The 102,942-nt window shown below is 35.4% G+C and overlaps 7 protein-coding genes across 14 annotated transcripts; 5 read left to right on the plus strand and 2 right to left on the minus strand.

Annotated features, from left to right (window-relative positions):
• The first annotated feature begins 1,348 nt into the window (after window positions 1-1,348).
• si:ch211-243a20.4 (uncharacterized) lies at window positions 1,349-6,234 on the plus strand. The gene is made up of 6 exons (XM_051111580.1): window positions 1,349-1,552; window positions 1,731-2,021; window positions 2,396-2,517; window positions 4,741-4,848; window positions 5,000-5,092; window positions 6,077-6,234. The coding sequence occupies exons 1-6, from the start codon at window positions 1,489-1,491 to the stop codon at window positions 6,128-6,130; spliced, it is 732 nt and encodes a 243-aa protein (XP_050967537.1). The 5' UTR covers window positions 1,349-1,488; the 3' UTR covers window positions 6,131-6,234.
• A 56-nt stretch (window positions 6,235-6,290) lies between these two features.
• Window positions 6,291-13,319, plus strand: f8a (coagulation factor VIII associated). 2 transcript variants are annotated; one of them, XM_051111561.1, is made up of 12 exons: window positions 6,297-6,471; window positions 6,849-6,895; window positions 6,983-7,055; window positions 7,136-7,295; window positions 8,762-8,830; window positions 8,955-9,075; window positions 9,168-9,260; window positions 9,599-9,663; window positions 11,142-11,223; window positions 11,312-11,358; window positions 12,841-12,896; window positions 12,994-13,316. In XM_051111561.1, the coding sequence occupies exons 1-12, from the start codon at window positions 6,413-6,415 to the stop codon at window positions 13,073-13,075; spliced, it is 954 nt and encodes a 317-aa protein (XP_050967518.1). In that variant the 5' UTR covers window positions 6,297-6,412; the 3' UTR covers window positions 13,076-13,316. The 2 variants fall into 2 exon arrangements, with proteins under 2 accessions (XP_050967527.1, XP_050967518.1); XM_051111570.1 differs by lacking the exon at window positions 8,762-8,830 and having other exon boundaries at window positions 6,291-6,471; window positions 12,994-13,319.
• Window positions 13,320-13,345: 26 nt separating this feature from the next.
• emp1 (epithelial membrane protein 1) lies at window positions 13,346-17,959 on the minus strand. Of its 2 annotated transcripts, none has more exons than XM_051111600.1 (5): window positions 17,810-17,959; window positions 16,315-16,433; window positions 15,183-15,291; window positions 14,772-14,912; window positions 13,346-14,663 (listed from the first exon to the last, which is right to left on the minus strand). In XM_051111600.1, exons 2-5 carry the CDS (start codon window positions 16,390-16,392, stop codon window positions 14,503-14,505), a joined length of 489 nt encoding a protein of 162 aa, XP_050967557.1. In that variant the 5' UTR covers window positions 16,393-16,433; window positions 17,810-17,959; the 3' UTR covers window positions 13,346-14,502. The 2 variants fall into 2 exon arrangements, with proteins under 2 accessions (XP_050967557.1, XP_050967549.1); XM_051111592.1 differs by lacking the exon at window positions 17,810-17,959 and adding an exon at window positions 17,407-17,787.
• A 2,267-nt stretch (window positions 17,960-20,226) lies between these two features.
• On the plus strand, window positions 20,227-22,616 carry si:ch73-90k17.1 (uncharacterized). Its single transcript, XM_051111548.1, has 3 exons — window positions 20,227-20,375; window positions 20,457-20,575; window positions 20,665-22,616. The coding sequence occupies exons 1-3, from the start codon at window positions 20,324-20,326 to the stop codon at window positions 22,465-22,467; spliced, it is 1,974 nt and encodes a 657-aa protein (XP_050967505.1). The 5' UTR covers window positions 20,227-20,323; the 3' UTR covers window positions 22,468-22,616.
• A 749-nt stretch (window positions 22,617-23,365) lies between these two features.
• LOC127163417 (uncharacterized) lies at window positions 23,366-33,641 on the plus strand. Its single transcript, XM_051106654.1, has 18 exons — window positions 23,366-23,889; window positions 23,974-24,138; window positions 24,216-24,334; window positions 24,542-24,710; window positions 24,880-24,992; window positions 26,139-26,970; window positions 27,397-27,521; window positions 28,630-28,897; window positions 29,020-29,156; window positions 29,239-29,329; window positions 29,451-29,573; window positions 30,653-30,825; window positions 30,898-30,995; window positions 31,076-31,203; window positions 31,364-31,544; window positions 33,016-33,157; window positions 33,256-33,325; window positions 33,510-33,641. The coding sequence occupies exons 1-18, from the start codon at window positions 23,460-23,462 to the stop codon at window positions 33,530-33,532; spliced, it is 3,387 nt and encodes a 1,128-aa protein (XP_050962611.1). The 5' UTR covers window positions 23,366-23,459; the 3' UTR covers window positions 33,533-33,641.
• On the minus strand, window positions 33,625-88,564 carry evi5l (ecotropic viral integration site 5 like). Of its 5 annotated transcripts, XM_051106686.1 has the most exons (24): window positions 88,306-88,561; window positions 74,101-74,469; window positions 67,756-67,945; window positions 67,408-67,632; window positions 66,448-66,522; window positions 66,215-66,340; window positions 65,546-65,689; window positions 64,968-65,057; window positions 64,780-64,877; window positions 64,625-64,685; window positions 63,077-63,130; window positions 62,554-62,586; window positions 61,856-61,996; window positions 56,480-56,596; window positions 56,194-56,334; window positions 55,869-56,030; window positions 54,502-54,648; window positions 53,775-53,870; window positions 52,795-52,890; window positions 47,052-47,259; window positions 35,515-35,687; window positions 35,077-35,190; window positions 34,629-34,794; window positions 33,625-34,203 (listed from the first exon to the last, which is right to left on the minus strand). In XM_051106686.1, exons 2-24 carry the CDS (start codon window positions 74,340-74,342, stop codon window positions 34,106-34,108), a joined length of 2,997 nt encoding a protein of 998 aa, XP_050962643.1. In that variant the 5' UTR covers window positions 74,343-74,469; window positions 88,306-88,561; the 3' UTR covers window positions 33,625-34,105. The 5 variants fall into 5 exon arrangements, 4 of the variants coding, with proteins under 4 accessions (XP_050962643.1, XP_050962622.1, XP_050962634.1 ...); XM_051106677.1 differs by lacking the exons at window positions 33,625-34,203; window positions 34,629-34,794; window positions 35,077-35,190; window positions 35,515-35,687; window positions 66,448-66,522 and having other exon boundaries at window positions 46,406-47,259; window positions 88,306-88,564; XM_051106669.1 differs by lacking the exons at window positions 33,625-34,203; window positions 34,629-34,794; window positions 35,077-35,190; window positions 35,515-35,687; window positions 62,554-62,586 and having other exon boundaries at window positions 46,406-47,259; window positions 88,306-88,563.
• Window positions 88,565-90,318: 1,754 nt separating this feature from the next.
• Window positions 90,319-96,606, plus strand: ddx39aa (DEAD (Asp-Glu-Ala-Asp) box polypeptide 39Aa). 2 transcript variants are annotated; one of them, XM_051120990.1, is made up of 10 exons: window positions 90,319-90,361; window positions 91,060-91,272; window positions 92,439-92,566; window positions 94,192-94,468; window positions 94,558-94,676; window positions 94,818-94,949; window positions 95,037-95,146; window positions 95,233-95,377; window positions 95,520-95,667; window positions 96,325-96,606. In XM_051120990.1, exons 2-10 carry the CDS (start codon window positions 91,065-91,067, stop codon window positions 96,339-96,341), a joined length of 1,284 nt encoding a protein of 427 aa, XP_050976947.1. In that variant the 5' UTR covers window positions 90,319-90,361; window positions 91,060-91,064; the 3' UTR covers window positions 96,342-96,606. The 2 variants fall into 2 exon arrangements, with proteins under 2 accessions (XP_050976947.1, XP_050976953.1); XM_051120996.1 differs by lacking the exon at window positions 90,319-90,361 and adding an exon at window positions 90,675-90,832.
• The last annotated feature ends 6,336 nt before the right edge of the window (window positions 96,607-102,942 follow it).

Below are 102,942 nucleotides of genomic sequence, written 5' to 3' on the forward strand. Positions count from 1 at the left end.
TGAATATATATTTAAAAATGTAATTTATTCCTGTGATTTCAAAGCTGAATTTTTAGCATCTTTACTCCAGTCACGTGGTCCTTCAGAAATCATTCTAATTATCCAATTTGCTGCTAAACAAACAAAAATTATTTATTATTAGTATTATTATGTTGAAAACAGCTGAGTAGATTTTTTTCAGGTTTCTTTGATGAATAGAAAATTCTGAAGAACAGCATTTATCTGAAATATAAATCTTTTTTAACATTATAAATGTCTTTATCATCACTTTTGATCAATTTAAAGCTGTTTTTGCTGTATTTTGGATCAAATAAATGCAGGCTTGGTGCACAAAAGAGAATTCTTTTAAAAAACATTAAAAATCTTACAGTTTATTTTTTGACTGGTATAGTGTATTTTAAAATGATTTTTTTTTTTTATATATATTAATCTATTAGTCTGCATTAACATTACTTAATGCATATATATATATTGACTTTACATTTTCTTTTTCCATACTCAATATGTCAGTCATTGTAATTTTGAAAGTGAATCCTGGATATATAATGTTGTCATATGTTTGTTGCATGTACAGGGTATGTGACCTGGTGCTCTTAAAGCAGCACAAAAAACAGTACTTTAATTCAAATTCAGAATAGACATTATATAGCCTAGAAATAATGTTCCTTTATAATAATTGAAAAGCTGTCATTCATTTCAGTACATCACAATCTCAAGTTCAGTTATAATTTAATCTCTCTACGCAGGATAATAAATTATATATTTATATTTCTTACATTATGTTTACACTCTTTGTTACAATGAGAGGATTGCAGTGTTCAATCAGATATGTTTACGAAATCAGCAGAAATGTCCGTGATTGGTTGCATTACTCAACACTAGAAAATACATTGTAAATAGAAACTTTGATGCTTTGGACATACCGGAAAGGTTGCCAAATCTGTTTCGCCAATACCCTGTTATTACTTTTTCAACTGAGGGTGCTTTTACAGCATGAAAAAATGGACGTGTAGTGTGAGAGCAGTGTCATTTGCATGAGTTGGCAGCCCTATATTCATGTACATACATCTGATAAGAGCCCATAACCATAACCAGACCTTAGCTTAATTTTTTTTACAAACATTTTGCAAAGAACCTACGTTTCAGTGTTAAAACCTTGTTTGAAAAACGGTTAAAATTTAGCTCTAGAATTGATCACGCTATCAATACCAAGCAAAAAAACAACAGTTCTGTAAAAGGAGATAATTTAGGAAGTGATCTTGTGGAGTGAGAGAGGAAGTGGTTTCTGAGGATTGCATGAGAAGTTTGTACCTCATGTGAGAGTCCTGTAAACATCCACTGTGGTGTAATATGACTTAACTTCCCGTGCTGTCTGGACAGAAAGCAGCTTTTTACCACTTTGTTTCTGAACTTTGATGAAACAACAGAGAGAAAGAAAAGGTGGCTCATTTTGTTTCAAAAGAAAGGAAATGTAAATTTTTTTCAAGGATGTATTCAACCAAACTTGTGTTGTGTTGGATTGTAATTTTTTGCTGTTGGCAGGAAACTCAAGGTATTGTTGATCTTTAATTAATTGTCATTACAGTGTTTGTTTTATTTCATTTTTATTATTGTATTGGTGCATTTCTCACCCACACCATCTTAAGCTGAATTAGAATCCATAAGTTATGAAAATATCAGGAGAGCACAGATGGTTCAATAACACAATGTTCTCTCCTCCGTTCCTCCAGCCAAACTTGCAGTCTCTATGCTGAATAGAGCCAGAGTAGCACTAGCAGGAGACACTCTTGACTTCAACCTGTCAGTCGTCATCCCAGCAAACGCCACCACTAGCAACATTGAATGCTACCACACTCAACCCACCAACAAGATGAGAGTTTGGCATAAGGAACTTAAAAGTGAATTTAGTGAAACTAAAAAAAAGGTGGCAGCACATATCAAAATGTCCAATAGCTCAAGTTCTGGCCATTACTACTTTAGTTATGCAAATCAAGAAGTGCATTGGGTGGTTCATGTGAGAGGTGAGTCTGCTGATCTTTTCATTTACTCCATGATTTAAGATGTGACTATAATCTCTTAGTCACATCTTAAACGTTTATGCGTATTAATAGAGATTTTTACCTCAGAACTTTTCACTTGAAGTTTGTGGCTTGTGAGTCAATACATAGTCTGGACAGAAACATAAAGAGGTTCATTATGGATGCATTAAAAAAAAAAAAAGACAGCATGTGAGTTTGGCCATGTGACACTATGATTTATTAGACTGAAACTGCCACTTTCAGCAAAAGAAAAGCGATTATGCAAAAAAAATTGAGCTGAAAACTAAGTTTCTCTTTTCCGTTCTCTCTATTTCCTCCTTGTTTCTTCACTCTTACCCCAATTCTGGGTTTTCCAGATAAAGGTTATCAGGAGCCACCTATGGAGTTAAAAAGTGCCATCATCACCATGATGGCATTCTCAGGAATTCTTCTCATCTTCAGTGTTGCTGGGTCACTTTACATATTAAAGAGCTACAAGGTAACACTTGGCCACACATTGTGTCATTAAAACATACTGTAATAATTCTATTCTATTTTATTTAAGTTTCTTTAATTTTGTATGCTTTCCTTTGTACTTTGATGCATAAATCAGATGATCATGCTGATAAAAGTTCAAGGAATGGATTTCTGTACATCTGAAAGGACTCAGTCTAACAATGACAGGTTATGCAATGATCAGACACAACTTTAAAGGGCACCTATTATGCAAAATTCACTTTTGTACATGGTATTTGGACATAAATATGTGTTGGCAGTGTGTGAACACAACCACCCTACAATGTTAAAAATCCACCCACCCTTATTTTTATGCTGCCTTCACGCTATGTCGCAATTACCCTAATTCGGAGATGACAACACGTGACATTTTACTCATAGCTTTCCATGTTGTCGGACTCGGAGGTAGCACCTAAGTAGAGCCAAAATGAGCCTGGCGGCGGTCACGTGGTACATCTGTCACTGGTCCAAGTCGTAACTCTCAGAACATTCCGAGTCTACAAGTTGTAATTACGAGTTCAGGAGCACGTGAGGGCTTTGGCGTTGATAGTGTTGCCATAGAAACTCATAATTCAGAATGTCACGTGTTTTCATCTCAGAATTATGAGATGGCGTGAATGCAGCATCAAATCTCCATTAAACCAAACCAGGCTCATTAGGCATGTGGTTTTGATTCTCAAAGCAGTGTGGGATCACATTGTTTAGGCCTCACACACGGCCGCCGACTGACCCAACCAGTCTCATTAGGCATGCGGTTTTGATTCTCAAAGCAGTGTGACATCCCATTGTTTAGGCCCCGCCCACGGCCCGTCTGTTCCGTCTGCCCCACACACGGCCGCTGACTGACCCAACCAGTCTCATTAGGCATGCGGTTTTGATTCTCAAAGTGTGGATGAGAAACTATAATGTGGACGTATAGTGTTTTAAAACGAAAACCCTGTTTTCAAATGTATCCAGATTAATGTAGATGTAGCCTGAGCTGAAACTTCACAGACACATTCTGGGGACACCAAAGACCAATATTACATATTGTTAAAATAGGTGCCCTTTAAAACTAAACTGACAGGTGAATAACTTTGATTATCAGTGTTGGGAAAAGTTACTTTTAAAAGTAATACATTACAATATTATGTTACTCCATAAAAAGGTAACTGATGCTTACATAATGTATTATGGAAAATAATGCATTTTGTTACTTTTGCGTTGCTTTTTGTCACCTGAGCTAACTTGCTATTTAGATTTGTTAATAACAAAACCCCCAAAAGTTCTATTTTTTGGCAACTCTAAAGACACTCTCCCACCAAAAGTGAAATTAATAAGCTTCAGGCTGAAGGAAGTAATTCTGCTTCTGCATCTCGCTTTCAATTTCTCTCAACAACACAGGGACAGGAGAGGCGTGAATGAATAAAAGGGACAACAATGTAACTTGCATTACTTATTTGACAGAGTAACTCAGAATTGTAAATTTAAAAGTAATCTGTTACTTTACTAGTTACTCAAAAAGTAATCTGATTATGTAACTTGTGTTACTTGTAATGCGTTACCCCAAAACTATAATGTCACAATGGCATCTGTCAAGCGTCCACCATATTAGGCAGCAAGTGAACAGTCTTGAATTGAATGTCTTGAAAGCAGGAAAATGAGAAGAATAATGAGCGATGGCTAGACGACTAGGTCAGAGCATCCCCAAAACGACAAATCCTGTAGGGTGTTCTTGGTATAGTTAGTACATACCAAAAGTGGTGTATAGAAGGACAACCTGTAAACTGGATGTCCAAATCTCACGTGGAGAGCGAAGGCTAGCCATCTGGTCCGATCACACAGAAGAGCTACTGTAGCTCAAACTTCTGAAAACTTAGAATGGTGTCAGAACTCAGTGTATCACACCTTGCAACTTCCAGGACATAAAGGATATTTTTTATGTCTTGGTGCCAGATACTACAGGACAGGTTCAAAGGTCTTGTGGAGTCCATGTCCATTTCAAATAACAGCACAAAGGGCACATACACATATTAAGCATACTAAGAAAAGATGATCTTTGTGTTATTATGCAAGTTTATGTAATCCCAATTGGCTCCAGATGGAGTGTCCAGAATTGCTTTGATTGCAAGATGGTGCTGTCATGACCAAAAAAGGGCATAAGTGTACTGTCCAGAAAATCACATGATACTGCTCGTTTCAACCCTAGGTTTGCCTCATTTTTTAGGAGCAGGCTTCTTGTAGAGACGACAAAAATGAAGTTGCGAAGCAGAGACCAGGGGAAAGTGATGAAGTGATATTAGATGAGGACGCTGCATCTGCATCATTCTACACAGTGAGACAACAGTCTTTTTCTCTTTTGGATATTAGTCATTTGCTCTTTCTGTGTCTCAGTATTTGACATTACCCTGGCATCCTGTTTTAATAAAGATTTGAAATGATGTCTCAAATAAATTTATGTGTCACTTTATACTCCCTTTCAACAGGCACTACAATACAGATCAAGCTCAATTTATGATACACTGCAATTAGACACGATGCACGAAGAAAACACAAAGAAGAAAAAATCAGATAAAAAGGTTTGTTTGATAAGTGGTGTAATATTACATGAAATGTATAGCCTATAATGTAGACCTACATTTAAAAATATGTTTGTAAAATTTTAAAGTATCGAATATATAAGCACAAAGTGCATAATAACTCTAGCATGTTTTGCTGAACATATAATCATGCAGCGAAAACACCTCATTACATACACTTTGCATTTTTATTATAAAACAAATTTTAAATATGTAATACATATTAAAGCAGCAGTAACAATAAAGCATTCAATAAAAGAAAACTGATTTGGTTATCCAACTGTAAACCATGTTGAGAAATACGTGACCCTGCACCACAAAACCAGTCATAATTGTCAATTTTTCGAAATTGAGATTTATATATCATATGACAACTGAATACATAAGCTTTCCATTAATGTATGGTTAGTTAGGATAGGACAATATTTGAATATCTGAAATCTGAGTGTTTCAAAAAAATCTAAATATTGAGAAAATCGCCTTTAAAGGTGTCCAAATTAAGTTCTTAGCAATGCATATTACTAATCAAAACAATCAAAACAATCAAAAATTAAGTTTTGATATATTTATGGTATGAAATTTACAAAATATCCCCATGGAACATGATCTTCATTTAATTTCCTAATGATTTTTGGCATAAAAGAAAAATCAATAATTTTGACCCATACAATGTATTTTTGGCTATTGCTACAAATGTACCCATGCTACTTAAGACTGGTTTTGTAGTCCAGGGTCACATATGAGCAGTCTTAAATGTGTGTTTGTAACAAAAGCATAACCGTATAGCTGATCCACTATGATCATCTTGTTGCAGAGAAAAATTAGCATGTGTAAAGTTTAAATATAAAATGTTCAAATATGAAGCCTTAATTGGTTATTAATATATTACTTATAATTCATAGGTCATGATTGCTTTATTTCTGATTGTTAATGAAGTCATGTTTTTAAAATACCAACCATTTCTACTGATGTGCTCTCTTTCAGCACTGCAAAGAACAAGAAGATGAAGTATTTGATTCTGTCTATGAAAACCTGTGAATGAATGAACTTGCTGGAATGTGATTATTGTCAAATAAAGCTTTTTGTATAATTTAATAGTTTATGGGCCAGTATAACATAAAATAAATGAAATATTAAAACAACTAAATATGTGTCGTTTTCCTCTCGAACTCATCAAACCTCTCGCCTTGATGCAGCCGGCGAAAGCCCCGCCCTTATTCTGTGTAAACCAATCAAAAGACACCTTCATATGCGTTCAACCAATGGACCACTCGAATCCGAACTTCCTGTCTGTTTGCTCCTCCTCCTGAAGTGTCAACAATGGCAGCCGAGGGAGATTTTCTGACGCGCTACCGGGCGGTGTCAAATAAACTGAAAAAGTAAGAGCTAAAATGACATCTTTATATTACTAATGCAAGGATCATTTCAATGTTAACCTTGGTAGACAATTAATGTTGTCTACAATGCTGAGCATAACCAAAAAATGTCGTGACAGCACTACATAACCCTCACTAGCATGTTGCTAATTACATCTCACAAGCTACTAAATGAAGTTCACGTCAATACGATGTATTATTGTAAAAGTACAGAAGATTTATGTATGGACAGCTGAGGGTGACATCGTGTAGATGTTTAATTTCATGCCAGCGGCTTTGCATAACGAACTATTCCAGAGTATGTTCAGTGGGGATGTTCAACCTGTCACATTAATCTCATATAGTGGCCTTTTAATTTTTTTCTTCCCCCTTAATCACAGACGCTTTCTGCGAAAACCTAATGTCGCTGAAGCAAGTGAACAGTTTGGTGAGTAACGTTAACGTTACTGTGACAGAAAAGCTATGCTAGGCGGTAATGCTAGTCTGTTTATCATTATGTGACATATTTCCTCAGGTCAGCTGGCCAAAGAGCTCAAACAGCAGGACTGTCCTCAGTATGCTGCCTTCTGTAATCTCGCAATGGCCCGGTAACACAGCATTTCACACAGCTATCATTTCTTCATCCTTTTGTCTGATCTAAAACAACAATGTTTTTTTCTCTTCGTAGCTGTGAACAGACCCTCTTCAATGCTCCAGGAGAAGCCCTGGCATTGACAGATGCAGCTCGACTCTTTTTGGCCTCGGAACAGGAAACCAGAGCGCTGAGGGCTCCTGGCTTTGATGAGAATATGCAGGCAGCCATGAACTGCTATAGTTTTGCTATTAAGGTATTTACCGGAAACACATTTATTATGAGTTACTTAAGCTCAGGCAGATAAGCTGTGGTTGTCTTTTATTTTGCAGGATGCTGGCCTCACTTCATGATTTAAATAGAATGAAAAGACTATTTTCAATATAAAACTAGATGACTCTCCTGCTCAGTGTAGTGTTACAGTTTTATTTTATTTATTTATTTTTTTTTATATTTTTTATTTTAACATAATTGCGATATTTTTGTCATATTTTATCATTTTTTTTAAATACAGGAAAAAAAATACCAGTCAAAAGTTTTTGAATGTTTTTTGAGAAGTCTCTTCTGCTCACCAAGCCTGTATTTATTTGATCCGACGTACGGCAAAAACAGTACAATTCTGAAATATTTTTACTATTTAAAATAACTGTTTTCTATTTGAATATATTTAAAAATGTAATTTATTCCTGTGATTTCAAAGCTGAATTTTTAACATCATTACTCCAGTCACATGATCCTTCAGAAGTCATTCTAATATTCTGACTTGCTGCTCAAAAAACATTTACTATTATTATTATGCTGAAAACAGCGGAGTAGAATTTTTCAAGTTTCTTTGATGAATAAAAGGTTCAGAAAAACAGTACTTATCTGAATTTTTTGTATAATTATAAATGTCTTTATCATCACTTTTGAGCAATTTAAAGCATCATTCCTAACAGAAGTATTAATTTCTATAATTTCTTTCCCAAAAAAAAATTATTCTGACTCCAAGCTTTTGAATGGTATAGTGTATAATCTTGAAAAAGCTTTTTATTGCAGATAAATGCTGATCTTTGGATCTTTCTATTCATCAAAGAATTCTGAAAAAATGTACTTTACTGTTTTAAATATTGATGATGATGCTGATGATGATAATAATAATACATGTTTCTTGAACAGCAAATCAGCATATTAGAATGATTTCTGAAGGATCATGTGACACTGAAGACTGGGGTAATGATGATGAAAATTCATGTTTGATCACAGAAATAAATTACATTTTAAAATTCAGATTCAAATAGAAAGCTGTTATTTTAAAAAGTAAAAATATTTCACAATATTACTGCTTTTGCTGTATTTTGAATCGAATAAATGCAGGCTTGGTGAGCAGAAGAGACTTCTTGAAAGAGACATGTTACTATTCAAAAACACTTTGACTGGTAGTGTATATAGTTTTCATAAATCTGTTGATGACTATGATCAGCTACAACTACAAGCAGAGCAAAATATTATCTAAATAGTTATAGTTCACCCCAAAATGAAACTGTTTCAGCTAATTGTCGCTTACATCTAGCTGCAGTTCCAGGTTTCATGTTGAAATGCTCCTAAAATTGATTTCATTTAAGTCATTTGAAGAATACCTCTCTTTACTGGATTAATGAAGTAAAAAGCCTAAAATCTTGCAATCACATGCAGTTTTTGTGTGTGTTTTATACTGCATATATGTACTTATATATTGTTTAGGTCTATATTGAGATGAATCAGCCTGTTATGGCGGCCAGTCTCTCACTGGAGCTTGGCAATGCTCTGAAGGTGAGACATTAATCATTGTAATACATGGAGCGGCTTTCTGTTTATAAATGAATTAAAATTGCATATTCATCTTGTTCCACGGTGCTTAATCTTGTTGTGGTCCTGTTTATATATTTGTGTGTAGGAGATGAACAGACCCGGGGAGGCGATAGTTCATTTCCAGAGAGCTGCAGAACTGCAGATTCAGACTCCAATTGAGGCCCTGCTGTCACTGTGGGAAATGGCTTCCTGCAAAATACTGACCCGTGAGTGTTTTCCTGTCTGAATGCAGTGATTCATGTTGGTATAGATGAACTTCTGTGGTTGTCAGAGCAGTGATGTGATGTTTGATTGGTAGGTGATTATGATGGCGCTCTTGCCGTTCTCTCTGAGATGCAGCACATGTGTCAGGAACGAGGACTACAGCTACCCGGGACAAACACCCCTGTCGGTATGAATATAATGAACTTTCACAACATAATACAATCGATCTTAGTTTTGAAATCTACGCGTGTGAGGTTTGGTGGCCTAAAATCAGGGATTTTCACCAGATTTTGCTGTTTGTTTGGATTTACTGATCATACCCTGCAATCACACATTTATAAGCAGCAGTCATGTTATGTCTTGTGACTGATTTCCATGCTTGTCAAGGATGTGTTTTTCAGTTGCAGAGTCAGCAGTCTTTTAGTTTATGTAGACATCAGCTAATAATAATGATACCAAGGAAATTACGCATATGCTGTAAGATTCTTTAGATTCATGCTTCAATTCTCTTTGTTTTAATTCCAGGTGCATTTATGGATATCATAGCAAAGTGTGAAATCTCCAGGGTATTACTTCTTATGCTGCTTGAGGTAAATTATACATTTCAAATCTGTGAGGTTTACAAATACAGTTTGTGCATAATTATTAGGCAAGTTGATATTCCGATCATATTTTTTTTACAAGCACATTTTACCAATTCCAAACTACATCAGTCTTAATAACTACTGATAATTTTGCATTTAATCATTTATAAGTGATTATATAATTGCCCATGAGGACTGGAAGTGAAAAAAATATTCAGGTGTGCATAATTAAGCAGGTTTCCTTTTACAGATAAAATGAGTTAAAAAAACATATTTAACTCAGACTCAAAATCAAAAATTATTAAATGCCCATGAGAAGGATGCAATACTAGAATTTAAAAGTTAAAGGAGAAGTCCACTTCCAGAATAACAATTTACAAATAATGCACTCATCCCCTTGTCATCCAAGATGTTCATGTCTTTCTGTCTTCAGTTGTAAAGAAATTATGGTTTTTGAGGAAAGCATTTCATGATTTTTCTCCATATAATGGACTTCATTAGTACCCTGATTTTGAACTTCCAAAATGTAGTTTAAATGCAGCTTCATAGGGCTCTAAATGATCCCAGCCGAGGAAGAAGGGTCTTATCTAGTGAAACCATATTTTCTTCACGACAGAAAGACATGAACATCTTGGATGATAAGGGGGTGAGTAAATTATTTGTAAATTGTTGTTCTGGAAGTGGACTTCTCCTTTAAGGCATGACCATTGGACAGCAAAATGCTCACTGGGTCAGCACAGTCAGGGAAAAAAACACAGATGGAGAAGAAAAGACACGTTAACTGCAAGAGAATTAAAGTGAGAAATTAGGCATGAAACCATTAGGAACCAAATGCCACCATTTTCCAAAACTGGAGTCTCTGGAAGTGCAACGTGCCAGGTTCTCAGAGACTTTGCTGGGTAAAAAATCCTAAAAAAGGACCCTTGCTTAATAAGAATAACTTGCTGAAGTGTTGTGAAATACATCAGGACAGGTAAGTTGAGAGTGACTCTTGAAGGACCAGCATCACATCCTATCTTCTAGAATCTGGCAGTGAGTTTTGGGATTTTACTTTTAGTTCATCTCTGCAAGACAAACTTTTCACTCCCAAAACTTACTGCCACATTCTGGAAGATAAATTGTTCTAAATAAATCTAACCATGCTGGCCTAATGAGCATTTCGCTGTCCAATGGTCATGCCTTAACTTTGCAAATTATAGTTTTGCATTAGTATTGTATCCTTCTCATGGGCATTTAATAATTTTCGACTTTCAGTCTGAGTTTCTTTTTTTTGGCTCATTTTATATGTAACAGAAAACCTGCTTAATAATTATACACACCTGAATATAAGAGTGAGTTTTTCACTGTCATGGACAATTATATATCACTTATAAATGATTAAATGCAAAATGAATAGTACTTTCTAAGATTGATGTGGTTTGGAATTGGTAAAATGTGTTTACTATCCCCAAAAATGACACTATATGTTTGTGTCTGTGTTTTAGCCTCCCCCTCAAAAGCTATTACCCGAGCATGCTCAAACACTAGAGCGATACGCCTGGGAATCCTTCGACTCACATAGTCAGGGTAAGACTTTCTAGCTAATGGAGAACCAGGCACAGTGTTTTCTTTGGTTGCTGATCTTTATAATCTGTTGTTACCCTCTGTGCTTTAGTAAACTTCCTTCCAGAAAATGTGTTCCTCCTTCTACAGTCGGTTGTGGTGAGTACTAACCTAATCTATTTGTAAAATTAGGTTGTTAAAATATACAGTCTATACAGAGTCCACATTTAAAATCTGCATTCAGAATCCAATTTAAACCTGGAAATAAACTGGAAACGTGTTTTCCAACTCTAAATATTTAAAACAAAGAAGCATTATGACATAAACCTAAGAAATATTTTTTTACTAAGAAAATATATTACAGATGAAAAGTTTTGTGTCAGAAAGATTTATTTATTTATTTATTATTATTTAAAGAAATTAAAAATTACACAAATACATTAAGCAAGGATGCATTAAACTGATCCAAAGTCAAAGTAAAGACATTTATAACATTACAAAAGATTTCTAAATACATTTCTAATAAATTTCTGATAAATGCTGTTCTTTTGAATTTTCTATTCATCATGGTTTCCACAAAAATACTAAGCGGCACAGAGATTTTTAATGTTTCTTTAGTAGCAAATCAGCATATTGGAATGATTTCTGAATGATCATGTGACACTGAAAACTGGAGTGTCACAGGAATAAATAAAATTATAAAATATATTCAAATAGAAAACAGTTGTTTTAAATTGTAGTAATATTTTATAATTATAATTTTTACTGTATTTTTGATCAAATAAATGCAGCCTTGGCAAGCATAAGAGACATTAAAATAAAAGAATGAATGTAATTTAATATATTTGTAATTTTTATATTTATAAAATACAGTTGACGTCAAACGTTTACATACTCCTTGCATGTTAATTATTGTACCAAAATAGGAGGGATCATACAAAATGCATGTTATTTTTCTTTTAGTACTGACCTGAATAAGATATTTCACATAAAAGACGTTTACCACAAGAGAATATAATAGCTGAATTTATAAAAATGACCCTGTTCAAAAGTTTTCATACACTTAATTCTTAATACTGTGTTGTTACCTGAATTATCCACAGCGTTTTTTTTTTGGTTTGGTTTTGTTTTGTAGTTGTTCATGAGTCCCTTGTTTGTTCTGGACAGTTAAACCGCCTGCTTTTCTGCAGAAAAATCCTCCAGGTCCCACAAATTCTTTGGTTTTTCAGCATTTTTGTGTATTTAAACCCTTTCCAATAATGACTGTATGATTTTGAGATCTATCTTTTTCACACACACAAGGACGAAGGACAGAAGGTTGGGCTATATGTAAATGTCTTTGATGTAAAATATCTTACTCAGGTCAGTACTAATTAAAAAATAATATGCATTTTCTATGATCCCACTTATTTTGGTAAAATAATTAACACTTTGTAGATTCTTCAAGGGGTATGTAAACTTTTGACCTCAACTGTACTTTGCAGTGAAAATCATATGAAATAATTATTAAAAAAAAGCAAAATAGATGCATTTCCAATAGTGGTCTCTGACTTTTAGACTGTACTATTGTCTAAAATGCGATAAACCGATTACTAGTAGGACTCTTATTTTGTATTAAATGCTCTGACCGGCCTGTTACAGATGGCCTGTCAGGAAAAGGACACAGAATCTCTTAAGGCTCTCCAGACAGAACTATGGTGAGCTTTCTGCATTTCCTGACCCTACGCATTTATCTACATTAGACTGAAGCCTTTGCAATTAGATAACCATCACCTTTCTCTTCTCTCACAACAGGCCTCTGCTTTCGGCAGAACAGAATCATCTCCTCCACTTAGTTGTTCAGGAACGAATTACACCCTCCGGTCAGGGCATATGATTCAGTGCAATACACCCCCACAAAACAGATCTTATTGGAACATTCCTATGCTAGTGCCTGGTGCATTTTGCATGAGGACTGTAGAAGGTCACTGAACCTTACAGAGCTGTACATGCAAAAGGTTTCATTGCTTTTGTGATATAAATGTACATTTTATTCACCATTTTCATATAATGGCAAGATATTGTGTGATAAAGTTAAATGATTGTGTTAAAGCTTATTTAAAGTTGTTAAATATTGATGTTGTAAATAATAAAAGAGCAAAACCGATTCTTATGGCAAGGTTTTTATTTGTGTGATTAGTAAAATTAATGTCCTCCCTGGTTTACACTGTTTGGCTTTGCATTGAAAAAATAAAGTCCTTTCCATTTACTATCATACTGCAACATAAAAATACATCTAGAGCTGGTTAAAACTTTAACCGAACAAAGTAAGCAGAAACTGGATAGCTCAGACATCCATAAGGAGCTTCTTCCTTGAGAGGATGCTGAATAATTGCTCCCATAGAATTATGACTAGATATTGACATTTAAAAAACAAAAGCATTCTAAAAATTATTTTGAACATTCTGTGCTCTACAATTAGAATCTTACAAGGTGATCATCTGACCACATGAGCAATCATTTATCATCATCATGCTAATCAAAAATGGCTGGCATAGCAACAGGGCCCAGGATGTCATTATCAAGGAAGCTGTTCGCCACACAGAAATTGTTAAGTAAATATGGTGGCAGAGGGTCTGTACAATGAAATTACAAAAAGATTGTGTATTCAGAAGTCTACATGATCAAGTGGATGATCACAAATTGAACAGCACCATAATGCATCGCAGTAACAAAGATTTGACCCTTATCTTGACCTAGAGACTATCCTGTGCTATTACCATCTACAACACAAAAAAAAAAAAATCCATTGAAATAAAATAAACCCATGTTTAAGACATAATTCTTAAAGTGCAAGTGATGTTTTAAACTACACTTTGATAACTTATATTTTTCTGTATGTACTTTATATGTACAACTTATCTTTTTCTTTATACATATTATAAATACATTTTTTACATTTCATTCTTGTATATACTGCATCTTCAGCATCTTAACCCCTGCAATAAAGCATGTAGACCCTCTTACTGCCCTCAGTGCTTTGAAAAACAAGGAAAGATGACCTATCAAACCAATCTATTGTGTTACTCCAAACAAAAATGTTAACTCCTCTAGTCAATTTTTCTTAAATGCTGAATCAACATACTCTGAGTTTAAACTTTTCTCAAAAGTTTCAATGCACTGCTAATGCTGCGATTTGTTGCACAAGTTCTACAATTCCAGCCAACACCTGTAATATTTGAGACAACTCACTATTTTCAAGTTCTGCATTTTGAAGTAAAATAATTAAGGCTGTACATTAGCACTGAGAGCGAGGGCTAAAGTTTAATCCGCTCGTTTGCGCAGGATGATGTACATAATTCCAGTGAAGAGGGTCAGCAGCCACCCAAACCAGGCCATGATGTAGGACCAGCCGTACCAGCCATTCTTCTCATTCCAGTGAAAGTTATCAGTGTAGATTGATAGAGCCACCATGATGCAGAAACCTACAAGTCCAAGAGAAATGTATAAATGTATGACAAAAATGAATGTCTGTATGTACGTTTTCAATAATGCCCTCATTTAACCTTGGATTTACAGAAACAGGAGCTTACAGGAGATGAGCTGCACAACTCCAGAGATGGTGAACCGCTTTCCTTTGCCCAGAGTAAAGAGTTGGAATATAAACACGCACAGAGAGAACACAGCAAACAGGCAGGACAGCACTGCAAACGCCTGGACCGCTTGCAGGTAGTCTAGAAGGACGAATTAAAAGGGAATCGTGAATGTCCCAGTCTGTACACTCTTAAAAATAAAGGTTCTTTAATGGGATGAAGAACCTTTACCATCCATGTAACATTTTCATTACACAAAGGGGTTTTTTTATAGTAGAAAAAGGTTCTTTGGAGAACCCAAAATGGTTTTATGGCATCACTGTAAAAACCCACTTTTGGAATCAATTTTGAACAACGTACAAGCAAAAATATACATGCAAAAATGCATACTGTTCCAAGTATTTGTATTACCTTTCCGGTAAGAGGTTGGTATGTCCATGTACACCCAGACATTATCATTGTTCTCCATCACCCATCTGCCCCACAAGTCTGTATAAAGGTTCTCTGTGAACCACCACGCCTGGGAAAATCAAAAACCTATCATTAACTACAAACAAAACAAAATGATTGTACAAACACCTTCAGATCACAACACACATACTTTTCACATTTGTTGAAAGGTCACGTATCTTCATGTATGATCAAGACATATGGATTTTATTACATACAGCTGATGTCAAAAGTTTACACACACCTTGCAGAATCTGCAAAATTATTTTACCAAAATAAGAGGGATCATACAAAATGCATGTTATTTTTTTTATTTAGTACTGATCTGGACAAAATATTTCACATAAAAGATGAATAGTTGAATTTATAAAAATGACCCTGTTCAAAAGTTTACAAAAACTTAATTTTTAATATGGTTTTGTTACCCGAATGGGTTGTTCATGAGTCCCTTGTTGGTCCTGAACAGTTAAACTGCCCACTGTTCTTCAGAAAAGTCCTTCAGGTCCCACAAATTATGTTTTTTTTTTAGCATGTTTGTGGACAACTGAGGGACTCATATGCAACTATTACAGAAGGTTCAAATGCTCACTGATGCTCCAGAAGGAAACATGATGCATTAAGAGCTGGGGGTGAAAACTTTTTAAATTTGAAGATCAGGATAAATTTGACTTATTCTGTCTTCCGGGAAACATGTAAGTATCTTCTGTAGCTTCTGAAGGGCAGTATTAAATGAATTAGATTTAGGCAAAATAAGAAAAATGTACATCTTCATTATGTTCCAAAGTTTAGACCCCTGGCTCTTAACGCATCGTTTTTCCTTCTGGAGCATTAGTGAGCATTTGAACCTTCTGTAATAGTTGCATATGAGTCCCTCAGTTGTCCTCAGTGTGAAAAGATGGATCTCAAAATCATAGTCATTGTAGGTAAACGCCTTTTATTTGAAATATCTTATTCAGGTCAGTACTAAATAAAAAAATAACATGCATTTTGTATGATCCTTCTTATTTTGGTAAAATATTTAACATTTTGCAGATTCTGCAAGGTGTATGTAAACTTTTGACTTCAACTGTATATACATAAATGAGGAACTTACATCATCTATAGTTGCCCAAAAAAGGAAGAAAATCGTAGTCAGATGAAGCAAACAGATTCCTGCCAAGGCCTTGAACATATTCAGAGGATAAGGGGGAAACAGGGTGGAACAATATCCTGCTGTAAAAGAAATATTATAAGACATAACATCATGTGTTTAAGAAATACTCCACATCAAAAGGTCCTGTGCAATTCAGCAGTGACTTACTGAGAATAGCCATGCTTTTGAAATACAAAAGTTGCCTTGCATTCATAGATATCCCAGGAAAAGTCATATTCAAAATGAATCTATGCTTTTTATTCACACAGTGCTTTTAAATGTGTGTTTGATCTTAAATCAAGCACAGTATATTTTCCCAATATGCTGATAACAAAGCAGTCATGGCCTATGACATCACCACATTAAAGCTGCAGAAATGCTGTGCAATAAACAGCAAATAATTTATCGCTTCTATAGGGTCACTTCACTTTTGAGATACTAGCTTTGTTTCTACCAAGATTACATGCACAAATCTCCCACGACTGCTAAACTACAATGTCATGTGGGAGGAGGAGATTACTCTGATGCTTTCTTTAAGACAAGATACAGTAGGTGAACTGCAATGTCATTTAAAATGCTGATTCATGCTATTCATACCAACAACAATAACGTTTTAAGAGAAATTACTGTGTTAAATCCCATTCAATATTATATATATCAACAGTTCAGAGCAGATCTTCTGAAATGCATTCCTATTTTATATTCATTTTATGCCTGTTCAAAATACCGCTTGATGGGATAAACAATCTTATTTATTGTTAAATTCTAATAAATCTACATTAGACAAATATACAATGGAAGCTAAAGCACAAGCTCCCGCGAATTACAGATGTCCGACACAGAATGAATTCGTGTCACGTCATGCGTTCGGGTGCATTTTCATCCAAACAGTTTTCACTCAATTCTAAACGTTCGATTGCAGTTTAAAATATATTTCCCGTTCTTTTATATCGATTCTAATTCCAAGACGCTTAATTGTATTAATAAATAATAACTTTACAACCTCACTGGCATGAGAATTCTACAGCGATGGCACAGATAATAAAAGGTTACCTTGGGTATTTTAAGCTCTCAATTTATTTTCTTGATTTTCGTAGCCTATCTGATGCCCCAGCATCCGCGGATATTCGCACTTCCCCGCACCTCGTCCGTCGTCTCGCCCCCCTCCCGCACTCTTTGCTGCATAGAGGACCCCACCCATCCCAAGGACTTACTTTCAAGTCCTTACGTATCCCACATCCAGCGAAATCCTAGAACTGTATTGTCGCTCACTGGAAATTCATGCACGGGATGTAGTAAGAGACACACAAACGTTGATTTCTCTCAATGTCAAAACAGCCACCAAAAACATTTTATTTTTAAATGCCGGGTTGTTTAGATGCCTAAACGCACTGTAAATTACTTTAGCCGAGTGCTCAATTATGTGCAAGAGTTTGCGATGTCGTCATCCTTTTACCTAAAGCTGTGATGTGCTATACAGCGATCTATCCGCATGCCGCAGCATCTTAACTCAGCTCTTCTAGAGATACACGGTGACCGCAGACTCCACACTCGCCCGGTGTCGCACTCATAACTGCAGGCATAAAAGTGGTTGCAAGGGCCAAACGCAGCACATGGCTACCCAACAATAGGGTGATCTCAGAGCCAGTCAAAACCCATCTCTCCAATCACGATAAAGTAGCGCAGAGGCAGAAAATGATGCGCAGGTACTTTGCAGAGGTTGATGATGAGTCATCTAAAGCAGGTTTGGAGCGACACCTACTGTGGATTTAATGGAACAGTAGGACTCTAGGTGAGATCATTGACCGGTTGCATAAACTGCTTAAAGTTATTCATCTATTTGTTTCTTTAAGACCGGTTATAACAATGACTTCTGTGCGCAGTGGTTGTGTTTTTATTTATTTATTTTTTTTTTTTAGCCTACAGTTTAAACTGCTGAAAAGCCACTGGTTTTACCGACGTTTAAAGCTTAAGCATTTTCTAAATGAAATAAGACTCAACAAATTCTCTTAGCATGATTTTGTACAACTTCAAATCCTTTATATGTAATATGCGTGTGGTTCGGTGTTTAAAAACGACACCTAATGTCATTGGGCAATTAACCTCAGCTGTGGTTTATTTCATATAATGAGGAAGTCCCGATGCTTGGTTTCGCTTGCTTCAATTAGTAAAACCCTTCGTTGTGACTTGAGATTTGTTATATTGTATTTTTATACCTAGCTCGATGGGCATTGGCTCGCACGAACATAAACCAAGACGAGCTAAACACCAAAAATAATGAAAAGTTGTTAAATCACTAACGAGCGGCAAAGAAGCCTATCCAGTATGAACAAGTACGGCCTTCTCCCAGTTTGTATTTTATTGTTGGCTTTTCAGATTGTTTTCGGTAACGCCATTTGGAAATACCCTCTGTCAAAGTCTAAAGTTCACAACGAGATTTCCAGTGGCGATTTCTTCAAGTCTGTTTGGCGAAACGCAAAACATCGAAGAAGTGTGAAATATGCAGGAGGTGGACAACTGAAGACTGCGGATTTGGCACAGAGAGCACAAAATAAACCGCAGTCTGAATGCGGCGACAGAGTATTAACAGTTACTATAAAACACGCCGACGTCATCAATATCCGAATTTATGGACGTAAGTGTAAACGACAACCTAATTCGAATCAACCAAGTCAAGTGCTTATTTAAACTGTGGTTCTTCGTTTCTGATAGCACATGGAGACCTGCTTCACTTGGGCCAGTTAGCAGCTTTTTGTGGTGTTTCCATCAAAACTACAAACACAGATGTTCGCCTGCTGTTCAACTATGGTTCCTGTTATGTGAAACAAGAGGCAAGCTTCCATTTTGTTTTTCATTTCAGTCTTTGTGTGTGTTGCTGTTTTAGTAAGACATGTTAGCTTTGTCCCTTATGGTTCTTTTGTTTTTGCTAGTTATTTTGACTTTCAAGACTCTTTAAGCTTTTATATTGCTCTTGCGGCCTGCCCAGTGCTGATGTATCCCGAGCAAGCCTAATATCAACAGTGGCGGATGTTGCATTGCTATTGATTTTCATGGTTTTCTGAACCTACATTGGTATCCAAACACGGCAAATCCAACGTGTTGGTGTTTAGCTGTTATTTCAGAAATGGTGGTCAAAAGATTCTTGATGGTCACGGTAACCCCGTCAAAGTCAAGCTCCTGACACAAGCGGTTCTTGCATCTACACTGTAAAAAAAAAAATAAAAAAACACAATTTGTTGAGTCAGCTTAAAATAATTTGTTACTCTGCTGCCTTAAAATATTAAGTTCAGTCAACTAACATAAGTTTAGTCAACTTGAAATGTTAAGTTGTACTAAGTAACAACTTAGATATTTGTGTTAGCTAAACTTAACAGATGGGTAAGTAACCCAGCTGCCTTAAAATTTTAAGTTGATTTAACTCAAATATCTAAGTTGTCACTTAGTATAATTTAACATTTCAAGTTGAATAAACTTTTTTTTGAGTTGACTGAACTTAAAATTTTAAGGCAGCCAGGTTACAAATTATTTTAAGTTGACTCAACAAATTGTTTTTTACAGCATAGACCAGAAATATTTTGGTGCTACTTATGAACCACTTTTCTGGGTTCAGAACTGGTGCTTTGGGTGTCGAAAGACAAAGAACCGATTTGAAGCTAGGCTCTGGCTACAAACCAGCACTCAAACTGCCTTTGTGGAAAAGGGGCATCAGTGGTGTTTGGCTAGTCCTGTAATTGCAACATGTGGACCCCAAAGATGACTCCTAAAACAATGTGCTTATTATTATTATTATTATTATTATTATTATTATTATTATTATTATTATTATTATTATTATTATTATTTTGTTGTTGTTCTATTAAAATTCTAGCCAACCGAATATGTATTGTCTCTGAGCTGGTATGGGACAGATCTTGACCTGTCCTGTCCTGTAAGCGTGACCCCTCCCTCCTTCGTCTGTAAGAACAATGCCATGGAATTGACTGTTGTTGGTGATGGGACAGCAGATGAACTATCAGTTGCATGTAAGTATTGAGTGATGGTCGGGGAAGAAAGTGTTTTTGTGGGACCTTGCTGATATTTGTTAATGTCACTTGTTTTCACAGTAAATGGGGAATGGGCACCTCTGCTTTATGTGGCCACTCAATGCTGGCACCGAGAGGTGTCCAGCCAAGGAGATCTCACCTTCTTAGTTCCATATACCAGCTGCGGTGTCAACTTCAGGGTAAGTATTATTTTTTTTTTTTTTTTTTTTTTTTTTTTTAATTTGTAAATTTGAAGTTATTTCTGACATGTATTTTAAATGTGACTCAGGATGGTCGTTTCATTCTGGATTTGAGATCAAAAGACAAGATGATTCCACTGTCTTGTCCATATGACTCAATATCAGGGCTTTCTTTGACAAACCAACCACTGCCACAAAGAGAACCCAGTGTATACCACAAATCACCAACTGGATTTCCTACAAAAGCAATAGCCGGTCAGATTGTGAAGGAGGAGCATGGATTTCTTGTTGAGCAACTGGCAAGAAATGCAGCTAGAACACCCGCTGTACATCCCAGAAGTCATTTGCTGCCTAAATTACCATCTTTGCCTGGTTCTTTTAATCTAGCTGTAAACTTCCCATTTTCACTTCCCATACCATCCCGGCCAGCTCACAGAGACCAGACAAGTAAACCTGTGGATTTGACTCCTGCACCGACCCCTGCACCGACCCCTGATCCTACTGTCTCTAGCTCTGAGTTTACCGACAGTGTTCAAAGTCAACTGCCCCATTATGTCTCCGAGCAGATCCACCAGGAACTTGCTGCTCCAGTCACTAAGGCTCCTAAATCTGAACATCACTACATGCAGTATCCTTACACGTTCCAAAAACCTGTTTCAGCTTTCTCTCAAACTGAGCCTTCTCTTGCTCAGGAATACCAACCTCCAAGAATGCCTGTTCCTAGCGCTGCACTGTATCAGCCTTATGGGATGACTCAGAATTTTCCTAAACCTAATCCACTTCATGTAAATCCTGCTTTTGCCAGTTTAGCGCCATATATTCCACCTGGTTATTATTTGTGCCCTTATTACAATCAGCATCCACCGGTTCTTCCACAGATGTTTCAGCCTCCCGTTCCAACTCAGCCTTTACTGTATCAAAAACCCAGTTATCAAAAGCCTGAGATTACTCCCCTTGCCCCTACTGACCCTGCTGTGCCTCCCATGAAAGAGTACTCAGAACAGCAACTGGCTAGTGCTGTAGCTTCCAGCCCTCATGATTCTGGTAGTCAACGTTTCCAGCCTACTCAGTACCAGCCGTACCTTTACCAAAGTAGTCATGGTCGTCCAAGTTCCACCACACCCTTATCTCCAACTTCTCAGCTTATTCCCATATACCTGCAATCTCAAACAAGGCAATATCCTCCTTATCCTGCTTTTCAAGATGCAAGACCAGCCCAGCCACAATATTACCAAATGCTTAATCAACCTAGTGGATCAGTCCAACAGCCTTGGACAACCAGTCGCCTTCCTGTAAAAAGTTTGCCTCAAGAGTCAAGACCGTTGACGCTAGCTTCAAGCCAGACACCTGAGCATCTCCAGTATCAGACTGGTGGAGACCAAGCTCTAGATCTGTATCAGAGGTCTGGCACAGGAATCTCAAGTCCTTCACAATACCAGCTCAGTGAGTTTCCCAAATTCCCATATCCAGCACTGAGACCAGAGGTACTTTCAGGTTATGTTTCCACAGAAAATAGTGGTTCTAAGGGATTTTTCCAGCCACGGTCCAAAGCTCCAGTTCCCATTCCAGAGGCCCCAGCTTTTACAGGCACCCGTCCTATTATATCCTCGCCACCCCCCGAGCACCAACCTTTGCAGGGAAAATCTGAGGCACAAGTTGCACAGCTTCCTTATAGTCAGGGTCCTTTAGTCGGATACATACAAAATCCCCATGTCAACCGTCAAAGGCCAAGTGAACCACGCAGTCAGAAGCCTCAGAATGACACTCTGCCACACTACCAATTTTTCAGACAAGCAAATCTACCGAAGGATGTTTATGTGCCACCACACTTCAGGTCTACCTCCCAGGAAGAAGTGCAATCAGCAAAAAAGGCATCACATTCTGGGTCATAATTCTACAGACATCCAACTGCTGATGCTCACAATTAAAATGTTCATGTTTGGGGTTGGTGTTGGTGTTCAATGTTGATGTTTGTTATGAAAAGATGGTCTTAATAAATGGTCTTTTGAGAGGTTTTGTTTAAAAAAAAAAAAAAAAAGTTTGATAAAATGAATTCATATAGTGGTGTAAAAGTGGCTTGATAAACCATGTATTCTATTGATAATATAATAAATATTTTGTAAGCTGTGCTTGTTGACCATTCAATGATTTGATGCATTAAGCTCACAATACATAGATTTACTAAGATTTTCAATACCTTAAAAGTAATAAACTACACTGAATTCAACCACTGTTTTGGTATTTAAATCTCATAAAGCTACACCCCAGCACCAGATGTCAATATAACATCAGGTTCATTTTGGTTGAAAATGAAAATCTGGTTGACATCAGTATTAGACGTTGACTTAACGTTGGTTTTTGGTTACACAACCTAAAAGCAACAAAATATTAATGTCAGATGACGTTGGTATTGGACATAAAATTAACCTTGACAATAAACGTTGAATAGACATTGAATTTTGGTCACCCAATGTGGCAACTGAAATTTAACCAAATATCAATGTAATGCCGTTGTGTGTCTGCGGGGACGTTGGTTTGTCACACAAAAAGTTTCAGGTTTATAGGATAAATTAATTGCTTATTTTTTTGCAAAATCCGTAATAAACAATTGTGAGAGAAAAAAATCAGTATTTTTTTCAGTCTCCTGAAAGACCATTTACACCTACACCCTTGACTTAAGACCAATACAAAATTCAGATACGTTCATTTGTATTTTTGAATCGAATTGCTTATCAAGGTACTTATAAAAGCTTAACTGATCCCAACAAAAATGAGCGTCACGTCATTGACGCATATACAGGTGGTCTAAATTAATTTGTTAATTAGACTCGCTGTTTGCCCGATTTGAAATGGGTGCGCATGTGAGGTAAACAGCAAACTGGCGATGTCTTGCGAACTAAAAGCATTCATTTCCGTCTTCATATTATCAGCGATAGCACTTCATCTCAATTGTCGTTCTTTTAGCTCTACACCTGAGCGGGAAGCCCTTGGTAATTCCAGTAAAAGTAGTTTCAGAGTGTCAAACGAATTTGCCAACGAAACTGGATCTTCACGAAAACACCAAAGCAGTGCGTTGGAATTCGAAGCAACAAATTCGAATTCCAAGCGAATTAGACGCGCGAGCTCAAATCGTTACGTCTCCGAGGATTCTTCCAAAAGAAATAGGAATGAAACCCTTCCTCTGCATTCGGATAAAAACCTGTATGGATTTCGATCCAACGACAGTGCATCTATACACTCTAACAATGAAAACCCTCCTTTCAGAAGTTTCCAAAAAAGAGCTTTGGAAATCGAAGATGGATTTCGAGCCCCAGGTGTGTTGACTTCCTGAATGTGGAAATATTAATATTGTAGTGTGGTTCTAAAATGGTTAATACGTTTTTGTTTTAAATGGATAGCATTTGGGGGACAAGGAATCGCTGGGAAAATTTATGGTTCTCAAAGTGGATCTAGCTCGCAGTCCACACATATGTGGTTTGCATTACCCATGGTACACTGTTCAGAAGAGCTAATGACCTTAACAGCTGCTGGAAGAGAATACACACACATCTTTGTGGAAAGAGGTGAGAAAGTGACTCTGTTATTCATGCTTAGTCTAAATGTTGGGACATTTAAATTAACTTGTGTGTTTTATTTACAGTGAATGCAGCCCCACTGCCTTTATTCCAAGTGCCTGCATACTGTGGGTATTCTGTCAGGGTCACATGGAAAGATCTGGTCCTAATGGCCCCATATGATGGGTGCTACATCACACAAGAGGTGTTAAATATTTCATCCTGTACCATAGTTTATTAGCTTGTATTTCCTAAGCAAGAAAGTTACAAATTCCAATTCTAGATGACATTACATGTCACAATCTTTGTGTCTGTTTTGACAAGTTTCTTATTTAACAATCTGCTTGCTTTTTAATCAGTAATAATACATTAATGGTTAAGATTCCACATTATCAGTCTTTCCCCTTTACAGAATGGCAGTTATGTTCTTTCATTGCTTTGGTGGGGCAGTCCCATAAAAATATCCTGCCCTGTGACACCTGTGATCTCACAACCAACTCCTTCTGTCTTGTGCTCTCAATTCGGCATGGTCATTGCAATTGAAGGTGCTCAGGAAGCTGCAGAGAAATACAGGGTTAAAGGTAAGAGTGAGTTACAAGCTAATTTGAACCTCCTTTTAAAACACAAATGATGAGCACAATGTTCTCTCAGCAATGCAAATTGCCTTAAAATTCGATTTTTTTTTTTTTTTTTTGTATGTAATATATTTATGGAAATTAATCCTAAACACAATTTATTTGTCATCTACAGTGAATGCGAAAATACTGCCTCTCCTATCTGAGACATGTGCGTATCGCATACATTCTCCTCCTGAGGTTGTTCTTCTTCATACTGCTTTCAGCTCAGGATGTGTGACTGTGACGGTAAGAAATGGGCATTTAAAACGAAGATCATTTGTGTGTCTTACACTGATCACATTTGTGAATCTTATACATAGTTTACATACACTCCCAGTCAAAGTTTTTGAACAGGAAGATTTTTAATGGTTTTTTTTTAAAAGAAGTTTCTTCTGCTTACCAAACCAGCATTTTATTTGATCTATAATACCACAAAAAGTTACATTTTGAAATATTTATTTATTTATGGAATTAAAAAATGGAATTCATTTCTGTGATCAAAGCTACATTTTCAGCATCATTACTTCAGTCTTTAGTGTCACATGATTCTCCAGAAATCATTCTAATATGCTGATTTGCTGTTTGAGAGACTTTTTTTTATTATTAGTATTATCAATATTTAAAACAGTTGAGTGTATTTTTTCGAAAGATGCGAAGATCAGCGGTTATCTGAAATAAAAACCTTTTCTAACATTATACACTATACCATTATACATAAATTATATAAATTAATGCCTTTATTTAGCAAGGATGCTTTAAATTGATTAAAAGTGATGATAAAGACATTCATAATGTTACAAGATTTCTATTTCAGATAAATGCTGTCTTTCTGAACTTTCTATTTATCAAAGAAACCTGAAAAAATTCTGCTCAGCTGTTATCATCATCATCATCATCATCATCATAAATGATTTTAAGCAGCAAATCAGAATATTAGAATGATTTCTGAAGGATCATGTGACTGGAGTAATGACACTTTTAAAATTACATTTTAAAATGTATTCAAATAGAAATCTATAATTTTAAATGGTAAAAATATATATATATATATTTTCCCTGTTTTTGCTGTACTTGGGATCAAAAAAAAAATGCAGGCTTGGTGAACAGGAGAGACTTCTTTTTAAAAAAAAACAAACAAACAAAAAAAAACATTAAAATCTTATTGTTCAAAAACTTTTGACTGGTAGTGTATGATCAAACGGTACATATCCTTCCCAGTTCTATCAAAATTAATGGTTTTCACTTCAATATTAATTGGTTTTCATTTCTAAACAAATACTAAAGAAACACATGTCCCTAATGTCACACAAGATCCATTTTGAAATTCACTGCTTGCTTTGAGACAATATGAACCATGTTTCAGTTAAGCAAGTTTCACTTGTATTCCTGTAGGATGAAGAGAACATCCTCGTTGTCATCTTGGATGGAAAGCAGTTCACGCTCTCTTGTCCGTTTCCTCACCACCTGTCGCGATTTCTTCCCTACCTTCATTCTCATCCATTCCATCAGCCACTGCAGCCCAATCAGGAGCAAGTGCCTTTTATCCCACATGTTCCTGCTTTCCCAGCACTCCCTGAAACCACTCAGCAGCCTGCAATAGCTAAACCTGCTGTGATCCCTCACCTTCTTTATGAACAACCTGGAGTACTGCAGTTTCAACCTGACAAACACCTGCATACATCTCATCATGGTGCAGATCCCATCCAACAGACACCCAGTATTTATCAGCACCAGAAACCACCTGCTCACATTTATCCCATGTATCATCATCCAGCACCTTCTGCTGACACTCCTAAACCATCTGTTCAACAACATCTGTCTCTATCTGTGGAGCAAATACCACAAACACATGAAGAGACAGTACCTCAATACCCAATGATGCCGCCTCCACAATTTTCACCGTACCCTATATCCTGTCCTCCTTATCCTGAGAGATTCTGTTCTCAGTACCCCATCCCATACCATCATCCACCATATCATCAGCCAGCCATGACCACTGCTTCACAACCAACCATGCAGCCAGTGCCATGGACATCATTTTCTCAACCTACATACAAACCTATGACCCCAGCGGTTATGCAAGTGACCCTGTTTCCTCAGCTCCCTATCTTTCGTCCGACTCCCCCTGCACAACCGCCCAAGATGTCTCCATCCATTAATTGCACAAGGGATAAAATAATGGCAACTTTGCCCTCAGCAAGAGCAGATTCTTTTAAAGTCAAAGGTGAGCTATATCAGTGGTTCCCAGTCTTGTTTTTGGAGATTTTTGATTGCAGTAAACTGTAATAGTATTGCATTTTGATCAAATGCAGCTTTGAGCCTAAAGGTGCGTGTGTGTGTGTATATATATATATATATATATATATATATATATATATATATATATATATATATATATATATATATATGTATATATATATGTATGTATATATATATATGTATGTATATATATATATGTATGTATATATATATGTATGTGTGTATATATATATATATATATATATATATATATATATATATATATATATATATATATACACACATATACACATATACACATATATATACATATGTATGTGTGTATGATAATATAATAGAATATAATATTAAAACTGTTTTGTTTGCTCTTCTTTGGTGGTAATGTTTGAAGATACAAAGACAAATACCTGGATCTCCATTGCATCTGTCCCAGCAGCCTGTAATTACACACTTCACTCCAGAGGTGGCAGCGTTGTGCTTTCATCACCACTGCCTTCCTGCCACACACAAAAATTGGTGAGCCCTCAGTGTGCAGATTTAGCACCTTGCTATCTGTTTTTGAATGTCAGTTATCGAATTTAAAATAGAAGAATAAACCTTAATCCAAAATTGGAATTTAGTGTGTAGCTTTTACAAATCTCATATAAAAGTAATTATAATTGTGGGGAAGAAATTGTAAAAGTTTATGTAAATTGAGTAAATTGACTTTTGTTTTTTGAGTACAATTATGAAAACTGGTTTGTCAATATATTGTTTGTATTGCGTACGAGCTGAGAGTGCATAATGGTGTAATTTTAGTCTTTTAAACTTTAAACTGTTCAGAACTTTTCAAAACAAAAATAATGATGCAAAATAAAATAAATGCAGAGAAAATATGAAATTAAATATGGTTGTTAGTTTAATATAGTTTTAAATCCATATAATTTAATATAATTTTATATATATATATATATATATATATATATATATATATATATATATATATATATATGTATGTGTATGTATGTATATATGTATGTATGTATGTGTGTGTGTGTGTTTCTTTTAAATTACTACTTTGTTTAGCATTGGGTTAAGAATGGCTAGTAACTTGTTAGTAAAGTGTTTCAGGTATCATGTATGACTGGTAATGCTTTACAATAAGGTTCATTAGTTAACATTACTTAACTACTTACAGCATTAATAAGCTTAAAGCCTTTATTAATATACATGTACGTGTGTGCATTTATATATACCTAATGAATGTACACAGTCCAAGCACATATGTGACTTTGTACCACAAAACCAGTCATAGGTCGCATGGGTTTGTTTGTAGCAATAGCCAAAAATATGTTGTATGGGTCAAAATTATCGATTTTTCTTTTATGCCAAAAAATCATTAGGATATTAGGTAAAGATCCTGTTCTCAATATTTATTTATTTATTTATTTTTTGCACTCTCAGATTCCAAATTTTCAAATAGTTGTATCCTGGTCAAATATTGTCCTGTCCTAACAAACCATACCTCAAGGGAAAGTTTCTTTATTTAGCTAATGTTTACAAATTATACCTCATTGTAAAGTGTTTCCATGACTCTTTCTCACTTATTTCTGCCTTTGTATCTTCTCTCTTTTTGCCTCTTCAGTCCTCCACAGTGATCTCTTTATCTGTCAGATTCTGGGATCTCTCTCAACTGCGATACAGAACCCTACAACTTCAGTGTCACTACATTGGAGATACAGGCACACAATCTACAGTTCCTCCTGTTACAATAAAACCCCTGCACCAAATCACATCTCGCCTTACAACCAAACCAGCTGCTCGACCACTCCCTAAATTTCAGGTGTTGTGTACTAGCCAACATATGAGTGTAAAACTGCCACCTGGACTAACATCTGACCTCTTTGTACAGGGTGGGTTTCAGGTCTGTTCAGACTACTCTATATGTTGCCAGTTCCCATTAATTTGCAATTTTAGGTTGTATGAGGGAATGTGACATTCGAAATTCATTTAAAAATGGACTTTTCTTTTATAGCACCTTCCAATGGTATAAAAACAGAAGCTGTTCCTATTTTGGAGGCCCCGAGTCATTGTGGGTACTCTGTAAAGAGAGGTAAAGATGGTACCATAAACATCCTCCTATCTTACTCTTCCTGTCACATGAATCAGAAGGTTTGTGATGTCATTTGTTGTTATGCACATTGTACTGCTATTATAGATATAGATTTCATAGATATTTGTTTCTATTAATCAGGATGGGCTGTATAGAATTATATTAAAATATCAGACACCGAATGGGCGAACTGTTGAGTCCTTGCTGTCATGTCAGGCTTCGTTCAGTCAAGGTACAGTATGAATCTTTCTAATGAGTGGACTCAAACATTGTGACTTTCTAAACTTTAAAAATTTTTTTTTTTTTTAAAGCTGTGAGCTTTTTTTTTTTTTTTTTTTTTTTTTTTTTTGTAGAGTGTAACTTTCCACCTGAACAGCAGTTGGTCTGTGGATCTGGGACATTATCGTCATCGGAGTGCCATGACAGAGGCTGCTGTTATTCTGCAGACACTCGATCATGTTATTACCCCATGGACGGTGAGCTAGACAAATGATTACATTCAGACGGAATCATAAATATCAATTCAAATGTAATGTATAGTATTTAAAGGGATAGTTCACCCAAAAATGAAAATTCTGTCATTAATTACTCACCCTCATGTTGTTTCAAACCCATAAAATCTTCATTCATCTTCGGAATGGTCCATGTGACATAAGTGGTTCAATTGTGATTTTATGATCTTAAAGTAAAAATTGTTATGTGCAGAGAAAACAAAAATAACTTTATTCAACAATTATTTTCTTTGGAACAACATGAGAAAGAGTAATTAATAACCGAATTTTCAATTTTGGGTAAACTATCCCTTTAAAAAAAAAATCTCAAAGTAATTACCTAAATATGCATGCAATTATAAGAAAAATTTGGCAACCCTTAAAACCTTATTCATAATGTACTTTAATGCATTATAGCCTTTCATAAATAAATTGTAATTAAAGTAAAAATGCATTTGCAGATTCCTTGTTACATCTGAAATTGGTTCTGTCATGTGGTTTAACATACTTTATACAGTTGTACAGGTACCGTATTAAAATTAATTATAGATATCTTTACAATTGTTCATGAGGTCATAAAATGCATTATATAGTACAATAAATGGCATAGTGTAATACACCTTAAATCCAAATGTAATCAGATTACTTGTATATAAGGTAAATTACAGTTATAAAAAGTGGCTTTATAAGTCAATATATTGTTGCTTGTAGTAACATTAGGACTCAAAAGGCATGGGGAAAATTTTTTTTTTTTTTTTTTTTAAACTTTGAGATCGTTCTGAGGTTAAATGCATATTAAAAATCATAACAAGAAATAGTAAATATTAATACAAAAAGTATTCAGATGTAACCCCCTTGTAATTAACAATTTTATGATTAACTGTAATTGAATTACACACTTTTTTTCTTAGTAACATTGACATTGTTAAACTGACAGCTTTATTTACTTAATTTTACAACATTGTTTTTGTCTCTAAAAAACAAACAAACTTTAAATTATTATTTATTTTCTCAGAATCAAACAAGAACATTAAGAAATGTTATTTTGTGTGTATTCCAATCAGAATGCACAATGGATCGGCATTTTGTGTTCTCGGTTCACTCATCCGCCGCGGATCCACCCCTGTCCCCCGCCAGCCTCGTCACTGCTGGGGTCACCTCTTGCACACCCCAAAAAGTTACAGCAGACTTGGCCCTCTTCAAAATCCCTCTGGATGAGTGTGGGGTGCACAGATATGTGAGTAATTTATTGCAATAGGTATGTTTCTGAGAGCATGTTTGCATGCAGGTCTAACTGAACTGTCTCTAGGAGGTGGGTAAAACAGTCATCTACATGGTGGAGATCCTGAACAGAGTGCAGCCCCTCAGTCTTAATTATGGCACAATCACTAGAGAGTCGCCTGTAAGGTACACATGAAAGTATAAATCACACTGATACACAAAGAGCCAAGCAGCATGCTGAAACACTATGTTCCCTGTTGTCCTAGGCTACTGGTTGAGTGTCGGTATTTACCCGGATCTGTGGTAAGTGTGGGTTATTTGGTGAAAAGCCCCACCCTCGGACCTTCTATCAAAGCTCAGGGGGTGTTTGGAGTTCAGCTCAGGATTTCAAAAGGTTTGTTAAAATATTTGCTTCATATAAAACCTAGCTAAGTCTTCTCTTACAAGTTGTTGAAAATATAAACCATTTTCCCAAGAGAATTGTAACCATTTGCAACCTAAAAAAAAAGGATTTATACGATTTTGTGCATTAACTACAGCCTTTTTTCATTCAGATGAGCGCTACAATGATTTCTACCCACAATACCACCAGCCCCTGCGTATGCTGCTGGGAAAACCCCTTTACCTGGAAGTGCGTCTGCTAAACCCTCCAGACCCTACTGCTATGCTGTTGGTGCATTACTGTGTTGCATACCCACGCTCTGCAAAGTCTGCATGGATCCTTATTTACGATGGGTATGAGGCTCTTTTTTTTTTTTTTTTTTTTTTTTTTTTTTTCTTTCATATTAAACGAGCATGAACATTCACATTTTTAGTGTAGTTTAACTGGGAACAAACTGAAAATGTAAATACTGCTTTAGCCAATAAAAATTGTATACTGTCATTTCTAATTCAATTGATACTGTATTTTAGTGCCACGTTAAAAAAAAAATAAAAATCTAAGATTATGAGAAGTTGAAATACTTCAGTTGTAGCAATTATGAGATTAATGTTGTAAGATTTTGAGAGTATATTCTATATTCTGCGGATGCAGATGGCCTGGATTGGGAGCACCGGGAGATATTCCAAAGTCTCAGCTTTCAAATTCTGTCCGTTTTAAAGCAAAACAGTATGTTACAATGTGTTTTTCACGCTCCTTAATGTCGCATGACAGATTCGCTTAAGTTTAAGCGGCATTTAAGTCAATTAACTTTACGAATACAAAAATTAAACATTCGTTTCATTAAATTAGGCTGTACTGAGCAACAAATAATGAATGGAAGATGTTAAATATATCCAATCATTTACTATATTATACCGTAAATAAAACAGCTTGTGAATAGTCAGTAAAGGTTATTTGGCCTACCTCAGAAAAGACAACGGTATAACTTGAGCTGGAGTCCACTTCAGCCTTTAGAACGTTTTATTGTTGTTTTTAATTAAATACATGTGGAATGAAATAAAAGGTTGGACGCCACAGACATTTTTTGCGGAGTAGGTGGTGGAATTTCCACAAAGAAAACAGTATAATTTAATAAACTAATTCACATGAACACAGCGATCTGTCAGGCCACATTAAAGACCTTGAAAAACACACTGTAAGACAAATTCGCTATAAAACTGATTTTGAAAGCTGAGACTTTGTTTTATATTAAAAGTACCAAAAGCACAAAGCTTATTGCTGTTGGGGGGCTGGTGCACTACAAATAACAACTGTGTCCACGAGTATAACACATGGTATGATTTCTGCTAATAATAGTGTTAAAAAGGGTTAAATACAAAAGCTGTAGCGCCCCCCAAAGGAATGTTGATTGGGTGTGTGAGCTGATGTTAAGATAAAAAGTAGTTCCTGTTCAGTCTGTTAATAAATATCATATTCTTGATATTAAGCTGTTTTCACAAGTCTTCCTTACCCCAGTAAGAACATTATTCAAATAAATTCCAGTGGCCAGGCACTCTCCTAGTGCTCTCAATCCAGGCCATTTACATGTGCAATATAGGCTATACTCTCAAAATATTATAACTTGAATTTCTATGATTTAAACTTTCAAAACATTGACTTTATTCTCAAATTATTACGACTTTAATATTTTTTTTTTTTTTTTTTTTTTACCCCAAACATTTGAATGGTATAATGCTTTCATCAAAAATATTAAGCAGCACAACTGTTTTCAAACATGTTGTCTAAAACATTCAACAAATCTTAACTTTAAACTTTTGTCTTTAGGTGCCCAAATTTTCTTGACCATACCCCAACCCACAAGCCTCCTGCAACACCAGCAGAAGCCTTGACCAATCACGTTAGACGATTCACAATCACTACATTCCAGTTCCTGCCTGAAGATGCCAATCTGCAGACAGATGAGGAGGTGTAAAAACAGCTCAAAGTGTTTATAAATATAGATGCCATCTAGGCACAGAAAATTAAATGTGACAATGTCTTTTTTTTTTTTTTTTGGTTTATCAGATTTATTTTATGTGTTCAACGGAGGTTTGTCTGCCCTCAGATGGTCCATGTGTTGAGGGCTGCTTTGCAGGTGAGTGTCAGCCATTGCACTTCATTCCCTCAGTATACAGTTACAACCATAATGGTTTAAAAAAGAAAATAAAACATGTCTGACTTTGAGTAGGTTTACTACAGTCTTTAAAGTTCATGTTTTACAGTCATTGTGCATTTTTACTGGTTGCATTTCATTTACCTAAAGCACTTTGTCTTTCCAGACCCCTCTAATGTAAAGTCCTGAGAGAAGGCTGATGAGCTGGACAAAGCCCAACTAATATATCACCACTTTTTGTTTGAAAGATGTACATCGTCTCAACAGCAATCACAAAACAATAAAACTTTGAAAGTCATTTATGGCAAGTTTTGTTTAAAATGCCATTCAATTAGATGGACTTAAGAAAACTTGGTTATATATTCTTAGTTGCTGACTGTGGATTTATGCACAAGTTCAACTTGTGCAAAATGGCTATAAACAAACATGTTTTGCAGTGACTCAGATGAACCTGCAGCCATCAGCTGCGCTGCTGCTTGACTCATTTCTGCATTACCAGTTCCGTCTGTATGAGTCAGCGTTGCATTGTGCACTGTATTGTCTTTCTTAGCTTTTAATGGTTTATTACTGATGTACAGCTATAATGACACTTTAATTATCTTACATAACGCTGTTCCTAAGCACTGCTGCATGAAAAATTGACTTGGTTTAAACATATAGAAGAAAATATAATTTATAATACTTTGTGTTTAAAGCTCATTTATGTACATTCACAAAGGTCTTGGTACTTGGGTCCTCCTGGAGGAAAGTGTGTGCGTGTTTTCAGCTGAAAGGTCTGTAGTGTTTTCTGCTGTGTGTGATCAGGTTGGAGCTCTGGCTGAAGGCTTTACCACACACTTTACACACGTGAGGCTTCTCTCCTGAACAACAAAAAAAACAAAATAAACTTTGTCAAATGAGGAGCAAACTAAATTTACCACTCTTCCAGTAAGAGTGGTAAATTTTATGGGTCTGGCTTCTGGTCTTATTGCCTCAAGCTATTTTTAGCTATACAAAATAGCTTGTTTTGCTGCTTCATATTGCAAATTGGCGTCTTACCATAATATTTTAATGTATTAACTTTATGAACGCACTGGTTTGTAGTGCAAACAGTTTAACTGCACGTTGTTGTTATTCTCATTTCCCTGACGGCTTATGAACCGGAAGTCTCACCTATAGGCTTACTTTAGTGTTAAAGACAAAGGTGGATAGGGACATATTACTGCAGATTGCGGAGGTTTGGACAAGGTTTTCCCCATTTCATCTATGTTTCAAACCTATTCAAAGTTTCAAATCTCAGTCTCACCGGTGTGTATGAAGGTGTGTTTCTTCATGTCGGATTTCTGGTGGAATCTCTTCCCACAGTACTGGCAGGGATATGGCCGTGTGTCCGAGTGGATCAGGAGGTGCGTGGACAGAGTGGATGAGCGTTTGAATATTTTCCCACATTCTTTACACTCAAAAGTTCGTTCCTAAAATTCGAAATGCATTTATATATTACTTATTTCACTTAAACAGTGTCATTTTTGTATGCTTGATTTTTATCTTTAACCTAATTCATAGAAATAATCGATTACAATAAACTATAAAAGCATGCTAAAGTACATACTAACTATGAGAAACAAGTTTGAACTGGCAGTGATAACAGCGTACCGTACATTTAAAAAAGAGAACGCTGCAGTTACACTATTAAGCATCAGAGGGAGACATACAACAACCTTTTGATCGTGAATATTGCAAACTAATAATCGTACCTTAACCCTGCATGGCATCACGGGATCCTTGCTGTCACGAAATACCAGAGATCGTCCATGATGACCATGCGATCTGTACACGTGAGACTCCATGCGAGCCAGAGAAGAGAAAACCTAATGGAAAAATTAAAAACTGTTATAGAACGACTCAGGAAGTGACTAGTTTTCCCTGTCAGGCCAAAATCAAGTAAACTACAATTAAAGTGTTACTCAAGGAAAACGTTTTGTCTTGTATTTCTTGGTATGCAGGATTTACGGACTGGATGAGCTGGCCACGTGAGTGGATATGTATTTTAACTAGAAATTTAAAAAATGCTGCACTTTCAAAAATGGCCTGAAGACAATTTTCTTCAGTGTTTCATTTGTTTTATTGTGTTACGTAAGAAAATAACTGTCTTTTGAGGATTTTTCTCTTTTTTTGGACGCAAAAAGGCATACCTTGCCACATAAGCTGCAATGTTTTGGGCCTAAATCCCTTCGAGGACTCATCAGAGAACAGTCCAGTGAACTGTCTCTGCTGTTAAGCCCTTGTATGTCTGCTATGTCTCTGGAGTTGACAGGTAACCAGTGCACTGGAGACGGAGGAGGGCCGTACCGGAAACCTGCTGGATCTGCAGAAACCCAGTGAAGAATGAGTGTTAAACGCATGGGAAGATCTAAAAAAGTTATATTTTTTTGCCCATGGCTATACAAAAGATAAAAAAATGCATTAAAAATTCCGTTTATAAACATACCTGTTTTCCAGTCATTATCGAGACCGTTGTGTGTGCTGTTTTGCTGCATGATTGGAGAATATGGTTGTATCTCTTGGCCTGATTCCTCTGGGAGTGTAGCCACTTTTAGGGGGACAGACCAGCCCACCAGGCCTAGATAGGGCACGTCAGCGATGGGAACAGAGGAACGAAAGCCTCCCTTCTTGCTCTTTTTCACCAGAAACGAACGAGGCATAATGAACAGAAAGAGCTAGAACCAGCGACAGAGAAGATTGTCCTGCAGGACTAAATATGGAGAGAGGAAAATACATGACAACCATATATATAAGAACACGATGCATATTAAATCTCAGCATAATGTATAGATTTGAATGAGAATTGCTTATAATGAGGGGGGGAAAAAGCTTTTTTTTGTGACCAGTAGGGGAAGCACAGATTCTCTTAAGAGTCTAAAAGATTTTTTTCTCTACATCTCTCTGCATGGCTTTGCTCTGTTTAAGCATCAGTGACTCCAAATTTTGCAAGCCACAGCCTTCGTGAAGGCAAAAATGCATTTCTAGAGTAAAAGAATTAAGCATATTGTTGATAATTCATGAAAAGCAAACTCAAGATAGTAAACGGAAATGTGTTCTCATCTTGCAAGTCAGAGATTCTTAGATGCTAATCAGAGCAGCTTCATGACAGCGTATTCCTGTAAACATTAAATCTGTATTATTTACAATTACTTTATGAAATTAATTAGGTATTACTTTGAGATTCAGTCGAGATTAGCAATATTCAAATATGAAATAAATCTCTATAGCACCTTCTATAGTATATCTACTCTTGCTTTAGGATGTCATGTTATCAATAGGTCTGTGTTTAATTAAAAAAAAGGATTTATTTAGCATTAAATATTGTGGCTATTTTCAAAATAAATTACTTGCTGTTGCTTACTTAAAAAATGAAATTAACTCTATAATGGCTGTATCTTATGTACCAAAAATTATATATTTAACAGCGCAATAAGCAAAAATGTGTGTGACATTCAATGTATTGCTTTTAAATATAAGTTCATTAAATACTCAACATATTATTCAAGCAAAGTTTAAACAGTGATGATAATTTATTTGATTATCCTTCAACATTTAGTCATGAAACTAATGAAATACTAATACATGAAATTTAAAATATAAACTCACTTTCGCAACTCACTCATTTGTGTGTACTTTGGCAAAAGCAGACTACAGAACTTAAAACAAAGATTGAATTTAATAAAAAATTAATTACAAAGCTAATTTAGTCATTACTTCAAATGTACGAGCTGAGACTACACTAGTGTTTTCAAATTGATTTTTTTTCTATTTTTGTTGTACCACAGACAGAAAATCTTACAGTGACTTGCTAAAAAAAAAAAAAAAAAAAAAAAAAAAAAAAAAATTTAATTAAATTGACAATTTCTGTGTTTTTGGTATTACAAATGAGAGACATTACTAACAAACAAAAATTTCTTTACAACTTGTGTGATTACTTCAAATGATCATTTTTACATTTGTCCAGACGCTTTGTGATCTTGTTAACAGCGAGCAAGTGAATGTGGAAAGAGGATGTTCAGGATGAAGACTTTGATAATGTTTAAAAATGTTTCATAAATATCTTACAGTGTGTAGAGACACAGAAAGTATCATAAAAGTATTTTTAATACTTTCCTTCAGGACACAGTAGCATTGTTTCAAAGATTCATATTTTATTTTAAGCTTTACCATAAGCTACATTTTAATCTAAATAAAGTATTGAGTTATATGCTATGAGGACAGGTGTTTTAGTGAAATAAAGTGAAAAAGACATTGTAAATCCTAAACCTGTTTTCAAAACTAATGAATTAGTGCCATTAGTGCTATTCGAACTTCTCTTCAGCTTGTTAAACGAATTGTTAGGACTTACCAGTAAATGCGTCCACAAACAGCCAATATTTTCACGAGGTGTTGCTATAATAACATTCACATTAAATGCAGTAGAAGTCTCACTTTTATCTGACTGTATTTACTGCAAACAGATTATGCCGAGATATGGTGTCGTGTCTCTGTCACCAGCAGTAATAAATCACTGAGGACAGGTGCGCGTTCCTTAAAGCGCAGCAAAACTGAAACCTCGGTAACGCGCGCTCACAGCACCGGCCGACCACAGACGCGTCAATTTCCGCCGTGTGCTCTGCCTCGAGCTGTTACAAACCAGACTTACACTAACCGTAACTGCTGCTGCTGCTGGAGTGCGAATGAAAACTAAAGAGTAAAATAAATCAGGGTGGTCACATCGAAAAGCAACCCTTTTCTATTGGATATACATCGTAAGCACTAATTTTGTCCAACAGTGGATGTGACTAATAAAAAACACTGTGGTAATGTTCTCATTGCAAAAATGGCTGCAGTAGTCATTTAGTGCAAATGTAAACCATAGGTAGGCTTAATAGTGTGATATGGTTTTGATGGTGTGATTGTGACACATCATTCTAACTCACATTGGCTTTTGACCCTGAAGGTACAAACAGTCAAAGAGCCCATGCAGACAGACGAGGAAGAGCGGAAGAGAGGGAAAAGTGATGAGACTAAAGAAAGACTGACGAACTGTGGAGAGTGTGGTTGTGTGAGGTGCAACAAGACTTAGCTCTTTGGCCCATGCCTTAAAACCATATAAATAACTGACATTAAGTCCTCACATTTAGGCCAACCGACATGACATTTGCGCTGTAGGAATGACAAATAGGACGATACTCTCAGTTGGGTTTGTCTGAATGCTGCAGTTTTGCAGAAATTACTTTACGTTTTTTAAACCAACTTTTTCCATGTTTTCCTCAGCAAGAAATTTGAAATATGTTTCATGTACTTACAGGGACAGTAACCCAAAAATGAAATATCTTTCATCTGTTGAACATGAAAGAAGATATTTTGAAGAATGTGGGTAAGCAAGCAGTTGCTGGTCCCTACTGACTTCCATAGTATGAAAAAATACAGAAGTCAGTGGGTACCAGCAAGTGCCTGGTTACCCACTTTCTTCAGAATATCTTCTTTCGTGTTCCAGAGAAGAAAGAAATGCATACAGGTTTGGAAGAACTTGAGGGTAAATAATGACAGGGGTTTCATTTTTGGGTTAACTATCACTTTAAATTAGTTTTATTCAATATAAAATGATAAGAAGCATAACAAGGTCACGACCAGCTGAATTTTTAACCAAAAACATGCACATCATAAAATAAACATCATGTCATCATTTACTTACCCTCTGTACCACTTTAGTAGTTCTGCACAACACAGAAAAAGATATTTTGAATGTCTCAGTGTTTTTTTTTTTTTTTTTTTTTGTCCATACAATGAAAATCAATGGGCAAATCAATGTGCTTTGGACTCTAACACACAAAACATATTTTGTTACACTCTGGTTGGTCTTAAATTGTTAATTTATCCAAAAATAAAAATTCTGTCATTAATTACTCACCCTCACATTGTTACAAACATGTAAAATCTTCTTCATCTTCGGGAACACAAATGAATGTATTTTTGATGAAATCCGAGAGCTTTCTGACCCTGCATAGACAGCAACGCAACTACCAAGTTCAAGGCCTAGAAAGGTAGTAAGGACATTGTTAAAATAGTCCATATGACATCTGGTGGTTCAACTGTAATGTTATAAAGATACAAGAATACTGTTTGTGCGCAAAGAATTTTTTTAAAACAAGTATTTAAAAAAAAATAAAAATAAAATAACATTTTTGAAAATCAAAATGCTAATTTTTTATTCAACAATTTTTTCTCTTCCGTGCCAGTCTTCGACACGCTTTCATGACAGTGCTCTCATGAACGCACACTGAAGACTGACATGGAAAAGAGGAAATTATTGAATAAAAATTTAGCATTTTGATTTTCAAAAATGTTATTTTAACTAATTATTTTTTTAAATACTTGTTTACTGTAGTGTAACGATATTGTCAATATCGTGGTATCGCGATAGCAAAACTCTCGATATTATCGTGGTCATATGACGATATGAATCGATAGGGCTTCCGGGCAAATAAGTGTACTTATTATTTTGGGCTTGTTTTGGGCTTATTATTTTTATTATTATGCTCTGGCACACTATCTGTCAAATGAACTAAATCCGAAAGCACAATATGGCTTAATCCCTTCATCAAGTCTGTTTTCGCTGCGCGTTGGGCCAGTTTGTCTTCGGTGAAACTGCGATGCTTTTACAATTGCGTTGATTCGGTTGTTACACATTGATTAATTTCTTTATTTCAGGATTATCAGTATAAATTAATACACTGACAAATAAAGTAAATTCTAACTCAAACTGGAGATTTTACTGGGGCACAGCAGATTTTTACTGGGGCATGTGCTGTTATTATTATTATATTCTAATTTATTTGGCTTCCTAAAACACCAGTGTGAATGTAATTTAGACTGAGATAGTACACCACAAATAAAAAGAGCGTTAAGTCCTCTTTCAGGTACAAATCGTTTTTTTTTTCTGACTTAAGTTTTCTTAGTTAAGAACATAGGTTGGCACTCTTAATTTTGAACTAGATAGAATAATTTAACTTTGAAATACCTACAAAATATTTTAACTTCCAAAACTTTCATTTTTTTCAAGTCATCAATTTTGTCAGTCTTTTTTTATATATCTCAATAATATAATATTGTGGACTTCATATTGTGATATTATCGTATTGTGAGATTTTGATATCATTACATCCCTATTTTTATAATATTTGGGCCCGGTTTCACAGACAGGGCTTAGACTAAGCCAGGATTAGCCCATAGTTCAATTAGGACATGTAAGTTATTTTTTATAAACATGCTTAGAAAAAAAAAAAAAAAAACATTACTGGTGAGCATCTTTGGACAAAAACCTTTGGGACAAAGGCACTGATATATTTGTAGATCAGTCAGTGCAAGTTTCTTTCAGTTGAAACAGCTCAGACTTACAGTTTAGTCTAAGATTAGACTTAAGCCTTGCCTGTGAAACCGGGGGGTTGTAGTATTTTATATAGACATAAATGCTGCACAATTTTAAGGCAAATATTATCTAGTACCATGAAAAATACAAAATATTAATAAATATTGCATTTAAAAGTTGAATAAAGTACATTTGACCACTGAGGGTGAGTAAATGATTTTTGAATTTGAATTTATTTGAATTTTCATCCCTTTTATGCAAAATAATACCTACACGCGACACCAAAATTTGAACTTTGCGAATGTATAGCATAAATGTTTATTTTTTTTAAATACATTTTATTTATCATCAAATACAGAACACTGGATCATCATTTGATAACATTGCCATTTATATAATCTTTAGTACTGTCATTCTTAATAACACATCAGTAAAACTGTAGGAGAGAGAGGATGTGGGCTGATGATGGGTGTCATGGGGAGACTACTGGACATTTACGTACTGGTGAAAGGAGGTAAGGCAGCTGTTGGAGCACTATAGAGGAGGTGATGTCCCATCAGCCTCTGCGTTATGACCTCACGCCCTCACCGACCATTTATTTCCTATGGCTACACCTGAAAGCATAATGTGATGTGTATGAAATATGGACCTTTGCTTTTAGGGTTGGGGTTGCTGTTTTAATACACACAGTGTTTGAAATAGCAACATCTGAATGAAAACACTAAATACAGTACATACATCAAGCACATTTTTTTTTGTATGCTTGTAACAATTGAATGACATTACATGCGCTATATACAAATATTATTTTCCTTAATTTATGCATCCATCTCCACATTAACAAAAAAGGACAGTTTTGTCTGCAATGATTTAGTATACTACAATATAAAAAAAAACCCAATGGAGGCATTAAATAATATGATAAGTAGTGATTTTCTTCAAGCCCATGCATAAAAGTGTACATTTATGCATTCTGTTGTAGTTAGGTTGTCTACTGTAACTAAAACATATCTTACATAGAAGCATTAACGGTTTCATTATGATTATCGCTGACATGCCAACCTTTAAACAACAATATCAGAGTGAGAGATAAAAACTGACATTAAAAAGACTACAAAAAAAGAAAGGATGATAACAGATAACAGCATATAAAATTATTCAGCTTCAACTGAAACAGCGATAACATGTTCTGAGGTATGTGACAGACTTAATGCAGGGAAAACTGACTCATAATACCACAAAGTACTGATATTATTATCACCAAAACATTTTTCATTCATCTTTTTTTCTTCTCCCACGGATTAGAACATAATTCAGCCATTCTGAATGTGAAATTAGAGCTCAATGTGAGACAGAAATGTGTTTGACCATATTAGCCATCTAATTCCTGGTCGGGTAACGGTAAATGAAGTCTAATAAGACTGACTTTTTCTTTTAAACAAAATCGACTCACTGAACAACACACCTCTCATCCGAAGTTCATTTCAAAACAGCCATTTCTGATTTCCTATTAGCAAATATTCTTCAGAAGCTAAAACTCACACCACAAAACCGTTGCGTTTTGTAATCAAGTTGTGAAGAAAGTTCCCTTCGACTATTTGAAATCCAACAGCCCCAAACCGGAACAAATGTTGGTAAAACAACTACTTGATAAAGCTCGACCAACTTCAGAGACCCTCTGAGGTTTGCCTTTAAAGATCAGAAAGACACAAGAGGTGCAAAGTGACTTCCTTTACTTGCTGCTTTTCTTGTAAAGAACACGGTTCATAAACCGTACACCCTTCTGAAACCGGTTTGTGGATGGTTTTAAATGTTACAGAGGTCACTGGGGAACAGGAAGGATGTGCTAAATCAGAGTAAAGCGCTAGCAGAGATAATGCTAGTGCAATATGAAACAATATTAAAATCTCAAGCTCATGTTTGATCAAGGGAAAAATAGCAAGTGGTTTCACACGAAACATTGATAAACTATTTTGCGTTGGACAAAAAACAAACTTTAGTCAATACAACACTGTGGTAGGTTAAAACAGCAACCCTAGGTAACCTTGAAAACTCACAACCACTCAAAAGGAGCTTTATAAACACACATAAATGGTTTTGATGTAATATACTGTAAATACTTCTTCCGAAATGTCTTGTAATGCATCATACTGTCATAAGATATGACTGAGAGCAGCTTCTCACTGGTTTTTGTCGATAAACGTTAAAGGGTGCAAATGTCGGCAATGTATCGCTCTCAGAAAGTCATGTAAACATGTAACATGTTTGATAAATGCAACGCCCGACGAGCTTTAGCAAAATGAGGCAGTGGTGGGGAAAGGCAATGACACTGATGCAGCATGTGTGGTCAGACAAACACAGCATCGTAGACAGTACTGAGTAAGATGGAAGTCTTCAAGACAGGTTACGAAATAGTGGGTAAAAAATTAAAGTGACCAAACTCGATTAAAAGGAAGAAAACTGTTACAAGTATGAAATATTTGTATAACATACGTATATATACAAAACCTCACATTATTTTGTGAACTGACTGTAATTTAGTGTAGCAGTTACGTTTGTTTGTAAACCGTCCGTAGTTCAGTCAAATGCAAGCGAGCTTTTCGCCTAACAAACGAAGACGACTTAGAGCTACAGTCTTCCGGAAGTTGCTTTAGAACCAGCACAAACCTATAAAAATCTAAATCTGACTTAATAGTTGTGAAATGCAAATCAATATCGCATAGTTGCTTGAGGTCTAGGCAACTCATTGCTGGTAAGCGTCGTGTCAATAATAACTTCACAGTATATCTTGGACTTATAGTTCTACCTTACATGGGAGAGGGGTTAATAATAATAATAATAATAAAATAACTAACTAGATATGTCATAGCAGCAGTTGTTTTTCTTTTCTTTACCCTTTTTTTAAAACTAATCTCTTTTCTGGAGACCCTGTTGTTTCAGCTTCATGCTGTTGTTCAGGATTGGCACAGAAGAATAGTATAAATTAAATAGTTTGGCCTCTGCATGAAGTACATGTACATTAAAAAACATAAAAGAAAGAAACATATAAATAACATAAAAAAAACATTTGGCAATGTTGACAGTTTTCTTTTGCAATGGATATTTTCCATTCCAAATTTTGATCACTTTTGTTTTGTATAAAACACACACAAATACATGGATGAGCTACGGTAATATTCATCTATGTATGTAACTATTAACATCCCTATTATGTTATATAATAAGACTTCGTTTGTGTTTTCTCTGCTTCAGCTTTCAGCTCTCATTAAAGTGATTGTAGTGTCTGTTGCGTTTGAGATAAACATAAAAGGTGCAAATCCTCTCCACAGGAACACGACCAAAACAAAACAACAACAACAAAAAAAAAACGAAGAACGTCCAGGCTGAGAGAGGCAAACAGCAGAGATGGTCTCTACGTTTGACGCCAACTGAGCGTGAAAGACAATCCCATGATGTGATAGGGTGCTGCAAACTTTCAGTACACCTGAAGGTGTTTCCTACTTGGTTTTTCTCTCTTCTGTCACCTCATTTCAAGCCAGATGGCTGTTGTATTGGTGAAGTTGGTATGCTCACAGGGATTCAGTGAGTGTCTGGATAAATCAGAGGTAGTTTCAAGGCCACACTGTTTTCTTTGAAAAGAGAAAATGGCAAAAATGGCCGAACTTTCTGGCACTCTGAGAAGAGGACAGTTTGCCTTCTGTATGCATGTATGTTTTGTTACACAGAACTCCGAATTCAGTCCTGGGAAGAAATACAATACATTTAAGAACTGTGCAACAGACACACTGACAAAAAGACAGTAAAAGAGAGAAAAGACAAAGAGAAAGTATAAGAGAGAGAAACGCAGAGGCTGTGTCCGAAACCGAAGGCAGCTGCCATGGATTTGTCTAAAGGGACCACCTTCCAAAACACCAAACACCACATCTTATCTAGAACAAGTTCAAGTAAAATTTAGATATAATCAAATATTTAGTGACGACAATAGATGCTTTTCTTCCATTGGGATGAACGGTTTTAACAACAATAAAGAATGGCCCAGAATTCTCAGCAAGATTAGCTAATTGCAGGCTTGTTGCGATAACACCGGTTACATCACTTCCCACCGCGGCACCGCCCCCACCGTCGTTTTGATTTTTTTTAAAATAAAAATCATTTAGTTCAGTTAGAGAACAGACAGTACAATTATAAACTGAACACGGCTGCTTAATACAGTGTGCCGAACAAAAGATCAGCGACATAGTCGAGTTGACGAGTGAGGTGAGAAAGGCAAGACATTGGCGAAAGAATTCGTTTTGAAACGAAATACAAAAGCGGCTGTTTTAAAAATATTTTGGATTTTAAGAGGCCTGTCAACCTGCCATTTATCTAAAAAGGTGATATTGGAAGTTCACTGTAAGAATATTAGTTTCTTATTTATTTGTTTCCACTGTGTTTGCTGATTTACTGTTTTTTTATCATTAAAATTTGTAGATGTTATTTGTTATTTTATATTAGGCCTATACCATGGGGTATTCGTTTTGTTAAAGGAGAAGTTCACTTCCAGAAAAAAATTTACAGATAATTTACTGAAGAAATAACTTTCTTTCTTCGGTCGTAAAGAAATTACATTTTTTGAGGAAAACATTTCAGGTTTTCTCTCCATATAGTGGACTTCTATGGTGCCTGCGAGTTTCAATTTCTAAAATGTAGTTTAAATGCAGCTTCAAACGGCTCTAAACGATCTCAGCCGAGGAAGAAGGGTCTTATCTAGCGAAACGATCGACCATCTTCTAAACTGGTTAGATAATCTTTTTACCTTCGCATCCCTACCTAACTGTGCTGAACCGTGCTGACTGAAAGCGTGAAGTGACGTTGCCACATCAGCATCCCAGTGGAAAACGAAACCATATTTGTGCCCGGATCGGTACATAAAATAATTTTTGCCCCATGATTTACTCACCCTCAAGCCATTCTGGATGTGTATGACTTTCTTTTTTCAGACAAATACAATCAGAGTTATATTAAAAAACGTTCTGGCTTTTCCATGCTTTATAATGGCAGTGAATGGGTGTTGATATTTTGAAGTTCAATAAAGTGCGTCCATCCATCATTAAAAAAAGTGCTCCACACGGCTCCGGGGGTTAATAAAAGCCTTCTCAAGTGAATTAAAGCATTTGTGTAAGAAAAATATCCATATTTAAAACTTTATAAACCGTAATCTCTAGTTTCCGCTTTTTCGAAAGAGTGTGGCGTTCCAGCAGATGACGTAGGATGTTGGCGCAATGTAAGAATATGCTAGTCTTGCAAGTACCAAGTTTTGTTTATAGCAAAGGAAAAACAGTTTCCTCTCAGCTTATATAGGAATCCTCTGACATTCTTTTTTTTTTAAAAATACAAATCCTTGTTTTGTACTTTGAATTTGTGACCGGTGTTTGCTGTGTCCTCTGCACTTCCGCATTCATCACTGTCTACGTCCTACATCATCGTGAACATGTGTATGACTTTCCATTAAATTCAAATCCATTAAATATGGATATTTTTCTTACACAAATGCATTGGTTTGCTTCAGAAGGCCTTTACCAACCCCTGGAGCTCTGTGGAGCACTTTTTATGATAGATGGATGCACTTTACTGAACTTTACAATCTCAACACCCATTCACTGCCATTATAAAGCTTTGAAGAGCCAGGACATTTTGTAATACAACTCTGACTGTATTTAACTGAAAGAAGAAAGTCATTTACACCTAGAATGGCTTGAGGGTGAGTAAATCATGGGGTTATTTTTATTTTTGAGTGAACTATCCCTTCAAGCAGCAAGAGCGGTTTGGCCCGATGGTGGGAAAGTAGCTAACATAATTTCTGTGTAGAAATGTAAACTTACGTTTTTAAAAACATCTAATCTCTTTATCAGATGTCATTTTATGTTTGACCACCAAACGGAGCACACAGGAGATATAAGTAATGATTGTTCATTTAAGACAAACAAATGAAAGGCAAACACTGCATTTGGATGTGCCTTGTTGCCCTCGGACCTTACTGCCAGCAAAAGTGCGTTTTTCAAGTTTCGGACACAGCTTGAATGAGGGCGAAGTATACTATGAGAGTGTCACACTATGCATCGGTTTCCTGCCCTACCTCTGACAGCTTCTGGGTGGATGTACATAATCTCTCTCTCACGCTATATGTGTGTGCATTTTGTGCAGTCTATTCCTAAAGGTTTCCGTCCATCTCGTCTCACCATTTCAAGCAATCTCAGTTCTCGAGTGCTTCGGCGCACACCATACTCGGGTAAAGCTGCTGCTGGGTAGGCAGAGGGTCTTGGCAGGGAGTCTGAATGGGGTTCCTTTCCTCGCCGTCGCTGTCCGTGCTGCCTTGACTGTCCAGACGAGGTGACGAGTGGTGCGGATACAGGGAGCTCACAGGCAGGTGGCTCTGAAGAGGGTCCTCGTCCGAACTGAGGTAATCACCTTCTGCAGACGCTGGGCTTTCCAAACACAGGTCCTGATAAACGCCACCACCAGTATTTTGGAACTTGGAAGGCTGTCCACGCAGCTGCCTGATCTAAAATATTTAAGAGAAGAGAGTTGACTATCCCTATACTTTGGCAAACATTCTTAAAAACACAGCTCTGAAGAAAAGAATTTTACCAATGCTGGATTAGTGCCTGTCTAGTAGATGGACAAGCATATTAGGGCCCTATGAAATGTTTTACTTTCTTCCAAATTCAGTTTGAATTTTTTCCAAATTTGTTTTTTCCATTTTAATTTTTCTGGATTTCATATTTCTTTGTTTTAATTTTTTTTAGACTCTGTTTTAATTAGTGTTGCCAAGTCTGTGGTTTTCGTGCTAAATTGGGCTACTTTTATGCTGGTGCTGTGGGATGTTTTTTAAAAAGCAGGTTGGTGCAAAAAAACCCATCCTCGGAGGGGAACATCCTGGAAGCAGGTTTTAACCCCCCAGAATGCGACTGGGCTAGTTTTGGCTATTAATGGGCTACTTTTGAGTAGCACTTGGGCTGGTTTTGTTACACATACTTGGCAACCCTAGTTTTAATGGTTAAGTAAAAAATATTAATCAAAAACATGTCTAATTAATTGAAATCATGAAACCTACACAGTTTAACATGAATTTATTAATGGTTTAACAAAAAGTACATTTTTAAGGCCCTATGAAATCTATGAATTCTACTTTCTCCCAAATTCAGTTTTAATTTTTTCCAAATTCTGTTTGAAATTTTCTGGATTCCATTTTTTCCCTGTTCTAATTTTTTAGACTCTGTTTTAATTAGTGTTGCCAAGTCTGTGGTTTTCGTGCTAAAGTGGGCTACTTTTATGCTGGTGCTGTGGGATGTTTTTTAGATTAAATAAAAAATATTAATCAAAAAGCATGTCTAATTAATTGAAATCAAGAAACTTACACAATTTAACAGCAATTTATTAATGGTTTAACAAAAAGTAATTTTTTAAGGCCCTATGAAATCTGTTCTACTTTCTCTCAAATTCAGTTTTAATTTTTTCCAGATTCCATTTGAATTTTTCTGGATTCCATTTTTTCCCTGTTTTAATTTTTTAGACTCTGTTTTAATTAGTGTTGGCAAGTCTGTGGTTTTTCGTGCTAAAGTGGGCTACTTTTATGCTGGTGCTGTGGGATGTTTTTTTAGATTAAATAAAAAATATAATCAAAAAGCATGTCTAATTAATTGAAATCATGAAACACAATTTAACAGCAATTTATTAATGGTTTAACAAAAAGTACATTTTTAAGGCCCTATGAAATCTGTTCAACTTTCTCCCAAATTCAGTTTTAATTTTTTCTAAATTCCGTTTGTATTTTTCTGGATTCCATTTTTTCCCAGTTTTAATTTTTTTAGACTCCGTTTAAATCAGGGTTGCCAAGTCTGTGGTTTTCGTGCTAAAGTGTTGCCAAGTCTAAATTGGGCTACTTTTATGCTGGTGCTGTGGGATGTTTTTTAGATTAAATAAAAAATATTAATCAAAAAGCATGTCTAATTAATTGAAATCATGAAACTTTATTAATGGTTTAACAAAAAGTACATATTTAAGGCCCTAGGAAAGCTGTTTTACTTTTCTAACCCTCAAATTTAGTTTTATTTTACCAAATTCTGTGTTTTCCATTTATTCTCTGGATTCTATTTTAATGTTTTTATTTAATTTTACATTTTAATTTATTCTTATTGTATTTACTGATTTTTCAGAAATTATTTTTTGGGTAAATAAATTCTGGTAAATAATTTTTCTGGTAAATTTTCTTTAAAAGTTTCAATCAAATTTCAATCCTACATACAATACAGACACTGATGCACAAATGTGGATTTGTTCTAGCTGTCTAAAATATATGAAAATAATAAACTAGTCTTATAAACATCATTATTTAGCTAAAACAGTAAAACTGGCTTGCTCCGTTGTCCAAAATGGCAGGTCTTGAGCATCACTCCTACATCAAGAGATAATAGATGCTGACAATAATAATTAAATACTAATGACATTTAAAAGGAAGCAAGCTTTCATATTATGTAGTGACAGTGAGATTAGGTACAAGTTCCTCCAATTTATAAAGAAAATAAAATAGAAAACCACAGTTCCAGAGTCATTTCCAGAACTAGGATTCCAAAAATTGATTACAAATATTCTTGGCATCAAATTTCTTTAGTTTATTGTAGATTCTAAAATGTAAACACTAACATTAAAGGCACACTACATTTACCTGAATAAATCATAATTTTTTCACTTGAATTGTCAAAGTAATTCTACTAAACTGCCTGCAACAGGTTGGTTGGTTTGTTATGTTTCCATAGCAACATACCAACATATGTTTCCATAGCAATGATAAGTGGTTATCATTAAAATGCGTTAATGTAAAATTTAAGCACTGAATATTACAGAAGTTTGAGCAAAGTATAAACATGCACTGTGGCTGAAATCAATTTGTCAATCTTATTTCTGTGTTAAATACACTGTGGTTTCGATTAATTGATTAAGAAGTGTTTTTACTGAGACTATGATGTTAGACAGATTATTTGGTAGCAAATAAGAATATAGTGGAAAAAGGGTTTAAAAAAAAAAATCAATGTTACAAAAATAATTCACAGATCATCTGATAAAAGTTTGCACTGAAAGTAAGAAATGATAAAAGTATGTATGTAGTAAGAATGCAAGAATTTTATCGGTTTAATTTATTTATCTATTTTATTTACCTACAACTAACTACAAGGCTGTTTTTGATATTTAATTTTTGTGGCATCATTTGTATGTTTAATCTGCATGTGCACTGTGTGTGAATCATGTAGACAGTGGATTTTCTTGCGTGACAGAAATGGACCACAATTTTTTGCTCTCATTTCAGATCTTCCCTTCTGAGTCAGTGAGCACAAGTGAGTATGTTTGCGTGTGTGTGTGTCTTAACATTCGTGAGAGCCTAAAACAGGTATTATGCTAAAATCTCAGATCTGAAACGTCATGGGTTTCCCAATAAGTGCTTTAGCAATTTGTAAGTGTGGGAGTGGGAGGGGCTGTGGTTAACCAATGGAAAAGCTTCCTGAGACAATCATCTACACAAGCCCCACCTCTCACTTCCTCTGTCTGGTTGATCTCGTTTCAGCCAAAACCACAGAGCAAAAAGTCAGTGCACAGCACTTCCGAATTAGGACATCACCGAGATTTTTAAAAGTACTGTTGATGAAACATTTACAAATCGTAATGAAAAACACATTAAATGCTGAAATACTGAAAAGAAGAATGTCCATTTACACAAGTACAAAGATATATTATATATTATATAAATGAAATATATATATATATATATATATATACACACATATATATATATAATAGAAAAAATATTTGATTAAATGTAAATATATAAATATATATAGAAAGAGAAAAAAATATATGTATATATGTAAATAGAAATAAAAATATATAGATACACACACACACACACACACACACATATATATATATATATATATATATTTTTTGAAGAGTTTATTTGCAAAAACAGATTTTTTTTAATGGTTTAAGCTTCTTTTACAGCTGTATATTTTTCATTATTTTTACTTTTCATTTCATTTTTACTGGAATGCACAATGAAAAACATGATTTTTAAAAACTGTTGAAAATGTTTTGCAAATAAACTATTCATATATATATATATATATATATATATATATATATATATATATATATATATATATATTTTTTTTTTTTTAAATGTATTTATGTATTTATTTTCTTTTACTTTTTTATGTGAAGTTACTATTTGAACATTTATTTATTTATTTATTTTAGAATTTGATTAAATGTTAATATATAAATATATATAGAAAGAGAAAAAATATATGTATATATGTAAACAGAAATATAAATTATATATATATATATATATATATTTATGTATATTTATATATATGTGAATAGATATGAAATAATATATATATATATATATATATATATATATAATAGAAAAAAATATTTGATTAAATGTAAATATATAAATATATATAGAAAGAGAAAAAAATATATGTATATATGTAAATAGAAATAAAAATATATAGGTACACAGACACACACGCACACACACACACATACATATATATATATATATATATATATATATATATATTTTGAAGAGTTTATTTGCAAAAACAGATAGCTTTTTTTACAGCTGTTTCATTATTTTTACTTTTCACTTCATTTTTACTGGAATGCACAATGAAAAAACATGATTTTTAAAAACTGTTGAAAACGTTTTGCAAATAAACTATTCATATATATATATATATACATATATATATATATATATATATATATTTTAAATGTATTTATGTATTTATTTTCTTTTACTTTTTTATGTGAAATTATTATTTTAAATATTTATTAAACCAAAAATAGATATAAATATGACATTTATTTATTTATTTATTTTTTTTAATAATTTGATAATTTGATTAATTAACTTGCATATCATGTGAAATTTCCATCAGTTGATATAATATATCACAACTCCTCATAATTCTTTGGTAAATGAAAAATTAGCTAGTTAGTACAAATACATATAAGACAACATTGAGACATTCACTCATATAAAATATTTACTAATAAAATATTAAATATTTATGAAAAATATCAATTATTTTATACTGTTATAAAATAAAAACAAAAAATCCTCTAAAAGTTACCATAATTCTATGTTATACGAAATTAGGAGCCTCTTCAAGTTGTTGTTTTGTTTTGATCAGAAATTATCCAAAATCTTTGGCACTACTGAACATATGGCGACCTGATTTTGTGGGGGAATATGAGCACATGTAAAACGCTGATGTAAAATCTGTCCTTTGAAAGCGCCCACAATGCATCTCCACTCAACTGATTACAGTAACCATGAAACTGGAGCATAATCACTTCGCATTTGTATGTAAACACTGACACAAGCAAAGAAATCGAGCGAGAGGAAACGTGAGTGGTGATGACAAAATCAAAACGAAAAGAGGCATGAAAACGAGAGACGAGACACAGAGTGATACATGAACAGAGAGGTGAAAGGGAGGGAAATAAATACAAGAGAAAGAGAATGTCAACACACTCTCACACCCCCTGTCACGAAAGGTTTCTCTATAAATGAGCAAGATCATCACATGAAGTGCGTGAGATCGAGCTGTGACTGGGTGCGTGGGTAAGCACCGCAGTATCAAACCATCAAAGCCGTCTGTGTGTGTGTGAGGGCATATGGGGGGAATGGGGAAAAAGATTTTCGAGTGGTTTTTATTGTGGTTAGGGAGGGTCCCAAATGCCAAGAAAAGCACTACAATACCACTTTAAAATGCACAGATAACCGCTCAGAGCGTACCAACAGAAATGGTGGCAAAGTTCGAACACACAGACTTAGAAAACATATAAAAGAGCCATACTAACAGCAATAAATGGCAATTTAAGCAGAAGAGAAACAAGGTTTGTGTAGTAACTGTAATGGACTTTCTTCTGATGGCAGATTATGATGCAAATGCAAAGATTGTGACAGATAGCAGCTGAACTTGCACACTAGTGCATGTACATGTATGTTTCTTTGTGATAGCCTCACCTCGCTCTTGAGTTCGGCGATCTGCTGTCTCAGTTCAGTTATATACTGTCTGGAGTCTGAGTGATTCAGCTGGCCTTGGATCAAACCCTCCTCTTTCTGCAGGCAATACATACACACGCTTACACTTAATTACACTGATATAATGCAGGGCTCTACGCTTACTTTTCTTTTCTTCACAGTCAAAATTTTGAATATAGAAATATGAAATGATTTAAATAACTCAAAAGATACTTTAAAAATGAAATTAAAACTGCCAGTAGGTGGTGGCAATCAATGATTTAATTACTGAATCATTCATTCATTTGATTCGTTTGAACGGCTGATTCATTCAGGAATAAAGCAAGTGACTGTCTTTATGAATGGGAAATTGAATCATTGACTCACTAGATTAATTTGAAAACGCATGTTCATTCATAAACTAAACAACGCTGTGTTTGAATGGAGATGCGCAGCGGCTCAGTTGTGACTTGTTTTAAACTATTTTTGATGATGAAACAGAGCAAAATCAGACAAGAGTGTTTTAGTCAGACAATGTAAGTCACTTATTATTAACTTCTTGTTTATTTAACTGTTGTATTAAATCATTATCTCATTTACCATCTCCTTTAAAAATCATTAAAAGCTGTCACTCGTCTTAGTTCATCGCAATCTCACAAAGTTCCATTATAATCAACGAAGCTCTCTACACTGCACAATGAATCTCTTATTTACACGCTCTCTACACTTTGTTTATGAAAGGATTCGTCAGATATGTCTGTGATACGTATGTGTTTGAAGCTCCCCTCAGCGCAAACACAAATATGCTGATCGGGTCAGTTGCACTGGTGGTCCTAAATATTTTTTAATAGTCGCACGCAGTAGTTTTTAGTCGCAAATGCGACTGAAATGGTCACGCTGTAGAGCCCTGTAATGGCTGTTCTGAAGTTTTATGAACTTGTTAAATAGACATGAATAATGTCGCAATGGCCTGTATATCCCACCTGTATTTCTAGCTCGGCAATCTTTTGCCGGAGTTCAGCCATTGCGGCCATGCTGTCAGCTTCTCTTAGACGGACCGCCATCACCTCCTCTTTGCTCTAAAAGAAAAACAGCAAAATTATTTTTTTTTTAATTTTTAATATTATATTTAGTTTTTTCAAAGCTATTTCTGAAAAAGTTCTACGTTCCAATTCATGCATTCATTTATAAATGTAAGTTTCGTTGTAGTCTTACTATGTCTATTTACTAGGGATTCACTGATATTAAAATTCTGGCAATAATTATTTGTCTACGTCTGAGGTGTGACAAAAGATAAACTGCATATATATAAGTAAATAAAAAATAAAGCATTAAAAACTAAGATCAATCATTTTAAATGCTACAAATTAATTTAGGCATCACAGCTATAAAAAGTAAAGATGTTCATTTTTGGACATGATTTTCTTATTACATATTTCGTGATTTTTTTAGACATTAAAAAAAAAAATCATTCTAAAGTAGAAAAAATGAAATGATATTTTCTTGTAAAACACACTGTAACTGTACAATACTTCTTTTATTTTTATAAGTAAATAAAATTAGCATGTACAATTAAATATTCAAAATCATCCAATAACGCAAAAAAAAACTGATATGGCAGTAATATATGACGCATCCCATTTACTGTTTATCTCATTGATTATTCAGTTATCTGTTCTTCCTGTTTTGTATGACTGTGAATGCCCGCACCTTGCAGTCAGACTCGGCCATCTTTCTCTTCATTTCGTTGAGCTGGCTTTGTAGTGTTTTGTTGTGAGAAAGAGCGTTCTGCAGTCTCTCCTGCAGGCTGGCACTTTCTTGCTCATGTCTGACAACTAGTTTACAGTTGATCTGGTTCTATGGAAAAGTGTGAGGAGGTTAAGTGTGTCAGTTTGGTCCCTTCATCCTTTGAAGAAAACAACAAGGGCAAACATACTAACGCATCATGATTTTTGAAGTTTTATGTACAAATAAGTATGAATGAAAAATAAGTATTACAAATTCCATATATGGGCCAGGGTTATTACAGTTTACTATTACCATAAAAAAAGAAATTTCATTACTCAAAATAAGACAAAACTGAAAATAACAAATAAAAAAAAAAAAAAATGAAATGTATTTTCATTCAGCTAGTTGATAAGGAAACATTTCCCAATTTTGTTTAGTTTCAGTATTAAAATAACTAAAAATAAATTAAAATGAATAAATCAAAATAATAAATACTATATTAAATCTATTTATTTATGTATATAACAGGTATTTCTGGTCCTTGATTCTGATTGCCCAAATCCGCTATAATGTTATAATAATTATATTAACATATATATTAATATATATAACATATATTAATATGTTTTTGTGTCACGGAATGTAGTTGTAAAAGTTTTTTTTAGGCGAGAGAGTACTTATTTAGACTTTAAATATGCGGTTTGGTAATAAAGATAACGTCTATTTGAAAATTTGCTTTGATGTTTTTAGAGATGTGAGCTCCAGGGTGTCAGTGGACATTCAGCACTCATGAACCTGCTGAGAGCAGCTTTACCTCGATCAGCTCTTCTGGAATCTGATGTTTCTATAGTGGTTAAACATGAGATATAAATCGTTTTGGGTAAATCTGATGGGCAGTCTTTGGTCTCATTAATCAATTATTTGTTCCAGAGCAAATAGTTTTGGCTATAGAGGGCAAAATCTCCTTATGTTATATTTTATGTCAATTTAATGCTTTATATCAGAACACTGCCTTTGTACTTTTGACTAAACTGCCTTGCAACTTTTATGATGGCTGTTGTTGTTTATTAAATATTATTATTCAATAAATATGGCTGTATCTCAACTTGTGTGATATTGCTCATATATATATATATAACACATATTTGACCCTCGATCACAAAACCTATAATGGTCCATTTTTTGAAACTGAGATTTAATATATATGCAATTTCCATTGATATATGGTTTGTTAGGATAGGACAACTATTTGAAAATCTGGAATCTGAGGCTATTGTTTGGCTATTGTTACAAATATACCCGTGCTCCTTATGACAAAATAACACTGATACAGGCATTGTAGTTCTAACCTGGCTCTCCAGCTGCAGGTTTTTAAGTTTGACCTCTTTGAGCTCAGCTTGACCCTGAGCCTCTCGCAGTCTCAGACTCATCAGCTTGTCCTGTAGCTCATTCAGTGCATTCTTTTTAGGAGACTCTTTCCAGTGACCTCCTCCTCCACGAGACGTATGATGCTGTGATAGAAAATAAGATATGTAAAGAATTCGATTTGTGGGTCCAACAAAGTATCTTGCCGCAGCAAGGAATTTTATCGATCCTTTTGTCCCCTATAGAAATTCACATTTTTATGAATGCCAAAACACTTGAGTTAGGTAGACTTGTGGAGAGATTCTGCACCTGCCAGCAGTGGTTGAGATCAGTAACGGCCTCTTGCATCTCTCTAAAGGAGCGTAGAGTCTCCTGCTCTCTCAGTTTCACCAGCTTCAGCTCCTCCTGCAGCTGAGCTACATTGATTTCATCAGGCAAAGAGCTGTTCCTCTACGACACACAGACAACATTCTATGTTCTACACTTCAGTATCATATATTAAAAGCTTTAGAAAATAGTTGTCTACAATTAAAAACAAACAATTTCACCTGTGTATGTGCACAAGGCATATCTAGATCATTTTTACTGAACACACCTTTTCCAGATCGAGCACTTTGTCCTGCATTTCCTTCAAAGCACCGAGTAGTTCAGCCTCCTGTAGACGAGACTGTTCTAACTGAGTCTGCAGCCCACTCACAAACTCCTCTGTATACTGCAGACAGAGAAACAAAATGGATTGAAACACTGATGACTGCAGAGTAGGTTATAATGGCTGCCATTACATCACATTCTCTTATAAACAGAGTGTAACAGATATAAGGATTCTGCACACACACACACACACTGGTGACATTCCATAGTTACAATGGTTTTTATACTGTAAAAAACAAATTTCTATCCCCTTACCCTATCCCTACCCCCTATTTTCTGCTATTTTAGATTTTAAAGCTTCATTTTGTATGATTTAGAAGCTTTCTTGCTCATGGGGACCTCAAAAATTGCTGGTATTTCTATCCTTGTGGGGGCCCATAATGTAGGGAATACCAGGTAGACACACTCACACTGGTTTCCATGTTTTATGGGGACATTTCATAGGCGTGATGGTTTTTCTATTGTACAAACAGTATTTTCTATCCCTTTACCCCAAGCCTACCCCTCACACGAAACTTTCTGCTATTTTAGATCTTCAAAAAGCTTCATTTTGTATCATTTATAAGCTTGTTTCCTCATGGGGACCAAAAAAATGTCTCCAAAAGGTCACAAATTACTAATGTTACAATACTTGTGGGAGTCCCCATTTTGTCCCTATAATGTAGAGAACATCTGATGCACACACACACACACACACACACACAAAAATAAAGCTAAACTGTAGGCATTTCTTCACAGGATACAGCAGTTTCTTGAAGTAGAAATAATTTAATCCACAGTTTATCAACAGATTTTTAACAATAAACCTTTCATAACAGTCCTAACATGAGCTCCAACAACCTAAAAAGAGATCATCCTTGGTAGAAATCCTGAAAACCAAACTATCAATCAGAAGTAACTGTTTCCAAAGAAAACAAGAATCATGCCAAAAGAGCTCACCAGTGTCCTTCTGTTCCTGTGTAGCATGTTAAATGCTTTAAATTGTAAATTACATAATCCAGACACCCTTTTTATGCTCTTAAACTACTTATTTATTTGAATATTGTCCTCAAAAGTTTAATACTTGTATTTTAATATCCTTATTAATATACCTTATTCCTGTGATGCAAAGCTACATTTTCCACCGGCCATTACTCCAGTCTTAAGTGTCACATGATCCTTCAAAAATCATTCTACTATGCTGATTTATTATCAATGTTGGCAACACTTGAGCTGCCAAATATTTTTGGAACCTGTAATATTTTTTTCAGGATTCTTTGATGAATAAAAAGTTAAAAGAACAGCATTTATTCACAATAGTACTTTACTATTACTTTTTATCAATTTAACACATCCTTGCTGAATAAAAGTATTAATTTCTTTCAAATTTCTTTTCAATTCCTTTCTGACCCCAAACCTTTGAACGGTAATTTATATATTTTTATATTTTGCCATACATTTAAAATGCATTTTATACTTAAAATCAAAGACTAGAAGTCAACAATTTCATATTGTACAGGCAAATACATCTTATACAACATGGGAAGTTTAACGGGAAATGAATATACAGTATTGTAGGCTTTTTGTAATGTTTATCTCGCAGATGATATTAAAAAAAAAAAGATTATTTAAAATAAAAAAATGAAAAAAAGAAAAATTCTGAACCCAAGAATTCTATTTCAGTCCATTCTATATTTTGTGCCATTTTTGCTTGTTAACTATTAAGAATTTAAAGTTAGACTAATTAAACTATATTACTTGGTGGAAGATTGTTACAGTAAAAGTTTATTGGTTTATTGAACATTGGTGTTACTAATATCACTGTTGCCACCATTCTATTAAAGTAACAAGGCAGATGTCAGTGCCCAAAAACAGCCCTTGCCATGATAAAATGACTGCAACTTAGTAGGGCTTTAGACCCTTACATCATAAAATAACAATTTCAGCTTCTTTTGTATTTCCAAATAATTTTCAGATTATGTACGAAAAATGAGCAGTCATACTGTAAGTGTCTACTCATAGCAACAGATGTGCTTCTGGAAATTTATTTAGTTAATTTTAGCATTATCTATCACTGAAGTAGCAGTGTTGATGTGACTGTGCTTGTGCTGTGTACTGTGTGCATATACTGTGGCCTACCAGAGGGGGCTGTGGCCTGCCCTGGAGACTTGTGTGAAGACTAGTTCCCACGGACTTTTACTTCTGTTTTTCTTACCTCCCTCCATGCTTTCCAGTCACTTCATCATACCCGTATTACTCAGATGTTTCAATCACAAAGACATTTGCTCATTCTACCTCTGTGTACTTGAAAAGTGTTAGCACAAGGACTGGACTTTTAGCTAAAAACCAAATGCTTCCTTTCCAGTTAGCAGAGCAAGTGGAAATTTCACAAGAGAACACAAGGACTGCCAGAAATCCAGACTCTGCTTATGACATTTCAACGAAAGCTTAATTGAAATTGAAACGGTACAGGTCAATATGTATATATATGCGTGTGTGCATGTGTTTTAAAAGAGGATGTGAAATGCAGGCCACAAATAACATTTCATATCAACCACAGTGAGCCCCTTTGCTCTAGGTAATGAAACCAGATTCATCAGATTTAGGTCGAATGAGTAGCATAAATACTCACCCTTACTACTACTAAATCCCTGTCAGATCTACCAGTGTTTATTTTATTTTATTTTACAAGAAATGATAATAATAAAGAAATGTACAACTCAATTCAAAAACGTTTTTAAAAGAAGCGATGAATGAGTATTTCGATTTGCGTGTCTGAAACGCAGCTCAGTAGCAAAGGTCTCTTTTGCTTCTTCTTGCGGTTGAATGGTTTAAAATCACTTGAATGTTGAAATCGGCAAGACTTAGAAATGCTTGCATCAGTTTACGTTGGTTAAACTTGAACCAGTTTTAAGCCGTTTAACCCCATAGCTACAAGTAACACAAAAGGTTGACACATGGTACACTAGTTTTGTTGACATCAGCACCGCTATGGGACGATGGACAATTCTGAGTTTAACACAGGAAAATACACATGACCAGAGAGTGCTGCTCTGAGTGTGAAACATGTCACAGGGTCACAGTTCACACTCAACATGACACACACCACACCCCGACGACATCTCACACATGCCATTCACACTAAAACGAAAAAACTAAAAATTCTGAAATTCCCTGGTCTGCTAGATATTGATGCTTTAGCATCCACTCTTTTAACTTGTGAGGATGAAGAAAGAATTTAAATTATAATGATGGGTTCAAACAGTCAACTTGTTACTAACAGTCATTTTCATAAATCTTACCAGAAATTAATTTCTGACCTGCCAGTGACCCAGTTCAGGGTAATTCTGCCATGCGTAAGCTCATCTTTTGACTAAGAACAGCCTGCAGCCATGCATACAGCAAACATGATGGTGGTTTAAAAAAAATAAAAACATGTTTATGACATGTGACTTTGCTCAGTTTTCTGGTAAACTGCATGATCTTACAATGAGAATCTTTCATCATAATTAACTGCTTTGTTACTTACAATTTAACAGTAATAGTAGGTACCTTCAAAAGAATGCAGTCAAACTGATTTTCAGCTAGTAATAAACTTTTTTGTTGTTTTTGGTCAAGGGATGTGATTGTTCTGTCTGTTTCACACTGCACACATAAGCAGTGATAAAGCATAACTGGAAGAACCGGCCTGCTTTGCAGAGCTTTCACACTGATAGTGTTTCAGAGCTTACTGGGTTCCTACATTGATTATTTCATTGAATAACAGCCATAAATTATAAAACAGTTAATGTAAACAGCTTAAATCATCTATATTCAATCAGACTTGCTGAACAGAATGTGCTTTTTGTGTCTTTGTGGCACATGTGCCACATGCAGTGGCAGACATCTTTTTCAAACGATGGGTGAACGGTTTACTCCAGCCATTTAATGTAGTTTCATAAAAGCCTTTATTTAAAAAGACTGTTAATACAAAGGTTTTCTTGGCATTTTAGCAATATTTTCTGCTGAGGTCAGCCAGAGGCTGAGTTAGACTAACATTGTCCGTCATTTTGGCGGACAGGGTTGTAAAAATTCCGTCATAATCTATTATTGCCTGTCATTTCTAATTTTCATATTTTAATTATTAGAACACATTTGTTTTTATTTTTGTTCACATTTTCATTTTTAATAACAAACCTACAGGACGATATACACTGCCCTCCAAAAATTTGGAAAGTTTAGAAATGTGGGGTTTTGGACAATATTGTGATAATTTTGCACTGATAAGGGACAACACAAACTACGAATGCATTTTATTACATTAACAGTTTATACATAGAAAAAAAAATTATTTTCGATTCCTCAAAATATCCACAATTAGCAGCTATTACAGCTTCAGCATAATCTGGGGCTAAATTCATTGTATTCTAAACTTAATTGGCAATCAGTTGTTGAAGCTATTAAGGTGTGCTGACCCAAACATCTTTTAAAAACCTGGGTCAAGTTTAAACCAGTAACCAGGCATCACAGCTGGCAAAGAGGCATGTCTGACTTTAACATGTATATATTGCCATTATTATGTAATCAAAATGAAAATTATTATTGCTGGACTTCAATGATAATGTCAAGTTACTTTAATGTATTTGCACCAAAACATGATAAGGATTTATGCTGATATCGTCCAAAACCACACTTTGCCAGGGGTGTTTCCAAACTTTCGGAGGGCAGTGTAGGTTAAGGGTTTATTAATGAGATGAACAGATGAGACTGTGTAACTTTTCATGTTCAACACCTCAGCCTGCAGTGACAGTGATTTTAATATATTCTCATTTTTATAAACCAGTATCAATTCATAAATCCTAGTCGATCTTTTGGTCTATGCTGTTTTCCCTTGACGAATTAATAGTAAATACTGTGCCTCCCATCCAATAAACTGCAATAGGCTAAGCTTTGTGTTACTTTTGATATGAAACAAAGTTTTAGATTTCAAATTCTATCCATTTCATTAGGAAACTCCAGCACTAAATACCGTTCTGGCGCTCTTTAATGTGTCGTGATAGATCGTAGCTTCTGGTTACTCGCCTGTGCGTAATCAAACGCATAGCAAAACATTCGTGACAGTTTTATTTTTGTTCTGGATCCTGTGCTCTGCTGCTACACTGGCGTGCACTCGCCACTAACTGGACAGGGGTGGGAACAGTTAGAAGTTACAATAGATCACCCTCAGCGTAATCTGTCAAAGTGACGGCCGGCCTGCAGATTTTTCCATCACTGATAAGAAAAATTGGTTAACGCGACCTCTGAGGTCAGCCGAGTGCAGCAGAAATAGTCTCCCAGCTTGTAGCTACGCATCTGCTGTTACCTTGTGTTGCTGAAGTTCACGTATGGTGTCTTGCGCCTTCTCCAGACTCTCACTGGCTGTGTAACACTGTTGCCGAACCACAGCCAGTTCGCGCTTGATAACATAGTTCTCCTCGGCCTCCTGGGCTCGAGTCACCTGACCCTGAAAGAAAAGAAAAGGTGTAAGTTTCTTCTCGGGAGATTTGACTGTTAACTTGCAGTTAAGGGGAGATAAGAATGGCATTCCAATCAAAGTAATGAGAGGGGCTACATGCAATGATACATCTGCATCATAAAACCAAAGAAGAAATCTGATTGATTCAAGAACCAAAGGAATCCCACTGAATTTTGATGAATTATATGATAATGTCACCAGACCTAATACAGAACCTTGATGCACACCTATGCTTCCGCATCCCACATGCAAGGCTAAACTGTCGGCAGAGAGTGTCAGGGTTAACTTTCATCTGGAGTACCTCTTAGACTTTGTTACAGCCATACAGACAAATGAGCTGTCAAGGCAGTGATGAGAAACACAGAAAAACAAATAACCACTTTTCATGCAACAGGCCCATTCTCAGAATTGTGTGGAGGAGGCAGTGCAGGGGAAGGAAATAGTGGATTATAGGAAGAAGGTCGAAGAGAAGAAGCATATGATTGAGTAATGAGAGGAGGAAAGACAGAAGGGATTCGTTAGCAGCTGGCTTGACAGTACTGTACCTGAATCAACCTGTCTGCCAAAGCAGCACTCTCCTACAACACCAGAAGAAAAGAGGAAGAAAAGGAGAAAAAAGGGTACAGAGAAAAGAAAGAAAAGAAAAATATGTACAAGAAAGAACAGGGTGAAAGGGAAGGAAATAATGGATAAGCAAAAAAGGTGTTGAAAAACAAACACAGACATGAAGAGAAGAAAAAGGGAACATTTTTTAAAGTGGGGTAGGAAAAACATCAAGTGGTAAAGGATTGTAGTATAAAACATATAAAATTGAAAGTAACAGAATGAGTGTGTGTTTGGTAAAAAAGTTGCGGGGGAAGTAATTTCAACAGAAGAGGGCAGAGATAAAAAAAGGAGATGAGACTTTAAATATTTTACCATTACGAAAGAGGCAATACAGCTGAGCCTCTGTACAGATCTACATGCTCTAAAATTTGACATGACTCACATAATAAAGATACTTAGACTGTTTACTCAAACACAAAATAATCAGGGGTCAAGCATATTGCTTAGAAGAAACCATCTCACTTTTTCCAGTGTCTCAATCCTCTGCTTCAGTAGTCTATTTTCTGTACGTAGTCTCTGTTAAAATGAAAGGGAGAAAATAATTTCAATATATTTTTATTTAAAAAGCAAATGATATTTAAAAAATAAGAAAAAAGCCATGTTTTTTATTGTATTATTTTATTTTATTTTATTTTATTAAAATTACCAAAAATGTTGAATACTTTAATATATTTATAAGTAAATGATGAAGAAAGACCTTCTTTATGGAATATTTATTAATAAATCAAACCTGAATGGGGCATTTAAAGAGAAGTTCACTTCCAGAATAAAAATTTACAGATAATTTACTCACCCCCCCTTGTCATCCAAGATGTTCACGTCTTTCTTTCTTCAGTCGATAATAAATTATGTTTCTTGAGGAAAACATTTCAGAATTCCTCTCCATATAACAGACTTCCATGGTGCCCCCAAGTTTGAACTTCCAAAATGCAGTTTAAATGCAGCTTCAAATGGCTCTAAACGAAGGGTCTTATCTAGTGAAACATCTTCTAAACAAATTGACGATTTATATACTTTTTAACCTCAAATGCTCATGTTGTCTCGTCTCTGTGATGCGCATGCATAGTCTGTGTAATCCGGGTCAATACAGTTAGGGTATGTCCTACATTGCTGTTTTACCTTTTTGTAAAGGCGTTTGATCTTCTTTGGATGTTAACTTTGTAAACACTGGGTCGGTACTTCTGCAGCGATGTAGGACAATTTTAAAGTTGGGGAAGAAAACGAGATGTGAGTTTTTCGACATACCCTAACTGTCTTGATCTGGAAAAACAGAGTTCACGCAGACATAGGACAAGACGAGCGTTTGAGGTTCTAAAGTATATAAACTGTCAATTTGTTTAGAAAATTACCGATTGTTTTGCTAGATAAGACCCTTCTTCCTCGGCTGAGATCATTTAAGTCATTTGAAGCTGCATTTAAAATGCATTTTGGAAGTTCAAACTTGGAGGCACCATTGAAGTCCATTATATGGAGATAATTCCTGATTTTTTTCCCTCTAGAAACATGTCTTATCAACTGAAGATAGAAAGACACAAACATCTTGGATGACAAGGGGGTGAGTAAATTATCTGTAAATTTTTGTTCTGGAAGTGAACTTCTCCTTTAACAACAGCAAAGGTACACACATTTTTTGTATAGTATCCTTAGTAAAGCTCAAGTGAAACATCACTGGATAAAAGAGACATTTTGCCTCGGAATTTTAAGGTTCTATCTACATTCTGAGCAGTTTTGAGATACTGAGTTTCAAAGTTTTTGTGTTCCATAGACTTCTGTAGATAGAACCCTTTCTGTTTTCTAAAAAAAGGCCCAAAATGGCCACATATGTTAATAAGTTGTCACAGAATAAGAATATGTGAATAATTCAATTTTGACAAAAATGTCAGATAGAACCTTGTAAGCAGCAATGTGTGCACGTACAAATGAAATTCACATTAATTGCCAAAATAGCTGAACTAAGTATAGGTTTTAAACAGTGCATGCGCCATTGTATCTAAACACGCATATACAAACCTTAATTTCTATCTGTTCCTCCATCTCTTTGTTCTTGATAGTGGTATATTCCTTTTCTAACCTGTGGATAAAAAGACAGCAACTGAATCTAGAGAAGAACTAAATGTCTTTTATTTATTGTTAATTTTTACTCATAGATCACTCAGTTGACTCACTTTTTCATTCTTTTGGGATTGTATTTGACTTGATAAGCCCGTAGGATCAGTTTATCCGGGCAGCTATCAAACTGATGCGGAATCACCTTCTGAAAGTGCTGCGTTGAGATTGTTAAACAAACATCAGTTTAAATGTTGCTGTTGTTTGTGTTGTTGCATGTATAAAATATTGATGGTTTTCCCCTAACCTGTGACATTCCCTCCATGTCTAGCTGTATGAGGTCTGTCTGGTTGTACTGCAATATCGCTATTCCGACTCGGAATATGATCTCCAAACCCTGAGAAAATAACGCATAGTATTCATACAATCACAGACTAACATCTACACCAAATGCTCACACCCTAGTATATTCATCTCTCTAATAAGTTCTTATAACACCCTAGATGCATTCACACCTTTGAAAAAAACTGAAAACCTGCATGCAACACATACAGTACACGCAAATTCTGTACTTGATAATGCTTACAGTATATATCGTAGCAGGGACTTTCCAATCTTGCCATAATATTGACTTTAACCTTTTTACTTTAGCCTCACATAAACCTTAACATTTTACATTTTCATTATAGCACACTATATTTTCTTTGTACACTATGGTACACTATGTTTTCTTTGCACATTCAGAACACAGTGCAACTGTACCTCAACCACTTTTCTTTTGAGTTTTTCAGATTTTGCTAACTTCCGGGAACATTTTGTCCATAAAGCACACAGCAAGTACAAGTCACTAACACATATAAAATATGCAGAATCTCGTGTCCATACCTCATACATAAAGATGTCAAAGATACGTGTAGCTATTGGAAGGGGCAGGAAGGTGAGGAAGAGTGTGAGAAACCAGGACGAGGCGTACATAGATGTATGAAAACTCTGAGAACGGAAATGAACGTTCAGCTCTGGCAACTGCTCCTGATAACACAGATGAAAACATGATATCAGCAAAAAAAAAAAAAAAAAAAAAAAAAAAAAGTACAGTGTATGACAGTACATGAAAATACTTTTGAGAAGAAACTCAAATGGATTGCCTCTTGACTGTGTCTATGCACTATAAATCTGTTGCCTCCTTGTGGACAAACTTGGCACTACTCCAGGCATCTTGGCATGCAGTATGAAATATATAATAAGAGAAAATCCACCTGTGTCTAATCAATGCAAAAATCACAATAAATAAGACTTTAATTGCACCAATCTTGGCCCATATACCAGTTATAATGTTACAAAAAAATATTCTAATTAATGCTGTTCTTAAAAATTTATCACAGTTTACACAAATGTATTTAGCAACACAGCTGTTTTCAACTTATTTTTAATACAGTAAATAAATGCAGTCTTCTCTTATACAATGGCATTCCATTATTGGACAAGCAGTCTGTAATGCCTTTTTCTGTGAATGCACATTTATTAGCTTGGATTCTATCAACTATTCTTCCTTACCTGTAGCAAGTGCTCAAACTGGTAGATGCACAGACCCAGTTCAGCCATGCTGGGTTTAAACAACTCTCTAAGCCTGTACTCCTGCATCAGTCTGACAAACACACAGAAAGCCTCCTCCTCCGGCATCTGCAAACACATAATGAATGATGAATTTGGTTTATGCAAAGTTTGGCTCACAGACATTTCTTTACATTACTTTAGTTCATAATGATAAGCAAAACGCAGAAGCAAACCTGCATAAGTAGCAATCCTACGATGAAGGCACTGCCCTGACAATAACCAACCTCACGATCAACCAGAGAATATGCCTGTGAGATCAAGAAACATCCATGCAAGTTAAAGTTATAGTTATTGTTTTTTTTTTTTTGCTTATCCAAGATTGAAAAAATGGCTACTGAAAATTCAGCTTTGCCATCAAAAAAATTAATTACATTTTAAAAAATATTCAAATAGAAAATAGTTGTTTTAAATTGTAAAAATGTTACAATATTACTGTTTTTCTTGTATTTTTTCCTGTGTTTTGTATTATTCTCTGGTCACCTCTGACTTTCACTGTATTGAAAACATTGGCCTCATTCTGCTAAATATATTCTTTTTATCTACAGAAGGAATAAAGGATTTTCTTTTTTGTGTGAACTCTCTCATCACTTGCTCTTTATTTCATTTGCTCTATGGTGTCGCCACTTAAAGGAGAAGTCCACTTCCAAAACAAAGATTCACATATAATGTACTCATCCCCTTGTCATCCAAGATGTTCATGTCTTTCTTTATTCAGTCGTAAAGAAATTAGGTTTTTTCGAGGAAGACATTTCTGCATTTTTCTCCATATAATGGACTGATATGGTCCCCCCGATTTTGAACTTCCAAAGTGCAGTTTAAATGCAGCTTCAAACGATCCCAAATGTGGTTGTAAACGATCCCAGACGAGGAAGAAGGGTCTTATCTAGCGCAACGATCGGTTGTTTTATTAAAAAAATACAATTTAAATACATTTTAATCTCAAACGCTCGTCCAGCAGGCCATTAAATGGAGAAAAATGCTGAAATGTTTTCCTCAAAAAAACGAAAAAGCCATGAACATCCTGGATGATAAGGGGGTGAGCACATTATATGCGAATCTTTGTTTTGGAAGTGGACTTCTCCTTTAATCTGATCTGCTCTCCATCTTTCACCACCCATTTCTGTCTTTCTCACCTTCATGACATTAAACAGAACTTCCTGTCCCAGGCTGTCCTGGCCTTTGAAGAAGTCATGTTCTGGATATGTGCGGGCAATATCTCTGCGTATGAGTTTTTCACAGGGTGAGGACATCTTTAAGAGTTCAGAATACTGATTCTTTACTGGCATGTCAGTGGCATTACATAATAACTGCCAAACGATCGCTCGGAAATGATGAGGAATGCCTTTCCTTATTAGCTCCTGCAGATAGAGAGATGGTACAGCAGAAAACAAGAGAGTTTCAGATCCTTTTGTCGAGCGTCTATGATGTGGGTTAACACATCGTCATTCAAATTCTGAATGAAAAAAGGACCAATCAATCACCTTCAGAAGTTTGTCTTTCTTTCGTCTCCACTCGTCCCACTCATTGACAATCCGCCCCCACAGGATCCAAGTGTCTTCTTCTAAATGGGACAGGTTGGAAGATGCAGATGAGCTCGATACCAGAGAGGAGCCACTATTCCTCCGAGATCCACTCATTGAGCGCATGGATTTGGAATCTGCTTCAAGCAACCTGAATGCAACACAAAACACTGAGATCACAATAGTGCAGCTAAGTGGTTAAAGATCTGGGCTGCTACCCAGAAGGAAGTAGGTTCAAATTTTGTAAGGGAGGTTAAACCTATTCAATTGTTCAAAGGTTCAGAGCCTGTGAGACTGTTTTCAAAGGAATTAATAGCTTTATTCAGCAAGGACATATTACATTGATCAGTGACACTAAAGAAAGTAGAAGTGACAGTAAAGAAATTTACATTTCAATCAAATGCTGTTCTTTCAAACATTCTATTCATTAAACAATCCTAAAAAAAAAAAATCACAGATTTGCCATCACTGTAATGAAGTACATAACAAATGATTCAGTAGAAAGGTAGCTATTTTAAATCACAGTAATATCATAATTTATATAATTTACTATAATTCATGATATTACTGTTTGTAGGGTAGAGTGGGGGAAAATGGCCTTCTTGAGGTAAAACTCCTCCCACACTGTTTTTCCCAAAATAACCACCACTAGATAAAGTCAAGATTATTTTTTGCTGTAAATATGGCCTGCATTGACAAGAGTGATGTAGAAGTATTCACCATTAAACTGGTGCTGTATGAGGAAAAAAAAAAGTGTTTTAATGCTTGTTTTGTAGAACATCACACTTATATATGATATGAGTATAGTAAGGCCTGTAGATAAGGAGTACGTTTTCAGACGGGGGGCATTTCACCCCACCTGTGTGGTTGCTAAAAATCTAATAACATGACATTTCTGGACATTTTTCATACTTTGGTTTGTGACTAAAATTATGATAACCATTCTGAACACACTGAACTTTTGTTTCACTAAAAAACAAAACAAAAAAAACCCCACTGTCCTTAAGGATGGTGTTTTCTTCCACTCTACACTTCTGTATATTTGATCAAATGAATGTACTTAAAGGGATAGTTCATCCAAAAATGAAAACTACTCAACTACTCAAAGATTTACTCACCCTCAAGCCATCTTAGGCGTACTTGACTTTCTTCTTTCAGATGATTACAGTCAAGAGTTATAATAAAATAAATGTTCTGACTCTTCCAAGCTTTTTAATGGCAGTGAACAGTGGTTGATATTTTGACGCAAAATAGAGTTCGTAAATCTGTCATAAGAAGTACTCCACACACCTCTCTGGGTGTATAATAAAGGCTTTCTGAAGTGAATTGATGCGTTTGTGTAAGAAAAATATCCGTATGTAAAACTTTATAAATCTTAATCTGTAACTTCTGCTAACTGTCGAACACACATTCGCTACAGAGTGGCATTCCAAGCTAGTCTCGTGAGAACCAAGTTTTGTTTACAGCAAAGGAAAACCAGTCTCTTCTCATTTTATATTGAAATCCTCTGGCATTTTTCTTGACAAACCCTTGTTTTGTTCTTCTAATTTGTGACCACCCTGTTGAAAAAAAAAAAACTGCTAAAACCAGCCTAAGATGGTTGGTCATAGCTGGCCAGCAGGGTGGTTTTAGAAGGGGTTTTGGCCACTTCCTTAGCTGGTCAGGCTGGGACACCAGCTGGAACAACCAGGTAAAACCAGCCTAGCCAGGCTGGTAGACCAGCTAAAACCAGCTACTTCCAGCCTAAACCAGCTAAGACCAGCCAACCAGCTTAGGCTGGTTTTAGTTGTTTTTTTCAGGAGGGCGGTGTTTTGTTTAACTTAATTTTCTTTACACAAATGCATTACATCGATTTGCTTTAAGAGGCCTTTATTAACCCCCCGGGGCTATTTGGAGCACTTTTTACAATGGATGGATGCACTTTATTGAAATTCTATTAGACTATTGAACCTCAACAGCCATTCACTGCCATTATACAGCTTGGAAGAGCCAAGACATTTTTAAATAAATTTTTAAATAATATGGGCTTGTTAATTGATGACATAACACGTCCGACGAACGCACCAATGAACGCTGTTTCCGTGTCCTCACTTGATAATACTATTTCAGCAGCCGTTAATGAGCACTGTTTATTCATATTAAACATTTAAGCTAAACGTTTTCAAATTTATGGTGTAACTAATTTTTATATTTATTTATTTATATTTTTATTTTCATTGTTTGGCTATCTGGGTTTTTGGTATGGAGTTAAAGAGTAGGATTATAATTTTTTGGTAGTATTATATCACATTGTAAGTGTATAATTAGCACCGCTTGTTGTTTTCTTATGTCATCGGGACCTGGAAGTCACGGAAGAGGTGATGCATGGCGTCAGACTTAACAAGCGAATAGTTCCGGTCCTTGATTCTGATTGGTTGAGCCATGTTCAAAATTGTTGTAAATTATTATACAAACATACACATTTGTTTACATTTGTCTGTCGCTCGCAACCACTTTGTTGCAACCACAACAGTTTCTGAGTAACTACACTGTTTTTATATAGAATAATGTTTTTATTAATACCATTACATTTTATTTGCTCTGTTTTGTAAAACCTGTAAATGTAATAAACATTTTATAAAAGCAATAAGCCCCATGAAGCCGTGGTTTACAGTGAATTTATAACAGTTAATAGGGGTTCGCTTTACATCGTTCCTAACAATGCTCCTTAGCCGTTATAAATTCACTGTAAACCATGGCTTTTTGGGGTAATTTTCATTTTTGGGTGAACTATCCCTTTAATAAGTCCTAATAAGATTTAAAAATTAAAATCTTCAAAAATCATACAGACCCAAACTTCTGAATGGTAGTATACATCTTTTGCTAAACTATCACCACTGTGTCCTTGAATTTGTTGTGAAACTTGTTTAAATTACAAATTTGCTACTGCTGCATTTATATTGGTGGTGATTAGGAACAAGAACATGGAATTTTAGGGTACAGGATGGGATAACAACAACAAATAACTTAACAAATCAACATATATATATATTTTTTTCATTTCTAAAGAAAACTGCCACACTGTTGCTTTGCTTGAACTGAGGAGCTACAGTGATCTGTCACGGCCCATTAAAAAGCGTCAAAAAGTTTATTGTTTTTACACTGTTTGAATTTTGTAATAAATTTTTGTTATAAAATGAACATAATATGACTTTGTTTCATCTCAAATGTAACAAAGAACAGAGCTTATTGTGATTTATTGGATAAGATGTGCGCTAAACATTACGTTCAGTGAAGTTTTGTTCACACATCAACTGAAAACAGCCCAGACTAAAAGAACAATTCTTGGGATTTAAGAATCAATATTGGTTATCAAAAGTCACTTTAAAACCTGTTGTTCAACACAGCGAATTCATGTAAAGGACTTGCGCCCTCACCCAAAATTTCCAGTCGTAGTGATTGCTATTGAAATGACTGGATTTCGTTTGCTAATTTCTTCAAGCAATGGTAAATGTGACCTTTAGCGCATGGATTTTTTTTCTGTTTTATTGTCTAGAAGGCAATCGTAAATGAATATGCAAGTCTGATCACTCCTAAAGTATGTCAAATGTCAATAGCACACACTCTGAGGGACACAAAGTTTGTTCGAATTCCTACTCTAAGTATGAGTAATACTAAGTAATGGTTGCCTTGGCACAGACCACTAAACACAATACAAATGCCTATTCATACCCGCCTGTTGACTCCATCACCGCTTGAATTTAAAATACTGTACTCCATCCAGACTATATAGGCTGAATAATAGTGTAATATAATAATAATAATAATGTTTTGTGAAGTCTTAAGGAAACCTTGTGATCTGTCTAACAGAAGCACAGAGAATGTTTAAACTCATTTTTACGAGTGCAGCTGCAGTCCTCTTAAATGGTCCATTAAAGTTCTACATTCAGCATCGTAACTGTTGCTGTTGTTGTTGCCAGGTAACCACCACAACTGATTAATAGCGAAAGCTTGGTACATATCAGCTGTTACAGGAAGACAAGCTTAAATGCTATGAGTTTGACACTCACAGGTCAAACGATAAACCACACATTTATCATTCTGTCTCAAGCGTGCATAGTGTTCCCTTTGTTGAGGTGTTGCTACCTTTAGAGTGATGTCAAGTATCAAAGCGCAACACACTATGTGCGTGTCAGCACATCACACGCACATAGCGTGTTGCGCTTTGATTCTCACTTGACATTTGCTCTGCGCAATTGTCCATTTGCTCACACCTGATGTTGTTTCAAATACTGACATGTTTCCAGACAGGTTTGGAACGACTTTTTTTCCATTATATGCAAAATGTGATTTTTAAAAAGTATCCTGGCCACTCTTTTTTTCATATATTCAAAGTAAATGAGAACTAGTCTATCAAGAGTCTATACGCATTATATTCTTTTGAAGTCATTAGATAGCTTTGTGAGAAAAAAAAAAATAGGTTGCCCTTCCTTTTCAGTGAGCTGTTAACCGCAGAGACCAGACTATTGAGTTAATAAGTTTAACCTTAGAACCAGATAAATCAGATTTGTTAACAAATCATGAACTAACAATTTTGTAAACTAAAACAACACAATTTTTGACATAAGGAATGTAACATATGTAATGTAATAAGAAATCAAAATCTCATGATACAATATGAAGTCCACGATACTTATCGCAATATAATAAAAAATATATTGGAAATAATAATAATAATAATAATAATAATAATAAAAAGACAAATAAAGAATTGGAAAATAATTACAATTTTGTACATTTTAAAGTTATATTATTCTATTTAGTGCACTTTGAGAGTTCAAAATTAAAAGTTCCACCCCATGTTCCTAACTAAGAAAAATTAAGTCACTGAACTGACTTGTACCTAAACTTTAAAGAGGTTTTTTTTAGTTGTGATATACTGTCTCAGTCTAAATTACATTCACACTGGTGTTTTAGAAATCAAACAAATTAGAATATAATAATAACAAATTTATATTATTGTTATTCCTATGACAGTAATAGCTATATATTGTAAAAATATTACACTGTAAAATAAATAAAAATAAATATTTGATAGGTATTCATTTTTCTTCTTTACACTACAGTAGGGAAATTACAATACTTCCCTAATGTCTACACTTGAAACAGATGTTTTGAATTTGAACTGCAGTAACGTTACCCATTTAAACCACTAGCTGCCAGCAATTCATACTGCACTTTTAAGCTTTTATTTTGACAGAAATGGCAGTAGAGCTTTTATTTTGAAAGAAAACTCCAGCTTCAGTGAGAACAGGCTTACAAAAATGCAACTTACTAAAAATCTAGTGAAATGCTGTAATCATCTGCTGCGAAAATAAAGCATAACTTGTGGCAGTTGTGTTCCCAAATGTGCACTAAACTCACAGCACATGCAATAAACGAGTTCACTGCATTCACCGTGAATAGAGCCATTCTGAGGCACGGAAAACATCAGATCACTAGCTGATCACCTGAACGAACAGACTTGATGAAGGGACTAAGCCATATTGTGCTTTCGGTTTTAGTTCATTTGACAGGTACTGTGCCAAAGCATAACGGCCAATAAAACACAACTTCAAAGACCTTTTATGTTAGAATATTTTAAAAAATCTACACATTTTTGCCCAGAAAACCAAAACCAAGTGACTACAATAATATTGAGACAGTTTTGCTATTGCGATGCCCAATATTGATAACATCGTTACACCCCTAATTGAAATAAAATTAAATTTATTAGAACAAACCAGACATTGCTACTTCTCTCATGGTTACACCAAGAAAAACTACAGCGATTTTCAGGAATGAGTTATGACATGTATTATATTATTATAAGTAAATAAATGATTAAAGAATAAAAAATGTAAAGAAAGGAATTAATTGTAACTACTGGTTGTTGATTGCATGGAGGCAGATCTGAATGTGAGCTTCCAGCCGATTGCACACAAAAAGTATTTTCATAGCTCATAAAATTATTGTTGAAAAACCAATGGGCTATTTTAATGATGTCCTTACTAGCTTTCTGGGCCTTGAACGTGGTAGTTGCATTGCTGTCTATGCAGGGTCAGAAAGCTCTCAGATTTCATCAAAAAATATCTTAATTTGTGTTCTGAGGATAAACCCGTCTTATGGGTTTGGAACAACATGAGGTTGAGGAATTAATGACAGAATTTTCATTTATGTGTGAACTATCCCTTTAAATAAAATAAGAAATAGTTTCGGTCACTGACTTCCACTGTATGGACAAAAAATACTGGCAGATTGTTTGCATGTACGTTGCTCTTGTTTTACCTGTTCTGCTCCTCCAGTTTAGCCAGAAGCTCGAGCTCATCTGGACTGAGGTTCTCTGAGTCAGCCGGGGAGGCTGCCGGGGCGGAGAGCGCAGCATCATGGGAACTAGAATCCGGACTGAGCACTGGGCTGCCAGCTAGAGGAGGGTCAGTCTCCAGTCCGGAAGGCGAGTTGAGGTCCTCCAGCTGAACAGAACCTGCCATCCCTCCCTCTCTCTCTGGGCTGCTGCTAGGGCTTGACATGACGGAGGAACCCAGGACAGGAAAAGTCAAGCAGTGACGCGGAGACGTGGAAGGATACTACAAGGGTCTTGGCGCCGTGGACGTAGACAGGCCTCCTTGAAGACGTGAATATCAGGACTGGGTTAATCTGTGGAAATGAGGAAAGTGAGATTATGTATTGCAGGGTTGGATAATTAATAAAAAAATACTGATATTTCAAGTATGGCTGCTGCGATTAACTAATTAATCACTCAGTGTGATTGATGAGAGGGCTCTAGTATTGTGACGACTGTCATAGAGATAAGCTGTTATTTCTCAGGGCAGCTATTTTGGTCTCGTCTTTTGATTCAGTCAATTTTATTTCTGATTATAAGTCGGCACTAGCCGCTGTATGGCTGAATTTATGTTGGACATTTATGCTCATACAAATTTGACGTTTGTATTAATAATAAATGCTTTTAATTCTAGGAACTTTATTTTTAATGTTGGGAATTTTTTATTTGTAAAACAAGTAGTTTTATGAGAACATGAATAAAATTAATAAACCGGTGAAAAATTATTGGCAGAAGTTAAAGTTAAACAAATGATTAATCAACTAATCAGAAATTTTTATTTTTAAATTTTATTTTATTTTTAGCATCATTAGTCCAGTCTTTAGTGTCACGTGATCCTTCAGAAATCATTCTAATATTTTATAATAATAATTATTATTATTATTCAACATAATAATAATAATAATAATAATAATATATTTTTTTTTTGCAGCAAATCAGAATATTAGAATGATTTCTTAAGGTTCATGTGACTGGAGTAATGATGCTAAAATTTTAGCTTTAAAATCACAGGAATAAATTACATTTTAAAATGTATTAAAGTATAAAACAATTATTTTACATAGTAAAAATATTTAAAGTTTTTACTGTTTTTACTGTACTTTGGATCAAATGAATGCAGGCTTGGTGAGCAGAAGATACTTCTTTAAAAAACATTAAAATGTTACTGTTCAAAAACTTTTGACTGGTAGTGTATAAATTGGCACTAGCCGCTGTATGGCTGAATTTATGTTGGACATTTATGCTCATAAAAAATTTGACACTTGTATTAATAATAAATGAATTGTTTTATTTGTAAAACAAGTATTTTTATAAGAACATAAATAAAATTAATTAACCAGTGAAAAATTAATGGCAGAAGTTACAGTTAAACAAATGATTAATTAACCAATCAGAAAATAATTGATAATTTACCATAGGAAAATAATTCTTAATTTAATCAAAAGATCTGAAAAAATAATCAATTGAAAAAAAAAAATCATTATTAACAGCCTTAAAATTGCAGCCTTTGCAATCCGATAAATCACAATAAGCCAAATCACAATTTCGGTTTGACTCTGATTAATTCCGACCTATTAAAATTGGCTCGAAACAACAAACAGTTAATCAAACAGTTCATCTAACTGCATGGATCAATGCCACTTCATACTCTCATAAATGGGGGATGACGTGCAAAGCAAGTGTGGAAAGCAAGCTGTCTGAATACAACCACAAAGAAAAATGACAGTACAGCGTATGTGAACTCTTTTTTTTGTACTGCATTACAACAACTAGCTATCTGTGCATCCTACAACAAACCACAGACATAAACGGAGCAGCTCGGCCACAACTAAAGCCATTAAAGAGAGAGAGAGAATGTTGTATAGAGTAATGGACGGGTGACATAGAAATACACAAACACTAACGCGTTCATTACTAAATTACTGAAGACAGATAAATGTGGTGTTTTCTCACAAGAACATTAAAATGCAGAGCTTGGTAAGGTCTGTTTGGGTTTGGAACAGAAATATACATTATTTCTGTAGTTTCACATAGTCCATAGAGTTAAACAGTCACAGGTCTGGTCTACACTGAAACTTATTCTGGCCAAGAACTAGACAGGAAGAAACCACAGCTCATTTTGTTTTGACGTGCCATTTAGGGGCAGGGTTATCTGAAACTATAACCAGTTATGACAGTTATGGCACTTCTTTTCTGGCAGAGAAAAAAATTAATGCTGTGACAGTTACACAGAAACCACTGGGATAGCATAAAATGTGAATATGCTGAAATGCTGAATATGCTTTTAGATAAATGCTGTTCTTGTGAACTTTCTATTCATCAAAGAAACTTAAAAAAATTCTACTCAGCTGTTTTTTAACATAATAATTATATATATATATATATATATATATATATATTTATTTATTTGATGAGCAACAAATCAGAATATTAGAATGATTTCTGAAGTATCATGTAACTGGAGTGACCATGCTAAAATTTCATCTTTGAAATCACAGGAATAAATTACTATATATAAATTACTATATATAAAATATTTCAAATTTTACTGTTTTTTTGCTGTACTTTGGATCAAATTAATGCAGGCTTGGTGAGCAGAAGAGACTTCTTTAAGAAACATTAAAATGTTACTGTTCAAAAACTTTTGACTGGTAGTGTATAAAGTAAGTTAAATATATAAATATATTTTATTTATAAGTTACCAAATAGAATATTCTTGTTGAAATTTTTAATTACACATTAAGAAAACTCCCCCATCCCCTATCGAACCATACCGAAACTGTGAACCCAAAACCCGAATACATACCGAACTGTGAAAAATCTGAACCGCTACACCCTTATTGAATGCAGTCTATGGGCTGACACTATTCCTACAGCTTGACTCCTACACACACTATTCAACAACAACAACAAAAAAAACTGTATACCTTGAATGCACTGTAAGACATTTTGGATAAAAGTTTTCCATTTGCATAAGTGTAAATGTAAAATGCAAATGTCCAAAACATGTCACAGACATAAGCATCTTTCTCTAACACACACACACACACATACTAAATCGCTTATTCTTCTGTGAGGGAGAATGCAATAAAAACAGAAAGATAACCCACAGCTAAAAATAAAGTACAAGATGAAACCTTTTTAAACAAAGTAAACACACACTGTGGACAATGGCAGCATTCATATCAGAGGAGCAGTCCAATCAAAAGAACCATTAACAAGCGCATGAATCCAATCCTCCCTGACCAAGACATCACACACATACCCAAACACAAACACACTCTCATCTCTGGTCAGTCGACGCAGTGCAGTCACGAACAAACACAACAGCAACATCCTGAAACTAGCAGTAATCTGTCCTTAGCAAGAATTGAGAGACATTCTGAAAATGACCTTTAATAAAACTGATTATGCAAGATCTTCATCCACATCAGAATAGTTTATTGCCATCATCATTATTGTGATTTTTTTTGCATTTTGCATTTGTTCCTCTGATAAAGAGATGATAAAATAACAAAAACTGATTTGCATCTTGATTGTTGCATTTCCTTTTGGTGCCATTAGAGGCGCAAAAATTGCACTCTTCACCCAAGACAAAAATGCAGCGTCTGTGTAGCACAACCACAATGCAGCAAACCACAACAATCTCCAACATTCAAAGTCACTGCTATAAGAACTTCAGATTTCATGGTTTGTCAAAACAGCATTAGAATATGACTAATTCGCTGTCACTGTAACATTTTAAATCATCTCCAGTTTAGCCTTTGGCCTTTCAAAATGGATCTGAAGCATACTAATTCACTCACAAAGCTAAAAAAAAAAAAAACTGGACACTTGAAATAGAAATAATACGAGAGATGCAAAGGCCTTATCATCTTGGTAATGGCACAGAAAAACTGTGTGTGCCTGTCTGCGTGTGTGTAGTCACTGAATACAATAACACCACTGTGTTTGCTGCATCTGTCTCTTTCTTCTTCTGATGAGCAGCATAAGTGTGGTTATTGTAGCTCTTAGCATAGTGTCAATCACAAACTCCCTTCCCCCACACGCATTCAAACCCAAACCTCCAAACCTCAATCTCGCTGTCTGTACAATCACCTACATTCTTCATTGACAACCTTTCACACCATGTGCAAAATTAACTTTTCACCATTCCAGTGGCTGGTGAACATTTGCATTATTTTAGATACACACTACCGCTTAAAGAAATTAATCAGTTTTTTCAACTATGCATTGCATTAATGAAAAGGACTTTGATAAAACATGTTTCAAATAAGTGCTATTCTTTCGAATTTTCTTTTGAATCCTGATTTACACAAAAATATTAAGCAGCACAACATAAGAAATGTTTCTTGAGCAGCCAATCAGCATATTAGAATGATTTCGGAAAGATCACGTGACACTGAAGACTGCGGTAATGATGCTGAAAATTCACTGTTCACAAATTCACAAATTCACTGTCTCTGTTTTAATGAATGGAGCAGACGAGCGGTTTTGTTTACTACACACGCTGAAGCGCGCGTGACACTCGCAGTGATTTCAGCGTCTGTCGTCTCACTAAATGAGGACATAAATACATCAACAATATCTGCTGAGAGTCACTGAGCATTTGACCATTCCATTTTGGGAAAACTAGCATTATATCATATACACACAGAAATATAAATGTAGACATGGCAACCCGTCAAAATAAAAGTCCAGTTTAACTTGAAGACATTGTGCCAGATACATATTACTACTACTACTACTACTAAAATGAAACAAACATTATTTTTAGGGTATAATTACATTTCTTCCATGTTTTAATTTTAACAGTAAAATTTTCCCTTTGTTTGCCAAAAATAAGTTTATGCCTTATGCCAAAATTAATGTTTTTTGCCTTCATTTGATAACCAGATCATTTGAAATACACAACATAGAATTTCTGACGCTAAAAAAAACTTTCATAAGGCTATTTTAAGAATAAATCTGAATAAATTAATTATGCATTCAAGTAATCAGACATGCTAAAACACAGAATTTGATAACAATAAAACATATGGTGAGAAAAAATAAAACATAGGGCCCTAAACATGTCATTTTTGTTAAACCTTTATTAAATTGATGTGAAATTGTATAAGTTTCATGATTTTAATTAATTAGACATGCTCTTTGATTAATAAAATTTAGTTGAGAAAAATTAAAATGGGAAAAAACAGAATCCAGACAAATTAAAACGGAAAAAAACGGAATTTGGAAAAAATAAAACTGATTTCATAAGGCCCTAATATTACTGTATTTTTGATCAGTGCAGCCTCGGGGAGCATAAGCGCTTCACTGAACTTGCATTGTCAGTGTTTATTACGAGTGTCACAACATTTCAGATCTGACGTACTTAAAGGAATTGCTATAAATATACTATGGAAAGACTTTATTTCAGTACCCCATACTGACACCTATTGGTGTGGATGCAGCATAAAACAACAACAACAACAGCTTTCTGTTACGAATGCCAAAGCAGAAATACATGTGTCACCCATGATTAATTTACTATGCAAAAATACAAGATAATTCAGTATATTCGGCAGGTCATATGATCTCAACATGGGAGCAAACATGAGCGGTATGTAGAAAAATATGTGATGTCACGTGAGGCAATGTTTTTTTTTTCACCCAAAAAAGAAAATTCTGTCATTAATTACTCTCTCGTCGTTCCAAACCCGTAAGACCTTCGTTCATCTTCGGAACACAAATTAAGATATTTTTTGATGAAATCCAAGAGCTTTCTGACCCTGCATAGACAGGAATGCAATTACCATGTTCAAGGCCCAGAAATGTAGTAAGGACATTGCTAAAATAGTCCATGTGGTTCAACCTTAATTTCATGAAGCTACGAGAATACTTTCTGTGCGCAAAGAAAACAAAAATAATGACTTTTTTCAACAATTTCTCTTCTCTTATTTGCGTTCTGAAGATGAACGAAGTTCTTTCAGGTTTGATACGACATGAGGGTGAGTAATCAAAGACAGAATTTTCATTTTTGGGTGAACTACCCCTTTAACATACTTGTCAAAACATATTTGTCATACATTTCTAATGCAACAAAATGTGTAAAAAGTGGATGATCAGTTACACAGGCAGACATACACACAAAAACACACCTAAATACACAAACACACACACACAGCTCTAAACAAAGACATCTTAGAGCAAACCGCGTCATGCATCATAGGCGTGGAGTACTTGTTCTGTATGACTCAAACATCACACAATAGCTTTGGCTTCATCATGGAGCTCCTCTGCCCCGTGTGACATTCCACAATTATTGGGCTCGTAGAGACGCACAAGAACACACCCTCCTCACCATAACTGCCCTTCACAAAGGCAACTAATGACTCACTCACAGACTTGACTGAATGGCTGACATGGTAATTTAGCATGGAAAATCAAGTATCTTAAATATGAGCATCAATATGATCAGTTAATCTAGGCATAAAATGATCGACCACTGGAATAATTGGAGGAAGAATTACATTACATGTCTGCTGTATTGTTGCACAAATCTTTCATTGCTTTAAGTGGTCTGAGCAACCAAGGAGGGACAATATTGCATAAACATAAATAATGGCTCAAACAGATCATGAGGGCTAGCTTGACTCATCTGTCCACAAAATGAGAAAACATGCAGCTAGCATAAATATTGACCTTACAACAGCTAAGACTTAACCTCGGCCAACGCTTCTCAAGGGCGGGTAGTCTACTTGTTGCAAGTCGTCTAAATTACCTCAAATGCAGTTTACTATCACTCAGAAAACAGAAGGCACGCTCTTTTTTTATCAGGCTGGTATACTGAAACACTAAATATAAAGGTAGAAGACCAAATTTACCCAAGGGCAATGTTAAGACAGTTTTTTCAAAGTTGTATTTTTGGAGATTACTGAAATATATTTTACAAGAAAATACCATTTCAGTCTTTCAAAACTTCAACTTCACGCTCAATCTAATGTCTTACTTGCGATTCTTTGTACTCAACTGTGAAATTTACAATTTCTACACCAATTTTTTCAGTGTGTCAAGAAGTTGGACAGTCGACATTTCATAAAGAAAGAGGTATGAAAGGGTAAAAATGAGTTTAACTGTTGTAAGGTTATTTACAGGGTAGGGTTGGGCCATTGGGCCCCATTCTGAGATAATAGCTTAAAGGAGAAATGCAGAAAGGAGAATAGCTTAAAGGAGAATAGCTTAAAGGAGTTAATCCAGAAATGAAAATTCTGTCAGAAATTACTCATCCTCAAGTCGCTCCAAACCCGTAAGACCTTTGCTCAAATTAAGATATTTTGGATGAAATCCGAGAGCTTTCAGACCCTGCATAAACAGCAATGCAACTGACATGTTCAAGGCCCAGAAAGGTAGTAAGGACATTATTAAAATAGTCCATATGACATTAGTGGTTCAATCTTAATTTTCTGAAGCTACGAGAATACTTCTAGTACATGAAGAAAACAAAAATAATCAAAAAACCTCAGAATTTATAGCCTCATATTTTTGCAAACTGATCCACATTTCGTTTTTGACCACTGAAAATATGTACAATTTAATGATTTACTCCTGGAGCCATATTGAAATTCCAATATCTCTGGAACTGAATCATGTAGGGCCTTAAAAATGAAGATGCCAAAAAGAAAGTTTGTTGAGACGCAATATCTTAAAGGACATTAAGATATTTAAAACTTCTTGAGTTACAGGCATGCAAACTTTGGAGTAAAAACTTGAAAGGTGCCGTTTCCCCATTTTTGAATGTCAATATTGGCACATACTGTAACAAAGATTGCTAAAGTCCACAGATTTTACTAATAGAACTACCAATCTCTATGTAAAAAAACTATTATGATGCTGCCATCTTTCTGAAGTCATTTTTAACCCCCTGTAATTTGGCTCTGAATCTCAGGTGAAAATTGCCATTTTGACCCCACTCTACAAAATAGTGCATTAGTCAAGAACTGTTCATCCATGACATTTAATACTTTAGATTTCATCACTATACATGGTTATCTTTCTTCAAAAAAATACTGCCAAAATCAAAAATATGAGCCAGGGAAGTGTTTGAAATATGATTGATTTGACACGGAATGAACCTTCATCAAATTACGGATGAACCACTGATGACACACAGACTATTTTATCAATGTCCTTACTACCTTTCTGGCCCTTGAACATGGTAATTGCATTGCTGTCTATGCAATTGGAAATTTACCATCTTTACTCATAGGTCGCCAAATTCTGGAAAATTGTGCAGCAATCACCCAAGCTGTAAATGCCATACTTGTAATGTATATATTACTATATATTCCCCTCAGGCTACACCGATTTTTAATGGCTGCCAAAAGAGAAAAGCACTTTTTCCAAGCCAATACTTGAACCTGGAGAGACCATTTACAGGTAATCTCTTGTTTTTTCTTGACTGTACCATCTCCACAATAGCCTGACTCTTAAACAGTATGGTAATTGTTAAGATGAAACCTCAGGCAAATCAAATCACAATCTCATACGTTCATACAACCTGTCACTTGAATTTCCACATATTGTGTATGAAAAGCTGGGCAGTAACTACATAGACATAATTAGATAGGCCAGACTGTCACCCAAAATACTCTTGAACTGTGATGAACTGTGTTCATCAACGTCAAAATGCTTGAGATGGCCAATCAAATCAAAGAAGGCAGGATTTACTGTTTATAGAAGACAAGCATGAATTCCAATGTGAGGCTTGTGCAGGGCTCTCGGATTTCATCAAAAATATCTTAATTTGTGTTCTGAAGATGAACAAAGGTCTTACAGGTTTGGAACGACATGAGCACTTAATGACATTTAGGAGAAAATAGCTCAAATGTACCGCAAAAATAGTATAATGTTCTCAAAACATCCTCTCCACTCATAATGAAATTTGATTACAGCACTTCATAATATACAAGATAACTGCCATGTTAGCTAAATTGCAAACAATGTAGAAATTTTGCTTTTGCCATATTAATACAAATGGCTATGAATAGGAAATGTCCTATTTGTAAGTTGCCTTGGGGAAAAAAACATATGCTAAAAGAATAAATATAGATACAAATAAAATACATTTTTTTCTCAAATCAGTTAAATGTAAACCCAACCCACAACCTATTTTACTGGTCAACTTAACACACAAACATGGATTCAACACAGAGATCAGAAAAATCATGGATGATTCGATTGCGACAAACATTAATGCTATTTAGCAGAATGTGTTACCAATGCTCTACGAAGGTCAAGGTTAGAGTTAGAGCTTGTATTTGTTTCAGCGTTGTGTAGGCAATCCAGACTGACATGACCAATAAAATGTAGAATCGGCTGTGGGCAGGTTTACGCTGCTCTGGTTCGGAGGATAAAACATGCAAAATTAAATCTACCACAACAACGAAGTCAACCACAATCATAACAGGAAAAAAAAAAAAATATTAGGCTTTGACACAGAAAATAAAATGAGGTTAAACAATAAACAATTTAGAGGACAGAAAAAGAGTAAGACATCTGCCGTGAACTAAGAGCAGCTGCAGTGAATTTAAATTAGTATGACTAAGAAAAACCCAACAAACGGCAGCAGCCGAGCAGAGACTCAGATGGAAACAGGAAAACGTAAGTACAGGCCCGTTATGATTGTCATGGCCGAGGAGCCACAGCTGCTCTGAAGCACAGAAATCATCTCTCTGTTGGACACACACAAAATGTTCAAAACACATGCAGGCTTAGCCAAGCCTTCATGTTCGTGTGCTGTATGAAATGATGACGTGGAGTTAGCCAGCAGCCATAAACCAAGAGAAAGTGAGACAATGCCAGAACACTTGAGCACAGATACAGAAAGGAAAAGAGGTTGCAGAGGGCGGATAATGCCTTTCTCGCTGGCTCTCTAGGGCATGTGAACTACATAACGGCTTGTTTGTCCTGATGAAAACACAACAGCAGCCATATCACTTTAACATTCACAGTTCACATGACCGATCTGCCACTCCCGTAAATCACGTTTGTTCTGACGCTATTTCAAAGAAACACAGACTAAAGTGTCATTAGAACAAAAAATCATCCACTGTTTTTATTACTATTTATATGACTGCAAAAGTTAACTAAATAGTTAAGTTACATGGAGGAATTTGTTAAATTTACAGATAATGTACTTACCCCCTTGTCATTCAAGATGTTCATGTCTTTCTCTCTTCAGTCGTAGAGAAATTATGTTTTTTGAGGAAAACATTTCAGGAATGTTCTCCATATAGTGGACTTCTATGGTGCCCGCGAGTTTGAACATCCAAAATGCAGTTTAAATGCAGCTTCAAAAGGCTCTAAACAATCCCAGCCTAGGAAGAAGGGACTTATCTTGCGAAACGATCGGTTATTTTCTAATAAAAAAAAGTACAATTTATATACTTTTTAACCTTAAATGCTCATGTTGTCTAGCTCTGCGTGAACTGCATGTGTATTCCGGTTCATGTCAGTTATAGGTCGAAAACTCCCATCTTATTTTCTTCTCCAACTTAAAAATCATCCTACATCGCTGTTTTACCTTTTTTGTAAAGGGTGTTTGATTTTCTTTGTATGTTCACTTTGTAAACACTGGGTCGGAACTTCTGCAGTGATGTAGGATGATTTTGAAGTTGGAGGAGAAAATTAAATCGGAGTTCGTCGACATACCCTAACTGTATTGAACTGGAATACACAGGGTTCACGCAGAGCTAGACAAGACAAGCATTTCATTGTTGCATTGTTTCGCTAGATAAGACCCTTCTTCCTTGGCTGGGATAGTTTAGTTTAGAGCCCTTTGAACCTGCATTTACACTGCATTTTGGAAGTTCAATCTCGGGAGCACCATAGAAGTCCACTATATGGAGAAAAATCCTGAAGGGTTTCCTGAAAAAACGTAATTTCTTTACGACTGAAAGAAAGACATGAACATCTTGGATGACAAGGGGGTGAGTAAATTATCTGTAAATGTTTGTTCTGGAAGTGAACTACTCCTTTAACATTTTCACGTTTCTTAAATGGTGTAGAACCATGGAAGTATGCAAATGGAAATTTACCATCTTTACTCATAGGTCGCCAAATTCTGGAAAATTGTGCAGCAATCACCCAAGCTGTAAATGCCATACTTGTAATGTATATATTACTATATATTCCCCTCAGAATACACCGATTTTTAATGGCTGCCAAAAGAGAAAAGCACTTTTTCCAAGCCAATACTTGAACCTGCAGAGACCATTTACAGGTAATCTCTTGTTTTTTCTTGACTGTACCATCTCCACAATAGCCTGACTCTTCAACAGTATGGTAATTGTTAAGCTGAAACCTCAGGCAAATCAAATCACAATCTCATACGTTCATACAACCTGTCACCTGGATTTCCACATATGGTGTATGAAGAGCTGGGCAGTAACTACACAGACATAATTAGATAGACCAGACTGTCACCCAAAATACTCTTGAACTGTGATGAACTGTGTTCATCAACGTCAAAATGCTTGAGATGGCCAATCAAATCAAAGAAGGCAGGATTTACTGTTTATAGAAGACAAGCATGAATTCCAATGTGAGGCTTCAGTTCTAAAAGTATGTAAAAGTACAATGTAAGGTAACAAGCAAGTATTTAAACATTTCATGTGACAATTGTTTTAGAATAGAAATGTTAAATGACCGACAGTACTGTCTCGTCAACGATGCATAAAACTGCCAAATTCTGCAAATATAGGCTGTTGTTACACGACTTGCGTAATTCATAACTGAATATGATGAGATAAGAAACATTAAAGGAGAAGTTCGCTTCCAGAATTAAAATTTTCCAGAATTAAAATGTCATCCAAGACGGCCATGTCTTTCTTACTTCAGTCGCAAAGAAGTTAAGGTTTTTGAGAAAAAAAATTTCAGGATTTTTCTCCATATAGTGGACTTCTATGGTGACCAACGGTTTGAAGGTACAAATTGCAGTTTCAGCTCTACATGATCCCAGGTGAGGAATAAGGGTCTTATCTAGCAAAACAACTGGTCATTTTTAAAAAACAGTAACAATTTATCTATTTTTTTACCACAAATGCTTGTCTTGCACCAGATATTGGCCCGACCTCATGCAATACATAAAGACATGGAAAAGGTCACACATGACGTAGGCAGAAGTACCGACCCAGTGTTTACAAATTGAACATGCAAAGAAAGGTAAAACAACAATGTTGGCTGATTTTGAAGTTGAAGGAGAAAATGAGAAATTGAGTTTTTCGCCATACCCTACCTTGTTTGTACCAAAGTACACAGAGGAAAAACTAATCGCGGGTGACCTTTCCAACATGATGACGTAATGCGTGAAGACACGCATCGCAGAGCTAGTGCAATACGGGAGTTTGTGGTTATAAAATACATACATTTGTATTTTCTTAGAAAATAACTGATCGTTTCTCTAGATAAGACCCTTATTCCTCAGCTGGGATCGTGTAGAGCCCTTTGAAGCTGCATCTTGGATGACATGGCGGTGAGTAAATTATCAGGAAATGTTCATTCTGGAAGTGAACTTCTACTAACAGAGCCTTTCCTGGCACATTAGGCCCAATGATGATGAGGTCAGTATTACCTCATCAGCCCTGGCTGATGTTACAGTGGATAAGAAATTTTGCTCACACTGATTTCGTGACCATGGTAATGTCTGGAATGAAGCATGACATCACATTCCAATACAAAGAGATAAATGAAAGTGTTAAAGGGATAGTCCGTCCAAAAATAAAAATGCTGTCATCAGTTACTCACCCTCATGTCATTCCATAACTGTATGACTTTCTTTTTTTTTGTGGAACATAAAGGATGATATTTTGAAGAATGTTGGCAACCAAATGGTTTCAGTTCCCTTTGACATCCATTGTATTCAACAGGAACTGAAACAGTTTGTTTACCAATATTCTTCAACATATATTCTTTTATGTTCCACAGAAGACTGAAACTCCGGTTTGGATGACATAAGAGTGCGTAAATGAAGACAGGATTATAAACTATCCCTTTAAGCAATAAAGCTCCAATTGAATCGTTCATTGCAATGACATAATTTTCAAAGGATGATCACCACATCCACTTCTTTTAGACAAATAATCAGAAAAATGAATAAATCCAACCTCAGCATTGGATCCCACACACCTTTTCTCTTAGCTGGTAACACAACCACAGTCTTTTCATTAAATACAGAGTCAAACAAACTCTCCTCCCCACCAAAACATATAATCAGACTGCCCTTAATCATTAGTAAGCGCGGGCAAGAGCCACATAATTAATCTCTTAAACTCACGACAAACCAAAATGAAAGACCATAACAGCTCAACGAAGACATATTTTCCTTTGGTCGCTTCAAAATGTCAACAAAATGTTTGAGACAAATGACAAAAAGGGAAATGTGCACAACAGCCATGACAGTCCGGTGCACCTTTAAGCTTTATTATCGCGATATAGAAAATAACACGAAGCCATAACAAGCCATCCAGGTGTTTCAAGAAGCTAGAAGACCAAAAAGGCCTCAACTAGCAACAGCCGTTGTTTCAACGTGTATGATGCAGACTCCTATAGGGTATTACAATAAAGCCTGTAGTCTGGACTCAGCAAACCCTCATGCAATTGCACCACCAGGGGGGTGCCAATTCGTACTATGGGTGTTATGCATTCGTTATTAATAGCATATTATATTTGCTTCTGCGAAGTGAGATTTAGTGATATGGTTGTTTTGATTGTGCAGCGTTTTGACATTACATGCAAAAGCCTTTGCAATGGAGGAAGGCTGCGTTGAAATCAAAGCACAGTGGTTTTTAAACGCACTGTATGATGGTGCCTTAAAATGGGTCATAGTTACAATCTGTTTCCGCGTAAAATAATAAGGGTGTGGATGATGATTTTTTCCCCATGGCAACTAGCAGATGGGCAGGCAGGCAAATCACCGCCGCTGGTCCAGGGAGATGGGAGCCTTAGAGCGATGCGCTGGAATTTCCCCGCTTTGTCCTAGACCGCCTCTCTGTCATATCATCCTGGTTAACATTGTAAAATAAATGTTGTACACAAATGGATGGGCACACACATAACAGACCAGCGACAGCACACTGTCAGTGATGGAAAATGCATAGAGCAATGCCCACCTGAATTTCGGTCTCATTACTCAAGCTGCTCCTGCGATCTTGCCATATTAAAGATGGTCGGTCACAAAACCGGCGGATATCGGCAATCCTTTTTTTGTACGAAGCCGCTGGACCACTACGGTAAGTCGGGAAATGAATACGGAACCATACTGGACATATTGGACGTGGATGCTCATTTAGAGGAAAATATGAGTCGTCAGGGCGAGCTTCCTCAAGGAGAGCTGCGGTCGACGCCTACAAGAGAAAACCCCGCCCAGGTCCCGCCTACTACCTTGACCGTGATTTAATAAAAACGCTGGTGTGGATAATCATGAACTCTCTTATTACAGTAAATACGCGTTGAAAATCAATTCATAAATGGCATCTGTTTTCCGGTTATCTGACGGCCTCGTTCAAAATAAATCATAGTGCAGCGTTCTAACGTCAGCGGATCTCATGTGATTGACAGAAGTTCGACCAATAGCAGGATAGACTAGAGGAACAGCCATGATTGACAGCTCGTTCCACCAATCCTTTATTTATCTTAACCCCAGCCACAATGGGTAGCCGGCAGGTGATGTTGCGGTGTTGATTGGAGTAACTGTTAAGAAAATTTTGTCCGGTTTGTCATCTAAAGATGGACCACATTATTCTTCACTTCACGATAACTGCTATAACATTTTATAAATAATATAAAAAATAATACATCTACAAACCTATTCTTTTTGCTTCGTGACATTTAGTAACTTTTATATAAATCATATTTTGCATTTAGCATTACAAATTATATGATCTGCTTAATAGATTAGGGGAAAAATGAAATTAAAAATGTACATAAATTTGTAACATATGAAAGAGGCACCACTAGACATTTATAATTTTTTATTACTTTTTATAAACCATATATATTAATGTATATAAATAGATACACACACGCACACTACCAGTCAAAATTTGTGACCAGTATGATTTTTACATTTTTTTTTAAAGAATTCTGTTCTGCTCACCAAGCCTGTATTTATTTGATCCAAAGTACAACAGAAACAGTACAATTTTGATTTGATTTTGAATATTTGAATTTATCTTAAAATGTAATTTATTCCTGTGATCAAAGGTAAATTTTTAGCATCATTACTCCAGTGTTCAGTGTCACATGATCCTTCAGAAATCATTCTAATACGCTGATTTGCTGTTCAAGAAACATTTATTATTATTATTACTATTATTATTATTATCAATATTTAAAACAGTTTAATACATTTTTTCTGGATTCTCTGATGCATAGAAAGATCCAAAGATCAGCATTTATCTGAAATAAAAGCTTTTGTAATATTTGTTTGTTTGTTTGTTTATTTATTTATTTTTAGGGAATGAAATTATTCGTTTTATTCAGCAAGGGTGCTTCAAATTGATCAAAAGTGATGCTAAAGACATTTATAATGTTACAAAATATTTCTATTTCAGATAAATGCTGTTCTTCTGAATTTTCTATACATCAGTGAAACTTGAAAAAAAATCAACACAGCTGTTTTAAACATAATAATAATAATAATAATAATAATAATAATAGTAAATAAATAAATCTCAATTTCAAAGTTTTATTATTTTAATATGGAGTACATGGCTTGGTAATTACAAATGCTGACAATAAAGCCAACAAAGCTTTATTGATTATGACATTTACTGTTGAACATATTTTTATTTCATTATTATTAATGGATTTTGCGTTAGGAAAGAATTTAAGGAAACAAAAAAGTATTTTAATATGGTTTTCGATTTTAGGTAGCGCAATATAGATTTAATGGACATTTATCACTGTAGGCCTAAAATCAGAATGCATATACTGACATCGTGTGGTCACTTTTAAGTATTAAGGCTGGCGACTGGTTTTTGAACCCGCCCACAACATCGACGCGAATTTATGTTACCCAATCGCAAACATGCGCTGCGTCTCACCCATTATTGACGTTCGATACAACCAATGGGAGAGCTCGGTTTTTATTTCCGGGGAGCGCTATAAACTTAAGGCCTAACCACACGATTCGCTAGTGCCTACGTTCAGTACCAACATCAGAAGGTAATTTGTTTTGTTTATACCTATAATAGTTCTAATTTGTTCAATACACGGTAGTTAATAGTACATACTTCCGGATTTAACATTATTTTACAGGTAATTTTATTAACAAATATAAGTATTTAAAAGTACAGATGTAGACATTTCGCGTTTTTCTAGCCGTAAGCCTAAAAGGCGCAAAGCCTAAATGCGAAAACGAAACCAATTTGCGTCCAACAGCGCTGTGTTTCATGCTTCACATGTATCACAAGACCTCATAGTCATAGATATTGAAGGCTTAGGTACTTTTGGGGGGAAAAGCGCTTTGAGTCAATCGTTTAGATCAAAAGGTCGGTTCAGATGGGACGGCGAATGGCGGCTCTATTGTCTGCACGCTGAGCGCTAGTCACTTGATTACATTGGAGCTGGTTTTACATGTATAGCAACTTGTATTATTAAGTTTAAGGTTGTTGCCCTCTGAACCTTTGTCACCATGTAAGTACATATGACGAACAGAGAGCTATATAAGGGATGATTTAAGGATAATTTTGAGGCGTTGAATAATACTGCGTAATTTCCATTCATTAGTTTAGGTTGTTTCAAAACAATGAGTAGCATTCTTGAACCCCCTTTTATCTCTTTCCTGTAAGTTATTCTTTATTCGCCTGTTGATCTGTATCCTCTGTCGTTTACATCTTTATGTTTCCCTGTGTCACCAAAAGTTACCATGGCCGAAAACGATGTTGATAATGAGCTGTTGGACTACGAGGAAGACGAGGAGCCGCAGACCGCCGCGGACAGTGCAGTCCCAGCCGGCAAAAAGGAGGTGAAAGGCTCCTACGTCTCCATTCACAGCTCCGGCTTCCGCGATTTTCTTCTGAAACCAGAGCTGCTTCGCGCCATCGTGGACTGTGGTTTCGAGCATCCTTCTGAGGGTGAGAATTTGTGAAATATTGAACGTTTTTTAAGAGTACACTGTTGTGTAAAAGCTATGTAGCATTATGTGTAACCCTGGACCAGGGTTTTATGAAATTGAGAGATATGCATCATCTGAAAGCCGAATAAGTAAGATTTCAATTGATGTATGGTTTGTTAGAAAAGGATAATATGTGACCCTGGATCACAAAACCAGTCATAAGGGTCAGTTTTTCAAAACTGAGAAATTTATACATCATGTAAAAGCTGAATAAGCTTTTTATTGATGTATGGTTTGTTAGGATGGGACAATATTTGGCCGAGATACTATTTAAAAAATCTGGAACTATTTAAAAAATCTGGAATCTGAGGGTGCAAAAACATCAAAATATTGAGAAAATCACCTTTAAAGTTGTCCAAATAATATTCTTAACAATGTATATTACCAATCAAAAATCAAGTTTTCATACATTTACAGTAGGAATTGTACTAAATATCTTCATGGAACATGAGCTTTACTTAATTTCCTAATGATTTTTGGCATAAAAGAAAAATCAATAATTTTGACCCATGCAATGTATTTTTGGCTATTGCTACAAATATACCCCAGCGACTTATGACTGGTTTTGTGGTCCAGGGTCACATATTTGGCTGATACAATTTGAAAATCTGGAAGCTGGGAGTGCAAAAAAACCCAAAATATTGAGAAAGTTGTCCAAATGAAGTTCTTAGCAATGCATATTACTAATCAAAAATTAAGTTTTGATATATTTACGGTAGGAAATGTATAAAATATCTTCATGGAACATGATCTTTATTTAATATCCTAATGATTTTTGACCCATACAATGTATTGTTTGCTATTGCTACAAATATACCTGTGCTACTTATGACTGGTTTTGTGGTTCAGGGTCACATATGAGCAGTGCAAAGAATAATTTAAAATGGCTTTGTATGAATAGCCGCTATATTCAATTACATCAGAACATCCAAGTACGTAGATGGCACCCGTGTGTTTTTACATTTTAATTCGTATTAAAATGCAAACATAATCATTTTGATTCAGATGTAGAATCACCTAATGCTGTTTTCGAAACACTGTAATTGGATTACTGTGATTTAACATTTTAGTTTTTTAAGTTACGTTTATTAATACTATGTAACAATTTTTTTTTTCTTTGCTCAGTCCAGCATGAGTGCATTCCACAAGCCATCCTGGGTATGGACATCTTGTGCCAGGCAAAGTCTGGTATGGGAAAAACCGCCGTGTTTGTGCTTGCCACACTCCAGCAGATCGAGCCAGTGGATGGGCAGGTGTGTGTTCATTGAAGTAGATACTGCAAGCTCAAAACCATTATGGTTTACCTTCCCATTTGTATAAGCCAACATATAATTGTCAAGGGCACATTGAGCATTGCTAGCTTGTACACTAACAATGGAATGCTTGAAGTAATTACGCTCATTTACTTTAAGTACAGTACAAATACAAAAGTTTATTTTAGAGAACAGTTTACTATTTTAAAATGTAATTTTTTCCTGTGATGGCAAAGCTGAATTTTCAGCAGCCATATCTCAAGTATTCCGCTTTACATGATCTTTTCGGAAATCATTATGTTAGGTTGATTTGGTGCTCAGTCGTTATTAGTAGTTGTTGTTGTTATTAATGGTTACTGTCAGAATTATGGTTATATGGTTATGCAAACAGTTTTTGCTGCTGAATATTTCTTTCAGGGTTTTTATTTAGTGTCCTTGTTCTGCTGACTAAGTGTTGATTTTTGTTTTGTTAGATTTTTTTTTTTCTTGCATACGCTAAGATTTGAGTAATAGTATTTCATTGTTTCCAAAAAAATAAGCATCAGCAACTGTTTCAGCATTAGCTATGTTTCCAACCCCCTATTTTTATGCACATTTAGGGAAAAAACGCTGTATGGAAATGCCAAGATGCACATAAATTCAAAAAATGTGCATAAAAAAACGTATGCACACAATTGATTGGGTCCCCACTAAAAACTGCATTCCGGCGGATCAAATGCATGTTTTTTTTTTTTTTGTTGGTGTTGGCCCTGTAAATGCGAATTTTAGGGGCTAAATATGATGTTACTGGGATCACTTCAACCCACAGACATCAAAAACTACCCACAGCAATGGTGTAAAAGTTGCCCAATTCCATGGAAAAAGACTTTGCAAAACTGATTCTGAAGTGCCTGAGCAAAGTCTGTCATCAAAGTATTTCTGTGTAATTGTCTTACACAGCTGCATTCCCAAACAGCAGGCATCCACCTCTGAAAGCAATCAGAGCATTTATTGTGTTTCGTCTGCTTGCAAGTAATTTATTACATAGGAAAATTGTATATTAAAATTCTCATATTCAGTGGCTTCTCCTACTTTTCTTCATGATGTGTAGTGCCAGATTATCAGGAAGTGACTTTTGTTCTCTTTGGCTCGCTGGATGGAAATGGTGCTTTATTCGCAAATGTTTTATGCGATGTTCCAATTTTGCGTGCAAGTTAATGTCTCATCTTTGGGTGGAAACATAGCTACTGATAAGTGTTTGAGCATCAAATCAGCATATTATAATGATTTCTGAATGATCATGTGACACTGGAGACTGGAGTAATGATGCTGAATATTCAACTTTGGCATTACAGGAATAAGTCTCATTTTAAAGTCTATTAACTTGAGGAGCACAAGATCTTTGTTTTTGAAAGAAGTCTACAAGGTTTTAGGCTATTCTAACATTTTCAAACATTTCTTGACATTGATCTTAGAAAATGCTTAGGTTTAGCATTAAATCTTCACAGTTGTGGCCCGAATTACAGTGGTTTCTTATCCTGTTGCAGACTGCTACTTTGGGTAAAGACTAGTTTGAGATTTTGTGGTAGTTAGGGTTAGGAAGTCAACACAAATTTTCATCCATTTTGTTATTCACTTCTTTGCAGGTTTCTGTTTTGGTTATGTGCCACACACGTGAACTGGCCTTCCAGATTAGTAAAGAGTATGAGCGCTTCTCCAAGTACATGTCCAACGTCAAGTGTGCCGTCTTCTTTGGTGGTTTGTCTATAAAGAAGGATGAGGATGTGTTGAAGAAGAACTGCCCTCACATTGTAGTGGGAACACCAGGAAGGATCCTCGCCCTCATTCGCAACAAGACCCTGAACCTCAAAAATGTCAAACACTTTGTTTTGGATGAATGTGACAAGATGCTGGAGCAGCTGGGTGGGTTTCATTATTTTGTGTGGGCTGGTTTATGAAGCTGGATGCTTTCCCGTTCACCAGAGGTCTAACTGTATGTAATTACGTATTAGATATGAGACGGGATGTCCAGGATATCTTCCGACTGACCCCTCATGAGAAACAGTGCATGATGTTCAGCGCCACGTTAAGCAAAGAGATCAGACCGGTCTGTCGCAAATTCATGCAAGATGTGAGTCGTCCTTTCTGCCCTCCTTAATTTTATTTGCACTTTTAAGGTTGTACAGTTTTATCAATGCATGTACCAGGTAACCACTTCCCTCAAAAACTGTGAATGGTTTTCTGAATTGTACTTTTTCTTCTCTTCCTGCAGCCAATGGAGGTGTTTGTTGATGACGAGACTAAGCTTACCCTGCATGGTCTTCAGCAGTACTATGTCAAACTGAAGGACAGCGAAAAGAACCGCAAACTGTTTGACCTGCTTGACGTTCTTGAGTTCAACCAGGTGACTGTCGTTTCATCACATTTTTACAGTCATCGACCTTGAATGCGACTGTTTGTCAACTCAGCAGTTTGTTTGGGTGATTTATAGGTGGTGATATTTGTCAAGTCAGTACCGCGATGTGTGGCTCTGTCTCAGCTGCTGGTTGAACAGAATTTCCCTGCCATAGCGATCCACAGGGGAATGGCTCAGGAAGAAAGGTGAAAAAAATGTTGATCCCATGATCTTGAAATGGTTTGGTAAGAAATTCAAATGCTGAAATCATTTCTCATTCTCTCTCACGCAGATTGTCCCGGTATCAGCAGTTTAAAGATTTCCAACGGCGGATCCTGGTGGCAACTAATCTGTTTGGTCGTGGGATGGATATTGAGCGTGTTAATATCGTTTTCAACTATGACATGCCTGAAGATTCGGACACGTACCTACACAGGGTATTTATGCATTATATGCGCTGTGGCGTATATCAAACTTAGAAATGTAGTAATAACCTCCCAACCCCAAGATTCAAACTAGGGCTGGGGTTGGAGAAATAGACGAGTCAAGATGTTGAAATGTTATCCTCATTTCTTTCAGGTTGCTCGTGCTGGTAGGTTTGGCACAAAAGGATTGGCCGTCACCTTTGTGTCAGATGAGACGGATGCAAAGACCTTGAATGATGTGCAGGACCGTTTTGAGGTCAATGTTGCAGAGTTGCCTGAGGAAATCGACATCTCTACCTACAGTAAGAAATTTATTAGCACAAAAAAATGTGCATTTAAACTGATCCTTTTGTGTTGAAGATGAGTATCTGCTGATACAGATGCCAATCTAGTATTTTTCTTTTTCTTTATAAGTTTAGATCAGTGTTTCTCAACCCTGGTCCTGGGTGCCCCCCCAACACTGCACATTTTGTATGTCTCCCTTATCTGACACACCCATTTCAGGTCCTAGAGTGCCTGAATGAGCTTATGAGTAGAATCGGGTGTGTTTGATTAAGGAGACACACAAAATGTGCAGTGTTGGGGGGGCGCCCAGGACCAGGGTTGAGAAACACTGGTTTAGATGTATACCTTATTAACATGTGAATCACACATTACTTCTTTAGAAATAAAAATAAAACAAAATAGATTCTAAGTTTTAAAACTGCAACAATCTCAAATCTAAAAGTAAATGTAAGTGTAGACTTAACTTCTACACCTTAAACTCTTTATTTAAGAAAAAGTGACTGCAAATTACAAGGTTTTGTGTTACAAGACTGTTACTGTCAATCTTAAATTTGATATTGTACTACATAATCTCCAGTAATCCTTAAACAAATTTGCTTTTATTTTTGTATATTATAAATGTATATTTGCAGCTTGCCTCCTAATGTTTCTGTCTGTCTGTCTTCTTTTTTTAGTTGAGCAGTCCAGATGAGCTAGATGTGTGCTGTGGTGGTGGTGGTGGTGATGGTGGTGATGGTGGTGGTTGTCCAGCTCTCCCTATCTGTGTCTCAGTGTAGTTTCTGTGACAGCGGGAAGAGAGAACCGCCCAGTTTTATTTTCATATGATCATGCCCAAAAAGCCTCTTCTCCATTTGTGTACTTTATTTTATTGTTCCAGGGGATTGGTGGGGTATCCTTTTTTACTTCTGTTAATTGTGGTTGTTTGTTGGTTTGAGAATTAAAAACATTTTATACTACATGCGTTGTCTGTGCAGTATGTTAGATGTTTTTTCTTTCTTTTTTTCTCCAGTGCTAAAATGCTTGCTTCTATTCCAGTTTAAAGCTGCATTATCTAACCTTTGGTTAAAAATTATCCAAAATCAATTATTGAGCAAGTACATAACCAATCAGTGTTCAAAACTATCTCCTTCAGCCTGATTTACAACAGTAAACTTATGTTTTATAATTTGAACGGTTCGGGTCGTTCATGTTTGCGTCATTATGTCATTTATGGATTCATAGAGAGAGTCCTGGCTAGTAGGGTATATGGCATGTGTGGATGCTGCAGATGGCAGATCATTTTTAATGTTATCACCACTGGATTTATTGTAAAACTTCTTTCAGCTGGTCACAACCAAACGTGCAGACATGTTACTTGTTCAAATGACACTGTTGGGTGAAATTTATTTTGGACATACTTCCAAGACGTAGTAGGGTAGGCCGAGTACAGTTGGTACACTTTTTGCTTTTTCCATTACCACACCAAAACTAGAGACTGTAAAAAGCTGTTTTTTTTTTTTTTTTTTTTTCCCCATGATTTTTCCTTAACTTCTCTACTAAAATGTTAATATTTACTCATCTTCATAATTAGGTTACATCTGCCACATTTAGCTCATAAACACAAGAAGCTTTTTTGTTCCAGCTGTATCCATGTTAGCTACTTGTCGGAACAGTCCCCAAGTACGGTTGAGACACCCATCCGTAATGCTGTAAAGCTGTCTAACCAATTCATTGCAAAAGTAAAATACCTTTAAAAAATGAGAATTCAACTTTTTATTTCCATTCAGTAATCTGATTATTTGTTTAGTTAAAAATAGTTAATTTGTAAAACATTGTACAGTAATGGCAAACAGCGATACAATACTTAATTTCAGTTCACCATTTTAACAGTAACAGTTAAAAAAGTTGAGTATCAGGAAAAACACTGAACAACTGCAAAGAGAAATAATAAAATGGGTCAAATGCAAACAATAACCTATTAACAATATTAAACAATGTCACTTATTGTAATGTCACAATAAATTATACGTTGTGTCTCAACTGTACACTGCTCCAACATTTATCTTGATATTATGATGACCTTGCATGACATAAAGTCATGTGATATGTCAGTTTTTAGAGCACAGATTAAGGTTTACAAAAATGTAAGTTAATTTTAACAGTCATGTAAGCATGTGAAGCTATTCAATGTGTAAGGGACGTGCTAAAGTGAAAAACTTACCTTACCAAGATCTTCAGACTGGAGAAGCGCATGCACTTCAAATTTCCCACGATCGAAGAGGCCGTTGAGAGGCATATGCGAAGCAAATATCACAGATCGGACTTGTTGTGCATGCAAGTTATTTAAGGTGTTTCAACTGTACCCCTGTACCAACTGTACCCGGTCTACCTTATCTGTAATTCCGAAAGAGTATAAAACATTAGATTCATCCACGCTGAGGAGCCCTGCCAATGCACAACCCACGTAAAGACCATAATGGACTACTTGCACAACTACTTCCATGTTCTACTTGTTACGGCTCGGGAGTTTCCGGTTAGCGTTCAGCGCACCTACATACAGACGGTTTCTCATGAGGACGCAGATTATTACTACATTTTAGGGCTGGCATTTTTTTAAAAAACAAGAAATAATATTCTCTGCATTAACATGAATCATATTCAACCTGCTGAAGTGTTACTACAAATATTTTTCCCTTCGGTAAGTGCATTCTGAATAATAAATAAATATATTGGAATGCAATATGCAATATGCAATTTTTGCATTTATTTGTAGTAAAACCATGGCTTTGTTTGTGTGTGTTGGCGCTCTTTATTCCAAGCCCATACTGCTTATTCCATTGTTTAAAATGGATGAATGAATGTGTGGTAACCAGTGTTGGGAAGGTTACTTTGGAAATGTAATAAGTTACAGATTACAAGTTACTTGATTTAAAATGTAATAAGTAGTGTTACTTTTCAATTACTTTATTAAAGTAATGTAACATTACTTTTAATTGCTTTTTGATTACTTTTCTAAATTTCTAATATTTTCAACTGTTGATTTTGAAACATTTAAACCTTACAGTAGCACTCAACACTGATTACTGTCAGACTTTCAAAATCCTTCATCACTTGAATTAAAATTATAATAAGTAAAGGATAACATACATCTTTATTTTGCGATAACAACTGGCTGGATGTACATTATCCCAATTATTACACAGCTGCTTGATAGATTATTTAGATGTTTCATGTCAAAATAATTAGACACGAAACACTGATCTGAGTTGAAACACTTGAAAGCTTCCATGAAGAAATCAATTGCTTGCAAACGGCAAGTTCAAACTAGATTTTTTAGGGATATAGTGCAGTCATACCACTTTTCTTACACAACATTTCACCACATAAATAATTAAGTAGTAGTAGCAGTTAGAATCCATTACAGTGCAAAAAAAAAAAAAAAATATATATATATATATATATATATATAAAAATGGCAGCAGCTGCGTTTGTATGAAACAGTAGAGCGAGTCCACGATACCAGGATGACAGAATTAAGAAATTGTCCACATAATATTGAATTAAGTGTTAATATTTTATTAGCTAACCAAACACAAAGCTTCTGCCAAGAAAAACTATCAAGCATATAGCACTGACTTAAATTGCCCCAAATGAGTCTGAGTTATTAGCTTTTACCAGTTGTTATTGGGGAATAACATACCTTGGAATGTCATGACCAATCAGAATCAAGCATTCCACAGAGCCGTGTAATAATTTAATTTAAAGCACAGCCACCACAAATTTAGACTTTTTGGGCTTCTTATGCCTTTTATTGTGATAGGACAGTAGAGAGATGACAGGAAAGAGGGAAGCGGGATCGGCAAATGGCCTCGAGACAGGAATCAAACTCGGGTCGCCGTGAGCGTAGTTGCGCTACATGTTAGCACGCTAACCACGAGGCTATTGGCGTCAACACCACAAATTTAGACTTAACAGTTATCGAATAAGCATGTGTCCTATTCTGTGTCCTAAACTCCAGAAAAATTAGTGTCTCATTTTAGAGCAGTCAATGCAATTTATGAAAGAAGTCAATTATATCTGTAAGTGGGGGTGTGTGTGTGAAAAAATTCAGATGTAATCCCCTTTGTAATCACTGGCATTTTTCAAAAGTAACTAATTTAATTACACATTTTTTCTCAGTAACTGTAACTAATTACAATTACATTTATTTTGTAATTAAATTACGTAATTCCGTTACATGTAACTAGTTACTCCCCAACACTGGTGGTAACTGCCTTATTTAACGATGTTGAATATTTAAATACTTTTTAACAGTAACACGCAGATAAATGAATACAGATAAATAAAGGTTCATTATGATCTTTATGATCACAAACTGCAGCGTCGCGATTAGGCCACTATAGAACACTGTGGTGAACAATCACGCATGATTACCAGCCACCACCTTCTCAGATCGGTTTATGTTGGATTAAAACTTCACGTTCCGTTGAGTTTGGAAAATTCTATACTCAGTAATCATCAGAATATGTCTTCTCCTGTCTCTGAAAATGAGTGAATTTAAAATCATCCCGCGAAACCTAATTTTATTAGGCGTTTAAGTCAACTAGATGATTACAGTGCATTGAAAATGTACATAACCGGAAATAACTGAGCCGTACGATTTCAAAACGGAAGTGCGTCACGAGGCTCAGTGCAAGTAGTCCATTGCGCAAATCACTGCAATCGCAGGTTTAAAACAGAGATGGACACAAAGAGGCAAAACCTAGGTAATCCTGCTTTAAAGTACTGACTGCTACAGGTAAACTATTCATCTGTTGTGCTTTTAAGACATTACTCTGTTTATCTGCTCCAATATTTCAACTGGCTGTTAGCTATTATCACAGAAACCACAGATTTGTTTTGTACCATCTAGTCAGAGATTTTTAATTTGTAGTTCTTCATAAAAAGTTTATATAGTTTTTATGATGATCATAAAGGATGTAATCATAAGAAAAAAATGACACTTTGATATGCTTGCTGATTTAATAAATGTATATGAATAAATATTTTTCACCAAATACAAAAATCTGTTCATTTTATATATTTGGTTTTCATCATGATAACATTGGTAACATTTTACAATAAGCAAATGTAAGCAATACATTTGTTACAGTATTCATAAATATTTATTAATGTTAATAAAAATAAAACTGTTAATTGTTAGTTCATATTAGCTCAGGTCCATTAAATAATAGATACAAGTTTGATTTTAAAAATATATTAGTACATAACTATGATTAATTAATGCTTTAGAGGAATTTTTCATTGTTTGTTGATTAAATCTGTTGAAAAGTGTTCCCCATGATTGTATTGTATAATCTTGTTCATGAGCCTGCCTAAAAATCTTGTACAGATTGTGAAGAGTAAATTAATAACAATGGAAGAAATTCCAAGGGATATGACTGTAATAATATCAATGTTTTTCATATTTGTTAAAAATGTTAAAATGCTTATATTTCCCCATAATCTTTATAGAACTACTTATGTGAATATATATTCCCTTTATATATTAATATTTGGTTATGTGTTAGTTATTACAATATTTACAATAATTATGTAAGTATAAAATCCCCAAAAGATATTAAAGCTCCATTAAAAAGAATTTAGTGAGGATAAAAAGTAGAAGGAAAGTGACCACTTCAGTGAGTCTGCTCCGTGTCATTGCACTGCCAGATGTAATAGTTGTTGCAGACTGACTGCTTGCCATTGTTGTAGCCTCTGTTGTGACGCTCGGAGTTGTGGTTGATGTGGTGTCATTTCGTGGATCTGCGTTAAGAAGGTTTTGATCAGATACTTAAATAGACAGTTCATTTGTATATAATAGTTTTTTTTTTTATTTCCCTTTTAAACAAAAGATAGTATAAGGCAGTATTAAGTACATTTAGAGAGAAAATATTATATCTTATATTTATCCTAAGCAAACATTTCTCAAGATAACACATAAAACAAAAATTATAACACTCACCAGCATAAATACTGGATGTGATGACATTCAAGTAGACAATGGATTCATTAATAGTTTGTTTTAAAGAATCCGCTACATCTGTTATATTTGGAACCACACTCTGGTTTTGAAAAATTAGCTGAGATGTTACCCCAACAGATCCAGGCCTAATGAGAAAAAGGAGCATTTTCTTTCAGAATGAATGTAACAAAATAATTAAACCGTTGTAGATCAGTTTATATTTAGTGTAATGTTCATACCATGCATTTTTAAACATATTGTGTGTTAGTACACTGCAACAGCAAGGCAATTACGTTTCAGACATCAAAAATGCATTAAGGCATAAATAAATGTTTACAGACAGTAGCTAAAGGAAGATTTTTTTATCTAACTTACCAAAAAATGATGATAACCGCTCTCAGAAATGTAGTTGGGAATATGTATTTGTTGTTATTGGCATTTCAGATGTTGTCACACCATTGCTTGTAGAAGTTGAAGGCAAAATGGATGTTGTTTGAACGGTAGATGATGTTGGCAAAAGATGATGTTGTTGGCAAAAGCGTAGTGCTTTGAGTTGTTGTTATTGGCATTTCAGATGTTGTCACATTGCTTGTAGAAGTTGATGGCAAAATGTGCTTGTAGTAGAGTTGATGGCAAGAATGGTTGTTGTTTGAACAATGATGTTGGCAAAAGCGATAGTGCTCTGTTGAGTTGTTGTTGGCATTTCAGTTGTTGTCAGCATCCATTGTTGATGGCAAAATGGTTGTTGTTTGAACTGTAGATGATGTTGGCAAAAGCGTAGTGCTTTGTTGAGTTGTTGTTATTGGCATTTCAGATGTTGTCACAGCATCATTGCTTGTAGAGAAGTTGATGGCAAAATGGTTGTTGTTTGAACTGTAGATGATGTTGGCAAAAGCGTAGTGCTTTGAGTTGTTGTTATTGGCATTTCAGATGTTGTCACATCATTGCTTGTAGAAGTTGAAGGCAAAATGGATGTTGTTTGAACTGTAGATGATGTTGGCAAAAGCGTAGTGCTTTGAGTTGTTGTTATTGGCATTTCAGATGTTGTCACAGCATTGCTTGTAGAAGTTGAAGGCAAAATGGATGTTGTTTGAACTGTAGATGATGTTGGCAAAAGCGTAGTGCTTTGTTGAGTTGTTGTTATTGGCATTTCAGATGTTGTCACAGCATCATGGCTTGTGCTTGTAGAAGTTGATGGCAAAATGGTTGTTGTTTGAACTGTAGATGATGTTGGCAAAAGCGTAGTGCTTTGAGTTGTTGTTATTGGCATTTCAGATGTTGTCACAGCATCATTGCTTGTAGAAGTTGA

This window comes from Labeo rohita, chromosome 1, assembly GCF_022985175.1.
Source record: "Labeo rohita strain BAU-BD-2019 chromosome 1, IGBB_LRoh.1.0, whole genome shotgun sequence".
In the NCBI taxonomy this organism is placed as follows: domain Eukaryota; kingdom Metazoa; phylum Chordata; class Actinopteri; order Cypriniformes; family Cyprinidae; genus Labeo; species Labeo rohita.

What these genes read in the sequence shown, in the direction of transcription:
- si:ch211-243a20.4 (XM_051111580.1), top strand. Translation starts at nt 1,489, where the DNA reads ATGTATTCAACCAAACTTGTGTTGTGTTGGATTGTAATTTTTTGCTGT. An exon ending in CTGTTGGCAGGAAACTCAAG is followed by an intron (nt 1,553 to 1,730) that starts GTATTGTTGATC and finishes CCGTTCCTCCAG; the next exon opens with CCAAACTTGCAGTCTCTATG. An exon ending in CATCTGCATCATTCTACACA is followed by an intron (nt 4,849 to 4,999) that starts GTGAGACAACAG and finishes CCCTTTCAACAG; the next exon opens with GCACTACAATACAGATCAAG.
- f8a (XM_051111561.1), top strand. Translation starts at nt 6,413, where the DNA reads ATGGCAGCCGAGGGAGATTTTCTGACGCGCTACCGGGCGGTGTCAAAT. An exon ending in GCTATAGTTTTGCTATTAAG is followed by an intron (nt 7,296 to 8,761) that starts GTATTTACCGGA and finishes TATATTGTTTAG; the next exon opens with GTCTATATTGAGATGAATCA. An exon ending in CGGGACAAACACCCCTGTCG is followed by an intron (nt 9,261 to 9,598) that starts GTATGAATATAA and finishes TTTTAATTCCAG; the next exon opens with GTGCATTTATGGATATCATA.
- emp1 (XM_051111600.1), bottom strand. Translation starts at nt 16,392, where the DNA reads ATGTTCAAGGCCTTGGCAGGAATCTGTTTGCTTCATCTGACTACGATT. An exon ending in ACCAACCTCTTACCGGAAAG is followed by an intron (nt 14,913 to 15,182) that starts GTAATACAAATA and finishes TCGTCCTTCTAG; the next exon opens with ACTACCTGCAAGCGGTCCAG. An exon ending in AGTTGTGCAGCTCATCTCCT is followed by an intron (nt 14,664 to 14,771) that starts GTAAGCTCCTGT and finishes TTGGACTTGTAG; the next exon opens with GTTTCTGCATCATGGTGGCT.
- si:ch73-90k17.1 (XM_051111548.1), top strand. Translation starts at nt 20,324, where the DNA reads ATGGAATTGACTGTTGTTGGTGATGGGACAGCAGATGAACTATCAGTT. An exon ending in AGATGAACTATCAGTTGCAT is followed by an intron (nt 20,376 to 20,456) that starts GTAAGTATTGAG and finishes TTGTTTTCACAG; the next exon opens with TAAATGGGGAATGGGCACCT. An exon ending in GCTGCGGTGTCAACTTCAGG is followed by an intron (nt 20,576 to 20,664) that starts GTAAGTATTATT and finishes AATGTGACTCAG; the next exon opens with GATGGTCGTTTCATTCTGGA.
- LOC127163417 (XM_051106654.1), top strand. Translation starts at nt 23,460, where the DNA reads ATGTCTTGCGAACTAAAAGCATTCATTTCCGTCTTCATATTATCAGCG. An exon ending in AGAGAAATACAGGGTTAAAG is followed by an intron (nt 24,711 to 24,879) that starts GTAAGAGTGAGT and finishes TGTCATCTACAG; the next exon opens with TGAATGCGAAAATACTGCCT. An exon ending in TCAGGCTTCGTTCAGTCAAG is followed by an intron (nt 29,330 to 29,450) that starts GTACAGTATGAA and finishes TTTTTTTTGTAG; the next exon opens with AGTGTAACTTTCCACCTGAA.
- evi5l (XM_051106686.1), bottom strand. Translation starts at nt 74,342, where the DNA reads ATGTCAAGCCCTAGCAGCAGCCCAGAGAGAGAGGGAGGGATGGCAGGT. An exon ending in GGATTGAGACACTGGAAAAA is followed by an intron (nt 62,587 to 63,076) that starts GTGAGATGGTTT and finishes CTGGTGTTGTAG; the next exon opens with GAGAGTGCTGCTTTGGCAGA. An exon ending in TTGCCGAGCTAGAAATACAG is followed by an intron (nt 52,891 to 53,774) that starts GTGGGATATACA and finishes TATTGCCTGCAG; the next exon opens with AAAGAGGAGGGTTTGATCCA.
- ddx39aa (XM_051120990.1), top strand. Translation starts at nt 91,065, where the DNA reads ATGGCCGAAAACGATGTTGATAATGAGCTGTTGGACTACGAGGAAGAC. An exon ending in CAAGATGCTGGAGCAGCTGG is followed by an intron (nt 94,469 to 94,557) that starts GTGGGTTTCATT and finishes ATTACGTATTAG; the next exon opens with ATATGAGACGGGATGTCCAG. An exon ending in ACGTTCTTGAGTTCAACCAG is followed by an intron (nt 94,950 to 95,036) that starts GTGACTGTCGTT and finishes GGTGATTTATAG; the next exon opens with GTGGTGATATTTGTCAAGTC.